The sequence below is a fragment of the Homo sapiens genome, chromosome Y, assembly GCF_000001405.40.
Source record: "Homo sapiens chromosome Y, GRCh38.p14 Primary Assembly".
NCBI classification, from domain to species: domain Eukaryota; kingdom Metazoa; phylum Chordata; class Mammalia; order Primates; family Hominidae; genus Homo; species Homo sapiens.
This window is the reverse complement of record NC_000024.10, coordinates 24,822,126-24,966,304: the sequence shown is the minus strand read 5'-3', so window position 1 is coordinate 24,966,304 and position 144,179 is coordinate 24,822,126. Positions and strand designations below refer to the sequence as shown.

General features: G+C 38.1%; 1 protein-coding gene and 1 long non-coding RNA gene across 5 annotated transcripts; both read right to left on the bottom strand.

The window, feature by feature from the left end:
• Nucleotides 1–36,310: 36,310 nt before the first annotated feature.
• On the bottom strand, nt 36,311–39,648 carry LOC105377242 (uncharacterized). 2 transcript variants are annotated; one of them, XR_938671.3, is made up of 3 exons: nt 39,470–39,648; nt 38,743–38,807; nt 36,311–36,411 (listed from the first exon to the last, which is right to left on the bottom strand). It is a non-coding gene; the product is annotated as an uncharacterized LOC105377242 (long non-coding RNA). The 2 variants fall into 2 exon arrangements; XR_938672.3 differs by having other exon boundaries at nt 38,770–38,807.
• Nucleotides 39,649–59,264: 19,616 nt separating this feature from the next.
• On the bottom strand, nt 59,265–132,485 carry DAZ4 (deleted in azoospermia 4). Of its 3 annotated transcripts, NM_001388484.1 has the most exons (29): nt 132,176–132,386; nt 125,428–125,574; nt 125,062–125,153; nt 124,450–124,501; nt 123,950–124,013; nt 123,721–123,860; nt 114,580–114,726; nt 114,214–114,305; nt 113,602–113,653; nt 113,102–113,165; nt 112,873–113,012; nt 111,401–111,472; nt 108,958–109,029; nt 106,568–106,639; nt 104,172–104,243; nt 101,788–101,859; nt 99,392–99,463; nt 97,015–97,086; nt 94,635–94,706; nt 92,258–92,329; nt 82,470–82,541; nt 80,085–80,156; nt 77,700–77,771; nt 75,316–75,387; nt 72,931–73,002; nt 70,546–70,617; nt 69,766–69,800; nt 65,095–65,193; nt 59,265–61,121 (listed from the first exon to the last, which is right to left on the bottom strand). In NM_001388484.1, exons 1-28 carry the CDS (start codon nt 132,176–132,178, stop codon nt 65,130–65,132), a joined length of 2,172 nt encoding a protein of 723 aa, NP_001375413.1. In that variant the 5' UTR covers nt 132,179–132,386; the 3' UTR covers nt 59,265–61,121; nt 65,095–65,129. The 3 variants fall into 3 exon arrangements, with proteins under 3 accessions (NP_001375413.1, NP_001005375.1, NP_065153.1); NM_001005375.3 differs by lacking the exons at nt 72,931–73,002; nt 75,316–75,387; nt 77,700–77,771; ... (1 more) ...; nt 92,258–92,329; nt 94,635–94,706 and having other exon boundaries at nt 132,176–132,485; NM_020420.4 differs by lacking the exons at nt 72,931–73,002; nt 75,316–75,387; nt 77,700–77,771; ... (7 more) ...; nt 114,214–114,305; nt 114,580–114,726 and having other exon boundaries at nt 132,176–132,485.
• Nucleotides 132,486–144,179: the final 11,694 nt, after the last annotated feature.

Below are 144,179 nucleotides of genomic sequence, written 5' to 3'. Positions count from 1 at the left end.
CTCATTCTTGGCATGTAAACATGCTCCTAATTTTGTATGTGAATTTGATATAACGCCACTTTACTGAATTTCTTTATTAATTCTCAAGATTTTTAGTGTACTATTTAGTTCTGCTATATAAAAAATTGTATGATCTGTGATCAGAGACAATCTGAATTTCTCCTTTTTCATTTGGATGTCTTTTATTTCTTTCTCTTGCAAAATGATCAGGCTGAGAATTCCAGTACTCTGTTGAATGAAAGTGGTAAAAGTAGACATCATTGTCTTGTTCCAGATCTCAAAAGAAAAACTTTCCTATTTTCCTGTTCAGTGTGATATCAGCTAATGAATTTCATATTTTGCCTTAATTGTATTCAGGTAGATACCATCTATACCTAATTTCTTCTGTTGTTTTAATCACAAAGGCATGTTAGATTTTTCCAAATACTTTTTTTGCATCTAGAATAAAAAATAAAGGTGCCTAGCAGTAAAACTAATTAAGAAATAAACACTGTCTACACTGTAAATCATAAAACACTTATAAAGAAAGTAAGACATGAAAAGTTTGAGAGATATTTTTGCTCATTAGTTATAAAACATATTGTTAAAATGGCTTTGCCACTCAAGGGCATCTACAGATTCAATGCAAACTCTATAAAATACCAAATGACATTTTTTTCACAGAAATGGAAAAAACAGGCCAAAAATTCATAGAAAACAAAAGAAAACCTCTCCAAATAGCCAAAGTAATCCTATGAAAAAAGAACAACCTGAAAGCATCAAAGCACCTGACTTTAAAATATCCTACAAAGCTACAACAAGCAAAAGAGCATGACACTGGCATAGAAAACAGACACATAGACCAAAGTATGCAGCGATCCCAATAGTAAATTCAGAAACCTAGGGCCAAGTAATTTTTAAGCTGTTTGGAATATGCACTTAAGAAACGACAATCTTTTCAATGAATGGTGCTAGGAAAATTGATTATTTAAATGAATATAACTAGATGTCAACTGGTTACCTACCATATTAAAACAACTTAATTATATATAATTAGAAGACTTAAAGGTACAACTCAATCTTAAAAACTATTTGAATAAAACATAGGGAAATGATTTACAAAATAGGACAGGAAGAAAATGTAAATAAGAACTCAAAAGCATAGGCAACAAAAGCAAAAGCAGGCAAGTGAATTTAACAGAATCTAAAAAATATCACATAGCAAAAATAAATTAATAGAGTAGAGACAACTTACAGTGTGGGAGGATATATTTGCAAAATATACATACGACAAGGGATAATCACACAAAATATATAACAAACACAAAAGCAAAAATAACCAGAATTTAGTAATACATGAGAGACCTTAAGTGAAATTTCTCCAAGGAAGACATACAAATGGCCAAGTACCTGCAAAGATGGTCAACACTATTAATTATTAGAAAAATGCAAATTAAAGCCACAATAAGATACCAGATTACTCCAGTTCAGATGGATATAATCAGAAATAATACGTTAATACGTTCCTGCCACTTTCAACAGGAGGCATTGTGACATATCTCTGGGCCTATTATTTAGGTGATATGACTCTCCTCTTCTGCCTGGAAACTGCCTACAAGGGCCATTGTGCCACAGAGTTAGGCGTAGCCCCAAAGTTATGTGACATTTCTGCCAGGAACTTGCCTGAAAAGAGAATATTGGAATATTTCTGCCTCGGCATTTAGGTTATATGGCTGTCATGCCTGTTTCATTACCACAGAGTAAATTTTGACATATGCCTTGGCACAGCTCACAGGCATCATAATGACTCTGATATGCGGACCCCAGAAACAGGAGTTAATTTGACTTTTGTAACTTGCTCTAGAAACACGAGTGATGTCTTGGATCTCTTTCTGGTAAAAAGGCCACAGAAGATTATAACAGCCTCAGATATTTTATAAAGCCCATGACTTGTACAGAGAGTGTCTTAACAAAACCCAGAAGGATGAAATTGTAAGTTTCACATGCACACCCACCTTAAAGTAAGGACTGTCAGATCTCACATTGTCACTCATGAAAACAGGACATGTGTGGTATTATAAATCTCATCTCTGGTATGTTCTACCAGTGTGAATGTGATACAAATATTTGCAAGCATCTGTGTGATTTGACCCTCTAGATTGGTTTCAGCCCACATAAGGGATTGTGATCTCTACCTGGGCCAACTTCTAGATGATATGACTCTCCTCCCTTGGATGTCCTCTCAGGATTGTGACATATCACTGGATGTAAAACCCAGGTGATGTTACAGCTTCTAGAGGATGTGACCATCCTGCCTTTGCCATTCTCTAAGGATTGTGAAATATTACCAGATCTAACACCCAGATGATGTTACATTCTTGCCTGCGCCATTTCCGCAGACATCATTGTAACATATCACTGTGTCCACCACTTAGGAAATGTAACTCTCCTCTCTGGAAAGGACCCTGAACACAGCAGGTGGTAGTAACATATTGCTAGGCCCAGGCACACAAGTGACGGTACTCTTTTGCCAGGGCTGTGTTTTAAACAGGGCATTGTGACATATCTTTGGGCATATTACCGAGGTGATGTGACTCAAAGCTTGGGCCTCACCCACGTAAGGCACTGTGACATAAAAGTTGAACCTACACCAAGGTGATGTAACTCTTTCACCTTGATTCTATCCTAAGGGAGCCTTGCAACATATCTCAGGACCCAACACCCGGGTGATGTGGTTCTTCTGCTTGGTTTCTGTCTATGTCTTATACTGTGACGTATACCTAAAGAAGAACCTAGGTGATAAGACTCTCCTTTTCTGCCTGAGTCCTGCCTAATGGGGACACTGGGACATATCTCTGAGGCCATAACCTAACTGACATGACTCTCTTTCCCTGCCTGGGCCTTTCAAATGGTGGAATTGTGACATATTGCTGAGCACAGCATTTAGGTCATGTGACTCTCCTGTTTTTATCTGAACCGTGCCCACAAAGAAAAATTTTGACGATTTGCACACAGAGGATGTTACACTTCTGCTACGACACTGAATAAAGAGGGAATTATTGCATACTGGTGGGCCCAGCAGCCTGATGATGCTACTGTCCTGCCTGTGCCAGAGCCACAGAGGGTATTTTGACATATCTTCGTCCCATTCTGTAGGTGTTTTAGCTCTTATCCCTTGGCTAACTTTTTCTACATGTGGAATTGAGTGATACTGCTGGACGCAGCACCCAGTTAATGGCCATTTGGCCACCTTCAAACCACACTGAGACGGAAGCTCGGCTTTTGTGCAGTCCAGCAGTACAGAGAAACAGCAACCCAAAGTGTTGGGTTGGGGTTGCTTCTTCCCAGAGACCAAAGCATACCACCTCCTCCGCTATCCTAGTGTGGGAAGGAGGGTCAGGATGCACATGCATCAAGCACCCAGTGCCCAGCAATCACTACCACAGGCAGCAGGGAGATGAGGCAGAAAGGGTGAGGAAAGTAGCAGTTGGAATGTGTGTGTGCAGAAAAGCTACTAACCCTCTTATTTCAGCCACAGTTAGCTCACTGCAAGCAACAGAAATCCACTCTGGGAAACCTAAGCCAAAAGGAAGATAAACTGAAGAACCAGAAGACAGAAAGGGAAGAAGGGGGATGGTGGCAGAAGGTACTTTGTGGGAGAGATGGATCTTTCTCAAACCTTTTATCCCTGCCTGTTATTTAATCATGATTGGGTTCTTTGGGAAGAGGGTACGGCTGGCCAGGGGAGAGCAGGATACCGTGAGTGGTAGCTTCCAGGCATCTGTCTACCAACACAGGGGAAGGAAGCACGTCCCTCAAAGAAAGCCAGGATGCTGGCACCAGAAAAAGGGCGAAGGATGCTGAGCATGGGGAGGACAGAGATGTCTCTTCTCTCTTTGGGACTGTATCTTGTCACCTGTAAAATGGGGGAAAACTGTGGCTACATTGTGAAAATTTAATGAGATAAAACAGCACAGTGTGGCTTATGGGAAGTCCCTAATATATAATAATTTTAAATAATTGTAGCTAAATAATTTTAGCTTATCATCTTAATTTTTGATTCAGCTCTCTCTGAATTTTACATCCTAGCACAGATCAATGATCTTGCAACTCCAACCACACCATTTTGCAATTCTGAACCTCTACCTAGAGAAAGCAGTGGATCTTTATACATTCGACACAGCCCTTCCCTCTAGAGTAATAAAAAATAAACCTAGTTTTGCATAAGTCTTTTTCTGTAGGCTGGGTCTCTGGAGTAAGTGAACCCCATGGCCAATCCATCTGAAGTCAAGGTTAATAGGGCCGTGATACTAAAGATGTGGTATTAAAGATCTCCTTCTGGTACCGCATTCTTTATGATGCATGGCCAATTACCCACTAAGGAAGATACTGCAGCCGTAGCAATTTTATCCCAAAAGCATGTCATTTTATTTTTATTCCCACTGACAAGCACATACCTCTTTAAATAAAAAAAAAAAGAAAACGAAAGTGACTATTGCTCAAACTTACATTTTGCCCACACATTTTTCAACTCTTGGGATTGTATATTCCAGTCCGGATATGGGCACTAACCAAGCCTTTCCTGATGGATGGGCTTGGCTGTTTTCTCCATGGTTTCTTGGCTCAAATTTTTGGCAAATTACATGTTTTTGCTTAGTTTTTGGGCAAAACTAGATGTTTCTGTGGCTTTGCAGTTTTTCTCCACCAAAAGCATGAAATTTGACCAATTATTTACTGATAGAGTTATGGAAAGATGAAGCTGTGGCAGATTTCAAGTTTCAAAATCCATCTCTGGTTAATTTGTTTGAAATAATTGACTATAGGATATGGTAGATATCAATTATATGACAAACCTTTTAGGTTTTGTTTAATGTTAAAAATAAAGTGATAATGCTGGCCTTAGCATATTAATTAATGACTTTCGTTTTCATCCTAAGAACAATGGGAGCACATTAATCTTTGGCAGAAGATAAAGTGACCAGATTTGTGTTTTAACAGGTCTCTGTAGCTATTGAAAATGGACTGGAGAAGACGAATTGGAGTGAGAAGAGAGTGACAGAATCAGATAAAAATGTGCCATGTTACTATGAGCAGGAGATGAGGCAGCCTCAACCAATATGGTGCAGAGAGAAGAAAATCACTTGAGAGAATGGATTAAACTGGGTGGTTAGCAAAGAGAACTGAATCGAAAATTATGATAGTAAGCTAAATAATTTTACACACAAAAAGGCAGAGTTGCATTCACAATTAGTCTCTTCAGACTGAATATTACAGCCAAATTATAACAATTGGTGTTGCAATCACTTCCCTTGGGTTTGTATCCAAGGTTAAGAATGTCAGCATCCAGAGGTCCAAATTCTTCTTCTTTTTTTTTTTTTTTTTTTGAGAGGCCCAGAGGCCCAAATTCTTAATGTTTTTAGATGATAAAGTTTATTCAAGGTAGACTGTCTGTGTTGAATAATTTAGCCTCTTACAAATTTCAAGAAAAAATCTATTGTCCCTCTTCTCCACCACAGACACACTTTAATTGAACATTAAGCATATTTATTAAAGAAACATTCTCTTTTGCTTTTTCTCCCAAGAGAGATGGTGTTCTTACTCAGAGTTATAAGTGTCAGAATAAAGAATGCCCATGAGGTTGAATTGTATGATGCTACGGTAAAGTGAAATAAACATTCTCAAAAACATGATTATGACTTACAAACAAACAAACAAAAACCAACAAACAACTTTCTGTCGAGGAATTACGCTTTTGGGACAGAAACTTTCCTTTAAATTTGAACAGCTGCATGCCGACAAAGAATATGAAAAAGGCACAACACACCGATTATGAAAACATGACTACACTTTAAGAGAACACAGAATTTTTCAGATCCATCTTAAATCTCAGGAGTTCTAGACCGAGACAGGAATGAGTGCTCTTGTTGCTAAAATCACTCTGATGTGCTTCTTGTTAAACAATTCACTCAGCAACATTACAGATTAGCACACACACACAAAAATTGTTTGTAGGTGAAAAATTGTTTGGAAAAGGACACCTTATTAGCCATGTTATCTACTTACAAATAAAAGCCGATTTTTGGCTCTCCTGAATGAAAAGAAGGGTAATTGGAGGATATCTGGGGCTTACTAACTTGATTTTAGGCCAGGGGTGTCCCAGAATCAGGGAGCTCCTGAAGAGGGGCCTTGTCATAGGAACTACCTGATCTGAGCTTCTCCTCAGTCCGAGATGTACCAAGGCCACTGCTTGCCCCGTGTTTACAGGATTCAGAGTCTTCAGGGAAAGTTGAGCCCAAGTGGTAGAGTCTTCTTCCCCAGCTGTGTTCTCACCTCCCAAAGCCCCACACAATGGAAAATCCCTCAAGAGGAGGCAGTCACAGAGAGAAGTGGAGGCCAGGTGGCCTCCAAATGATCAATGTCATACAGGGCTCCTGTCTGCTCTACGGCCACCTCTCAAGTTGTTCTTTCCTAGGTTCCTTCTTAAATTTGATAGATTTATCCAAAACAGGTATGAATTCAGATCCTACCAATTTAATATTGCAAGAACTCACCCAGGGGAAGGAATAGAGCTTAACAGTAATGTTGAAAAAGAAAAAGGAAATTTTTAATAAACAAAAGGTATCAATAAAATGGAGGACTCTTTATCTACTTAATTAACTGTTTGGTGACCCTGATGAATTTAATGATACTCAAACCACCTAAGTAAGTGAGCTACTGGGACTGAAATTTTGGCTCTCTCTCTCTCTTTCTTTTTTTTAGAGAGGGTCTTGCTCTGTCATCCAGGCTGGAGTGCAGTGACATGATCAAATCTCACTGCAGCCTCCAAATCTCAGGCTCCAGCAATCCTCTCATCTCAGCCTCTCAGATAGTCAGGACTACAGGTACATGCCACCATATCTGGCAATTTTTTAATTTTTATTTTTTGTAGAGACAGGGGCTCACTGTGTTGCCCTGGCTCAAACTTCTAGCCTCAAGTTATCTTTCCATCACAGTCACCCATAGTACTGGGATTACTGGCACGATCCCCTGTGCCTGGCCTTTCTTTGTTAAAATTCGCCTCTAAGTGGCAGCCCTTGAAATGTATTTCTAAACTGCTGTGAACAATTAAGTTTGATTTTTTTAAAAAAGTAAGAAGAAACCCGATTATTCAGACCTTGCACTAATTCAGGCTTTCCTTCCTACCAACCAGCCCCTTTTAAGATGGTCTCATGAGTTATTAGCATCTTCATCAATGTGTCAACAAGAATGACTACCTACATCTGCACAACAGTTTTCAAGATATTTCCATGGTTATTATTCTCTTATCTGGCCCCACCCACATCCTGCTGATTGGTCCATTTTAGAGAGAGCCGATTGGTCTGTTTTACAGAGCGCTGAATGGTCTGTTTTGACAGGGTGCTGACTGGTGCATTTACAATCCCTGAGCTAGACAAAGAGGTTCTCCACATCCCCACTAGATTAGCTACATAGAGAGTGTCGATTGGTGTATTTACAAATCCTGAGCTAGACACAGAGTGCTGATTGGTGCATTTACAAACCTTGAGCTAGATACAGGGAGCCAACTGGTGCATTCACAATCCCTTAGCTAGACATAAAGATTCCCCAAGTCCCCACCAGATTAGCTAGACACAGAGCTCTGATTGCTACACTTACAAACCTTTAGCTAGACACAGAGTGCTGACTGGTGCATTCACAATCCCTTAGCTTGACATAAAGGTTCTCCAAGTCCCCACTAGATTAGCTAGATACAGAGTGCCAATTGGTGCATCCACTAACCCTGAGCTAGACACAGTGTGCTGATTGGTGTGTTTACAAACCTTGAGCTAGATACAGAGTGCTGATTGGTGTATTCACAATCCCTTAGCTAGACATAAAGATTCTCCAAGTCCCCACCAGATTAGCCAGATACAGAGTGCCGGTTGGTACATCCACAAATCCTGAGCTAGACAGAGGGTGCTGATTGGTGTGTTCACAAACCTTGAGCTAGATACAGAGTGCTGATTGGTGTATTCACAATCCCTTAGCTAGACATAAAGACTCTCCAAGTCCCCACCAGATTAGCTAGATACAGAGTGCCGGTTGGTGCATCCACAAACCCTGAGCTAGACACAGGGCGCTGATTGGTGTGTTCACAAACCTTGAGCTAGACACAGCGTGCTGATTGGTGCACTCACAATCCCTTAGCTAGACACAGAGGTTCTCCAAGTCCCCACTAGACTCAGGAGCCCAGCTGGCCTCACCCAGTGGATCTTATACCAGGGCCACAGGTGGAGCTGCCCGCCAGTCACTCACCGTGCGCCTGCACTCCTCAGCCCTTGGGCGGCCGATGGGACCAGGCACCATGGAGTAGGGGGTGGCGCTCGTCCAGGAGGCTCAGGCCATGCAGGAGCCCATGGCGGTTGGGGGAGACTCAGGCATGGTGGGCTGCAGGTCCCAAGCCCTGCCCCGTGGGGAGGCAGCTAAGGCCGGGTGAGAAATCCAGCACAGCGCTGGTGGGTCAGCACTGCTGGGGGACCCGGCACACCCTCTGCAGCTGCTGGCCTGGGTACTAAGTCCCTCACTGCCTGGGGCTGGCAGGGCTGGCCGGCCACTGCAAGTGCAGGGATCAGCAAGCCCACACCCACCCAGAACTCTAGCTGGCCCACAAGCACTGCACGCAGCCCTGGCTCCCACCCCTGCCTCTCCCTCCACACCTCCCCGCAAGCTGAGGGAGCTGGCTCCGGCCTCGGCCAGCCCACACAAGGGCTCCCATGGTGCAGTGGAAGGCTGAAGGGCTCCTCAAGCATGGCCAGAATGGGCGCTGAGGCTGAGGAGGCACCGAGAGTGAGCCAGGGCTGTCAGCATGCTGTCACCTCTCAATCCCCCCTGGCAGTTTTGGAGAGTCACTGCTGCCAAAGAGTCTATTTGGGATTATAAAGTAAGAACAGATTTCGCTATTTCTTGCAAACTGTCTGAGATATCCTTGGAGAGTGTGTGGTAGTAGGATAATGAAGTAGATAAACCACATATTCTGGTTCCTGTAGCCATAGCCATTCCTAACCCTTTAAGGAGGGGTATTAGTTGTATGGCTCTGCACTGACAGACTTGAGCTTTGAGGGGTACTGATAAGGTCTGATTTCCTGGGGCAATGATAATGTTGGGACTTAGACTAAGGTGCAGGTGCCTGTCAAGTTAGTGGGGAGGCAGATACAGGTCGTTGTTCCACATAAGAAGAATCTGCCTTGTCTGGGTAGACAGAACTTAACCCTGGCTTTTAAAGGAATAGTGTACACTGTTTTTTTTTCTTTACTATTTCTTTCTCTCTCTTTCTCTCTTCAACTCCTTCTTTGTCTCTTCCTCTCTTTTTAACTCTCTCTTTGACTTTCTGTGTCTGTCCCTCTTTCTCTCTGACTCCTTCTCTTTGTCCCTCTGTTCCTTCCTCTCTCTCTCTCTTTCTCTGACTTTCTTTTTCTCTCCTTCTTGCTGGTCTTTCCCTACCTCTGCCAGTCACTCATGCTGCTGTTCTCCCCTCTTCTTCCCATTTTGATGGCTTTGGCAGTGTAAGAGTGCCACCTACTTGTGTTTTTGCATTGCATGCAATAATTCTATAATTTCCTTGTGGCATTTAACAGGGGTTCCCCCAGAGGTTAGGAACTCCCTCTCTTTCCATATTGCAGCATGGGCATGTAGGATTAGATAAGCATATTTGCTATCTGTATACACATTTATTCTTTTTCCCTTTCCCAGTTCTAAGGCTCGGGTAAGTGCCACTAGTGCTGCTAACTGGGCACTGGTCCCTGGGGGAAGAGGCTTACTTTCAAGTATGGATACATCACTAACTATGGCATAACCTGCCCTTCGTATCCCATTCTCCATAAATGAACTTCCGTCGGTATATAGGTTAAGGTCAGGATTAGTTAAAGGGACTTCTAAGAGATCATCTCAGGCGGCAAAAGTCTGGACTATAATTTGTTGGCAGTCATGCTCGATTGGTTCCCCATCCTCTGGGAGAAAAGTGGCAGGGTTGAGGGCCATGCACATGAGTATTTGAAGCGCCAGTCCCTCAAGGAGTAGCACCTGGTATCTAAGTAGGTGGTTGTCTGATAGCCACAAACTTCCTTTGGCACCTAGTATGCCATTTACATCATGAGTAGTCCAGACAGTGAGATCCTTTCCTTGTATTATTTTGATAGCCTCTGACACTAAGACGGCCACTGCTGCAGCTACCCTTAAACAGTGAGGGCAGCCTTTTGCTACTACATCAATTTCCTTACCTAGGTATGCCCCTGGTTGTGGGGTTGTCCCACGAGTCTGAGTAATGACTCCAAGAGCTATCCTAGCTCTCTTTGTGAAGTATAAAGAGAAGTTTTGTCCTGTGGGAAGGCTTAAAGCTGGAGCTTCTACTAGGGCCTGCTTTAAGGTTTTGAAGGCTGTTTCTGCCTCTGGTTCCCATTCTACTAGATGAGTATTTGCCTTCTGGGTTTCCTTGATTAGAGTATAGAGGGGCCTGGCTATCTTGTTGCATCTGGGGATCCACAGTCGGCAAAAGCCAGTAATTCCAAGGAACCCCGCAACTGTTTTAATGTTTTAGGGTGGGGATAAGCCAGTAGAGGCTGTATTCATTCCTTGCTGAGGGCCCTGGTCCCTCTGGCTAAGATTAGGCCTAGATATTTGACCTGCTCTAGGCAAAGCTGGGCCTTCGACCTAGACACCTTGTACCCTTGATTAGCTAGAAAGTTCAAGAGATCTAGAGTAGCCTGCTGGCATGAGGCTTCCAAACTGGTAGCCAAAATAAATCATCCACATACCAAAGGACCAGAGTGCCTGGACTTGAGAAGTGGCCAAGATCTTGGGCCAGTGCCTGATCAAACAGGTGAGGGCTATCCCTAAACCCTTGGGGCAAGACCGTCCATGTTAAGTTGGGACATGTGGTTTGTGGGATCCTCAAAGGCAAAGAGGAACTGGGAGTCAGAGTGCAGGGGAATACAGAAGAAGGCATCCTTGAGGTCCAGAAGCATGAACCATTTTGCTTCCTCTGGTATTTGAGAGCAGGGTATCGGGGTTGGGTACAACTGGATATAGAGGAATTACTGCCTCATTGATGAGTCTAAGATCTTGCACTAGTCTCCACTGACCGTTTGCTTTTCCTACTCCTAGGATTGGGGTGTTGCAGGGATGGCTGCATTTCCTTACTGAGCCTTGAGCTTTCAAATGTTTAACAATATTCTGTAGCCCTTTATTAGCTTCAGGCCTTAAGGGATAGTCTTTGATAAGGAAAAGTGGTGGGATCTTTTAAACTGATTTGGACTGGGTGGGCATTTTTTGCCCTTCCAAATTGTCCTTCCAATGCCCAGACTTCAGGGTTGATTCCCTCCTCAAGTAGGGGACAACAAATGGGTAAGTTCTTCCCCATATTCATGTAGATAATAGCTCCAGCCTTGGCTAATATACCCCTCCCTAATAAGGGTGTGGGACTTTCAGGCATAACAAGAAAGGGATGTGAAAAGACCAAAGTCTCCCAATTACAACTCAGGAGGTGGGAGAAATACCTGGTAACAGGTTGTCCCAGGATTCCTCAGATGGTAACGGACCTTGAGGACAGTCGTCCAGGACCAGAGATTAACACTGAGAATGCCGCACCAGTGTCCAGGATGAAGTCAATTTCCGGGCCCTCAATAGTTAAACATACCCGGGGCTCAGTGTGGGTGATGGCATGAGCTGGTGCTTGCCCGGGGCACCCTCAGTCCTGTTGTTGGATTATCTGGTTGGGGGCTTCTGACCCAGGAAAACTTCATCCTCTGGGGCAGTGCACCTTCCAGTGATTGTCTCAGTGTAGTGGACATGGACGAGGGGGCAGCTTGTTTCTCATTGGACAATCTTTTTTAACGTGTCCTAGTAAGCCACACTGATAACAAGCCCTACCAGGTGATTGGACTGCTCCATTTTCTGTCCTCTCTGAATCACCAAGGTTTGTTTATCTCAGGGCCAGGACTAAGGCTGCAGCCTTTCTCTGACCTCGCTTTTCCTTTTGGGCCTGTTCCTCTTGGTCCCTATTATAGAACGACGAGGTTTGCCAGGTTTAATAATGCCTCTAGATTTTGTTCAGGGCCCAGGGCTTGCTTTTGGAGCTTTCTCCTGATAGCTGTGGCTGATTGGGTAATAAATTTATCTTTTAGAATCAATTGACCCTCGAGGGATTCAGGCGAGAGGGGAGTATATATTCTTAAGACCTCTCGTAGCTGCTCGAGGAAGGCAGAAGGATTTTATTCCTTTCCCTGTGTTATGGTGGACATCACTGAATAATTCATGGGCTTTTTTCTAATCCTCCGTAGTCCCTCTAGAACACAGGTCAACAGATGTTTACAACTCCAGTCCCCATGATCTGAGTCAAGGTCCCAGTGGGGATCCATACTGGGGATGGCTTGCTGACCAGTAGGGAATTTGTGCCTTTCTTCAGCTGTCATTCTATCATTTACTGACTAAGATACCAGGTATCTCCAAACTCTCAGGCTGCAGCTAAAGCCACATTCTTTTCATTAAAGACCAGGGTTTGATCTAAGAGTAGCATGACATCTCTCCAAGCGAGGTCAAAGGTTTGCCCTAGACCCTGTAGGACATCTACGTACCTATCAGGATCATCTGAAAACTTCCCCAGGTCTGCCTTGATCTGCTTTAAATCAGAGAGGGAGAAGGGGACATGCACCTGGGTTGGGCCAAGTTCTCTGCCCCCTACAGCTTGAAGGGGACATAACCGATTGCCTGGGGGGCGGGTTGTGGTCCTCTGGAGATTTCTTTGCTTATTTCCTTCTGGGCAGGGGAGATTAGAGGAGGATTATCATTCATAGGAAGGGGAGCTATAGGGAGGCTAGGATATGGGGGTAAGCTGAGAGGTCCTCCTGTGGGATGTAAATTGTAAGCTTTGCATAGTTGTGTATTCTCCCTCAATGAAAAGAAAGCTTGGACATAAGGTATTTCACTCCATTTGCCTTCCCTCTTACAGAAAAGGTCAGGATGCAGGATAGTATTGTAATTTCTACTTCCCTCACGTGGCCATTTTTCCCCATCAAAGAGGGAATATTGGGACCAAGCCGTAGTGCAGAAAAAAAATGAGCCACCTCTTTTTCAGGGTTTGTGGGTTAAATTGGTCCCAATGGTTTAGCATGCATTTCAAGGGTGAGCCTGTTGATGCCTGAGTGTTTCCCATCTGAAAGACAAAACCGCCTGCGGTTTTGGTTTGTTTTGTTTCTCCCCCTGCCCTAGAACCCGCAACGGTCCCTGGACCCTGCTGATCAGAATAGTTGCACTCACCAACGCATCAGCAGAAACAACCCCTGCCCAGGAACCCACAATGGTCCCTGGACCCTGCTGGTCAGAATAGTTGTGCTCACCGACGCTGCAGCGGAAACACTAGCTTTCCTTCCAGACCACATGGAGGACTGAGGAAGGTCGGTCCTTACCGATGCATTCTCAAAAACCTGCACCCTTGCCTGTCCTCCTAGACCACAAAGAGGACAGACTGAGAAAAATCGGATTTAGTGGCCCTTACCGACACATTCTTAAAAACCTGTTAGAGTCCTAAGCATTCACCTTTTAGTGTTGGGACTTTACCCCTGTCCTATACAGATGTTATGCCCCAAAAATGAAGTGGAGGGCCATACCCTGAGGGAGGGAGGGGATCTCCAGGGTGGAAGAGTGACACATTTTGTCCTCACTTACATGAATAGGAAGGATACAATTTCTGAGGCTCCCCATATCCTAGCTTCAGGAATAGTTTTTGTTAGGCCTATTAGTCGGAGGAGGGATCCTAAAATTCCAGGTAGTCCCCACTACGACAGGGCTTTGGGCAAAAGTTATGTCTTTCTGATTGGTGAGCCCAGGTGCCTGAAGAAAGTAACAGAGTCCTGGACTTTATACTAGAAATCATTCTTATAGGAGAAACTAGAAAAGCACCAGAGACAGGTAACAATTTTTAGAAGGAGGACTAACCTCAGAGAAGAGAGTCAAGAGGAAGTTTGTGTGGCAAGCATTTGGACACAGAGGGCAAGGGTCAGGGATAGATAAGATAGATGGGTGAGTCTCGCTTGGGCGACATGCCTTTGAGAGTTCCACTCATGGCCGTAGGGTCAACCAACGTGTTGTCGGGACCCCGGAGCTGAATGGCTTTCCTCTCTGTTGACCCTCGGCTGAGCCCAGAAGTACAGGAAAAGCAGAAGCTTGTTCTAGGCAAACCAACGCTCCCAACTCCGAAGAGCTGGGGGTTGTTAGAGAGCCCATTTCCAGAAAGCCTGACACCCGTGTCTTTAGTCCGGTGGCCACACTAGTCGCTTTTAGCTGGCCGACAGGTGCCCGATATTTAACCCCCGAATTCTAAGGAAAATAGGATAGAATAGCAAGTGAAAGGGGTCTGATGGTACTCACTGCTTGGTGACAGGCGACAGTCTCACCGCTTGGCGATAGTCCCTTCGTGGTCACCAAAATGTGTCCGGAATTGGTGGGTTCTTGGTCTCACTGACTTCAAGAATGAAGCCGTGGACCCTTGTGGTGAGTGTTACAGTTCTTAAAGGCAGCATGTCCGGAGATTTTCCCTTCTGGTGTGCGGATGTGTTTGGAGTTTCTTCCTTCTGGTGGGTTTGTGGTCTCGCTGGCTGATGAGTGAAGCTGCAGACTTTCGCGGTGAGTGTTACAGCACTTAAGGCAGCACGTCTGGAGTTGTTCGTTCCTCCCAGTGGGTTCATGGTCTCGCTGGCTTCAGGAGTGAAGCTCCAGACCTTTGCAGTGAGTGTCACAGCTCATAAAGGCAGTGTGGACCCAAAGAGTGAGCAGTAGCAAGATTTATTGCAAAGAGCAAAAGAACAAAGCTTCCACAGAGTGGAAGGGGACCCGAGCAGGTTGCCACTGTGGGCTCAGGCAGCCTGCTTTTATTCTGTTATCTGACCCCACCCACATCCTGCTGATTGGTCCATTTTAGAGAGAGCCGATTGGTCTGTTTTACAGAGAGCCAATTGGTCTGTTTTACAGAGAGCTGATTGGTCTGTTTTGACAGGGTGCCGATTGGTGCATTTACAATCCCTGAGCTAGACGCAAATGTTCTCCACCTCCCCACTAGATTAGCTAGATACAGAGTGTCGATTGGTGTATTTACAAACCCTGAGCTAGACACAGAGTGCTGATTGGTGCATTTACAAACCTTGAGCTAGATACAGAGTGCCGACTGGTGCATTCACAATCCCTTAGCTAGACATAAAGATTTTCCAAGTCCCCACCAGATTAGCTAGATACAGAGCTCTGATTTGGTGCATTTACAAACCTTGAGCTAGACACAGAGTGTGGACTGGTGCAGTCACAATCCCTTAGCTGGACATAAAGATGCTCCAAGTCCCCACCAGATTAGCTAGATACAGAGTGTCGGTTGGTGCATCCACAAACCCTGAGCTAGACAAAGGGTGCTGACTGGTGTGTTCACAAACCTTGAGCTAGACACAGAGTGCTCATTGGTGCACTCACAATCCCTTAGCTAGACACAAAGGTTCTCCAAGTCCCCACTAGATTCAGGAGCCCAGCTGGCCTCACCCAGTGGATTTCACACCGGGAGGCAGGTGGAGCTGCCCACCAGTCCCTCACCATGCACCCACACTCCTCAGCCCTTGAGTGGTCAATGGGACCGGGTGCCCTTGAACAGGGGGCGGTGCTCACTGGGGAGGCTCAGGCCAGGCAGGAACCCATGGTGGGGAGGGGGGGTGATGGCGGGGACTGAGGGGGGTGGCAGGAGGGATTGGGTGGGTGGGAGCGGTTGGGGGGGGCGGTTTTGTGAGGACAGCGGCGGAGGGCGGGCGGCGGTACGGGTGTGGAGCCTCAGGCATGGGGGGCTGCACGTCTGGAGCCCTACCGCACGGGGAGGCAGCTAAGGCCCGGCGAGAAATCGAGGGCAGCACCAGTGGGCCAGCCGTGCTGGGGGACCCGGTGCACCCTCACAGCTGCTGGCCTGGGTGCTAAGCACCTCACTGCCTGGGTACAGCAGGGCCGTCTGGCTGGCTGCTCCGAGTGCGGGCCTGCCAAGCCCACACCCACCCGGAACTCAAGCGGGCCCGCAAGCGCCGGGAGCAGCCCCGGATCCCCCCGCCGTGCCTCCCCCTCCATACCTCCCACAAGCGGAGGGAGCCGCCTCCAGCCTCGGCCAGCCCAGAGAAGAGCTCCCATGGTGCAGCGGCAGGCTGAAGGGCTCCTCAAGTGCAGCCAGAATGAGCACTGGGGCCGGGGAGGCACCGCGAGCAAGCGAGGGCTGCCAGCACGCTGTCACCTCTCACTAAGACAGAGATTCTCAAGTTTTTCCAGTTCACAGCTCCCCTAGTATCTCTATAATTTTTTCATGGCACATACAGGTCAAAATAAATACCCCAAAATTTGTTTATGAATTAGTCAGGCCCAAATAATTTACCAATTATTTATGTCCTGAAAACACAGTGGCCACTTCAGGAAAAAATAATACAGACAGACTGAAGTAAAAATACATTTACTTTATTTTCAAATGATCACAATTTTTTTTTTTTTTTTTTTTTTTTTTTGAGACGGAGTCTCACTCTGTTGCCCAGGCCGGAGTGCAGTGGGCCAATCTCGGCTCACTGCAATCTCCGCCTCCCGGGTTCACACCATTGTCCTGCGTCAGCCTCCCGAGTAGCTGGGATCACAGGCGCCGGCCACCATGCCTGGCTGTTTTTTCTTTTTTTTTTGTATTTTTAGTGGAGACGGGGTTTCACCGTGTTAGCCAGGATGGTCTCAATCTCCTGACCTCATGATCCGCCCACCTCGGCCTCCGAAAGCGCTGGGATTACAGGCAGGAGCCACCGTGCCCAGCCACAATTTCTTAATAATGTGAGGTGTGTGCCTGTTGGGCACTGAACAATTACTCAGACCTTGGACTCAGATTGGATACTGCCATTCTCATTTCCTATTTCACGTTGATTTTTTTCACAATGCGTCTTTTTTATCATAGCAACTGTCTGAAACTCAGATACTGTGCAAAACCATCAAAACCAGTGTTTTTGCACAGTATCTGACGGATGTTAATGAGTTTCCTTCAAAAGTCTAAACTACCTTGCAGTGTTCTGATGTGTTCACTGAGGCACCTCAGAGAGCCTCAGCAACAATTTGAGAACCATGGCATACAAGTCACCATGCTATGTCTAGATATGGCTGTGCTGGAGGAGTAATGCCTTCTAACCTGCCTAGCAGTCACTTCCTCTGTCCTTTACAGGCTCCTGTGTCATGCCAGGAGGACAAAGGGCTGATGATTTGACCAGCAGTTTCCTGGCTACCATTCCTCAGCCAGGAGGAACCAAGCTTCCCAACATGAAGCAAAACCAAACCCATTTAAAAAGTAAAGGTGATGATGGTAGGCTCCTGCATGTTTTCTGAAATTACCTATATTCCTCTCATCCTGTGCTCACAGGCATGTGACATAGGTAAGACTGAAAACTGGATTGAATTGTGAGGAAAGAACAAGTTTTCCCCAGCTCCCAAGCACGTCCCATCTGAATACTGGAAACTATGTGTAAATCTTAAACAGCAGGGTGTGGAGGAGAATCCGTTCAAATTAGAGTCGAATGTTATGAAGACATCCCAGGATCCTCCTGGGGAAGGAGATCTGAACCATCAGGCACCTGAAGAACTGCTTGGTGGCGAGGTAGTGTCGAGGCATTTCAGTGTGGTTAGTGCTACACATAGCCTCTATGCAGATGGGTGAGAAGCCTGATTGTCTTTGACTAAGACTGAATTTGGTTCCACTTCAAACTCTTATTCTACTGCATGGTAGAAATGAAATAGCAGGCAGTTCAGGCTTTCCCATGATGTTACACAAAACAATATGAAATTGCTGCTATTTGATCATTTCTAAACTATAAAAATTGCAACTACATATGGCCCAGATGATAATTTGTCTCCATCACTCCCAGGGTTTGTGACAGTCATGATCCCAGGGGCCACCTGGTTTCCATCACCACCCACTCTGTTGTGCCTCCGAGATGTCCTTGCTCTCCTATGCTCTCCATCACTGGTCCACGAAGACCTCATCTGCCTTAGCCCCATCAGCCAGGGCTTTCTGAGGCTGGAGTGAATCATCTCAGCAATTCCCACATCTCCCTTGGGTGCTGCTATGAAAGGTCTGTGACAGGAATGAGGCACAGTCCCTTTTCTCAGTGACATTTACCAACAGCCAAACTCTCGTGGTCCCTAGTCTCTGTTCTCTCCCGCTCTCTGGAGTGAGAAGAACCAGTTCTTCCAACTTTATTTACTCTTCCAAGTCAAATGCTTCTGGCATCAACTTAGTACCTGAACTGTAAGGGTCAGGGTTTTAAGCTCCTGCATCTCAAACCTTTGGTGTGGAAACAGAAAACATGAGTTTCTCTTCATATTCCCCAGCATCCCTCCTTTTAGACAGCAGATACCTCCCAGTGTAGCTCCAATGGGAGAAAGCCCTTGGGGTGAAAATAGTGAGGAAATCAGGACCCGCGCATCACCTTGGTGTGCAGTGGGTGTCTGGCTCCTCTCATGCCTGGGTCTTGTCCAGGTGTGTGGGATGCACCTGACAGGGAAAGTCCTGACCTCTCATTTCCAAGCTGTGTAACCCTGGGCAAGCCACTGACCTCTCTCCAAACATCAGTTTCCTCAGGCCCTCAGAGTTAGAAAACATACTGCCAGCAGGCCCAAGGCTCATCCTGTATGGTCAAATACAGTCAAGCAGAGAGAGAAAAATCTTCTGGATTCAATGCAAATGCAACAACTTCCTGTTGCATTAGGAGTAGCAAGACTGGCTGGCTTTCTAAAAGCTTAGAGATATTATTTTTGAAGCTATCTGTGTATACTTTATTCCCTTTCATACATACCCCTCCTGGCTGACCCAAATGAAAAAAGATACGAAACTCGTTTCTGGCCCGGCTCTTGCCTGCTCAGATGGAATGTGTGGTGATACGCCCATTTTTCCGCTCAGCTGTATTCCTGTTTATTCCTGTGAACACATGGTCTCTGTAATTGGCAATAATTTTTTTCTTTGGGATATTTACCTTCCTTTTGTGGGACAGCCCAGATTCTTGGGTGGATTCGTTTCCCACTCAATTACCAGAAAAGGGCACAATGTGATTGGGAGAACTACGTGGAAGAAAGCTCAGCTCCCAGGCCCTCACACAAGCAACTCTGTGCTCCCATCTATGTCAGAGCCTGGGGACTATGAGGAGATTGCAACGGAACATCCTGTCCCCTCCACCAACATTCTTTCCCCACGAAGCAGTGGCATTTTCTTTTGTGTTCTCACACAATTCAGACTAGGTGGAGTAGCCTGTACGGAATGACTGGAATGACCCTACTGAGCAGAAGTGTTCCCCTTCTCCCTTGCCAAAACTGTGGGCTGAGAGAGAACCCGCCTGATAGCCCCCTGCTTTGGAGGTGTTTCTGCGGTGGTCCTTTTAAAAAGGGTGTATTCGGGGCATGGGTTGAAACACCAAGCAAGTGTAAATCACAGGCTTCACACACTTGCCTTTTGGGAGGCAGGTCAGCTCCAACCTGCAGCAGCTGAGAAAGAATACATAGGGGTCCTTGAGGACAGAGAGCTTTGTTGATGACCAGCCTTAGGGTATAGGAGAAAGAGAAAGGCCGGAGCAGCCACAGCCACTTCTCTGTGCCCAGCAGTGTAGCCACCCGCCTAGCAATGCTCCAGCCATGCAGAATGGGCCTGCCTCCTCTCTGCCTTGTCCTGAGGATGGAGATATCTCTGACCTGGAGGTCCTAGGACCTCACTTCCTAAATGTGTGACCCTAGATAAGTTGCTTAACCTCTACCGGAACCTCAATTTCATCATCTGTAAAACAAGAATAATCAACCCACCTACCTCATAGGGTTGTTTTGATACTTAAATGAGACAAAGCATGTGTCTAAGGGTTTTCTGATTCGTAAAACACCACAGGTGTATAAGGATTGTTTTCCTGACTTATCTTAGGACCTTTTGAAAGAGACCTTCAATAAGAGACCTTCAATAAGTTCTCTAAGTTCAACCTCTACTATGCACAATCCTGAAAGGTCGTCTACCCTCTGCTTGAATCCTTGCTATTATGGGAAACTTACTACCTTTCTTTGAGGAAAAACTCACTACCACAAAGCCCTATGACTTGAGCTTCCTCTGGTTAAATCACAGCCATCTCACATAAGCTCCAGAGTAAATGGGAAGGGAGAACCTGACTCATCCAGCAATAGCAGAAAGATCATCACGTAGATTGTGTTGTTCTGCTATTTACAGATATTTGTGAAAAACCTGAAGTCAGTGTCATTCATCTTCCCTTTTGAAGGTTAAGTGTGTTTGTTTTTGTTTTTGTGACCAGAAATACATTAAAATTGGATTAGGAGCCATGTGCAGAAAAATTCACTGATGCTCAGTGCAGTGTATTCATTGTATAAACATGGAATAAAATGTTTGTCCCAAGATTATTTCACTTTGTCCACTTAGAAAGATTTCCTGTGACTTGCATAAATGTGGAAGAAAGCGTCTTCATTTCTTTTTAGCCAGGATCATTTGATGACATTTTGAAATGTCAGGGAGACTCTTAACTTAAATCTGACCTACAAAGGGCCATTGAGAACAGTGAAGTGTGCCCCCAAAGCCAAAAACTTTGTATAGCTTTAATTTCAGTACAGAGGTAAATCGACTTCTGCTTTTGGATTTAAGATTTGGCAAGCATGTGAAATTAAGTATCACTAAGGGGGACTTTTTACAGAGGGAAGCTAGGAGATTATGAGTGTTAGGGCTTACAGATTTAATCTGCAATTAGCATAAACATGCAAAGGTCACCCTAAAGAGATGCATGCCCCTGTGATCTGTAGGGGTAGCTGTCAGAAGTAGAGAGAAACGGCAAACAGAGTTTTGCAAACAAATGTGTGGTGGGGATTCAGGTTTTCATGTACGTGTTGCATCTGTGGCCTAGAAGATATCAGACACATGGCCTAGGAGAAATCAAGGGTGAGAAGTCACCAGCCCACAGAGAAGATATCACTAACCTTGAGGCTAACAGAAGTAAATGACAGCTTGTGGCAGCAGCTGTTGGTCACCAACTCAACAGTGATTACCTCCTTCTTCTTTGTTAACAGAAAATGATTTCTGTTCAGGAACTGAGCAGCAGATAGTTTTTAGAATCTGGACCCCATTGAAGTTTCAAGGTGTCAACCTTGATTAGTCTGTGTCCAAAATTGTAGTTCTGTGTCCCTTGTTAGTGATTGGTTTACGATGGGGCATGTGCCACAATTCTGATCAATGAGAAGTCTGCTAGAGGTACTTCTAGAAGAGTTTTCCTTACTTTTAAAAAAGAAGAAACCAAAGAGACTTTCTGTTTCTGTCATTTGGATGTTGCTGGGAGATAATGTGATGCTTGGAGCTGTTGCGGCCATTTTGCAACCATGAGGGGAGGACCCTGAGGCAAAGGCAACATGCTTAGGGTAACAGAATAGGAACATTGACAAATCTAGACTCCGTATTAGGTTGATGTGCTAAACCAATCAGTGCCAGTACTGCCTCCCTGTAGACTTATTACCTGGTCACTCACAGATGAGACTATGGAGTCAGACTTCCTAGGTTCAAATTCCAACTTTACCACTTACCAGCTGTGTGACTTTGGACTTCTCTGTGCCTCATATTTCTGATTTGTGTACCTACCCTGTAGTATTCTTGTTAGAATTAAATGAATTAATACGTGGACAGTGCTAGAACCATACCTGATCACTCAAACATTTAACATTCTTTCATCATTTAAGCCATTTTGAGTTGCATCTTCTAGTTGTTGCTTTTGAAAGTATCCTATGTAACACAGCAACTTTCGGTTAATGTTTTCCTGTCAGAAAGTTAGGAAACTAACAACAAAAACACAAACCATCCCTTAAACAGTGGAAAAAGGACTTGAGTGGATATTTCTCCAAAGAAGAGAGGCCATGGCCCACAAACACATGAAAACATTCTCAGCATCATTCATCATTAGGGAAATGCAAATAAAAAGGAGGCACCACTGTACACCCATTAGGATGGTAATGACTTTTTAAAAAGAAAACAGAAAACAGCAAGTATTGGTGAGGATGTGGAGAAACTGGAATTTGTATATTGCTGGTGGGAATGTAATATGGTTCAGCCACTGCAGGAAACAGTTGGTGGTTCCTCAGATGACTCAACACAGAATTATCACAGGACCCTGCAATTCCACTCCCAGGCGTCTGTACCCAAAAGAATTGAAAACAGGGATGCAAGTACATGCATACACATGTTGATAGCAGCACAGCAGCCAAAAGGTGGAAGCAAACCACATGTCCATTGATGGATGAATGGATAAATAAATTGTGATATATACATACAGTCGAATAACATTCAGCCATAATAAATTAGAAAAAATGATGGGAAATGAGAAAAATATCCCATTTACAAAAGCAACCAAAATCACAGAATACTCAGAATCAAACACAGAAGAAATACAAAACGGCCTAAGGACACGGAAGAAGACATGAAATGAAGGGAAACATCACACACGTGAATGAGCAGGCTCAGGCCTGACAAGATATCAATTATTTCCCAGTCACCCTGTGAATTTAATCAATCTTTAATTTTTTAACTTAGCAAACTGATTTTTAAATTCTACTCAAAGAATACATTTGTAAAAGCAACTGAATTAATTTTTTTAAAGGAGCCAGGTGTGGTGGTATGAGCCTGTAGTCCCAGCTACTCTGGAGCCTGAGCTGAGATAGAAAGGTTGCTTGAGCCCAGAAGTTTAAGACCAGCCTGGACAACACAGTGAGACCCCATTTAAAAAATTAAAGGGGATAGCTCTTACTAGATAGTAAGATATATTTTAAAATTACTATAATTTAGGAATTTGATACCAACATAGGAATGAGAAAATTGATTACCGAACCAGAAATCAGAATTTGTCATATACTGATTGGTATTTGCAATCGGTAGGAAAAGGAAAGATTAATTAAATAGTCCGGGAACAACTGCCTTGAAACTAATATACTAAAATAAATTCCACGTGGATTAAACACAAAAATAAAACCGCAATAGAACTCAAAGAAAATATAAGTAAATATTTTCCCATTTATCAGAACCCATCCACATGGTTCAATTCAACTGCAGGGGAGGTTTGAAAACGTGTGTGGTTTTTTGGGAGGCACTCACTGTTATTGTCATAGATACATAACCTATTTCTAGGGATGAGGGAAAGGACAAAACAAAGGATTGAAACTGAAGGGCTTTCTGCCTATCCTCATGTTTATCAAAAAAATTCCAATACCCAAAATACACCATCCCACAATTATAATTGGTTGCATAGGCAAAGCTTCTCTTTCTCGTTTGATGATCCTAGTATATCTCTATAAGGACCACATCTTGGCTGATATTCCAGCTGCACATTGGAATTACATCTGTTCTCATTCTCATATTAATAATGAAGCTTGATTAATAAATTACAAGGGCTAACTCTGGAGCTATTGGTTCAAAATTCCTTGCCAGTGAGGAAAACAAAAGAACAACTGTATTTTAAGAATAGATCCACCATAATAACATGCTGATGGTCAAAACTGATCAGGCAGTCTGGATGAAGCCTCACACCTTCCTACACTTTGCAAAAGAAGTAGCAGGTAAGGAAGGACTAGCCTGAGCTCCTGTTCAGCCCTGGGGAGGGAGCAGGTATGATGGAGCTGGCAATGTGGTCATTCCTGCTGTGCTCAGCCAATTTGCTTGAACTTCAAACAGAAGTGTTAACTTCACGGTGTGCAAGTTCATCCATCCTCTGCTTTTGTCCTCCTTGGAGGCTTTCAGTGGCACATGTTGGGGGAAGAAAAGGCACTTGTTCTCTTCTCAATTGTACAGAGCAGCTGATCAGTGTCTGCACGAATTCCTGAACAAAGAACATATTTCAGACCTTCTTATTGCTTGCTTATTTAATTTAACAGATGTCAGTTGTGACACACACATACGACTTTCTCCCTAGGCAATGGATTATGGCAAATTTCATTTTATGCCTGGCATGAAAGCCATGCAATATTGGGTATTGAAAGGACTTTTTTTTTTTTTTTTTTTTTTTGAGAGACAGAAAGAGGGGAAAACCTGTTGTGCCTTAAAATCCCTAGTAATGCAAGAAAACCAATTTCCACAAAGGCATTGTCCTGGAAAGCTTTGTTGGTTTATGTCGCTACCTAATGGGAATGTGTCAGATTACACAAGGGCTGTTGTGTCAGGTCACACATCCTGTCACAATGAACACACTGGTGGTGTGTGGGTGGGAATGCAATTTATGGGGATGCCTGCGCTGGATGAGATGTTATCTTCACATTCTGTGTCTACTTCTAGTTATTTAACCTTGGCCAAGTCCCTCAACGCCTCTTAACTCAAGGATCCTCACCTAAAGGAGGGTTCTGGATGCCAGCTTTGTGAGATTGTTGACAGAACTAGGAAAAGGTGTACTTAACTGGGCTAGGTGGCTCATGCCTGCAATCCCAATGCTTTAGGAGGCTGAAGCAGGAGGATCACTTGAGGCCAGGAGTTAGAGACCAGCCTGGGCAAGATGGCAAGATCTCATTTCTTCAAAATAGAAATTAAAAAATTAGCTGGGTGTGGTGGTGTTAGCATGTATTATACACCATACCTGGGTAACAGAGAGACTCTTTCACGGAAGAAAAGAAAAAAGAGAAGAGAGAAGGAGGAAGGAAGGAGAGAAAGGAAGGAAAGAAGGAAGGAAGGAAGGAGGGAACAAAGGAAGGAAGGGAGGGATGGAGGGAGGAAGGAAGAGAAGGGAAGAAGGAAGGAAAGAAGGAAGGAAGGAAGGAAGGAAGGAAGGAAGGAAGGAAGGAAGGAAGGAAGGAAGGAAGGCAGGCATGTATTTTAAACTGAGGCATAGCCCAAAGCTCGTAAACTCAGGGTTCTGTCAGTCCATGTAGTAAAATCATGAAGCCCTACATATTTTTTCTTCTTTTGGTATAAGTTTCGGTTTCAGAGGTATGTTTTTTGACACAAGTAAAACTTCCAGCATGGAAATAAACTGCAGTCAATGGCTGCCCTGGAAGTTGGAGAGGTGATAGGAAACTGCATTGAACTGGACTGCATTGAACTGGTTTGAGTGGCTGCATTGAACAGGACAACACTTATCTGGTCTCAGGTGGATGACTGCTGTCAGCCCAGAATGGCCAGGATGTGTGGCAAGATCTTTCTGTTTACCAAAATCAACCAACCACTTGGGATATCCTGCTTGTAAATGCTGGCCCAATTTTTTAAACACTACAGGGGCTAAAGAAATTATCCCTGGGGACCAGGTTCAGCTTGTGGATCTCAGCTGGCGCTCTGCTGCTCATTGCTATAGACTTGCAAGAAGGTGGGTGCTAGGTGTGGAGCCTATGCTATCTGGGGTACTCTATAAGTGGGGAAGGGGGGCTCAATGCTCCATGTCTGTGGGGAGGTTAGTGGGAATCTAGAGACAGAATCAGGATTGGGGACCTGAATTACTATGTTACTGGCCTGACACCAGAGGCTCAGCCTGGTAGAGGCCTACGTAAGGCCTTCCCTGGTCGTCAATCCTCCTTCCTCGCCACCATGTGTTTCTCTCCTCTTCCTTGGGACAGCTCTCCCTGAAGCCTCCAGGCTTCCCTTATGAGATCCCCCCAAGAGCTAAACAGTTCCTGGAGACCACTGAGAAGACTGCCAGACTGAGAGTCAGACTTGTGGATACATACTTACTGTTTGGCCTTGAGCGGGAACCTCCATCCCTCTGAGTCTTTGTTTCCTCATTTGTAAAGTGAGGAGGAAGAGAAAAGCCTTTCCCAGCTTCTCAGGATGGCACCCGGGTACAGATCATAGAGATGATGCATGAGGCATGCTTTGTGAACTTGAAAGTGCTGAGCAGTACTTGGTCATTTTAAAACAATGACATCTTCTTTGAATAATTCTTAAATCCTGGTACAGAATTAAGAAAGGATCATCTATTCAATTAGTCAACTATTTGTTCAAGAAATATGTACTGAGCCTTCCATTATGTGCCAGGTACTTCTAAGCAATAACTAAGACAGACATGGATTGCCTGTCATGAAATGTCAATTCTAGAGTAGGAGGCAGAGAATAGGGAAGAAAGGACGGGAGGAGGGAAGAAAGGAAAGAAGGACGTGAGAAGGAAAGGAAGGGAAGGAGAGAAGGACAGAAGAAATGAGGGAGGGAGGGAGGAAATGAAGGAAAGAGGGGAGAAGAGAAGGAGGGGAGAAGGGGAGGAGGGAGGGACGGAGTGAAGGAAAGAAGCCAGCTTAAAATTGGCCATGATGAGTATTTATACTACTAACATTGGAAAACTCAGTAAATCAGGGTTCTTCCTGCAGGCTGACTTTTAAATATTTGCCGTAACTACTGAAGCCAGAGGTTACAGTGAGGAGCCAGAGGAGGATTCTGAGTGCAGGAGAAACACAATTTGCTACTCATTTTATCCATTTTTCAAAGGATCCTCTTCACCATGTACAGAATAGACTGGAGCCAGGCACAGTAGCAGCGGGAGTTACCAGCCTAGAAGGCTGTGAAATAACCCAGGCATGAGATGCAAGGGGCTTCGGTTGGACTAGCAATGGAGTAGCCAGACATGGATGGTTGGGATATGATGGGGGGCAAGGCTGACAGCGTTCATTTGTGGATTGGCTGTGAGGTAAAGATAGAGACAGCTAGTGAATTGTACAGAAACACTCTGTTCATGAGGAGCTTACAGTTTAGTGGCAGAAACAAAGCAGGCAGTCAGCTAGGACTTTCACAGATATTTATTTATACTGGCTTTCAACGACATATAACACAGGGAAACCTAGCCACATTTGGAAATGAAATGTCATTTGAGCTTTGTTATGGTGAGGTATGATACAATCACACACCCATGGAGGTATTTACATATAATTTCCTCCACACCTGATTTGGTTCTGCAAACACCCCAGGCCCTATACATGTCATTCGCTAGTAATGTGCTGCGTCAAGGAGGCGTCAGAACCGTGTGAGCTTTCACACATTATCTACCCACCCAACTTCTGGGTTTTGCCTATTCTGTCAGGGTCCTCTGTGAGCTGCTGGGGTAATGGGCAAAGGGTGGAGATGCAAATGAAAATAGAAATGCTGAGTGAACAGGTTATCTAGTGGAAAGAGGGTGCCAAAGGAAGCAGGGTAGCTAGTGTGAGTGGACTGTTTGATACAGAGTGTGGGAAAGAGTAAGATCTGGAGATGCCCGGATGAGGGGAGTCTTGAGGAAGGAAATGAATGATGAGTTTCTTCAGGGCTGATGATAGGTTATGTCATTCAACCCATTCTGCAATGACCACCATGTGACTTTGCTCCTAATAAATAAGCAAATTATATTTCCCCACCCCTTGATATGGGGTTTGGCCATATCACTTGCTTTGGCTGAAAGACTGAGATGAATGGGAGTGACAGGGAACTCCTTATGAGATTTCTTCTTTAAAGGCTTTCCACATTTGCCATTGTCATCTGCCATTGTTTGCCACAGGAGGAGAATGAGAGACACACGCTGCAGAGCCAGCCTAGCTAAGCCCTGCCTCGGTCAGCCAAAAAGCAGCTGACCTGCAGACATGTGAGCAATTATAAATGGTCATTGCTTTATCCTGCCGAGTCTTGAGGAGGTGTTTGCACAGCAACAGCTGACTGATGCAGGGACTTACAGTGTGTCCCACAGTGTAGTTTGGCTTTTCCTCATTTGGTGTAAGTAGGGACTTCAGTTACTTCTAAATGCTTTCCAAGTGGTTGATTACTATTTATTTTGGTAGTATTGAAAGTGTCTTTGCAAAAATTCTATCAGTGAGAAAAATTATAACAGTAAGCTGAGCTAACTAGTTACACGTAGTTAGACAGGCATGACTGGGGCAAGAGAGAGATCTTTCCTCTCCTACCAGGAATGTTAGGTGATAGTTTGAGAACTATCACACTGTCTCTGAAAAAAAGATAATTTGGGGGTCTAGGCACAGTGGTTCACACCTATAATCCCAACACTTTGGGAGGCAGAGACCAACAGATAGCTTGACCCCAGGAATTCAAGACCAGCCTAAGCAACAAGGCAAATCCTGTCTCTACAAAAAATACAGAAATTAGCCAGGTGTGGTGGCACACACCCGTAGTCCTGGCTACTCAGGAGGCTAAGGTGGGAGGATCAATTGAGCCCTGGAGGTTGAGGTTGCAGTGAACCATGATTGCCCCACTGCACGACACCTGGGGTGACAGAGCAAGACCTTGCCTCAAAAAAAAAAAAAAAAAAAAAGCTTTTGTTACCATAGGTAGTTAGGCAGACATGAGCAGGGAAGGAGAGGGCCCTCTTCACCAGGAATGTCAGGCGACCATAAGGTGATAGTGAGGTGGTTGTTAAACTGTCTCTAAAATAATAATTGGTTGCAGCCAGCGCCAGGGAAACGCAGTCTCCCAATAGATAGAAAACACCTGAAACTGATGATCAGCAGCTTCCTGATTAGATGGCAGGAGTTGGGTGAGTGAACTCAAGCATGCACACTAAGAGGCAAAATGGTGGAATTAACTGGTACCTCACCTTCCTTAGGGAATACTCAACCGGTAAGGGAAAAATGTTTCAAGGCGGCCTGAATACAACTTTAGTAAACACACTGCACACGTGGCCCCTCCTAAGTGCTGGCAGGCCACCCCAAGGGAAGGATCAGGGGAGAAGGGCACAATCACCCCAGAAGCATAAAAACCCAAGTCAACGGTCAAACCTTGCACTTGATCTCTCAAGTCACCCGCTTGCCCCTCTTCCAAGCGTACTTCACTTCCTTTCATTCTTGCTCTAAAACTTCTTAATAAACTTTCACTCCTTCCCTTAAGCTTGCCTCAGTTTCTCCCTCTGCCTTATTCCCTTTGGTTGAATTCTTTCTTCTGAAGGAGGTAAGAATTGAGGTTGCTGCAGTCTTGTGTGGATTCACCACTGATAACAGTTAAAATGGTAAATTTTATGTTATGTATATTTTATCACAATAAAAATTACCAAATAAGAGATAATTGGCTATTTAAACATAAATAATAACCATGTATTATAGGGGTTATGACTTATATAAATTGGAAGACAAAAACAATAACATAAAGGCTGGTGGGGGGAGAAATAGAAGTATACCCATTTGAGGATATCATACCACATATGAAGAGGTATAGTATCCCTCAAAATATATCGTGATAAGAAAAGATGTATGCTACCACTAAAATAATAAAACAAAGAGTTAAAGCTAATAAGTCTATAAAGGAGATAAAAATAGATCATAAAAATACTCAACTAATTCAAATCAATCCAGTTAATCTAAATTAATCCAATTAATCTAAAATAAGACAGAGAGGGAGGAAAAAAGGAACAAAGAACAGGTGGAACAAATAAGAAACAAATGCCAATGTGATAGAGTGAAAGTTAGCCATTACAGATAAAAAGTTTAAATAAAAATAGTCCAATTAGCCCCATTAAAAGGCAGACTGTCAGATTGGATAAAAATGCAAGACAACTTTGTGCTGCCTGCAAGAGATGCACTTTAAAATATAAAGACACAAATGGGTTAAAAGTGAAAAAAAATTTTTTTTTCTTGAGGCCAGGCTGTTCTCAAACTCCTGCGCTCAGGATCCACCTGCCCCAGCCTCCCAAAGTACCGGCATTACAGGCATGAGCCACGGGGCCTGGCCAAATAGTCTAAGTTTTGACAAGGGTATGCCATTGCTGACACTGGCCAAGAGGAAGCTGGAGTGGCTGAGCAGTTTTCTGAGAGCCAAAACCCAACTCTGTGTGTGAGTTTTCAGCCACTACAAAGGCCTTACCACAAGTTTGTTCCATGGGTCCTCCCCACCGGCCTCGGTGCACAACCAGAACCAGAGCACACAGTCCCCTAGGGGAGTTGTATCAAAGACTCACGTCCCCCCGCACTTATGTTCTTACACATACCTGCATTCCCAGCCCAGATACGTCCATGCAGAGGTCCCCGGATCAGGAGGGTCCTGGCAGAGGTCTTTCTTGGCTGCCTCTACTAGACACCAACTTCTTGAGAGTAACCTGAAAAACATGCTTTTCTCTCTTCTTCTTCTTCTTCCTCCTCTTCTTCTTCTTCTGCTTCTTCTTCTTCTTCCTCTTCTCCTTCTTCTTCTTCCTCTTCCGCTTCCTTCTCTTCTTCTTCCCCTTCTTCCTCTTCTTCTTCTTCTTTTTTCTTTTCTTCTCATTCTCCTCCTCCTCCTCCTCCCCCTCCCTCCTCCTCCTCCTCTTCTTCTTCTTTTTTTTTTTTTTTTTTTTTTTTTGAGACTGAGTCTCATGCTGTCGCTTAGGATGGAGTGCAGTGGCGCGATCTCGGCTCACTGCAACAACCTCCGCCTCCGCGGTCCTCAGTATTAAGTATCTTCCACTCCTAGCCTTCCCCAAACTCCCACCCTTCACCACAGGGTCCATAAATTCCCAGCAACAGCGAAATAGCAGGAGGCTCATGTTCGGCAGTCCGTCTCGCTAAGCAGGGAGATGATCATCCCCATACCCCAAACTCCCCTCCTCTGAGCTGCTCCATGGGGGAAAACATGGAACATTCTGGGAGCTGGCACTTCTTCCTTTTTTGCTTCTTGCTTATACTGTTGCATAAGTGAATAAAGTCTTGATGGTTTCTTTTTTTTTTTTCTTTTTAAGTTTGGCCGTTTTCTTAACTGACCACGTTAAAACCTGGCAGCTCAGCTCTCTCTCCAGCTGAGCCCTCGACAGAGGCTATATTAATATACTAAAAGAAGTAAATCTTAGAGTGAAAAATGTTACCGTAGGCAGAGAGTCATTTCAGCATGACAAATTGGTCAGTTAATGAAAATGTGACAATCCTAAGGGTTTAGGTACTTCATAACAGTGCTTCAAATACATGAGGCAAAAACTAATAGATTGTAAGGAGAAATAAACACATCCATAATTGTAGCTGGGAATTTCAATAATCCTTTCTCGATAATTAATAGAACAAGTGGACAGAAAATCAGCAAGGATATAACAGATTTGAACAATACTATCAAACAACTCCTAATTGACATTTTTACAACACTCCATCCAATGGCAGCAGAATATATATTATTTTCAAGTACACATGGGCCATTTACAAAGACCAACTACATTCTGAGCCATAAAACCATTCTCAATATACGTAAAAAGATTCAAGTCATACAAATATGTTCTTTGACCACAGTGAAATTAAATTAGAAATCAATAGAAGAGGGATAACTGAAAAATACCCAAATATCTAGAAACTAAATAACATGCTTCTAAATAACTCACAGTTCAAAGAAGAAATCAAAAGGGAAATTACAAAATATTCTGAGGTGAGTGAAAATGAAAATACAGTATATAAGAATTTGTAGGATGCCACTAATGTTTGGCATCTAATACTAATACTAATGGAACTGTATAACACCAAATACCTATTTTACAAAAAAAAAAAAAAATGATTCAAGGCAATGACCTCAGGATCCATCACAAGAAATAAATAATAAAAACAAGAGTGCACATTAAACTCAAAGGAAGCAGACAGTAGGAAATAATAAAGATCAAAAGAGAAATCAATAAAATAGAAGACAAAAATAGAGAAAATCAACAAAAACAAAGTTGGTTTCTTGACAAGAAAAATAAAATGGAGTTGGGCACACTGGCTCATGCCTGAAATCCCAACACTTTGGAAGGCCAGGGCAGGTGGATCACCTGAGGTCAGGAGTTCTAAATGAGCCTGACCAATATGGTGAGACACCATCTCTACTGAAAAATGCAAAAATTAGCTGGGCTTGGTGGTGCACACCTGTAATCCCAACTACTCAGGATGTTGACGCAGGAGAATTGCCTGAACCCAGGAGGCGGAGGTTGCCCCATTGAGCCGAGATCAACCCATTGCACTGCAGCCTGGGCAACAAGACTGAATCTCCATCTCAGAGAGGAAAAAAAAAAAAAAAACAAAGCAAAAGAAAATGGATAAATCTCAAGATAGATTGATTAGGAAAAAGGAGAGATCAAAATTTTTCACATTAGGAATGAGAGAATGGGTATCAGTGGTTTCTAAGATATTAAAAAGTATAAAAAGGGAATATCACTTGTAAAATTTTATGCCCATAAATTTTACAATGGAAATGAAATTAACAAATGTCCTAAAACATATAAAATATCAAAGCTCAGTCACAAAGAAACAGATAATAGCCTTATATTTAAAAAAAAAAATCAATATAGGGTGTGCACGGTGGCTCACGCCTGTAATCCCAACACACTGGGAGGCTGAGACAGGTGGATCATCTGAAGTCAGAAGTTCAAGACCAGCCTGACTAACATGGCAAAACCCTGTCTCTATTAAAAATTCAAACAAATTAGCTGGGCATGGTGGCACACACCTGTAATCCCAGCTGCAAGGGAGACTGGGGCAGAAGAATTGCTTGAACCCAGGAGACAGAGGTTGCAGTGAGCTGAGATCGCACCACTGGGCTCCAGCCTAGGTGACAGAGAGACACTCCATCTCAGAAAATAAATAAATGTACAAATAAAAATAAATGTAAAAATTTTCAATTTGTAGTTAGAAATCTTCCCACAAAGGAGATTTGAGACCCAGATAGCTTTGCCAGTGAATTCTGCCAAACATTTAATGAAGAAATAATACCAATTCTATACAAACTATCCCAGAGAACTTATGAGGCAGGGAATATTTGTAAGAGACCAGAATTACCATGGCACAAAAACCTTACTAAGATGTTAACAAAAAAGCAAACTATAGGCCAAGATTCTTCATGAATATAGAAGAAAAAAATTAAAATTTTAGCAAGCTGAATTCAAAATCTATAAAAAGAATACAATATCATGATAAATTGGGATTTTACTTCCTAGGAATTCAGGATGATTTTACACTGAAAATAAATCAGTACAATTCTCCATGTTAGCAAAGAGATAAATCACATGATCATCTCAAAAGACACAGAAAAAGCAGGTAACAAAAATCTAACATGTATTATTAAATAAAAACTTTCAGCAAACTAAGCATAGAAAAGCATTTCCTCAAACTGATAAAGGGCATCTGTGATGGTTAATACTGAGTATTAACTTGACTAGCTTGAAGGATGCGAAGTAGTGTTCCTGGGTGTGTCTGTGAGGGTGTTGCCAAAGGAGATTAACATTTGAGTCAGTAGACTGGGAGAGGCAGACCCACCCTCATTCTGGGTGGCCACAATCTAATCAGCTGCCAGCACAGCTAGAATAAAGCAGGCAGAAGAACATGGAAGAACTAGACTTGCTGAGCCTTCCGGCTTTCATCTTTCTCCTGTGCTGGATGCTTCCTGCCCTCAAACATCGGAGTGCATGTTTTTCAGCTTTTGGAGTCTCAGGCTTGATGCCAGTGGTTTGCTAAGGGCTCTCAGGCCTTCGGCCACAGACTGAAGGCGGCACTGTTGGCTTCCCTATTTTTGAGGTTTTGGGGCTTGGACTGGGCTTTCTTGCTCGTCAGCTTGTAGACGGCCTATCATGGGATTTCACCTTGTGATCATGTGAGTCAATACTCCTTAATAAATTCCCTTTCATATACACATCTCTCCTATTAGTTCTGTTCCTCTGGAGACTCCTGAATAATACAGCATCTATGAAAAATCTATAGCTAAAAACTTACTTCATGATAAAAGACTGAATGCATTTCCTCTGTGATCAGGACTAAGACAAGGATGTCTGCTCTCACCACTTGTATTCAACCTTGTGCTGGAGATACTGGAACATATAATCAGACATGAAAAAAATGCATCCAGAATGGAAGAAATAAAACTGTCTTTATATATAGCCAACATGACTATCTATCTAGAAAATCTAATAGAAACACAAAAAAGTTAGAAGTAATAATTGATTTTAGCTAAGGTTTTAGGATAAAATATCAATAAAAAATCAACTGTATTTCTACAGACTAGCAAAGAACAATCACAAGTTGAAATTTTAAAAATACTTTGAATAACATAAAAATATGAAATACATAGGGATAAATCTGACATAAAATGTGAAAGATGTGTACACTATAAACTATAATACATTGCCAAAAGAAATTAAGGACCTATATAAATGGAGAGATAGACCATGTTTATGGATTAAAAGACTCATTATTATTAATATGCCAATTATCTCCAAATTATGGATTCAATGGAATCACAATCAAAACCCTAGCAGACATTTTATAGAAATTGACAAGCTGACTCTAAGATTAATGTGGAAATGAAAAGGAACCATACTAGACAAAACAATTTGGGAAAAGAAGAACTAGGCGGATTAACACTGTCTCACGTCAAGACTTATTACTAAGCTACAGTAACCAAAATAGTGGGTATTGACATCACAATAGACAAGGGATATCATTAAAAAATATAGAGAGCCCAGAAAGAGACCTAAATATATATGGGGTGTGTGTGTGTGTGTGTGTGTGTGTGTGTGTGTGTGTGTGTGTGTGTCTGTCTGTCTGTCTGTGTGTTTGTGTTTACAAATGTGCAAATGTAATTAAGTGGAGAAAGGACAGTCTTTTCAACAAATGGTGCTAGAATAATTGGTTACCATATGCAAAATCCATACTTCACACTATACCTAGAAATGAACTGAAAAATGGGTCACAGGCCTAAGTTAGAAACCAAAAACGATAACATTTCTAAAAGAAAATCTTTGTGACTTTGCACTGGGCAAAGATTTCTTAGCTGTAACACCAAAAGCATGATCCATAAAAGAACAAACTGATAAACTGGATTTCATCAAAATTCAAAACTTCTGTTCTTCAGATGATGCTACTAAGAGAATGAGAAAACAAGCCAGACTGGGAGAAAATATTTGCACAGAATATGTCTGATAACAACCTTCATCCAGAATGTATAAAGTACTCTCAAAATCGAGTTAGAAAAACAATAAAACAATGGGCAAAATACTTGAACAGATACTTCCACAAAGAAGATACAGGGATGGGAAATAAGCATATGAAAAGATGTTCAAAATCATTAGTAGTTAGGAAAATACAAGTTAAAAGCATTATATGCCTACCACAATAGCTAAATTTAAAAAGATTGACAATACCAAATGTTGTCAAGGAGGTGGAGGAATTAGAACTGATATACTGTTGGAAACGAAAAATGGAAAACCTGCAGTTTCTTAAAAAGTCAGACGTATTCCTGCTATGTGATCCAGCACTTGTATATCCAAGAGAACTAAAAGCGTATCATAAAGTGACTCATATATAAATGTTTATAGCAGCTTTATTTGTAAAAGTCTCACACTGAAAACAACCCAAATGTCCATAACAGGTAACTAGATAAAGAAATGTTGGTGTATTCATACAATGAAATACTATTCAGCAAAAAAAAAAAAAAAAAAAAAAAAAGGTCTATGGATACATACAACAATATGAATGAATGTTAAAGTAATTATGCTGAATAAAAGAAGCCACACCAAAATAAACTACTTATTGTATTATTACATTGGTATATGCCTCTAGACAATTAAAACCAATCTGTATGACAGAAAGGAGATCAGTGGTTGCCTGAGAAGAGGGTACATGGAGAGAGACAGGAAGGAGAGATTACAAAGGAGCACAAGGATACCTTTTGGGATGATGTTTATGTTCACTATATTGATCGGCTTCATGGGTATATACGTATGTCAAAACTTATCAAATTGTACACTAGATACATATGCTGTTTATTTTATGTCACTTATACTTCAAAATGCTGTTAAAACTCTCACCAAATTAGGTATGCAAGGAATGTTCCTCAACAGAATAAATGCCATATTGGACAAGCCCACAGCCAACATCATACCCAATGGTAAAAAGCAGAAAGCTTTTCTTCTATGATCAGGAACAAGGGTGCCCACACTCACCACTTCTATTGTGCATAGTACCACAAGTGCTACCTAGAGCAGTTAGGCAAGAAAAAGAAATAAAAAATATCCAAATCAGAAAGGAAGAAGCAAAATTGTCTCCGTAGATGACATGACCTTGTATACAGAAACTCCACCAAAAAACTGTTAGACCTAAAAAGAGAATTCAGTAAAGTTCCAGAATACCAAAATCAACATTAAAATTGAATTGCAATTCTTTCATTATTATTATTATTATTATTATTATTATACTTTAAGTTTTAGGGTACATGTGCACAACGTGCAGGTTTGTTACATATGTATACATGTGCCATGTTGGTGTGCTGCACCCATTAACTCCAACAATGATAGACTGGATTAAGAAAATGTGGCACATATACACCATGGAATACTATGCTGCCATAAAAAATGATGAGTTCATGTCCTTTGTAGAGACATGGATGAAGCTGGAAACCATCATTCTCAGCAAACTATCGCAAGGACAAAAAACCAAACACCGCACGTTCTCAATCACTGGTGGGAATTGAACAATGAATTGCACTTCTATACAGCACCAACAAATTATCTGAAAAAGAAAGAAAGAAAACAATCCTACTTACAATAGCAACAAGCACAATAAAATTACTTAGGAATACATTTAACCAAGAAGTTTAAATATCAGCATATAAAACACTGAGAAAATAAATTGAAGATGACACAAATAAAAAGAAAGACATCACATGTTCATGTATCAGAATTAATATTATTAAAATATCCATACTACCCAAGGTGATCTATAGGTTCATTGCAAACTCTATCAAAATTCCAATGGCAGCATTCTTCACAGATAGAGAAAAAATAATTCTAAGATTCATATGGAACCACAAAAAAACCTGACCAAAGCAATCTTGAGAAAGAAGAGCGAAGCTGGAGGCATCACATTTCCTGATTTCAAACTATGTTACAAAGCTATGTTAATCTAAAGAGTATGGTACTGGCATAAAAACAAACACATAGACTAATAGAACATCATGAGTTTGAATGGTACAGGTCCACTTATATGTGAATTTTCTTCTGTTTCTGTCACATCTGAGACAGCAAGACCAATCCTCCTCTTCCTTCTCTTCCTCAGTCTACCCAATAGGAACACAAGGAGTATGAAGACCTCTCCGCTTTGACTTAAGGAATAGTAAATATATTTTCTTTTCCTTATGATTTTCTTAATAACACCATCTTTTCTATAGTTTACTTTAGCGTACAAATACAGTATATAATACATATACAAAATACATGTTAATCAAGTGTTTACGTTATTGGTAAGGCTATTGGTCAATAGTAGGCTATTAGTAGTTAAGCTTTTGGAGAATCAAGTTTTAAGGCCAAGGTAATTCAAGGCCCAGTCTGGGAAACATAGTGAGACCCCATGCCTTAAGAAAAAGTTATATGCTGATTTGCGACTATGCAGGGGTCAGTGCTCAAACTCCACGCTGTTCAAGGGTCAACAGTGTATTATATGCAGAATATAAGAGAGTTGAACTCATCAAAACATAGAGTACCATGGCAGTTGCCAGGGAATGGCGGTGGGGGAAATGGGTAGATTTTGACCAAAGGGGACAAACTTTCAGTTATAAGATGAGCAATTTCTGAGAATCTAATGTATAGCATGGGTGATAATGTATGTATTAATTAATTTGATTGTAGTAATTATACAATGTATTAGGTTGGTGCAAACTAATTGCACCAACCTAATTTAGGCATATCAAATAATTGCATTGTACACCTTGAGTATATACGCTCTTTGTCAATTAAATAAATAAAAATAAAAATGGTCAGATGAGTTTAATAATTAAGAATCTGAAAGAGGGAAAAGTCAGTTAGAATTTTGCTTGTAGTTACAGAATAGAGCCAAATATGTAAAATTTCCCTGTTCAATTAAAAATCACTAAAAAACTAACACTAATATGAATGTATGCTAATTCTGCAATGGTTTTGTACAGTGTGGTCATCTACAAGTTCAAATGCTACACAAGTATTCAAAAAATCATTGGGAAAGTGTTTCTAGTCTAATGCTAAGTGAGTAAAGGAGACTGAAAAATTGTGCCTAAACCTATGGGTGACAACTTTCCTTCTCACTATTAAAACTTGTTTCGAGCAATACTTTGTAATAAAATAGGAATGGAAACATTTTAAGGCTATTAACTTTTAATCAATGACTTAAAGACAGTCACTTATTTTTTTTTCTAAACTATTCAAAACCTAAACAGGTGGTATGGAGGAAAGACCTGCACTTTTTGAGGAGTTTGAATAATCAGGCAATTGACCACATCAAACAAATTAATCTCTAGGGAGAGGCTGAAAATCCCTTCTCCAAAATGCTTGAAACCAGAAGTGTTTCGGATTTGGCGGTTTTTTTGTTTGTTTGTTTTTGATTTTGATTTTGGAATATTTGCATATATATAATGAGATATCTGGGAGTGAGACCCAAATCTAAACATGGAATTCATTTATGTTTCATATATACCTTAGGCACATAGTCTGAAAGTAATTTTATACAACACCTTAAATAATTTTGTCTATGAAACAATGTTTTTGTACACTGAACCATCTGAAAGCAAAGGTTTCACTATCTCATATTAGCACTGAAAAACTTTCAGATTCAGGGGCATTTCTGGATTTGGGATTTTTGTATTAGGATGCACACATCCTGTACTGATTTTAAAAGAAGGCTTTCCTGGGAATGATGCAGCCCAATAGAAATGGCAACTACCATTAAAAGCAAAAAGCTAGATTGAAATATTATCAGAATAAGTTGCCACATCACTCATTATTCACTAAAACACTTCTATTCAAAAGGCCCAATTTTTGTAGATTCCTGAAGTAGGACTTGACACCAGGTATCACAAATTTACAAACTTACCACTTCAGCGTTTTAAAACTTTCTTACCAGGATCCCTGGTCTTCTGGGTGCCATGGAAACTCCAACTAGAAAAGAAAATGAAATTCCCTTCGGCTGGAAACTGTTCGTGTCATTCCTGAGCCCCCCTAGGTGTCTGTTGTAGATTATATAAGCTGCAGTTCGCAAATGCACTTTGCATTTGTTCCACAAACCCTGTTGAATGCTTGTTTTGTAGGAGGTTCCACATGCTGGGCAAAGAAGAATGAATAAAACACAGTCTCTGCCCTGGAAGAATTTACAAAGAAATAGTGGTACTACAGGTGCTGTGGAACAGCACAGAGTGTGTAAATGTTAGCTTAATGGTATCTTTCTAACATCAAACTTTTTTATTTCTTCTGTTTTCACACTCTCATTGCAAAAAACTCAAACAATTCAGAAAAGAATAAAGAAGAAAATTTAAAACTCTTTGAAATCCTACCATCAAGTAATAAGCATTGCTAACATTTGATGAACATCTTTCTTAAGCATTCATGTACTAAAAAAATGAGAATTACACCCTAAACGCTATTTTTATAAACTCAGTGCTATTTTTCAACATTCCTTTTCCTAATCAGGAGCATGTAGTAGATCTCATGAGATGCTGCATCTTTTTCTTAATGTGATGTCAGCTATTATCATTTATATGCATTGGCCTGTCATAAAAGTCTGCAGAATCTAACTAAAGCCACCTAGGTTCATTCACCTCTACCTTATCTTGCAGGTGCTGCCTCTTGTCCCAGTGTGGAAGGAACCCTGACCTTGCAATTGAAAGGCCTTGCTTCTGGTGCTGACCACGTTCTGACCCTCAGCCATCCCTTAAACCTCCCTAAGTTCCAATGTTCTCTTCTGTAAAACGAGGGTTGTAAATATTTGCCCTGCCTGCCTTCTTCCCACTGGCTATTCCCTCTGCCAAAAACTGGGCTACTTGACCTCCAGGAAGCTTGCATATGTGTCACTCTTTATTCTCCTTATCATCTTTCTCCTTCACTAGAACATAAAGCACTACAAGGGCAAACATTTTTGTATGCTTTGTTTCCCGATATTTCTGTCTAGAACAATGTCTAGTGTAGTAGATGACAAACAAATGCTTGCTGAATTAATTGGACAGAGCTGAACAGAGAATGGGAGGTGGGAAGACTGCCTCGCCACACAACTCTGGGGGAATCCTTCACATTGTAGTCCATGTGATGGCATCTCCTGGAAGTGTGCAACTGCACAGGCTTCACAGCTGTGCGGCAACCCCAACAACAACCGTGGAAGTACTCTGTCAAAGAGTATGAATTATTAAATAAAAATATTTTTTCTAGTAATGAAAAAATGTGAAAACAAATAAAGGAAAAAAATCATCTCAAATTCTTCAACCTAGTGATAATATCTTCGTTAGTATTTGCTGAACATCCTTCTAGACACTTCTCTACTGATATATATATATATATATATATATATATATATATATATATATCAATCTTCATTTTGCATAAGTGACATCATACCATAAATGCTATACTAGTATCTGCTTTTGTTTTTGCCCAATAGTATATTATAATCAGCTCTCTTTGTCAGTAAATACAAATCCATATCATCTCTGTAAACCAGGGGTCTGCAAATTAAGGCTCATAAGCCAATTCCACCTGGGTTTTGTGTTTTTTTTTTTTTTGGTAAATTAACAAAGTTTTATTGGAACATGAATGTGCTGATTCCTTTATGTACTATCTATGCCCATTGCTGTGCTACAATAGCAGAATCGATTATTTCTGACAGACACCATATGGCCCACAAATCTACAATACTTACTATCTATTCTTTTCCAGAAAAGTTTACCAGCCCTGCTTCGTAGCTGAGTATTAAATGGTATGAAAATACTCTATTTGAATTATTCCTCTATCAGAACATATTTACCTTGTTCCAATTTTTGTTGATAAATACGTCGTATACACATCTTTCAACTCATATCCAGTACATCACCTTGAGATAACTTCCTAGAAGTGGATTGGCTGGGCCAGACATGAACTCTATAAAGGTTCTTGATACACATGATTAAAATGCCCATGGCATGGAACCCTCATCTATTTCTGTGCTTTTGTATTTTCTGTGTGTATTTCAGTTTTGTTTAGTTGGCTCAAGTAAAATTAGTTCCTTTTGAAAACGTTCAGCTTGTATGAACTCAACTAAGGGTACCAGGAATTTCCATCCGCAACCCAGCCAGGAGTTTGCCAGAGGCCAGGAGAGCTCCTGTCCAGGCAGCTCCAAAGAGGCCAGGGGTCTGGTGAGGAATGGAGAAGAGCACGACTGAAAACTTAGAAGAGAGCAGCCAGGGACTGATGCCAGATCCGTTGACCCTGTCAAAAGATCTGAACTCTGCCCCACATTTGTCCTTTTGACCCCATCGAGTTAACCAGGAGTTTAGCCATCCATGCTCCACACAACTGTAGCTTTTCTTCTTCTTCTGTGCACCTATAACTCTGTCTCATTAGATTGCTCTGAAGTTTGTTATTGATTATCTAGGAAATAAATACAACCAACTTTTTGCCTATTTCCCAATTGTTACGGCTGGTAGAAATAATCAGCATAAAATAAAACTGACAACAGATGATACCACACATGGCAACAATGCTATTGGTTAAAAATGGAAAGAAGGCTCGCATCCTTTTGATAAAATGCATTCAAATTTTATTTTTTGTTTTTGTTTTTATTTTTTATTTCGATAGCTTTAGGGGTGCACGTGGTTTTTTGTTACATGGATGAATTGTATAGTGGTGAAGTCTGAAATTTTAGTGCACCCATCACCTGAGTAGTGTATATCGTACCCAATATGCAGCTTTTAGCCCTCATGCCTCACCCACCTTCTCCCCCTTTTGATTCTCTGATGTCCATTGTATAACTCTGAATGTCTTTGTGTCCTTATAGCTTAGCTCTCACTTATAACTGAGAACACATGGTTTCTGCATCTCCATTCTTAAGTTACTTCATTTGGAATAATGGCCTCCAGTTACACCCAAGTTGCTGCAAAAGACATTTTCTTTACATTTAGACTTGCAAAATTTGATGTCAGAGAGATTTGGATTTGGAAAACAAAAGCAAAAATTGCAGTGGTTGAAACTAAATAAGGAAAAATTAATGTGATACAAAAAAACTGATCAATGAATCTAATTTGTGTAAAAACAATGAAAATAAGGAAAGAATTGCAGTGAAAAGAAAGTTCAGTGAAATAAAATTAAACACAGCAAACATGGAAACTGGCTTTGCTGCATGGTACAGAATACAATCAAGGGATTAAATTGGCTTGAGATTGTGCTGGAAAATATTTTCTTGATGGAAAGCCACCTATGTTGGGGATGAAATTTCTTTAAACCGACAGCTAGACAAATAACTTTCTACTCATTATTGGACTTCTATAGTCAATTTTTCACAAGAATGTTGGAGTCTCTGAAATCACTAAAGCCCCAGTAAAAAGGAAAATGGAATCTCCTATCAGTTGCTGTATGTAGAACCTCTTTTGTAAGCAAGTGGCAGCCAATGTTAACACTTCTCACACTGACCTTAACAATTCTTAGAATATTAAAAAAATTCTGCACAGAAATTAAGTATTATGTACTTATTTCTAACAATTCCAAGGAGGTAAACATTATTGTACAATTTCAAAGTCTTTTTTATAGTGTACATTTAATAGCAAATAAGAGAATATTTTACAATTTGATTACATAATTTTACTTGTGAGTTTTGTAGGGTTTATGGGCCATATTATTTTTTACCCATCTACTATACTTATTTAATAGGCTTCTGGAGAGGATTTTATAATGTTACACTAGTTAGTCTTATTTTTATTAGAATATGCTTTTTACTGAAGATTTCCTATATCAAAGAAACAAAGGAGAAAAATAAAATACAAAAATTAGAAATCAGCCATAGCCTCTATGGAGTGCAGTCACCAAAGTGCCAATTCCAGAGGCAAAGTATTTTTGTTTTATTTATATTGTTATGGCTCATGTGGTGACTTCATTTAAAGACACTGTTCCCAAAGCTGAATTATGTATGAAAGCAAATACGGGAGACAGGAAGCAGGGAAGGAAAAGAGTAAAATCAAGAAAGCAACATCTCAAATACCATGAATGATCCCGTTACTTTTTCCCCCTCATCAAGATCGACTCAAGGCCTGGGCTGCACAATACTGAGAAAGACCAATTAAAAACTAAATTGTCTGAAATGACTGTGGTCACACAGGTGAAATTTTGTTTTCTTAAGAGAAAAAAGAAATTTGTCAGCTTCTTGAGGGCAGAAAAATATTGTTGTAGATCTCTATGTTGCCAACACTTAGTATAGAGCTAGTATAGTTATTTTTGAATAAATGAATGGGTAAGAAAAAAATAACGCACAAATGAAAATATGTCATTATTTAAATACTTGGGACTTGTCGGTCTAGTCTTGCTCAGTGGTTCTCAGTGGTTCTCAATATTGACTGCACATTACAATCATTTCGAGAGTTATTTTTTCTTCACTTTTTACTATGTATTATATACAGAGAAGTACACATTTCTAGGGGAGCTTTTAGAAACTGCTAATGACCCCTATAATGGTTTAAATTTAAGATACTGACAATATTGGTGGTGTGGCAAAAATGTAGGACAACTGAACACTCACACATCACTGGTGGATGTGTGAAATAGTACAACTACTTTGAAAAATGGTTTGGAGGTTAGGCACAGTGGCTCATGGCTGTAATCCCAGCACTTTGGTAGGCCGAGGAGGGTAGATCACGAGGTTAGGAGTTGGAGACCAGCCTGGCCAACATGGTGAAAACAACGCCTCTACTAAAAACACAAAAATTACCCGGGCATGGTGGCACGTGCCTGTAATCCCAGCTATTCAGAAGACTGAGGCAGGAGAATTGCTTGAACCTGGGAGGCCGAGGTTGCAGTGAGTCGAGATCGCGCCATTGCACTCAAGTCTGGGAGGCAGAACAAGATTCTGTCTTGGAAAAAAAAGAAAAAAAGAAAAATGATTTGTAAATTTCTTATAAAGTTAAACAGACACTTACCATAAGACCCAGCAATTCTACTCCTACACATTTACCCAAGAGAAATGAAAACATATCTCCACACAAAGACTTATAAGAACGCACATAGAAGCTCTATTCCTAACAGTCAATACGTGCAAACAGCCCAGATGTCCATCAAGAGGTGAATGGATAAACAAAATGTGGTACCTCCATACAATGAAATACTAATCAGTAGTGAAAAAGAATAAACTATGGATATATGTAACAATATGATGACTCTGATAAACATGCTGAGTGAAAGAAGCCAGACTGTTAGGTTCTGTTTATATGAAATTCTTGAATAATCACCATTAATCTATAGTAACAAGCCAGATCAGGGGTTGCCTGGGATGAAATGTGGGGTATTTGAAGATGATGGAAATATTGTATACTTGATTAGAGCAGTGTTTATAGGGAGGATACATACTTGTCAAAACTCATTGAACTGTACACTTAAAATAAATGCATTTTGTTGTATGTAAATCACTACCTTTGAAAGATTGATTAAAAAAAAAAAAACTATTGACACCCAGACTCCACCTCAGACCAATTAAAATTAGAATCTCTAATGGAATCCAGACATTGGACCTATTTAAAAGAGCTTCCTGAGTAGTCTGATGTGTAGGAAGAGTTGAGAACTAGTGGCCTTAACTTTAAGAGAATATTGGGGAGAAAATAAAACAACAAAATAATTTTTTAAAGAGTGACTATGAAGGATCATGGATGATTTTTATTTTCTTCTTTAAGCTACTCTTTATTTTTGGATCTTTTTCCATCATGAATTATGTGCATAATTTTAAAAGACAGTGTTATTTTATTTATTTACCTATTCTACTCCTCTCATCCTCTCCAATTTTGCCCTCTCATTCATTTTGGTTCAGATAAGCCATTATCTGACATTCGTTCATCCAAAGCTGATTAACCATCCTTTTATGCAAAGGACTGTCTTAGGAATTGAAGGTGCAAAAAAGAACAAACAAATCTGCTCCAGGCAATCAAAGGCATAGGAGACAAAGATGTACACATTTATTTTTAAAAGAACCTCCAAATATTATAGTAGCACAAAGATGACAAGAGATAAGAATATGTTAATTTATTCTTGTGTGTTTCCAGAAAATGCGTGGAAATTTCTTTAAAAACTTAAAATGCACCTAACATAGGACCTTGCTGTTCAATTCCTGGGTCTTTGCCCAAAAGAAATAAAAGCATACATCTACACAAAGACTTACACACTAATGTTAGTAGCACCTTTGTTTGCAATAGCCCCAAACGTGAAATAGCCCAAATGACCATCAGTATAAGAACGGATACACAAATTGTGTAAAATCTTTATTATGAAATACTACTCAGCAATAAAAAGGAAGAAACTATTGATACATGCAACAACACAGACGAATCTAAAAATCATTATGAGAAATGAGAGAATTCACAGACTAAAGGGTATATACTGTATGATTCCATTTATATAAACTTCTAGAAAGCTTGAAGTAATTCATAGTGACAGAAAACAGATTATTAGTTGAGGGTGGGTTGGGGAATGAATTACAATGAGATGATGGGAATGTTTCTTATCTTCACTGTTGTGATGGTTTCACAGTTGTATACATATGTCAAAACTCAGCAAGGTGTACAATTTTAATATGTGCAGTTTATGTACAGTAATTATATTGCAATGAACCTGTTAAAATTAAAAGGAGGAAGGAAAAAATAGTGAAACCAACAAGGCTGTGAATGGGCCTGAATGAGACCCATGGCATCCAGTTGGTATCCTTGCTAACAACAAGGAACCATCTTGTGGGTCTGGACTAGGGAGAAGAATCTGGTGACTTCCTCAACTTTAGAGTCTGTTACTAATAGGAGAAGCAGCCAGTGGAGAGGAGGACACTTGGGATGGGGCTTTGAACCTTGGGTTCAAAGAAGAACTTGGGTTCTTCTTTGAACCTTGAGAAGAACCTGCATGGATGACAGACATATCAAGAAAACATGGGGCAGAGTCCCAGCACTTCCTTGTCTCACTGATTGTTTGGATTAAGCTAAAGTGATTTCAATCACTATTCAACAAACAAAAAGGTACCAAGACCTTTCAGTGGGGGAAAGAATTGTCTTTAATGATGCTGGGACAACTGAATATCCAAATGCAAAAGAAGAAAGTCGAGACCCTACTTCATACTATATAAAATGTTAACTCAAGATGAATCAATAACCTAAATATAAAAGCTAAAACTGTACCCCTTCGAAGAAAACACAGGTGTAAATCTTCTTCAAAGTGGATTCAGCAATAGATTATTACATATGACACCAAAAGCATGAAAAACAAAAATAGATAAATTATATTTTGTCAAAATTTTAAAATTTTATGCATCAAAGGAAGGACATTACCAAGAAAGTAAAAATCCAGCCTACAAAATGGGTGAAAATAATTGTGAATCATATTTTAATAAAGATCTAGTATTGAGAACATACATATAAACAACTTTTAACAACTCAACTACAAAAAACCTAACAATCCAATTTAAAAAGGAGCAAAGGACTGAATAGATATTTCTATAAAGAATATATACAAATGGCAAACAAACATGTTTTACAAATGTTCAATACCATTAGTCAGTAGGGAAATGCAAATAAAGGCCACAATAAAGTATCACTTCACAGCCTCTAGGATAGCTATACTTTTTTTAAATGGAAAATTAACAAGTGCTGGTGAGAAATCAGAACTTGTACATTGCTGGTTATAACGTAATATGGTTCAGCTGCTGTGGAAAACAGTTTGGCAATCTCTCAAATGATTAAACACACAATTACCATACGACCCTTAAGTTCATTGCTGTGTATACACCCCAGAGAATTAAAAATCGGAACTCAACAAAAAATAACAGATGCTAGTGAGGTTGCAGAGAAAAGGGAACCCTTATACACCATTGGTGGAGTGTAAATTCATTCAACCCTTATGAAAAGCGGTACGGCAATCCCTCAAACAGCTAAAAGCAGAACTGCCATTCGACCCAACAATCCAATTACTGGGAATATACCCAGAGGAATATAAATCATTCTGCCTTAAAGACAAATGCACACAAATGTTCATTGCAGCACTATTCACAATAGCAAAAACAAGGAATCAACCTAAATGCCCATCAATGACAAATTGGATAAAGCAAATGTGGTACGTATACACTATCAAATACTACGTAGCCATACAGAAAGAACAAGATCATGTCTTTTGCAGGAAGTGGATGGAGCTGGAGGCCATTATCCTCAGCAAACTAGTGCAGGAACAGAAAACCAAATACTGCATGTTCTCACTTATAAGTGGGAGCTAAATGATGAGAACTTGTGAATACAAAGAAGGAAACAACAGGCACTGAGGCGCACTTCAGGCAGGAGGGTGGGAGGAGAGAGAGGAGCAGAAAAGGTAACTGTTGGGTACTGGGTTTAATTCCTGGGTGATGAAATAATCTGTACAACAAACACTCCCATGACATGAGTTTATCTGTGTAACACGCCTTCACATGTACCCCCAAACCTAAAATAAAAGTATTAAAAAAGAAGAAAATAGGGACTCATAAATAAGTACATGTGCACACATGTTCATAGCAGCACTATTTACAATAATCAAAAGGTAGAAACAGCCCAAAAGTCCAGCAGGGGGAATGGATAAACATAATGTGGTATATTCACGGAACGGAATATTATTCAACCATGAAAAGGAATGAAGTATTGGATACCTGCTGCAATGTATGCTAAGTGAAGAAAACATGCTAAGTGAAAGCAGATAAAACATCACATACTGCATGATTCAATTTATACGAAATATCCAGAAAAGGTAAGAGTGCACCTAGGTGGTTTCCAGCGATTGCAGTTGCAGAGGGATGGGGGAAAACGGCTTAAAGGTATTTTTACTTCGGCATGATGAAAACATTTTAGAACTAAGATAGAGGTGCTGTTTGTAAGACATTATGAATCTACTTAGTGCTACTTTAAAATGGTTAATTTCATTATTTTAATTTCACCTCAACAAATTATTTTTTTAAAAGATTCTCCATATTCTAAACAAATCAGATCTGTTCTGTGTAAACCACTGCCTTCTAAGAAAAGGGCATGGAGTGAGATGGGATTGAAGTTTAAGTGACAGAGGAATTTAGGGTGGTAAACTGGGGGGCTCTGCAGTCAGACCCCTGACTCTGTAGCTAACTAGCTCTGTGACATTAGGTAAGATATTTTATAGTGTAAGTATTTGTGTTCCCATATATAAAAAATAAGAACAATATATAACTTCACTAGGGTGTTGTAAGGATTAAATGAGGGGAGTTACTTAATGCAATTTTGTACAGAGCCTGCTGACACATGGTAAATTTTAGCTCAACCTATTCTAACTGAATTTTTTTCTCCCTCCAATTTTAAGTTGTCCATTTCGCATTATAGTCCTAGTTATAGCTTTCATAAAGCCCAGTCAAAAATATTTCTGTCTCTTGGATTAATTAAGAGCAAGGCTGACTAGAAGCCCCTAGAGCTTGTCTCCATCACAGATGCCAGAAAGACTAAAAAAACACTACGTTTTAATGAGAGTAACTGAAGGAGAGTTCCAGAGAAACTCAGAGGAATAGCAGGAACCCTGATGAGCACAGAAACAGAACAGCCACAAAGAGAATGGAAGGAAATGCCAGGCCTTCACCACTCCATCCCCAAATTGAGATAAGCTAGGAACAAAGAGGAACTTCTTCATACAGTGAGGAGGTAAGCAAGAGAACACCAGCAACCCCGATCAACACCTTGGACATCCACAGACCTCACCATGGCAGAGGTGCCCTACGGTCCTCACAGGCACTACCTAAGCCCACCTGAAGGAGCTGTCTAGAGTTCACAAAGCTGTGCTCCCTTCAGAGAAGTAGCTAACACTATGTTCTCCTCTGTGGCCCACATGTCTACTGTGCTATACCATCTTGCAGCTAGACCTACGGCTGGAGTGTGTCGTGCTCAGGGTTCAAGTAGGCACAGGTCCCCTTCATCCCTGAGGCTAAACTGCCACCAAAACACCCCCAGCCTAGTGACTGAACATCCCCAAGGTGAGCTATAAGCATCTCTTACACACTTCTCCTGGGGCCAAGTGGAGGTGGAGCTGATCCACCTACTCTTCCCCTAACTCCTCAGGCCAGATCTGAAACAGTACCCTGCCTCCAAGAAAACAATACCTTAGTCACTTTGAGCAGTCATGCCTCCCTGTGCCTAAGTTTTAGCAGTGCCCTGTATCCCAGAAAATGGTCTCTGGGCCACCTGGGGAATCAGTGCCCTGGCCAAGCTGAGCTAAACTGCTGTAGTACCTTGCATCACAGAGAGGCAAAACCGTGGCTGAACTGAGACAGTCTGCCCTACAGGCCAAACAACTCTAGTATCCTAATTCCCTGGAGAGCTGGACTAGCCACCAAGAGCGGGAGCTGCTGAGACACCCCTCTCCCTGGAAAGTAAAATCATCACAGTGCTGTTTCCTGCCTAACAGGGCCCAAAGGACAGCTGTGCTCCACTATTCAGGGTACTTGCTACTGCTACACCTGGCCTCACAGAATCTGGAATACTGCTGACTCCACCATCACAAGGTCTAGAGTCACTACTACTGCCACTACAACAACTATTACTACTACAACTACAACAACTACAACAACTACTACTACTACTACAGCTACAACTACTACTACTACTACTACTACTACTACTACTACCACTACTACTACTACAATGGGACCCACATTGCCACTGATACCTATTGGCTTGGGTTCCTGAATTGCAGCACTACCCTGCTCCCTAGGCCCAAACATCCAGAGCACCCCTTCTTCTCCAGAGTTGGTCCAGTGCTGCTCCCTGGCCACTAGGGATAGAATCACAGCTACAACCCAAATCCCTGTAACCAAGCTGCTAGGGGGTACCTCAGAGTCACAGATCCTGGCTCTTTGGGCAACCTGCATTCAACCTCACCACAGAGAATAAACAGGCACCCCAAGACCCAAGTGCCACACATAGTTCATGAAACCTTGAGCCTAGGACCCTAGCACCATAGCCATTTGGAGCACCTAAACCTGGAACCCAGCACTGCTATAGCTACTTATAGGCCATGTCAGACCTGAATCCAGAAAGGATACTCTTGTCTAAATCTCCCCAGTGTGTGGAAAATGAGAATGAAGAAAACCCCCAAAGCCTTTGATATGGAGGTTATTAACAACTTATGCCATCATCACTACCACAAACTTGTATGGCCTAGGCAACTGAGGTACTCACAGCTACTGCTGATATTGAATGCAGCCAAAGAAGCTGAATGAGGCCATACCACTTCAACTATCTTGAAAAAGAGTCACTGCACCCTTCTCAACTGGCACACTAAAACTCAGATGCACGTGAAAGTCTTTCTCTACAAAAGCAAGAGAAAAGCATCAAGTCACATATAAGGGCATCTCCATTAGACTAGTAGTGGATTTCTCTGCAGAAGTCTTACAGGCCAGGAGAAAATGAGATGATATAATTCAACGTGCTAAAAAAAAAAAAAAAAAAAAAAGAAAGTTCAGTCAAGAATGCTATTCCCAGCAAAGCAATCCTTCATAAATGAGGGAGAAATAAAGTCTGCCTAAAGCAAGCAAAAACTGAGGGAGTCCATCAGTGCTAGACTGGCCTTACAAGAAATGGTTAAGGAAGTCCTACATCTGGAAGTAAAAAGATGATGATCACTATTACAGAGACATATACAAGTATAAAGATCACTGGTAGAGCAGATATACAACAAAAGGAATAATAATCAAATCGTATCACTATAGAAATGACCAAACTGCAACGATAAACAATAAGGCAGAAATAAATGAACAAAGGATATACAAAACAACAAGAAAATAATTAACAAAATGACAGGAGTAAGTCCTCACCTATCAGTAATACCTTGAATGTAAACAGATTAAATTCCTCACATAAAAGACTTAGGCTAGCAGAATGGATTGAAAAAAAAAAAAAAAAATTACCCAACTGGATGCTGCCTACAAGTAACTGACTTCACCTGTAAAGACACTTGTGTGATTACATAGACTGAAAGTGAAGGAACAGAAAAAGATATTCCATGTGAACCAAAACCAAAAGTGAATTAGAGTAGCTATACATATCAAATGAAACAGACTTCAAGTCAAAAACTGTAAAAAGAGACCAAAAAGGTCATTATGTAATGATAAAGGGTCCAATTGAGCCAGAGGATATAACAATTGTGAATATATATTCACCCAACATCAGAGCACCCAGATATATAAAAACCAAATATTATTAAATCTAAAGGGTGAGATAGACTTCAATATAGTAATAGTTGGGGACTTCCAACACTCACTCTCTGCATTAGACAGATATCTATATATATACATATATATATATATATATATATACAGAAACCAACAAAGAAACATTTAACAGGAAATGAATCTGAGACCAGACAGACCTAACAGACATTTCTAGAACATTTCATCCAATAGCTGCAGAATACACATGCTTTTCATCAGTAAATTCTGCACATGGACTGTTCTTGGGGACAGACCACATGTTCATCCACACAATTAAGTTTCAACAAATTTAAATGAACTGAAATCATGGTAAGTATCTTCTCTTAATCACAATGGAATAAAACTAGAAATCGATAACAAGAGTAACTTTTGAAATTACACAAATACATGGAAATTAAACAACATGCTCCTGAATGAGAAGTCAAATGAAAAAATTAAAACGATAATTTAAAAATTTCTGGAAACAAATGAAAACAGCAACATTTGAAAACCTATGCGATACAACAAAGCCATTTTAAGAGGAAAACTTACAGCAATAAATACCTGTATCCGAAAAGTGGAAATAAAATTAAAAACCTAACGATGCATATCAAGGAACTAGAAAAGTAAGAGCAAACCATGACCAAAATTAGTAGAAGAAAAACATAATGAAGATCAGAGCAGAAATAAAATGGGGACTATAAAAATACAGAAGATCAACAAAAGAAAAAGTTGGTTTTGTGAAAAGGTAAACAAAATTTGCAAACGGTTAGCTACACAAACCAAGAATAAAAGAGAAAAAGACTCAAATAAATAAAATCAGAAATGAAATAGGAGACTACCAGAGAAATATAAAGGATCATTACAGACTATTCTGAACAACTATACACCAAAAAATCAGAGAACCTAGCAGAAAGAAATAGACAAATTCCTGGACACATAAAACCTACCAAGATTGAACCAGTAAGAAATAGAAAACACGGGCCGGGCACGGTGGCTCACAGCTGTAATCCCAGCACTTTGAGAGGCAGAGGCGGGCGGATAATGAGGTCAGGAGATGGAGACCATCCTGGCTAACACGGTGAAACCCCATCTCTACTAAAAATACAAAAAAGTTAGCTGGGCATCATGACAGGTGCCCGTAGTCCCAGCTACTCAGGAGTCTGAGGCAGGAGACTGGCATGAACCCGGAAGGAGGAGTTTGCAGTGAGCCGAGATTGCACCACTGCACTCCAGCCTGGGTGACAGAGAGAGACTCCCTCTCAAAAAAAAAAAAAAAAAAAAAAAAAAAAAAAAAGAAATAGAAAACCTGAACAGACCAATTATGAGTAAGAAGATTGAATCTGTAATAAACAGCCTCCCATCAAATAACTGAGGAACTGAGGGCTTCAATGCTGAATTACACCACAAATTTAAATAAATAATAGCAATTCTTCTCAAACCCTTCCAGAAAGTTGAAGAGAATTCTTCAAAGTTCATTATTTGAGGTCAGCATTACTCTGATACCAAATCCAGACAAGGACACAACAAAAAAAGAAAACTATAGACCAGTATCTCTGATTAACAGAAACGCAAAAAACCTCAACCAAATACTAAGAAACTGAAACCAACAGCACATTAAAAAGATCATTCCCCATGACCAAGTGGGATTTATCCCAGGGATGCAAGGGATTCATCCCAGTAGAGCAGATATACAAGGGAGAAAGGAAAAACAATCAAACTTTATCACTACAGGAAAATACTAAACTGCAATGATAAACAATAAGAAAGAAATCAACAAAGGTTATACAAACCAACCAGAAAATAATTAACAAAATGACAGGATGTTTCCACATATGCAAACCAACTTAAATATGATACATCGCATTGACAGAGTGAAGAACAAAAACCATGTGATCATCTCAATAGATGCAGAAAAAACATTTGATAAAATTCAACAGGGCTTCATGATAAAAACTCTCCACAAGTCAGACGTAAAAGGAATATATCTGAACACAATAAAGGCCATATATAATAAACCCACAACCAACATCATACTGAACAGGGAAAAATTCAAAGGATTTCCTCTAACATACGGAAGAGACAAAAATATCCACTTCACAACTTTTATTCAGCATAGTACCAGAAGTTCTAGCCACAGCAATTAGGCAAGGGAAAAAAAAGAGCATCCAGATTGGAAAGGAAGAAGTCAAATTGTCCCTGTTTGCAGATATAAAACCTTTAAAACTCCACCAAAAAACTTTCAGTAGTCATAAATGAATTCAGTAAATTTGTTTGCAGACACAAAACCCTTAAAACTCCACCAAAAAAACTTTCAGAAGTGATAAGTGAATTCAGTAAATTTGCAGTACACAAAATTAATATACAAAAACCACTAGACTTTCTGTGTACCAACAAGCAGCCAGCAGGAAAAAATAATCAAGAAAGCAATCCCGTTTATAATAGGTATAAAAAATAAAATAAAGTATCTAGGAATAAATTTAACCAATGAGATAAAAACCTCTACAAGGAAAACTATTAAAAAACTTACAAAATAAATTAAAGATTACACAAAAAAGTAGAAAGACACCCCAACCCCATGTTCACAGGTTGGAAGAATTAATATTGTTAAAATAACCAATTCTGCCAAAAGTGATCTACAGATTTCATGCAATCCCCGTGAAAATGCCAAATACTTCTTCATAGAAATTAGAAAAAAAAATCATAAAATTCTATGGAACCACAAAAGACTCCAAGTAGCGAAAGCAATACTGAGTCAAAAGAATAAAGCTGAAGGCATCACGCTAGCGAATTTCAAAATGTACTGCAAAACTGTAGGAGTAACAAAAACAGCATGGCATGTTGAAGAGATCTCTGCACTCTCACGTTTATTGCAGTACTGTTCACAATATCCAAGATTTGGAACCAGCCTAAGTATCCGTCAACAGATGAATGCATAAAGAAAATGTGGTACATCTACACAATGGAGTACTATTGAGCCGTTAAAAAGGATGAGGTCCGGTCATTTGCAGCAACACGGATGGAACCAAGGACATTATTTTAAGTGAAATAAACCAGGCACAGAAAGACAAATGTCTTTATTCTCACTCATATGTGGGAGCCAAAATAATTGATCTCATGGAGGTAAAGTGTAGAACAGTAGTTAACAGAGGCTATAGAGAGTGAGTGTTGGGGTTGGGGGACGGGAATTAAGGGAGGTTGTTTACTGGATACAAAAATACAGTTAGAAGGAATAAGTTCTAGTGTTTGACAGCACAGGAGGGTGACTATAGTTAACAATAATTTATTGTGTAGTTCCAAATAGGTAGAAAATGCTCCCCACACAAAGAAATGATAAATGTTTGAGGTGATGGATATCCCAGTTACCCTGTTTTGATCACCACACATTGCATGGAAGCATGAAATTGTCACAGATATCCCATAAATGTGTATAATTATTATGTATTAGTAAAAATATTTCTGTATTTTGATTTGGAGAGTCTGCTATCTATGAGATAGTATAAAAAGCAATGGCCCAGATGTCAAGTCTCAGTTTCTTATTTATCTGAATCCCAGGGTGTGTAAATTTAAGAAAATCACACCTAAAACCTAGACATGTCTAGCACTTCAAAGGAGTTGACGAAGACCAAACGAAATCATATATACGAAGTAGCTCTGAAAACCCTAAAATCCTATACAAATTTCAGGGAGTATGCATGTGATGAGAAGAATGGGATATGAAATCCTGCCTGCCACCTCCAGCATTTCATGAAGGAAAAACAGAAATTGTGCTTAGGGAATGCTGGCCTATGTACCATTATTTCACTCATTTGTTAGTGTTCTACTCATTCAAGGCCCTCTCAGAAAAAAGGGAACTATTCTAGAAAATATCCTGAAGAGCCTAGCATAATGAGCTGTTTCCTACTACCAAAGAAGATACGCAAAAGACTACATTTCAGGACACAGTCATTCACCAAACCATGGCTGCTCTATACACAGACCACGTGGGAAGTTCTAGTTACTGAAATGTAAAGGCTGCAGAAAACTTAGGTGGGTTTGAGTGGGATGCAGGTGGGTAGATCTGTGGATGGGAAGCTAACCACATTGATGTGTTGCCCCAAATAATCTCATAGTAACACTATAAAGTAGATACTAGTATTGTTGTTTTACAGAGGAGGAAACCAAGACTCAGTGAGAAGCTCGTCCAAGCTTACTCAGGAAGTATTTGGGGCTGGGATTTAAAGTTCACTCTTTTTTATGACATTCTAGTACCTAAGTGATCAGAGGCATTTAACAATGTTCGTAGGAGCATAGTTTGTAACAGCAATCAACGAATCAACACAATTTACATTTAAAATTTTAAAACAAAAAATAAAAGTCAATTGTCCCCCAGCAAGGGAAATAACAAACCGTAAAATATTCAACTGATACAACTAAAAAGCAGTGAAAATAAATAGAATCTCCCAGTCAACACGGATGAGTCTAACAATGTGCCAAAAAAAAAAAAAAAAAAATAGTTTCAGTATATGTTCTCTTAAAGTTCAAAATATTGTGAAAAGAAACATTTTATTCAGCAGATGATTAAACCAAAATTCAATTTAGGTGGTTTCTTCTTCTTGGGGAGGAAGAGGGTGTGATCAGGGAGGGCATATTTTTTAATTAATGAAATGTTCTATTTCTCAAGCCAACTTGGGTATTTATTATTCTTTAAATAAATATTTTTATACTTTTGAGTGAACTAAATGTGAAATTTTAAAACACAGACATATACAAAAAGAATATGGATATCAAATGCCTAAGGCTGTCTCTGGAACTTGATCTCAACATATTTTTTTGATATTGATCTGTTATTATCATTCTTGCTTAAAGGTGTTAAGAGGTATTAGTTAATTCCACAGCAGGAAAAGGAGCAATGACAGGCCATACTTTTCTAAAAACCATGGGTAATACTATTTGTAAAGTGTGTCAAGTGAGTCAAAGGCATAGTTCTTCACTCCAGGAGGCAAACACAGTGTCTCTGTCCCCAGGATATCCACTCTGCCCTTTCCCACTCGAGCCTAGTCCCTCACCCTTGGCTTGCCTGCTCTTGGCCTTGGAATCCAGCTTTGCCTCTGTAGTCACTCCCTCCTGTCACTGATTTCTGGCCACAAGTCTTGGTTTTCAAACTTTCTATTCAATCTATTTCAGCCCATTCATGAGTCACTCTTGCCTGTGGACAGCTGGCATTCCCAGGCACGGGCTTGGCAGGGAAAGATGAATTCGGTGAATTAAGCCAACGGAATCCTTTATGAAAGTCATAGTTGACCTGACAGGGCTGTTTCTATCCTAAATCCAGGGGTAGCTTGAGATGATCTAATGAGAGCTCCCCAACTGAGGCCATATTTCTCAAAGTATGTTACAGTGGTCAGAATCACCTGGGGCACATGTTAAAAATGCAGATTACTGGGCCCATCCAGAGCATTAGAATAAGAGCATCTGAGAATGGGGCCCAGGATTTGGCTTCTGAAAAACACCCCTTATGATAGCTCTGATGCTCTTTGACTTCCCTGTAAAATTGGTATCTTGAGGAAACGTGCCCTATCGAATACTGCGCTGATCTAAACATGGACACAACTTTGGATGGTGAGCATATCGGTTTGTCAAAGACCCATCACCAACCAAAATGATGAGCAACAACCAAGTCATGTTCAGGAAAAAAAAAAAAAAAAAAGTGCAGGTCACGCTTTCCTCAATATAGTGGGTTTACTGCTTAAACACTGTTCAGATTTTACTCACAGTGAAGCTGCTCCAACACCAGGTAGGGGATCAGCATAGGTAAAAACAAGGAGAAAAATGTCCTCTGCCTTTTAAATTACCTCTCTCCATTCTTATGGGCCTAGTCAGATTTATGGAGGGTGTGAAGGAGGCGGGAAGAGTCCTATCAAAATTTTTAAACAAATGTACAAGGGCAGAGGGGACACGTCCACTTAAACAGCTGGCCTGGCTGTATCATTATCAACTGCCTTTCTTCTGGAGTTTCATCTAAGATTGAGCCAGAATGGAGTGTGTCTCTATCCATGTTATTTTGGGCAAAGACAATAGATGTGATTAGAACCTTAGTGTATTTTTGTTATTCTATAAAAAGATCTGATTGAGGGTTATGAAACCTCCAATTTTCCAAAGTGCTTAAAATGTTACTATTGCTTCAAATTTATAAGGAGTGTTCATGACCTGAATATCCCAGTCATGCAAGTATTTGTTCTATTGTTAAAGACCTAGTGAACCGGTATCTTGAAGTTTCATGTGGAAAAGACCTAGTGAACCGGCATCTTGAAGTTTCATGTGGAATTCCTGGCATGCAGCATTAATGAAGGTGCACGTAAGATACAAAGCCTTGTCTTGGGAAAACGAACTACAGACTTAACTAGAGAACTGTTTCAGACCAGTTAAAAACGTAAAATACAGCGACCATAGAGTTTAATTGTACAGTGGTAGAGTGGTAGTTTCAACTTCTGTACCAAGAGACAATTTTTTTTTTTTTTTTTTTTTTGCGTTTACTTAGGATTGGCCCACAGCTACATCCATACTGGACAGATGTTTTTAACTCTAAATGCAATGTTGAATTGTCTATTATTTCTTTGCTATGCAGATTATCTTGCATGAGCATTCAAAAACATGTTTATAGTTTGAACTTCTTATGTCTATTGTTTTCTACTACAAAATGTACTGTCTACAGATGGAAAGTTCTGTCTTTGGTGAGTGGCAAGGAATTGCTCACAACAATCAGTTACATACAGAGACATACTACACATGTTGGGAAGGGATAGATTACACTTATCAAAATATGTACAGGAGCAATCCTTATCTAGGGATTCCAAATGATCATACTCAATAGCTGGCCCATTCACAAGACTTGGTCAATGTAAAATACTGCTACTTTTTTCTCCCTTATGTTTCCCCACTTTCTCTATTGGCATCTTTGTGAAAGCAAGGTGGCACGCTGCCTTATCGTTGCTGCTCCTCATTACCCTCAACTGACAGCAAGGAAAGCAGGCAAGGCGATTAAGCAATGTGGCAGCCCATTTTTATCAGTTTACCTTTAAAAAAAAGCCAAGAAAAATTTAGTGAAGAGGGGGCTAGAGGTGCTTTATAACGAGAGGGAAATGCTGTGGAGTATTTATTTTTAAGAGTCAATGACTTCCTTGCCAGACAGGTACTACCAATTCTGAAGTTATTTTGAATTAAAGGTAATCTGATTTTAGAAAAAGAAAAAAACCAACATGCAGAATACACTTAAGGAAGTGACCAACCTTTTTAGAGCTGCTTGATTTCACCATAACTTGAACTTTTTACAAAAAAGTGCTTAACTGTTATTTTTCAATTCCAAAGATTTTTGTGGTAATAATTTAATAGGAAACTAGAAACAAGCTGGTGTAAAGCAACTATCTTAAACCATATGTAGTCTAGTTTTGGGGTCTGAAAATACTGAAAACCTACTAGCTTGATCAGCTAGAACCAAATATTCTGGATAATCGTTAGTATGTACATAACCATAAATATATGCATATATAGACACATATGTACACATATATACACATAGGCACATAAAAGAATTACTAATTTTTTGCCTATTATTGGACACTAAACATCACAATTTAATCTTTGGTGATGCAGAAAGCACTGTTTGCTATCCTGCGTATCCTTGGAGTCAACTTTCTGGTTATGAATCAGCAAGCTTACTAACTAATGAAATACGTGTCTGAGGAGTTTCCTCTCCACTGGACTCAGCTTATAGAACTGAGTACTAACACTAAAGCTAGAAGAAGCGGTACTGATTTTTTTTTTTATGGTATCCACAGGAAGTACCTGCAATATAAAAAAATTAAGCTCCCTTAGGCAACTGCAATACCCCGAAATAAATGATCTAGAGACTAGGCCCAAAGTGTACAGTAGACAAAATGCTTCATAGGGTCCAAAATGTGAGGGACCTTAGCCGTGAGATAGCAGAGTCGGATGTGTTCATCAGCATTCCTAGTCTGCACTGCTGTTGATGCACCTCTTAAACTTATCTTTGTACCTACATTTGCTTTTATGGGCTAACTCAGACAGATTAGTATACTGAACTTTATACTTCTGCATTTTAAGAATCTAAAGCTTGTTATACGAATTTAAACCTTGTTACACAGTTCCCACGCAACTCCCCACCATTTTACATTATTACATCGGAAAGCCAAAAACACATTTGAAGAAAAAAAGTTTATTTTTATTCATTTATGCAAAGACAGTATCAGCAATAGGTAGTAGGAACATTTTTCTCAGTTTAGAATTAATTTTCCATTTTGAAAGGGACTTAATATCTTCTTTACCTTACTCTATTAAATACTTCAACAAAGACAAAAATTTATTCCTTTACTTTTCCTTAAGGTCATATCGGAATAATTAGAATTAACTCTTTAGAATGTAGGTATCATTTACAGAAATCTGGAGATTTAATCACAGAATGATGTATGTCGGAATGTTAAAAGCACTAAAAAAACTATGGATAATTTTTTAATGGACAAAGTCATGGTGCTTTCAATTTCTGAGGTGTAATAAAGCCTTCTTGGGAATTCTAAAGTTTAAAGACTGTATCCTTCGGATTCCGAATGAAAATTTTGAGAAATCATAGACCCCAGTGGGCATTAGTAATATGGCCCATAGTAACGACATTAACTTAGAGTCTCCACGTTTTAGGGAAGAAGCCATTGAAAGAAGGGCCAGAAAGCCACTTTAAACACATGTCCATGGCAGATCAAATGATACTGATACAAATGTTTCCCTTAGAAAGGTATTATATCCCATTGCTACCATTCCACGGCTTGGCCTTTGAACTGCTCATACAGCTACTTCCATTCTTTACATCACCAGTTCTAAGAGCAAACCTCCTGAAAGACTAGTAAAAGAGGCTGGGAAAACAAGACTGTGAGTATAGCAAAAGGGCTCTGGTGCTCTAGCTGTGTGGTCACAATATAAAATGAGGACACTACCTAATCTAGAAACAACATGCCTCTTCTGGACATATTTTATTTTACAGAAGGAAATATAACAGGCTAAAAAACAAAAATAAAAATCTATTTATAGCAAGTAACTAATACTTCAATGTTTTTATAAAAACAATTCCTTTCAGATACTCCGATTAACCTTTGAGTGACATAAAAAAGCTGCAGCGTTCTTTAATACCAGTATTTTGCAAATTTCACATACAGCCATTAAGTTTAGCATTTCAAGGAACAATTTTTTTTATAAAAAAGAATGGTAACTCATTGAGAAGGTTATATACCCAGTAAAGTTTAGTTTGTCTTGGATTCTTTAAAAAATTAGGCCCAGAATTTTAGTTATCCTAACTACTATCCCAATCAAATTGGACATACATATGTGGATTCTAGATAAAAGATAAAATACTTTGAATAAACATTATGACTCACTGATTGGACTGTTTGCTTAGAATCTGTTTTACTGGGTTTGGATAAGACTTCAATAAAGCTAACTATACATTGAGTTCCACTGATTAAAAATGCAGTTTTAAAAATTCTGCTTTTGAGGTAAATTTCTAGATAAATCATAAATGCAAAGCTCAATACTGAAATATTGTACTGTTCACAGGTACTTCTTGGAGAAGTGAAATGCTTGTGTTCAGACTATCAAAATTGTTAGCTTTCAAATCAGGTTTTAAAAACTTTTTTGAAAGTCAGTATTTGCTTTTAAACACTTAAAATGCAAGTTTCAATTTTTTAAAAATCCTTGCAGATAAATCTTAACATTCTTTCAGTCTCGATTATTTGTTACTTTAAACTATATATTAAACACAGAACCAGGTTCTAAATAAACATCTAATGAAGAACAGTTTCAGTGTTAAGATAAAACTAGAGAGTCTAATAATACAAGTTATACAGAAAGTTTCAGTGTGATTTACCAAAATTCAGAATTTCTGTAATAGTGGAAAACTTTTAGCTTAATATTCAAAACCAGCAACTTCCCATGAAACTAGATAGCTGAGAGGATCCAACAGATTTAAATACTGCCAAACTTCTTCTAAAGCGATGCACTCTTTTACCCTGGAAAAGACAGAAATAGTCCTTTTATTTTACTGAAAATTTCTGATGACTACTATGGATCTGAAAGTTGTCAAAACTTAAACCATTTGTTTTGGGTTTAAACATTATAAATAATGAGAAAAAAAGATGATTCTTTTCAGGAAGCATATTTGAACACTGGGATAACAAATGTACCAAGATGGCTAGTTTTATTAAACAGTTAAAAAAAGAAATCAATAATTAAATAAAACAAATTCCAGTAAACTGAGAAATAAAAGGACTTAAACTCAGTATCATTTTATGTACTTCTTAGTTAATAATTTTGCAGTAATGTCCCAAAGACAGCTGGTAGAAAATGTAATTGTAAAGAATACTTTTTTCACTAATTGAACTGCATTTAATACCAACTACAGCTTGCGAACTGCTCTCCAATCTGAAATTTCGTGTTTTTAGATTAAAATATGTAAGTTTTGGCATTTGAAGAACATATCATTAACCTGTGAAGACATATCATTCTTTAGAAAGGAAGATAAAACTTTAAAATACATGCAAAACTTTCTTTTCACTCTATGTTGCCTGCAGACGTGCAGAGAGAAGTGAGAGGTCTTACAAGGAGGAATGGGAATGAGTGAACGAGTAATAACATTTCCTTTTCTACAAAGCTGTGCCCTTTTTTTAAGACTTCAGTTTCATTTTCATATAAATAAAAGTGGCTTCTGGAAGTTACCTCATCTGTCAAAAGAGTGATAATCAATTTAGGTTAAAATCTAGAAAACTGGTCACCAACATGTATATTCAGAGGTCATGTAGGAAACAAGATTGTGAAAGGGCTAGATAACTAAGACAATGAAGAGAAATCGGCTATGGAAATTGTAAATACATTCAAAAATATCTCAGGCATTCTAATTCAATATAACAACGTGCAGTCAATTAAAATAGGTCTAAATGTCAGACAACTGCAGGATGCCAACTTCTGATTCCTCTCCCAAATAAGCAGAAAACTCTGGAAGTTTCAAAGCGAGTCTTTTGTCTACCACCAGGTGAGAACTCAAGTTTAAAAAAATATTTTCTGGGCTGGACATGGTGGCATACGCCTGTAATCCCAGCACTTTGGGAGGCTGAGGCAGGAGGATCACTTGAGCCCAGGAGTTCAAGACGAGCCAGGGCAATATAGTAAGATTCTCTCTTAAAAAAAAATCTTTTGGCTGGGCACGGTGGCTCACACCTGTAATCCCAGCAATTTGGGAGGCCGAGGCGGGCAGATCACAAGGTCAGGAGATCGAGACCATCCTGGCTAACACGATGAAACCCCATCTCTACTAAAAACACAAAAAATTAGCTGGGCGTGGTGGCAGGCACCTGTAGTCCCAGCCACTCGGGAGGCTGAGGCAGGAGAATGGCATGAACCTGGGAGGCAGAACTTGCAGTGAGCCAAGATCGCACCACTGCACTCCAACCTGGGTGACACAGTGGGACTCTGTCTCAAAAAAAAAAAAAAAAATTTCTTTTTAACTAGCTAAGTGTGGTGGTGCACGTCTGTCGTCCTATTTGGGACGCTGAGGCAGAAGGATCCCTTGAGTGCAGGAGTTTGAGGTTGTAGTAAGCTGTGATTGCGACACTGCACTCCAGCCTGGATGACCAAATGAGGTCACCTCAAAAAAAAAAAAAAGAAAGAAAGAAAGAAACACAAAAAACTATCTTCTGCTTTGAAAATCACTTAAGTACTACTGTAGACACCAATGTAATCAGAATTTTCGGCAAGATAAGCTGATGTACAATTCCAGTTCTTTCTTTTCTAAATTGTACTATCTATATAGAACGAAGCAACAAGAGAACAAATGTCAAATTTAAATATATTTACTCCATGTTGCAAAGATGTTAAGAACTTAATTCTGCTATCTGGCTCTACTCTTCTACATTATACAGAAGATTCATAATATAACCCTTTAAAAAGGCTTAGGCTTCATCCCATATCCATTCACAGACAAAAATAAGCTAGTTCTGTTGTAAGACACAAAGTGATGGTTAAACATTTTCTTTTGAATGTAAAGTGTGTAGCCAGTTTTGACAAATCTGGCAGTTCCACTAAAGGTTAAATATGACTTAGCAATTCCATTCCCAAGTATATACGCAAGAGAGGTAAGCACGTATGTCCCCACAGTAACTTGTACATGAATGTTCACAGCATTAGTTATAACAGCTAAAAAGTGGAAATAATCCAAATGTCTTTAACAGATGAATGCATAAACAGAATAAGGTAATATCTACAAATAAAAAGAAATGATTAAGTTCTGATACGTGCTAGAATATTGATGAACCTTACAAACATTATGCTGAGTGAAAAAATCCAGTCACAAAATGCCACATCATTATGTATGATTCCATATACAAGAAATCTCCAGGACAGGAAAATCCTTAGAGGAAAAAAGTAAATTAGTGTTTGCCTAGGGATACACACAAGTTCCAGGAAAATAGCAGGTGACTGCTAAGGTACGGGGGTGATTTTTGAGGTGATTTAAGTATTCTAAAATTGATTGTGGACATGGTTGCACAACTTTGAATATATGAAAAAACAGTGAAGTGCACATTTTAAATACATAAATTGTATTACTGGTATTATTTTAATAAAATTGTTATTTAAAAAACACCTTCCCTTTATTAACCATAATATTTTTCTCCCACCGGACTGACCAAGTTAGTTCTTTTTCGTATTTATAGACTTAGAACCACAGGGACCCAGAAACCTTTAGTCCTGTACCTTCTCATTTTAGACTTGTAAGAATTAGAGCCTTAATAAAAGATTTATCTATCCAACATGGATAGAAAGTGGGATCAGAAGTCAGATCTTTCTGGAATTCAACTAGCCACATTCTCTTCCGCTTCACCAACTCTGAATCAACCTCTCTTTCTACTCAACTTTTTACTGCTTCATTTTACCCCTTTTCTCCCTTCACACTGTTCAGGTGTATCATCTGAGTAAATCATTTCTTTTCTTCTCTTTAGTCCAATATGCATGTATTAAGTTCTACTTTTTTTTTTTTTTTTTTTTTTTTTTTTTTTTTTTTTGAGACAAGGTCTCTCACTCTGTTGCCCAGGCTGGACTACAACGGCACAATCATGGCTCAGTGCAGCCTCAACTTCCCAGGCTCAAGCGATCCTCCTGCCTCAGACTCCTCTGGAGTAGTTGGCACTACAGGCATGTACCATCACAACTGGCTGATTTTTGTATTTTTTTGTAGAGATGGTGTTTTGCCTTGTTACCCAGGGTGGCCTCGAACTCCTGAGCTCAAGCAATCCACCCACCTCAGCCCCCCAAAGTGTTGGGATTACAGGCGTGAGCCTCTGCACCCAGCCAAGATCTCCTTTCTGTATCTAAAATTTTATTTTACTATTTGGTCAAGGTAGTCAACTAACTCTCTTCTCTAGTAAACCCTTTCAATTACAAATTTCTGCTGCAGGATTCTTCCCTAAATTTGACTACATTATATCAAGGCTCGGCAGCAGAAAATATACTGCCAGGTAAAACCCACACTGGTTTACTGGGTTACAGTCAAATGCCAACAGTTCAATTAAATGTTCTAGGCCGGGCACGGTGGCTCATGCCTGTAATCCCAGCACTTTGGGAGGCTGAGGCAGGTGGATCACGAGGTCAGGAGATCGAGACCATCCTGGCTAACACGGTGAAACCCCGTCTCTACTAAAAATACAAAAAATTAGCTGGGCGTGGTGGTGGGCGCCTGTAGTCCCAGCTACTCGGAAGGCTGAGGCAGGAGAATGGCGTTAAGTAAACCTGGGAGGTGGAGCTTGCAGTGAGCCTAGATGGGGCCACTCACTGCACTCCAGCCTGGGCGACAGAGGAGACTCCGTCTCAAAACAAAAAAAAAAGAAAAAAAATTCCTCTAAGAAAGCCCAAAATACATGTGCCACAAGGAAAACAGCTAACTTGAGAGGGAACAAGTGTGCTTTTTAATTATGCATGCCATTCCTTTCATACCTTGAAGCAGTCATCTTGAGTAACAACGGAATTTATCAGTCTCTTCTCTGGATTAAACAGACAAGATACCACCATTTGTATGCTTCGGTCCACAGATTTCTGAAACACAGAAGTTTTCAGTAATGTAAAGACAACTCTTTCTTTCACTCACTCTTAATAAGGGTGTGTTTTGGTTTTTCTTTTGATGGTTTAATGAACATATCAGTTTATTTCCAAAGAAATGCAAAAATGCTAAAAGAGGCTGGGAGCAGTGGCTCACACCTCTAATCCCAGCACTTTGGGAGGCCGAGGAGGACGCATCACCTGATATCAGGAGTTCAAGACTATCCTGGCCAACATGGCGAAACCCCTTCTCCACTAAAAAATACAAAAATTAGCTGGGTGACGGGTGCCTGTAATTCCACCTATTGGGGAGGCTGAGGCAGGGAGAATTACTGGAACCTAGGAGACAGAAGTTGCAGTGAGCCGAGATCACACCACTGCACTTCCAGCCTGGGCGACACCGCAAGACCCTGTCTCAAAAAAAAAAGAAATTCATAAAAATGTGATTCATAATTCCTGCCACATATCCTCAGTATGTACGTTTTCTGACAAATCGAAGAATTATTTTAGAACCTTAGCGATAGAATACTGGTTTAAAAAGCTGAATTTGTTAAATCCCTAAGTGAATTCCAATGTTTCAAGAAAACATACTCAGAACAAAACCAGACAATTATACTGTAAGAGTTATGTTTTCATATTTATTCACATTTTAAAATCCAATATCAAATCAAGGAATTTACACTGCAATGGGACTTCTTGGGTATTATACATATTACCAGCACATCAACTACTTCCACACGCCCACCTATCTAACAGAACATATGTGACGCCAGGAGTGACAGTACTGTTATTACAGAAATTTGCACTAATGATAAAAAAAAGAAACAACCCTGTCTATTTCAGTGTTTGAATAATTACTACTGACTTCACCACTGTTGGAAACTTCTGCCACATATAATGTTATGGAGAGAATGCTTATTTAAATGGTATTTTTCACTGCTTAAGATCAAAACTGTTGTAAAAGAAAAGGGACATACAATTCGTACTAATTCTTCTTTTGAGTAGAATTCTAGAGGAAACCCTCCCATAGCATTCTGCCAAATCATATTAATACAGTATTTATTAAAGAATGGCTTTTTAAAATTAGTGAAACTGAAATACAGGAAAGGACTTGCTGAATCAGAAACTTTAGGTATATACTGAAAATTTGGGGTATCTGAAATTTCAACAACCTTTACATTAACTGCTGACTATCAGTCCATTATTTAAGCTCCATGATTTATGGCTAACATTTTTAAATTTGGGCAAAAATGTTTGCTTCTCAAAAAAAGTCATTCAAATTAGAAAAAAATATGAAATATATATTGTAAAAAAAATTCAAAATTAGATGTTTGCCTTTTGTGGGCCATTTCCAGAGGGTGGGGTAGCTTCATGAATTGAGCATTCATTTAGCACAACATCACCTCCTGTATCAACTTCACTACAGTGACAGTTAAGAGCTGAATAAGCCTATATTTAAAATAATGAAAGTGTAATTAAACAGATAATACAGATACGTTTAAAAGCTACTTATTTATTCCTCAAAAAGGTGAGCTGGTATCAAAAGTTTCAATGTAGGTTGTGTTGAAATTCAATTGTGTTACTTCAGAAACCTTGTTTTAAACGAAAAGTTGAAATGCATTAAGGCAGCCTTTTGTTTTAAAACGTCTTCCAGGTATCAACATAATCAGAGGTAGAAGGATTCTAAGAAACAAATGTAGTTAAGGGAGTGTTTGAGAATTTTAACACTTACTATATCCTTCAAATATCCAATCGTGATGTAAGACAGCAGCTCTGTTGTATTAGAGGTAATACTCTTGTTTTATTCCTATTCCTCTTTAAGAGTAATTAATAGCAAAACATTTCGGTTTCTCCTCAACAAATGTTTTATGGCTAGTAAAGCCAGAGGCATATTCTAGGCAGATACATGCTAATTCTAAAGCCAGTTAATACCGCCATTCCTGGATTATATAATCTATCAACAAGTAACTGAACACTTATCATTATGTGGACCAGCCACTGTTTCAGCACACAAAAATGTGAGAGACAAAAAGGCACTGTTGCTCCCATGGGAGTTTATAATTGGGTTAAAAATAAAGTAACAAAACATAAAACATTAATATAAAGAACCATTTAAAAATATCTACAGGCATATATGGCATAGAAAAAAGTCAAGAAAGATGAGGAAGTATACGTTTCACTAATTCACTTTACTCCATAACCCCTTTTGCTCCCCAACAGGCCACTGCGGTAGCACCTTAAAAAAATAAAAAGAAGGAAACCAAAACTATTAAAATATTCCTACACATTTTCAAAAACTCATGAGATACACAATATTGAAGCACTTATCATGCTGGCTCATTTGTTATTAAAGTGAAAGAAACAGAGTAAAAAAAAAAAAAGAAGTACTTTATGTTTCTAATCCCTGATGTTCTTGTTACTTTTATACATAAAACCTCGCCATTTTCCCAATTTTCTGGAGTTGGCATTGTGGAAATCTCAAGGATACTAGTTTTTTCAATTTATTACTTATCACCATAGATATGATTATGGGTCACAGATGTAGTCATATCTATGAAAAGAGGCCCAGAGAACTACTATCATGAAGCAGCAAGCTTAAAATAAAAATATAATTGGAATTCTGTGCTCTAAGAATGGGATGATAAAAAGATGAAAAAGATGAAAAAATACACGCTGAAATATAGAAGGGGACAACGAATCTCAGAAAACTGTTTTACAGAAAAGTTATTGCTAAGTATATCCCTGTCAAAATGTTAATTCATTACTTCTAAATAATACAGAGGGCTTCATTCTAGACCATTGCAAGTGTTTTCCTAAATTTTAGGTACATTTCACTAGTTTAAAATGACACACTATTTGGGAAATTCATATAAACAAGTTAAAGGCTTCAATAATATCTGAAAACAAATCATTTTACTCCCTCTTCAATTACCTGATAATTACATACAGGCAACTGACACCCAGTGGTGACCTGACCTGGTGAATTTGGATAAGTAGGATATGTCTGAAAGTAAGTTTACAGAAAGAATGAATATGGTAAAACATCTTTTTAAATTAGAAAAAAATATTATTCCCAAAATAAAAAAAATGAAAAACTTTAAAATATTTATTAATTTTCTATATAAAACAATGCAGAATTCTAAATGAATGAATGACTTCAGGAAGAAATAAATATTCTCTGTCAAGTGCTAAGCCCCTTTGGGTGGGGCGGGGGAACACACAAATGACAAAGTAGTGACTATTTCACCAGGCAAAGTTCACCTTACTGACACTGTGTACTTATGCCCACCCAGAAGTTGTTTCTTACACTGCTGGTAAGGCTCCATTAAGACAGATCTCAATGTAAGTTAAGTTAATACATTTGCTATTTCTTTGTCAATATACTTCCAGATAGTTTTGTGTTTGACAATATTACAGGGTAATATGTAGTTCTCCTACAGATGTTATGTTTTTTTTCTGTACTTCATTTCGAAAAACTAAGGGCAGTGTACAATCCAAAACTGGAGAAGGACAGTACGATGTCTTATATGTTTCGATAAATACTTATTGTTTGAAAACATATAGGAAGCAGCATACATGAATACACCCAAATTCAGTAATGGCTCACCGTAAATGTTAGAAACAAGTAGGGCTTTGTCTCTAGCCATTGTTCAGAGAAGAAAAAAGAAGAAGAGGTATATCCTACACATTTCAAGTACACAGAAAATGTCAATAAATGAGAGACACTGAAGAACTATTTCACTACTATTTTGTTACTTTATTTTCCATCAAAGAAAATGTCTTTTAAACTAACACATAAATAAAATGGACTAAGAAGAAAACAGACGTTATTTATCACCAATAAGTGATAGAGTATGTCAAATCCTACTTTAAATATCAAAGTAATCAGGATCAGAGAAATTACATGCCAGAAATTCACAGGATTTATAGGTACAGTAAAATAGGTCAGAAATCTATACATTCCAGACCGAGAATATATCCCGAAGTCAGCAGTTTATATGAGGAGTCAACTGGAAATCATTGCAAGTAAAGAAGAGCTAGATTAATCGCTATCCTTAAAGAATAAACTAGGCAGAAACATTAGAACAGCTGCTTTCAAATGTTTTCAGAACTAGGTATAATGGGGGAAAGAAGTTCAGGTATTTTAGAGGTAATACTCTTTTTTTATTCCTATTCTTATTTAAGAGTAATTAACAGCAAAACATTTCTGTTTCTCTTCAACAAATTTTTTGTGGCTGGTAAAACCAGAGGCAGACCCTACGCAGATACATGCTAATTCTAAAGTGACATTAATACTATCTTTCTTAGATTACACAGTCTATCAACAAGTAACTGAACACTTATTATGTGGACCAGCCACTCCTTAAGCACACAAAAACCTGAGAGAGAAAAAGGCACTGTTGCACCCATGGGAGATTGTAACTGGGTTAAAAAGAAAGTAACAAAATGTAACACATTAATATAAAGAATCATTTAAAATATTTATAAGGCATAAATGATATGGAAAATAATCCAGAAAGAACAGAAGTACATGGTAGGCTAATTCACTTTACCAGAGGTACAACCTACCTCCTTTGCTCCCCAACAGGGCACTGCGGTGGCATCTTAAAAAAAAAATAGGAAAACAAAATTATTCAAATATTCATAAACATTTTCAAAAACAAATGATATATAAAATATTGAAGTACCTATGCTGGCTCCTTTGTTATTATAATAAAAGAAAGACAATGGAAAAAAAGAAGTACTTTATGGTTCTAATTCCTGACATTCTTGTTGTTACTTCCACATACAAATACGAAACCACACCTTTTCCCCAATTTTTGGATTTGGCATTGTGGAAATCTCAAAGATGTTACTACTTTGAACTTATTATGCTACATATGATTATTGGTCATAGATAGAGTCCTCTCTACTATGAAAAGAGAACCAGACAACAATTGTCGGGAAACAGCCTACTAAATGAAACTATAATTTGAATTATGTGCTCTAAGAATTGGGTAATAATTTTATTTACTCTATATCCCTAAAAAATTCATGAAAGTCATTCTGGAGGTTTCATTCAGCTATTTGACAGCAAAGATGAAAACTATATCCTGAAATATAGAAGGGTCAAATCTCAGAAAACTGTTCTACAGAAAAGTTATTGCCAAGTACATTCCTGTCAAAATATTACTTCATTACTTCTAAATCAGACAGAGGTCTTCATTCTACACTAATTCTAAGTGTTTCCTTAAATATTAGGTACACTTCACTAGTTTAAAATGACCAACTATTCAGGAAATTTGTATAAACAAGTTAAAGGCCTCAATAATACCTGAAAGCAAATCATTTCATTCCTTCTTACATTACCTGGTAATTGTATACATGGAACTGATATCCAGTGGTGACCTGAACTGCTGAATTTGGATAAGCAGGAAATGCCTGAAAAGAAAGGTGGCAGAAAAAAAAGAATATGGTAAACCATTTTTTAAAATTAGAAAGAAATATCATTCCCAATGTAACAAAAATATTAAAAACGTTAAAATATCATTTTTCTACATACAACAATGCAGAATTCTAAATGAATGACTGACTTTATGAAGAAAGAAATAGTCTATGTCATGTGCCACACTTTGGGTGTGAAGGGGGAACAAATGACAAAAGAATTGACTATTTCACCAAAGTTTACCTTATACTGTGTACTTATTCACACCCAGAAATTCTTTCTTACACCGGTGATAAGGCTCCATTAAGACAGATTGCAATGTAAGTTAAATTTATACATTTGCTATTTCAATGTCAGAATATTTCTAGACTGTTTTGTATCAGACAATATTAAAGGGTAATATGTAGTTCTATAGATATTAGTGCTATGTTTGTACTTCATTCCAAAAAACTAAGTGCAGTCTATAATCCAATACTGGAGAAGAGAAAGTATAATGTCTTATATGTTTCAATGAATTCTTATTGTTTGAAAACATACAGGTAGCAGCATACATGAATATGCCCTGATTCAGTAATGCCGCACAGTAAATGACAGAAACAAGTAGGGCTTTTTTTCCAGCCATTGTTCAGAGAAGGAAAAAGAAGAGGTATACCACACATGTTTCAAGTACATGGAAAACATCAACAAATTAGAGACACTGCAGAACTATTGGACTATTATTTTGTTACTTCATTTTCCGTCAAAGAAAATGTCTTTAAAGCTAACACATAAATAAAACGAACTAAGAAGAATATAAACGTCCTTTATCAACATTAAGTGATGGAGTATGTCAAAACCTACTTTAAATATCAGTGTAAGCAGGATCAGAGAAATTAGATGCAAGAAGCTCACGGGATTTATATACCTACTAAACCACATCAGAAATCTACCCATTCCCGAACCAGAATATATCCAGAAGTCAGCAATTTATATGAGGAGGCATCTGGAAATCATTTCAAATAAAGGGTAGCTAGATGAACTGTTAAACTTACCGAAGAATGAAGTAGGCAGACACATAAGGAGAGCTGCTTTCATTCACTTTAGGAACTGGTTATAAGGAGGAAAGCAGCTCTGGTGCTTTGGAGGTAATACTCTCGTTTACTCCTATTCTTATTTAAGCGCAATTAACAGCAAAGCATTTCTGTCTCTGTTCTACAAATTTTCTGTTGCTGGTAAAGCCAGAGGCAGAATCTACGCAGATGCATGCTAATTCAAAAGCCACATGAATACTACCTTTCTTTGATGATATGGTCTATCATTAAGTGGACCTGCCATTGCTTAAGCAAATAAAAACCTCAGGGCAAAAAAGGCACTGTTGCTCCCATGGGAGTTTATAATCGGGTTAACAAGAAAGTAAAAAAATAAACTAAAACATTGATATAAAAATCACTTAAAAATAGTAATAGGCATATACGACGTGGAAAAAAACCAAGAATGAACAGGAAGTCTATGTTTGGCTAATTCACTTAACATCAAGGAAAACATAATCCCTTTGCTCCCCAACAGGCCCCTATGGTGGCATCTTAAAAAAAAAAAAAAAAAGGAAACCAAAACTATTAAAATATTCCTACACATTTTCAAAAACACATGAGAAACACAATATTGAAGCACTTATCCTGCTGTCTCCTTTTTTATTATAATACAAGTAACAGAAAGGAAAACTTGAGTACTTTATGTTTCTACTCCATGACATTCTTCTTACTTTTATATTAGAAACTTCACCCTTCTCCACATTTTCGGGAGTTGGCAATGTGGAAACCTCAAAGATACTAGCTCTTTCAGTTTATTACCATAGATATAATTATTGGGCATAGATGTACTTGTATCTGTGAAAAGAGACCCAGAGAATTGCTATCGTGAAACAGCCAGCTAAAATGAAAATATAGTTGGAATTCTGTGCTCTGAAAAGTGGGTCATAATTTTATTTCACTCTATCTCCCTAAGAAAATTCATGAAAGTCAGTTTGGATGTTTCATTCAGTTATTTGACAGTAAAGATGAAAACTACATCCAGAAATGAAGAATGGGACACCAAATCTCAGAAATCTGTTCTACAGGAAAGTTATTCCCAAGTATATTCCTGTCAAAATTCGACTTCATTACTTCTCAATAAGACAGAGGTCTTCATTCTACACTAATTCTAAGTGTTTCCTTAAATTTTAGGTACACTTCACTAGTTTAAAATGACCAACTATTCCGGAAATTTGTATAAACAAGTTAAAGGCCTCAATAATACCTGAAAGCAAATAATTTTACTCCTTCTTACATTACCTGATAATTATATACAGGCAACTGATATCCAGTGGTGACCTGAAATGGTGAACTTGGATAAGCAGGAAATGCCTGAAAAGAAAGGTTGGCAGAAAAAAATGAATATGGTAAACCACTTTTTAAAATTACAAAGAAATATAATTCCCAATATAACAACAATATTACAGAAGGGAAAATATCGTTTTTCTACATACAACAATGCAGAATTCCAAATGAATGACTGATTTATGAAGAAAGAAAGATTCCATGTCAAGTGCTACACTTTGGGTGTGAAGGGGGAAGAAATGACAAAAGAATTGACGACTTCACCAAAGTTTACCTTATACTGTGTACGTATTCACACCCAGACGTTCTTTCTTACACTGGTGATAAGGCTCCATTAAGAGAGATTGCAAGGTAAGTTAAATTAATACATTTGCTATTTCCCTGTCAGAATATTTCTACACTGTTTTTTATCAGACAATATTATAGGACAATGTGTAGTTGTACACGCGTTATGGCTTTGTCTGTACTTCATTCCAGAAAACTAAGTGCAGTCTATAATCCAATACTGGAGAAGAGAAAGTATAATGTCTTATAAGTTTCAATAAATTCTTATTGTTTGAAAACATACAGGTAGCAGCATACATGAATACACCCAGATTCAGTAATGCCTCACAGTAAATGACAGAAAGAAGTAGGGTTTTTTTTCTAGCCATTGTTCAGAGAAGGAAAAAGAAGAGGTGTACCATACATGTTTCAAGTACATGGAAAATATCAACAAATTAGAGACACGGCAGAACTATTCGACTATTATTTTGTTACTTCACTTTCCGTCAAAGAAAATGTCTTTAAAGCTAACACATAAATAAAACGAACTAAGAAGAATATAAACGTCCTTTATCAACATTAAGTGATGGAGTATGTCAAAACCTACTTTAAATATCAGTGTAAGCAGGATCAGAGAAATTAGATGCAAGAAGCTCACGGGATTTATATACCTACTAAACCACATCAGAAATCTACCCATTCCCGAACCAGAATATATCCAGAAGTCAGCAATTTATATGAGGAGGCATCTGGAAATCATTTCAAATAAAGGGTAGCTAGATGAACTGTTAAACTTACCGAAGAATGAAGTAGGCAGACACATAAGGAGAGCTGCTTTCATTCACTTTAGGAACTGGTTATAAGGAGGAAAGCAGCTCTGGTGCTTTGGAGGTAATACTCTCGTTTACTCCTATTCTTATTTAAGCGCAATTAACAGCAAAGCATTTCTGTCTCTGTTCTACAAATTTTCTGTTGCTGGTAAAGCCAGAGGCAGAATCTACGCAGATGCATGCTAATTCAAAAGCCACATGAATACTACCTTTCTTTGATGATATGGTCTATCATTAAGTGGACCTGCCATGGCTTAAGCAAATAAAAACCTCAGGGCAAAAAAGGCACTGTTGCTCCCATGGGAGTTTATAATCGGGTTAACAAGAAAGTAAAAAAATAAACTAAAACATTGATATAAAAATCACTTAAAAATAGTAATAGGCATATACGACGTGGAAAAAAACCAAGAATGAACAGGAAGTCTATGTTTGGCTAATTCACTTAACATCAAGGAAAACATAATCCCTTTGCTCCCCAACAGGCCCCTATGGTGGCATCTTAAAAAAAAAAAAAGAAAGGAAACCAAAACTATTAAAATATTCCTACACATTTTCAAAAACACATGAGAAACACAATATTGAAGCACTTATCCTGCTGTCTCCTTTTTTATTATAATACAAGTAACAGAAAGGAAAACTTGAGTACTTTATGTTTCTACTCCATGACATTCTTCTTACTTTTATATTAGAAACTTCACCCTTCTCCACATTTTCGGGAGTTGGCAATGTGGAAACCTCAAAGATACTAGCTCTTTCAGTTTATTACCATAGATATAATTATTGGGCATAGATGTACTTGTATCTGTGAAAAGAGACCCAGAGAATTGCTATCGTGAAACAGCCAGCTAAAATGAAAATATAGTTGGAATTCTGTGCTCTGAAAAGTGGGTCATAATTTTATTTCACTCTATCTCCCTAAGAAAATTCATGAAAGTCAGTTTGGATGTTTCATTCAGTTATTTGACAGTAAAGATGAAAACTACATCCAGAAATGAAGAATGGGACACCAAATCTCAGAAATCTGTTCTACAGGAAAGTTATTCCCAAGTATATTCCTGTCAAAATTCGACTTCATTACTTCTCAATAAGACAGAGGTCTTCATTCTACACTAATTCTAAGTGTTTCCTTAAATTTTAGGTACACTTCACTAGTTTAAAATGACCAACTATTCCGGAAATTTGTATAAACAAGTTAAAGGCCTCAATAATACCTGAAAGCAAATAATTTTACTCCTTCTTACATTACCTGATAATTATATACAGGCAACTGATATCCAGTGGTGACCTGAAATGGTGAACTTGGATAAGCAGGAAATGCCTGAAAAGAAAGGTTGGCAGAAAAAAATGAATATGGTAAACCACTTTTTAAAATTACAAAGAAATATAATTCCCAATATAACAACAATATTACAGAAGGGAAAATATCGTTTTTCTACATACAACAATGCAGAATTCCAAATGAATGACTGATTTATGAAGAAAGAAAGATTCCATGTCAAGTGCTACACTTTGGGTGTGAAGGGGGAAGCAATGACAAAAGAATTGACGACTTCACCAAAGTTTACCTTATACTGTGTACGTATTCACACCCAGACGTTATTTCTTACACTGGTGATAAGGCTCCATTAAGAGAGATTGCAAGGTAAGTTAAATTAATACATTTGCTATTTCCCTGTCAGAATATTTCTACACTGTTTTTTATCAGACAATATTATAGGACAATGTGTAGTTGTACACGCGTTATGGCTTTGTCTGTACTTCATTCCGGAAAACTAAGTGCAGTCTATAATCCAATACTGGAGAAGAGAAAGTATAATGTCTTATATGTTTCAATGAATTCTTATTGTTTGAAAACATACAGGTAGCAGCATACATGAATACACCCAGATTCAGTAATGCCTCACAGTAAATGACAGAAAGAAGTAGGGTTTTTTTTCTAGCCATTGTTCAGAGAAGGAAAAAGAAGAGGTGTACCATACATGTTTCAAGTACATGGAAAATATCAACAAATTAGAGACACGGCAGAACTATTCGACTATTATTTTGTTACTTCACTTTCCGTCAAAGAAAATGTCTTTAAAGCTAACACATAAATAAAACGAACTAAGAAGAATATAAACGTCCTTTATCAACATTAAGTGATGGAGTATGTCAAAACCTACTTTAAATATCAGTGTAAGCAGGATCAGAGAAATTAGATGCAAGAAGCTCACGGGATTTATATACCTACTAAACCACATCAGAAATCTACCCATTCCCGAACCAGAATATATCCAGAAGTCAGCAATTTATATGAGGAGGCATCTGGAAATCATTTCAAATAAAGGGTAGCTAGATGAACTGTTAAACTTACCGAAGAATGAAGTAGGCAGACACATAAGGAGAGCTGCTTTCATTCACTTTAGGAACTGGTTATAAGGAGGAAAGCAGCTCTGGTGCTTTGGAGGTAATACTCTCGTTTACTCCTATTCTTATTTAAGCGCAATTAACAGCAAAGCATTTCTGTCTCTGTTCTACAAATTTTCTGTTGCTGGTAAAGCCAGAGGCAGAATCTACGCAGATGCATGCTAATTCAAAAGCCACATGAATACTACCTTTCTTTGATGATATGGTCTATCATTAAGTGGACCTGCCATTGCTTAAGCAAATAAAAACCTCAGGGCAAAAAAGGCACTGTTGCTCCCATGGGAGTTTATAATCGGGTTAACAAGAAAGTAAAAAAATAAACTAAAACATTGATATAAAAATCACTTAAAAATAGTAATAGGCATATACGACGTGGAAAAAAACCAAGAATGAACAGGAAGTCTATGTTTGGCTAATTCACTTAACATCAAGGAAAACATAATCCCTTTGCTCCCCAACAGGCCCCTATGGTGGCATCTTAAAAAAAAAAAAAAAAGGAAACCAAAACTATTAAAATATTCCTACACATTTTCAAAAACACATGAGAAACACAATATTGAAGCACTTATCCTGCTGTCTCCTTTTTTATTATAATACAAGTAACAGAAAGGAAAACTTGAGTACTTTATGTTTCTACTCCATGACATTCTTCTTACTTTTATATTAGAAACTTCACCCTTCTCCACATTTTCGGGAGTTGGCAATGTGGAAACCTCAAAGATACTAGCTCTTTCAGTTTATTACCATAGATATAATTATTGGGCATAGATATACTTGTATCTGTGAAAAGAGACCCAGAGAATTGCTATCGTGAAACAGCCAGCTAAAATGAAAATATAGTTGGAATTCTGTGCTCTGAAAAGTGGGTCATAATTTTATTTCACTCTATCTCCCTAAGAAAATTCATGAAAGTCAGTTTGGATGTTTCATTCAGTTATTTGACAGTAAAGATGAAAACTACATCCAGAAATGAAGAATGGGACACCAAATCTCAGAAATCTGTTCTACAGGAAAGTTATTCCCAAGTATATTCCTGTCAAAATTCGACTTCATTACTTCTCAATAAGACAGAGGTCTTCATTCTACACTAATTCTAAGTGTTTCCTTAAATTTTAGGTACACTTCACTAGTTTAAAATGACCAACTATTCCGGAAATTTGTATAAACAAGTTAAAGGCCTCAATAATACCTGAAAGCAAATAATTTTACTCCTTCTTACATTACCTGATAATTATATACAGGCAACTGATATCCAGTGGTGACCTGAAATGGTGAACTTGGATAAGCAGGAAATGCCTGAAAAGAAAGGTTGGCAGAAAAAAATGAATATGGTAAACCACTTTTTAAAATTACAAAGAAATATAATTCCCAATATAACAACAATATTACAGAAGGGAAAATATCGTTTTTCTACATACAACAATGCAGAATTCCAAATGAATGACTGATTTATGAAGAAAGAAAGATTCCATGTCAAGTGCTACACTTTGGGTGTGAAGGGGGAAGCAATGACAAAAGAATTGACGACTTCACCAAAGTTTACCTTATACTGTGTACGTATTCACACCCAGACGTTATTTCTTACACTGGTGATAAGGCTCCATTAAGAGAGATTGCAAGGTAAGTTAAATTAATACATTTGCTATTTCCCTGTCAGAATATTTCTACACTGTTTTTTATCAGACAATATTATAGGACAATGTGTAGTTGTACACGCGTTATGGCTTTGTCTGTACTTCATTCCGGAAAACTAAGTGCAGTCTATAATCCAATACTGGAGAAGAGAAAGTATAATGTCTTATATGTTTCAATGAATTCTTATTGTTTGAAAACATACAGGTAGCAGCATACATGAATACACCCAGATTCAGTAATGCCTCACAGTAAATGACAGAAAGAAGTAGGGTTTTTTTTCTAGCCATTGTTCAGAGAAGGAAAAAGAAGAGGTGTACCATACATGTTTCAAGTACATGGAAAATATCAACAAATTAGAGACACGGCAGAACTATTCGACTATTATTTTGTTACTTCACTTTCCGTCAAAGAAAATGTCTTTAAAGCTAACACATAAATAAAACGAACTAAGAAGAATATAAACATCCTTTATCAACATTAAGTGATGGAGTATGTCAAAACCTACTTTAAATATCAGTGTAAGCAGGATCAGAGAAATTAGATGCAAGAAGCTCACGGGATTTATATACCTACTAAACCACATCAGAAATCTACCCATTCCCGAACCAGAATATATCCAGAAGTCAGCAATTTATATGAGGAGGCATCTGGAAATCATTTCAAATAAAGGGTAGCTAGATGAACTGTTAAACTTACCGAAGAATGAAGTAGGCAGACACATAAGGAGAGCTGCTTTCATTCACTTTAGGAACTGGTTATAAGGAGGAAAGCAGCTCTGGTGCTTTGGAGGTAATACTCTCGTTTACTCCTATTCTTATTTAAGCGCAATTAACAGCAAAGCATTTCTGTCTCTGTTCTACAAATTTTCTGTTGCTGGTAAAGCCAGAGGCAGAATCTACGCAGATGCATGCTAATTCAAAAGCCACATGAATACTACCTTTCTTTGATGATATGGTCTATCATTAAGTGGACCTGCCATTGCTTAAGCAAATAAAAACCTCAGGGCAAAAAAGGCACTGTTGCTCCCATGGGAGTTTATAATCGGGTTAACAAGAAAGTAAAAAAATAAACTAAAACATTGATATAAAAATCACTTAAAAATAGTAATAGGCATATACGACGTGGAAAAAAACCAAGAATGAACAGGAAGTCTATGTTTGGCTAATTCACTTAACATCAAGGAAAACATAATCCCTTTGCTCCCCAACAGGCCCCTATGGTGGCATCTTAAAAAAAAAAAAAAAAAGGAAACCAAAACTATTAAAATATTCCTACACATTTTCAAAAACACATGAGAAACACAATATTGAAGCACTTATCCTGCTGTCTCCTTTTTTATTATAATACAAGTAACAGAAAGGAAAACTTGAGTACTTTATGTTTCTACTCCATGACATTCTTCTTACTTTTATATTAGAAACTTCACCCTTCTCCACATTTTCGGGAGTTGGCAATGTGGAAACCTCAAAGATACTAGCTCTTTCAGTTTATTACCATAGATATAATTATTGGGCATAGATGTACTTGTATCTGTGAAAAGAGACCCAGAGAATTGCTATCGTGAAACAGCCAGCTAAAATGAAAATATAGTTGGAATTCTGTGCTCTGAAAAGTGGGTCATAATTTTATTTCACTCTATCTCCCTAAGAAAATTCATGAAAGTCAGTTTGGATGTTTCATTCAGTTATTTGACAGTAAAGATGAAAACTACATCCAGAAATGAAGAATGGGACACCAAATCTCAGAAATCTGTTCTACAGGAAAGTTATTCCCAAGTATATTCCTGTCAAAATTCGACTTCATTACTTCTCAATAAGACAGAGGTCTTCATTCTACACTAATTCTAAGTGTTTCCTTAAATTTTAGGTACACTTCACTAGTTTAAAATGACCAACTATTCCGGAAATTTGTATAAACAAGTTAAAGGCCTCAATAATACCTGAAAGCAAATAATTTTACTCCTTCTTACATTACCTGATAATTATATACAGGCAACTGATATCCAGTGGTGACCTGAAATGGTGAACTTGGATAAGCAGGAAATGCCTGAAAAGAAAGGTTGGCAGAAAAAAATGAATATGGTAAACCACTTTTTAAAATTACAAAGAAATATAATTCCCAATATAACAACAATATTACAGAAGGGAAAATATCGTTTTTCTACATACAACAATGCAGAATTCCAAATGAATGACTGATTTATGAAGAAAGAAAGATTCCATGTCAAGTGCTACACTTTGGCTGTGAAGGGGGAAGAAATGACAAAAGAATTGACGACTTCACCAAAGTTTACCTTATACTGTGTACGTATTCACACCCAGACGTTATTTCTTACACTGGTGATAAGGCTCCATTAACAGAGATTGCAAGGTAAGTTAAATTAATACATTTGCTATTTCCCTGTCAGAATATTTCTACACTGTTTTTTATCAGACAATATTATAGGACAATGTGTAGTTGTACACGCGTTATGGCTTTGTCTGTACTTCATTCCGGAAAACTAAGTGCAGTCTATAATCCAATACTGGAGAAGAGAAAGTATAATGTCTTATATGTTTCAATGAATTCTTATTGTTTGAAAACATACAGGTAGCAGCATACATGAATACACCCAGATTCAGTAATGCCTCACAGTAAATGACAGAAAGAAGTAGGGTTTTTTTTCTAGCCATTGTTCAGAGAAGGAAAAAGAAGAGGTGTACCATACATGTTTCAAGTACATGGAAAATATCAACAAATTAGAGACACGGCAGAACTATTCGACTATTATTTTGTTACTTCACTTTCCGTCAAAGAAAATGTCTTTAAAGCTAACACATAAATAAAACGAACTAAGAAGAATATAAACGTCCTTTATCAACATTAAGTGATGGAGTATGTCAAAACCTACTTTAAATATCAGTGTAAGCAGGATCAGAGAAATTAGATGCAAGAAGCTCACGGGATTTATATACCTACTAAACCACATCAGAAATCTACCCATTCCCGAACCAGAATATATCCAGAAGTCAGCAATTTATATGAGGAGGCATCTGGAAATCATTTCAAATAAAGGGTAGCTAGATGAACTGTTAAACTTACCGAAGAATGAAGTAGGCAGACACATAAGGAGAGCTGCTTTCATTCACTTTAGGAACTGGTTATAAGGAGGAAAGCAGCTCTGGTGCTTTGGAGGTAATACTCTCGTTTACTCCTATTCTTATTTAAGCGCAATTAACAGCAAAGCATTTCTGTCTCTGTTCTACAAATTTTCTGTTGCTGGTAAAGCCAGAGGCAGAATCTACGCAGATGCATGCTAATTCAAAAGCCACATGAATACTACCTTTCTTTGATGATATGGTCTATCATTAAGTGGACCTGCCATTGCTTAAGCAAATAAAAACCTCAGGGCAAAAAAGGCACTGTTGCTCCCATGGGAGTTTATAATCGGGTTAACAAGAAAGTAAAAAAATAAACTAAAACATTGATATAAAAATCACTTAAAAATAGTAATAGGCATATACGACGTGGAAAAAAACCAAGAATGAACAGGAAGTCTATGTTTGGCTAATTCACTTAACATCAAGGAAAACATAATCCCTTTGCTCCCCAACAGGCCCCTATGGTGGCATCTTAAAAAAAAAAAAAGAAAGGAAACCAAAACTATTAAAATATTCCTACACATTTTCAAAAACACATGAGAAACACAATATTGAAGCACTTATCCTGCTGTCTCCTTTTTTATTATAATACAAGTAACAGAAAGGAAAACTTGAGTACTTTATGTTTCTACTCCATGACATTCTTCTTACTTTTATATTAGAAACTTCACCCTTCTCCACATTTTCGGGAGTTGGCAATGTGGAAACCTCAAAGATACTAGCTCTTTCAGTTTATTACCATAGATATAATTATTGGGCATAGTTATACTTGTATCTGTGAAAAGAGACCCAGAGAATTGCTATCGTGAAACAGCCAGCTAAAATGAAAATATAGTTGGAATTCTGTGCTCTGCAAAGTGGGTCATAATTTTATTTCACTCTATCTCCCTAAGAAAATTCATGAAAGTCAGTTTGGATGTTTCATTCAGTTATTTGACAGTAAAGATGAAAACTACATCCAGAAATGAAGAATGGGACACCAAATCTCAGAAATCTGTTCTACAGGAAAGTTATTCCCAAGTATATTCCTGTCAAAATTCGACTTCATTACTTCTCAATAAGACAGAGGTCTTCATTCTACACTAATTCTAAGTGTTTCCTTAAATTTTAGGTACACTTCACTAGTTTAAAATGACCAACTATTCCGGAAATTTGTATAAACAAGTTAAAGGCCTCAATAATACCTGAAAGCAAATAATTTTACTCCTTCTTACATTACCTGATAATTATATACAGGCAACTGATATCCAGTGGTGACCTGAAATGGTGAACTTGGATAAGCAGGAAATGCCTGAAAAGAAAGGTTGGCAGAAAAAAATGAATATGGTAAACCACTTTTTAAAATTACAAAGAAATATAATTCCCAATATAACAACAATATTACAGAAGGGAAAATATCGTTTTTCTACATACAACAATGCAGAATTCCAAATGAATGACTGATTTATGAAGAAAGAAAGATTCCATGTCAAGTGCTACACTTTGGCTGTGAAGGGGGAAGAAATGACAAAAGAATTGACGACTTCACCAAAGTTTACCTTATACTGTGTACGTATTCACACCCAGACGTTATTTCTTACACTGGTGATAAGGCTCCATTAACAGAGATTGCAAGGTAAGTTAAATTAATACATTTGCTATTTCCCTGTCAGAATATTTCTACACTGTTTTTTATCAGACAATATTATAGGACAATGTGTAGTTGTACATGCGTTATGGCTTTGTCTGTACTTCATTCCGGAAAACTAAGTGCAGTCTATAATCCAATACTGGAGAAGAGAAAGTATAATGTCTTATATGTTTCAATAAATTCTTATTGTTTGAAAACATACAGGTAGCAGCATACATGAATACACCCAGATTCAGTAATGCCTCACAGTAAATGACAGAAAGAAGTAGGGTTTTTTTTCTAGCCATTGTTCAGAGAAGGAAAAAGAAGAGGTGTACCATACATGTTTCAAGTACATGGAAAATATCAACAAATTAGAGACACGGCAGAACTATTCGACTATTATTTTGTTACTTCACTTTCCGTCAAAGAAAATGTCTTTAAAGCTAACACATAAATAAAACGAACTAAGAAGAATATAAACATCCTTTATCAACATTAAGTGATGGAGTATGTCAAAACCTACTTTAAATATCAGTGTAAGCAGGATCAGAGAAATTAGATGCAAGAAGCTCACGGGATTTATATACCTACTAAACCACATCAGAAATCTACCCATTCCCGAACCAGAATATATCCAGAAGTCAGCAATTTATATGAGGAGGCATCTGGAAATCATTTCAAATAAAGGGTAGCTAGATGAACTGTTAAACTTACCGAAGAATGAAGTAGGCAGACACATAAGGAGAGCTGCTTTCATTCACTTTAGGAACTGGTTATAAGGAGGAAAGCAGCTCTGGTGCTTTGGAGGTAATACTCTCGTTTACTCCTATTCTTATTTAAGCGCAATTAACAGCAAAGCATTTCTGTCTCTGTTCTACAAATTTTCTGTTGCTGGTAAAGCCAGAGGCAGAATCTACGCAGATGCATGCTAATTCAAAAGCCACATGAATACTACCTTTCTTTGATGATATGGTCTATCATTAAGTGGACCTGCCATTGCTTAAGCAAATAAAAACCTCAGGGCAAAAAAGGCACTGTTGCTCCCATGGGAGTTTATAATCGGGTTAACAAGAAAGTAAAAAAGTAAACTAAAACATTGATATAAAAATCACTTAAAAATAGTAATAGGCATATACGACGTGGAAAAAAACCAAGAATGAACAGGAAGTCTATGTTTGGCTAATTCACTTAACATCAAGGAAAACATAATCCCTTTGCTCCCCAACAGGCCCCTATGGTGGCATCTTGAAAAAAAAAGGGGGGTGGGGGAGGAGCCAAGATGGCCGAATAGGAACAGCTCCAGTCTACAGCTCCCAGCGTGAGCGACGCCGAAGACGGGTGATTTCTGCATTTCCATCTGAGGTACCGGGTTCATCTCACTAGGGAGTGCCAGACAGTGGGCGCAGGTCAGTGGGTGGGCTCACCGCGTGCGAGCGGAAGCAGGGCGAGGCATTGCCTCACTTGGGACGCGCAAGCGGTCAGGGAGTTCCCTTCTGAGTCAAAGAAAGGGGTGACGGATGCCACCTGGAGAATCGGGTCACTCCCACCCGAATACTGCGCTTTTCCGACGGGCTTAAAAAACGGCACACCACTAGATTATATCCCGCACCTGGCTCGGAGGGTCCTACGCCCACGCAGTCTCACTGATTGCTAGCACAGCAGTCTGAGATCAAACTGCAAGGCGGCAACGAGGCTGGGGGAGGGGCGCCCGCCATTGCCCAGGCTTGATTAGGTAAACAAAGCCGCAGGGAAGCTCCAACTGGGTGGAGCCCACCACAGCTCAAGGAGGCCTGCCTGCCTCTGTAGGCTCCACCTCTAGGGGCAGGGCACAGACAAACAAAAAGACAGCAGTAACCTCTGCAGACTTAAATGACCCTGTCTGACAGCTTTGAAGAGAGCAGTGGTTCTCCCAGCACGCAGCTGGAGATCTGAGAACGGGCAGACTGCCTCGTCAAGTGGGTCCCTGACCCCTGACCCCCCGAGCAGCCTAACTGGGAGGCACCCCCCAGCAGGGGCACACTGACACCTCACACGGCAGGGTATTCCAACAGACCTGCAGCTGAGGGTCCTCTCAGTTAGAAGGAAAACTAACAAACAGAAAGGACATCCACACCAAAAACCCATCTGTACATCACCATCATCAAAGACCAAAAGTAGATAAAACCACAAAGAGGGGGAAAAAACAGAACAGAAAAACTGGAAACTCTAAAAAGCAGAGCACCTCTCCTCCTCCAAAGGAACGCAGTTCCTCACCAGCAACGGAACAAAGCTGGATGGAGAATGACTTTGACGAGCTGAGAGAAGAAGGCTTCAGACGATCAAATTACTCTGAGCTACGGGAGGACATTCAAACCAAAGGCAAAGAAGTTGAAAACTTTGGGAAAAAAAAATGTAGAAGAATGTATAACTAGAATAACCAATACAGAGAAGTGCTTAAAGGAGCTGATGGAGCTGAAAACCAAGGCTCAAGAACTACGTGAAGAATGCAGAAGCCTCAGGAGCTGATGCGATCAACTGGAAGAAAGGGTATCAGCAATGGAAGATGAAATGAATGAAATGAAGTGAGAAGGGAAGTTTGGAGAAAAAAGAATAAAACGAAATGAGCAAAGCCTCCAAGAAATATGGGACTATGTGAAAAGACCAAATCTACGTCTGCTTGGTGTACCTGAAAGTGATCGGGAGAATGGAACCAAGCTGGAAAACACTCTGCAGGATATTATCCAGGAGAACTTCCCCAATCTAGCAAGGCAGGCCAACGTTCAGATTCAGGAAATACAGAGAACGCCACAAAGATACTCCTCGAGAAGAGCAACTCCAAGACACATAATTGTCAGATTCACCAAAGTTGAAATGAAGGAAAAAATGTTAAGGGCAGCCAGAGAGAAAGGTCGGGTTACCCTCAAAGGGAAGCCCATCAGACTAACAGTGGATCTCTCGGCAGAAACCCTACAAGCCAGAAGAGAGTGGGGGCCAATATTCAACATTCTTAAAGAAAATAATTTTCAACCCAGAATTTCATATCCAGCCAAACTAAGCTTCATAAGCGAAGGAGAAATAAAATACTTTACAGACAAGCAAATGCTGAGAGATTTTGTCACCACCAAGCCTGCCTTATAAGAGCTCCTGAAGGAAGCACTAAACATGGAAAGGAACAACCGGTACCAGCCGCTGCAAAATCATGCCAAAATGTAAAGACCATCGAGACTAGGAAGAAACTGCATCAACTAACAAGCAAAATAACCAGCTAACATCATAATGACAGGATCAAATTCATACATAACAATATTAACTTTAAATGTCAATGGACTAAATGCTCCAATTAAAAGACACAGACTGGCAAACTGGATAAAGAGTCAAGACCCATCAGTGTGCTGTATTCAGGAAACCCATCTCACGTGCAGAGACACACATAGGCTCAAAATAAAAGGATGCAGGAAGATCTACCAAGCAAATGGAAAACAAAAAAAGGCAGGGGTTGCAATCCTAGTCTCTGATAAAACAGACTTTAAACCAACAAAGATCAAAAGAGACAAAGAAGGCCATTACATAATGGTAAAGGGATCAATTCAACAAGAAGAGCTAACTATCCTAAATATATATGCACCCAATACAGGAGCACCAAGATTCATAAAGCAAGTCCTGAGTGACCTACAAAGAGACTTAGACTCCCACACATTAATAATGGGAGACTTTAACACCCCACTGTCAACATTAGACAGATCAACGAGACAGAAAGTCAACAAGGATACCCAGGAATTGAACTCAGCTCTGCACCAAGTGGACCTAATAGACATCTACAGAACTCTCCACCCCAAATCAACAGAATATACATTTTTTTTCAGCACCACACCACACCTATTCCAAAACTGACCACATACTGGGAAGTAAAGCTCTCCTCAGCAGATGTAAAAGAACAGAAATTATAACAAACTATCTCTCAGACCACAGTGCAATCAAACTAGAACTCAGGATTAAGAATCTCACTCAAAACCACTCAACTACATGGAAACTGAACAACCTGCTCCTGAATGACTACTGGGTACATAACAAAATGAAGGCAGAAATAAAGATGTTCTTTGAAACCAACGAGAACAAAGACACAACATACCGGAATCTCTGGGATGCATTCAAAGCAGTGTGTAGAGGGAAATTTATAGCACTAAATGCCCACAAGAGAAAGCAGGAAAGATCCAAAATTGACACCGTAACATCACAATTAAAAGAACTAGAAAAGCAAGAGCAAACACAGTCAAAAGCTAGCAGAAGGCAAGAAATAACTAAGATCAGAGCAGAACTGAAGGAAATAGAGACACAAAAAACCCTTCAAAAAATTAATGAATCCAGGAGCTGGTTTTTTGAAAGGATCAACAAAAGTGACAGACCGCTAGCAAGACTAATAAAGAAAAAAAGAGAGAAGAATCCAATAGACGCAATAAAAAATGATAAAGGGGATATCGCCACTGATCACACAGAAATACAAACTACCATCAGAGAATACTACAAACACCTCTACGCAAATAAACTAGAAAATCTAGAAGAAATGGATAAACTCCTCGACACATACACTCTCCCAAGACTAAACCAGGAAGAAGTTGAATCTCTGAATAGACCAATAACAGGAGCTGAAATTGTGGCAATAATCAATAGCTCACCAACCAAAAAGAGTCCAGGACCAGATGGATTCACAGCCGAATTCTACCAGAGGTACAAGGAGGAACTGGTACCATTCCTTCTGAAACTATTCCAATCAACAGAAAAAGACAGAATCCTCCCTAACTCATTTTATGAGGCCAGCATCATTCTGATACCAAAGCCAGGCAGAGACACAACCAAAAAAGAGAATTTTAGACCAATATCCTTGATGAACATTGATGCAAAAATCCTCAATAAAATACTGGCAAAACGAATCCAGCGGCACATCAAAAAGCTTATCCACCATGATCAAGTGGGCTTCATCGCTGGGATGCAAGGCTGGTTCAATATACGCAAATCAATAAATGTAATCCAGCATATAAACAGAACCAAAGACAAAAAACACATGATTATCTCAATAGATGCAGAAAAAGCCCTTGACAAAATTCAACAACCCTTCATGCTAAAAACTCTCAATAAATTAGGTATTGATGGGACGTATTTCAAAATAGTAAGAGCTATCTATGACAAACCCACAGCCAATATCATACTGAATGGGCAAAAACTGGAAGCATTCCCTTTGAAAACTGGCACAAGAGAGGGATGCCCTCTCTCACCACTCCTATTCAACATAGTGTTGGAAGTTCTGGCCAGGGCAATTAGGCAGGAGAAGGAAATAAAGGGTATTCAATTAGGAAAGGAGGAAGTCAAATTGTCCCTGTTTGCAGACAACATGATTATATATCTAGAAAACCCCATTGTCTCAGCCCAAAATCTCCTTAAGCTGATAAGCAACTTCAGCAAAGTCTCAGGATACAAAATCAATGTACAAAAATCACAAGCTTTCTTATACACCAACAACAGACAAACAGAGAGCCCAATCATGAGTGAACTCCCATTCACAATTGCTTCAAAGGGAATAAAATGCCTAGGAAATCAACTTACAAGGGATGTGAAGGACCTCTTCAAGGAGAACTACAAACCACTGCTCAAGGAAATAAAAGAGGATACAAACAAATGGAAGAACATTCCATGCTCATGAGTAGGAAGAATCAATATCGTGAAAATGGCCATACTGCCCAAGGTAATTTACAGATTCAATGCCATCCCCATCAAGCTACCAATGCCTTTCTTCACAGAATTGGAAAAAACTACTTTAAAGTTCACATGGAACCAAAAAAGAGCCCGCATTGCCAAGTCAATCCTAAGCCAAAAGAACAAAGCTGGAGGCATCACACTACCTGACTTCAAACTATACTACAAGGCTACAGTAACCAAAACAGCATGGTACTGGTACCAAAACAGAGATATAGATCAATGGAACAGAACAGAGCCCTCAGAAATAACGCCGCATATCTACAACTATCTGATCTTTGACAAACCTGAGAAAAACAAGCAATGGGGAAAGGATTCCCTATTTAATAAATGGTGCTGGGAAAACTGGCTAGCCATATGTAGAAAGCTGAAACTGGATCCCTTCCTTACACCTTATACAAAAATCAATTCAAGATGGATTAAAGACTTAAACGTTAGACGTAAAACCATAAAAACCCTAGAAGAAAACCTAGGCATTACCATTCAGGACATAGGCATAGGCGAGGACTTCACGTCTAAAACACCAAAAGCAATGGCAATAAAAGACAAAATTGACAAATGGGATCTAATTAAACTAAAGAGCTTCTGCACAGAAAAAGAAACTACCATCAGAGTGAACAGGCAACCTACAAAATGGGAGAAAATTTTCACAACCTACTCATCTGACAAAGGGCTAATATCCAGAATCTACAATGAGCTAAAACAAATTTACAAGAAAAAACAAACAACCTCATCAAAAAGTGGGTGAAGGACATGAACAGACACTTCTCAAAAGAAGACATTTATGCAGCCAAAAAACACATGAAAAAATGCTCATCATCACTGGCCATCAGAGAAATGCAAATCAAAACCACAGTGAGATACCATCTCACACCAGTTAGAATGGCAATCATTTAAAAGTCAGGAGACAACAGGTGCTGGAGAAGATGTGGAGAAACAGGAACACTTTTACACTGTTGGCGGGACTGTAAACTAGTTCAACCATTGTGGAAGTCAGTGTGGCGATTCCTCAGGGATCTAGAACTGGAAATAGCATTTGACCCAGCCATCCCATTACTGGGTGTATACACAAAGGACTATAAATCATGCTGCTATAAAGACACATGCACACGTATGTTTATTGCGGCATTATTCACAATAGCAAAGACTTGGAACCAACCCAAATGTCCAACAATGATAGACTGGATTAAGAAAATGTGGCACATATACACCATGGAATACTATGCCGCCATAAAAAATGATGACTTCATGTCCTTTGTAGGGACATGGATGAAATTGGAAATCATCATTCTCAGTAAACTATCGCAAGAACAAAAAACCAAACACCGCATATTCTCACTCATAGGTGGGAATTGAACAATGAGATCACATGGACACAGGAAGGGATATATCACACTCTGGGGACTGTTGTGGGGTGGGGGGAGGGGGGAGGGATAGCACTGGGAGATATACCTAATGCTAGATGAGGAGTTAGAGGGTGCAGAGCACCAGCATGGCACATGTATACATATGGAACTAACCTGCACAATGTGCACATGGACCCTAAAACTTAAAGCATAATTTTTTAAAAAAAAAGAATTGACTACTTCACCAAAGTTTACCTTATACTGTGTACTTATTCACACCCAGAAATTATGTCTTACACTGGTGATAAGGTTCCACTAAGACAGATTGCAATGTAAGGTAAATCAATACATTTGCAATTTCGCTGTAAGAATATTTCCAGACTGTTTTGTATCAGACAATATTGTAGGGTAATATGTAGTTCTATAGATGTTATGGCTTTGTCTGTATTTCATTCCAAAAAACTAATTGCAGTCTATATTCCAATACTGGAGAATAAAAAGTATAATGTCTGACATGTTTCAACAAATTCTTATTGTTTGAAAACATACAGGTAGCAGCATACATGAATACACCCAGAATCACTAATGCCTCACAGTAAACGAGAGAAACAAGTAGGGCTTTTTTTCTAGCCATGGTTCAGAGAAGGAAAAAGAAGAGGTATACCATACATGTTTCAAGTACATGGAAAATATCAACAAATTAGAAACACTGCAGAACTATTTCACTATTATTTTGTTACTACATTTTCCATCAAAGAAAATGTCTTTTAAGCTAACACATCAATGAAATGAACTAAGAAGAATATAAACGTTATTTATCAACAGTAAGTGATAGAGTATGTCAAACCCTACTTTAAATATCAATGTCACCAGGATCAGAGAAATTAGATGCCAGAAACTCAAGCGGTTTATATATATATACTAAATCACATCAGAAATCTACCCATTCCAGAACCAGAATATATCCAGAAGTCAGCAATTTATATGAGGAGGCATCTGGAAATCATTTCAAATAAAGGATAGCTAGATGAATTGCTAAACTTACGGAAGAATAAAGTAGGCAGACACATAAGGAGAGCTGCTTTCATTCACTTTAGGAACTGCTTATACGGGGGAAAGCTGCTCTGGTGATTTGCAGGTAATACTCTCCTTTACTTCTATTCTTATTTAAGCATAATTAACAGCAAAGCATTTCTGTTTCTCTTCTATAAATTTACTACTGCTGGTAAAGCCAGAGGCAGATTCTATGCAGCTACATGCTAATTCTAAAGTCACGTGAATATTACCTTTCTTTGATTATATAGTCTATCATTATGTGGAGCTGCCATTGCTTAAGCACATAAAACCCTGAGGGCAAAAAAGGCACTGTTGCTGCCATGGGAGTTTATACTCGGGTTAACAAGAAAGTAACAACAACAACAACAAACATTAATATAGAGAGTCACTTAAAAATATTTATAGGCATATATGACATGGAAAAAAAATCAAGAATGAACAGGAAGTCTATGTTTGGCTAATTCCCTTAACGTCAAGGACAACATAATCCCTTTGCTCCCCAACAGGCCCCTAAGGTGGCATCTTTAAAAAAAAAAAAAAAAAAAGGAAACCAAAACTATTAAACTATTCCTACATATTTTCAAACACACATGAGAAACACAGTATTGAAGTACTTATTCCGCTGTCTCCTTTTTTATTATAATAAAAGTAACAGAAAGGAAAACTTAAGTACTTTATGTTTCTTGTCCATGACATTCTTGTTACTTTAAATTTGAATCTTCACCTTTCTCCAAATTTTTGGGAGTTGGCAATGTGGAAACCTCAAAAATACTAGCTCTTTCAGTTTATTACCATAGATATAGTTATGGGTCATAGATATACTTGTATCTATGAGAAGAGATCCTGAGAATGACTACCGTCAAACAGCCAGCTAAAATGAAAATATAATTGGAATTCTGTGCTCTGAAAAGTGGATCATAATTTTATTTCACTCTATCTCCCTAAAAAAATTCATGAAAGTCAGTTTGGATGTTTCATTCAGCTATTTGACAGCAAAGATGAAAACTATATCCACAAATGAAGAAGGGGACACCAAATCTCAGAAATCTCTTCTACACAAATGTTATTGCCAAGGATATTCCTGTAAAAATATTACTTCATTACTTCTAAATAAGACAGAGGTCTTCATTCTACACTAAGTCTTTCCTTAAATTTTAGGGACACTTCACTAGTTAAAAATGACCAACTATTCAGGAAATTTCTATAAACAAGTTAAAGGCCTCAATAATACCTGAAAGCAAACCATTTTACTACCTCTTACATTACCTGATAATTGTATACAGGCAACTGATATCCAGTGGTGACCTGAACTGGTGAATTTGGATAAGCAGGAAATGCCTGAAAAGGTTGCAGAAAAAATGAATATGGTAAACCACATTTTAAAATTAGAAAGAAATATAATTCCCAATATAAGAAAAATATTACAAAACGGAAAATATCCTTTTTCTACATACAACAATGCAGAATTCCAAATGAATGACTTTATGAGGAAAGAAAGATTCTATGTCAAGTGCTACACTTTGGGTGTGAAGGGGGAACAAATGACAAAGAACTGACTACTTCACCAAAATTTACCTTATACTGTGTACTTATTCACACCCAGAAATTATGTCTTACACTGGTGATAAGGTTCCACTAAGACAGATTGCAATGTAAGGTAAATCAATACATTTGCAATTTCGCTGTAAGAATATTTCCAGACTGTTTTGTATCAGACAATATTGTAGGGTAATATGTAGTTCTATAGATGTTATGGCTTTGTCTGTATTTCATTCCAAAAAACTAATTGCAGTCTATATTCCAATACTGGAGAATAAAAAGTATAATGTCTGACATGTTTCAACAAATTCTTATTGTTTGAAAACATACAGGTAGCAGCATACATGAATACACCCAGAATCACTAATGCCTCACAGTAAACGAGAGAAACAAGTAGGGCTTTTTTTCTAGCCATGGTTCAGAGAAGGAAAAAGAAGAGGTATACCATACATGTTTCAAGTACATGGAAAATATCAACAAATTAGAGACACAGCAGAACGATTTCACTATTATTTCATTACTTCATTTTCTGTCAAAGAAAATGTCTTTTAAGCTAACACATCAATGAAATGAACTAAGAAGAAAATAAACGATATTTATCAACAGTAAGTGACACACTATGTCAAACCCTACTTTAAATATCAATGTAACCACGATCAGAGAAATTACATGCCAGAAACTCACCGGGTTTATATATATATACTAAACCACGTCAGAAATCTGCCCATTCCAGAACCAGAATATATCCAGAAGTCAGCCATTTATATGAGGAGGCATGTGGCAATCATTTCAAATAAAGGATAGCTAGATAAACTGCTAAACTTACCGAAGAATAAAGTAGGCAGACACATAAGGAGAGCTGCTTTCATTCACTTTAGGAACTGCTTATAAGGGGGAAAGCAGCTCCGGTGAGTTGGAGGTAATACTCTCCTTTACTCCTATTCTTATTTAGGCGTCATTAACAGCAAAGCATTTCTGTTTCTCTTCTATAAATTTTCTACTGCTGGTAAAGCCAGAGGCATATTCTGTGCAGACACATGCTAATTCTAAAGTCACGTGAATACTCCCTTTCTTTGATTATATAGTCTATCATTATGTAGACCTGCCATTGCTTAAGCACATAAAAACCTGAGGACAAAAAAGGCACTGTTGCTGCCATGGGAGTTTATAATCGGGTTAACAAGAAGGAAACAACAACAAAAAAAACATTAACATAAAAAGTCACTTAAAAATATTTGTAGGCATATATGACATGGAAAAAAATCAAGAATGAACAGGAAGTCTATGTTTGGCTAATTCCCTTAACGTCAAGGACAACATAATCCCTTTGCTACCCAACAGGCCCCTAAGGTGGAATCTTAAAAAATCAATCAATAAATAAAAGGAAACCAAAACTATTGAAGTATTACTACACATTTTCAAAAACACATGAGAAACACAATATTAAAGTACTTATCCTGCTGTCTCCTTTTTTATTGTAATAAAAGTAACAGAAAGGAAAACTCAAATACTTTATGTTTCTAGTCCATGACATTCTTGTTACTTTTACATTGGAAACTTCAGCTTTCTCCACATTTTCGGGATTTCGCAATGTGGAAACCTCAAAGATACTAGCTCTTTCAGTTTATTACCGTAGATATAATTATGGGTCACAGATACACTTGTATCTATGAAAAGAGATCCAGAGCATTACTATCGTCAAACAGCCAGCTAAAATGAAAATGTAATTGGGATTCTGTGCTCTGAAAAGTGCAGCATAATTTTATTTCAGTCTATCTCCCTAAGAAAATTCATGAAAGACACTTTGGACGTTTCATTTAGCTATTTGACAGTAAAGATGAAAACTACATCCAGAAATGAAGAAGAGAACACCAAATCTCAGAAATCTGTTCTACAGAAAAGTTATTGCCAAGTATATTCCTGTCAAAATACTACCTCATTATTCTAAATAACACAGAGGTCTTCATTCTACACTAAGTGTTTCCTTAAATTTTAGGTACAATTCACTAGTTTAAAATGAGCAACTATTCAGGAAATTTGTATGAACAAGTTAAAGGCCTCAATAATACCTAAAAGCAAATCATTTTACTCCCTCTGACATTACCTGATAATTGTATACAGGGAACTGATATCCAGTGGCGACTTGAAATGGTGAATTTGGATAAGCAGGAAATGCCTGAAAAGAAAGGTTCCAGAAAAAAATGAATACGGTAAACCATTTTTTTAAAATTAGAAAGAAATATAATTCTGAATATAACAAAAATAGGTAAAATATTGTTTTTCTACATACAATAATGCAGAATTCTAAATGAATGACTGACTTTATGAAGAAAGAAAGATTCTATGACAAGTGCTACACTTTGGGAGTGAAGGGGGAACTAATGACAAAAGAATTGACTATTTCACCAAAGTTTACCTTATACTGTGTACTTATTCACACCCAGAAGTTATTTCTTACACTGGTGGTAAGGCTCCATTAAGAGAGATTGCAAGGTAAGTTAAATTAATACATTTGCTATTTCCCTGTCAGAATATTTCTAGACTGTTTTGTATCAGACAATATTATAGGACAATATATAGTTTGACAGATGTTATGGCTTTGTCTGTACTTCATTACGAAAAACTAAGTGCAGTCTATAATCCAATACTGGACAAGAGAAAGTATAATGTCTTATATGTTTCAAAAAATTTTTATTATCTGAAAACATACAGGTAGCAGCATACATGAATACACCCAGATTCAGTAATCGCTCACAGTAAATGACAGAAACAAGTAAGGCTTTTTTTCTAGCCATTGTTCAGAGAAGGAAAAAGAAGAGGTATACCATACATGTTTCAAGTACATGGAAAATATCACGAAATTAGAGACAACCGCAGAACTATTTCACTATTATTTTGTTACTACATTTTCCATCAAAGAAAATGTCTTTTAAGCTAACACATCAATGAAATGAACTAAGAAGAATATAAACGTTATTTATCAACAGTAAGTGATAGAGTATGTCAAACCCTACTTTAAATATCAATGTCACCAGGATCAGAGAAATTAGATGCCAGAAACTCAAGCGGTTTATATATATATACTAAATCACATCAGAAATCTACCCATTCCAGAACCAGAATATATCCAGAAGTCAGCAATTTATATGAGGAGGCATCTGGAAATCATTTCAAATAAAGGATAGCTAGATGAATTGCTAAACTTACGGAAGAATAAAGTAGGCAGACACATAAGGAGAGCTGCTTTCATTCACTTTAGGAACTGCTTATACGGGGGAAAGCTGCTCTGGTGATTTGCAGGTAATACTCTCCTTTACTTCTATTCTTATTTAAGCATAATTAACAGCAAAGCATTTCTGTTTCTCTTCTATAAATTTACTACTGCTGGTAAAGCCAGAGGCAGATTCTATGCAGCTACATGCTAATTCTAAAGTCACGTGAATATTACCTTTCTTTGATTATATAGTCTATCATTATGTGGAGCTGCCATTGCTTAAGCACATAAAACCCTGAGGGCAAAAAAGGCACTGTTGCTGCCATGGGAGTTTATACTCGGGTTAACAAGAAAGTAACAACAACAACAACAAACATTAATATAGAGAGTCACTTAAAAATATTTATAGGCATATATGACATGGAAAAAAAATCAAGAATGAACAGGAAGTCTATGTTTGGCTAATTCCCTTAACGTCAAGGACAACATAATCCCTTTGCTCCCCAACAGGCCCCTAAGGTGGCATCTTTAAAAAAAAAAAAAAAAAAAGGAAACCAAAACTATTAAACTATTCCTACATATTTTCAAACACACATGAGAAACACAGTATTGAAGTACTTATTCCGCTGTCTCCTTTTTTATTATAATAAAAGTAACAGAAAGGAAAACTTAAGTACTTTATGTTTCTTGTCCATGACATTCTTGTTACTTTAAATTTGAATCTTCACCTTTCTCCAAATTTTTGGGAGTTGGCAATGTGGAAACCTCAAAAATACTAGCTCTTTCAGTTTATTACCATAGATATAGTTATGGGTCATAGATATACTTGTATCTATGAGAAGAGATCCTGAGAATGACTACCGTCAAACAGCCAGCTAAAATGAAAATATAATTGGAATTCTGTGCTCTGAAAAGTGGATCATAATTTTATTTCACTCTATCTCCCTAAAAAAATTCATGAAAGTCAGTTTGGATGTTTCATTCAGCTATTTGACAGCAAAGATGAAAACTATATCCACAAATGAAGAAGGGGACACCAAATCTCAGAAATCTCTTCTACACAAATGTTATTGCCAAGGATATTCCTGTAAAAATATTACTTCATTACTTCTAAATAAGACAGAGGTCTTCATTCTACACTAAGTCTTTCCTTAAATTTTAGGGACACTTCACTAGTTAAAAATGACCAACTATTCAGGAAATTTCTATAAACAAGTTAAAGGCCTCAATAATACCTGAAAGCAAACCATTTTACTACCTCTTACATTACCTGATAATTGTATACAGGCAACTGATATCCAGTGGTGACCTGAACTGGTGAATTTGGATAAGCAGGAAATGCCTGAAAAGGTTGCAGAAAAAATGAATATGGTAAACCACATTTTAAAATTAGAAAGAAATATAATTCCCAATATAAGAAAAATATTACAAAACGGAAAATATCCTTTTTCTACATACAACAATGCAGAATTCCAAATGAATGACTTTATGAGGAAAGAAAGATTCTATGTCAAGTGCTACACTTTGGGTGTGAAGGGGGAACAAATGACAAAGAACTGACTACTTCACCAAAATTTACCTTATACTGTGTACTTATTCACACCCAGAAATTATGTCTTACACTGGTGATAAGGTTCCACTAAGACAGATTGCAATGTAAGGTAAATCAATACATTTGCAATTTCGCTGTAAGAATATTTCCAGACTGTTTTGTATCAGACAATATTGTAGGGTAATATGTAGTTCTATAGATGTTATGGCTTTGTCTGTATTTCATTCCAAAAAACTAATTGCAGTCTATATTCCAATACTGGAGAATAAAAAGTATAATGTCTGACATGTTTCAACAAATTCTTATTGTTTGAAAACATACAGGTAGCAGCATACATGAATACACCCAGAATCACTAATGCCTCACAGTAAACGAGAGAAACAAGTAGGGCTTTTTTTCTAGCCATGGTTCAGAGAAGGAAAAAGAAGAGGTATACCATACATGTTTCAAGTACATGGAAAATATCAACAAATTAGAGACACAGCAGAACGATTTCACTATTATTTCATTACTTCATTTTCTGTCAAAGAAAATGTCTTTTAAGCTAACACATCAATGAAATGAACTAAGAAGAAAATAAACGATATTTATCAACAGTAAGTGACACACTATGTCAAACCCTACTTTAAATATCAATGTAACCACGATCAGAGAAATTACATGCCAGAAACTCACCGGGTTTATATATATATACTAAACCACGTCAGAAATCTGCCCATTCCAGAACCAGAATATATCCAGAAGTCAGCCATTTATATGAGGAGGCATGTGGCAATCATTTCAAATAAAGGATAGCTAGATAAACTGCTAAACTTACCGAAGAATAAAGTAGGCAGACACATAAGGAGAGCTGCTTTCATTCACTTTAGGAACTGCTTATAAGGGGGAAAGCAGCTCCGGTGAGTTGGAGGTAATACTCTCCTTTACTCCTATTCTTATTTAGGCGTCATTAACAGCAAAGCATTTCTGTTTCTCTTCTATAAATTTTCTACTGCTGGTAAAGCCAGAGGCATATTCTGTGCAGACACATGCTAATTCTAAAGTCACGTGAATACTCCCTTTCTTTGATTATATAGTCTATCATTATGTAGACCTGCCATTGCTTAAGCACATAAAAACCTGAGGACAAAAAAGGCACTGTTGCTGCCATGGGAGTTTATAATCGGGTTAACAAGAAGGAAACAACAACAAAAAAAACATTAACATAAAAAGTCACTTAAAAATATTTGTAGGCATATATGACATGGAAAAAAATCAAGAATGAACAGGAAGTCTATGTTTGGCTAATTCCCTTAACGTCAAGGACAACATAATCCCTTTGCTACCCAACAGGCCCCTAAGGTGGAATCTTAAAAAATCAATCAATAAATAAAAGGAAACCAAAACTATTGAAGTATTACTACACATTTTCAAAAACACATGAGAAACACAATATTAAAGTACTTATCCTGCTGTCTCCTTTTTTATTGTAATAAAAGTAACAGAAAGGAAAACTCAAATACTTTATGTTTCTAGTCCATGACATTCTTGTTACTTTTACATTGGAAACTTCAGCTTTCTCCACATTTTCGGGATTTCGCAATGTGGAAACCTCAAAGATACTAGCTCTTTCAGTTTATTACCGTAGATATAATTATGGGTCACAGATACACTTGTATCTATGAAAAGAGATCCAGAGCATTACTATCGTCAAACAGCCAGCTAAAATGAAAATGTAATTGGGATTCTGTGCTCTGAAAAGTGCAGCATAATTTTATTTCAGTCTATCTCCCTAAGAAAATTCATGAAAGACACTTTGGACGTTTCATTTAGCTATTTGACAGTAAAGATGAAAACTACATCCAGAAATGAAGAAGAGAACACCAAATCTCAGAAATCTGTTCTACAGAAAAGTTATTGCCAAGTATATTCCTGTCAAAATACTACCTCATTATTCTAAATAACACAGAGGTCTTCATTCTACACTAAGTGTTTCCTTAAATTTTAGGTACAATTCACTAGTTTAAAATGAGCAACTATTCAGGAAATTTGTATGAACAAGTTAAAGGCCTCAATAATACCTAAAAGCAAATCATTTTACTCCCTCTGACATTACCTGATAATTGTATACAGGGAACTGATATCCAGTGGCGACTTGAAATGGTGAATTTGGATAAGCAGGAAATGCCTGAAAAGAAAGGTTCCAGAAAAAAATGAATACGGTAAACCATTTTTTTAAAATTAGAAAGAAATATAATTCTGAATATAACAAAAATAGGTAAAATATTGTTTTTCTACATACAATAATGCAGAATTCTAAATGAATGACTGACTTTATGAAGAAAGAAAGATTCTATGACAAGTGCTACACTTTGGGAGTGAAGGGGGAACTAATGACAAAAGAATTGACTATTTCACCAAAGTTTACCTTATACTGTGTACTTATTCACACCCAGAAGTTATTTCTTACACTGGTGGTAAGGCTCCATTAAGAGAGATTGCAAGGTAAGTTAAATTAATACATTTGCTATTTCCCTGTCAGAATATTTCTAGACTGTTTTGTATCAGACAATATTATAGGACAATATATAGTTTGACAGATGTTATGGCTTTGTCTGTACTTCATTACGAAAAACTAAGTGCAGTCTATAATCCAATACTGGACAAGAGAAAGTATAATGTCTTATATGTTTCAAAAAATTTTTATTATCTGAAAACATACAGGTAGCAGCATACATGAATACACCCAGATTCAGTAATCGCTCACAGTAAATGACAGAAACAAGTAAGGCTTTTTTTCTAGCCATTGTTCAGAGAAGGAAAAAGAAGAGGTATACCATACATGTTTCAAGTACATGGAAAATATCACGAAATTAGAGACAACCGCAGAACTATTTCACTATTATTTTGTTACTTCATTTTCCATCAAAGAAAATGTCTTTTAAGCTAACACATAAATAAAACGAACTAAGAAGAATATAAAGGTTAGTTATCAACATTAAGTGATGGAGTATGTCAAACCCTACTTTAAATATCAGTGTAACCAGAATCAGAGAAATTAGACGCCAGAAGCTCACGGGGTTTATATATATACTAAACCACATCAGAAATCTACCCATTCCAGAAGAAGAATATTTCCAGAAGTCAGCAATTTATATGAGGAGGCATCCGGAAATCATTTCAAATAAAGAATAGCTAGATGAACTGCTAAACTTACCAAAGAATAAAGTAGGCAGACACATAAGGGGAGCTGCTTTCATTCACTTTAGGAACTGGTTATAAGGGGGAAAGCAGCTCCGGTGATTTGGCGGTAATACTCTCGTTTACTCCTATTCTCATTTAAGCGTCATTAACAGCAAAGCATTTCTGTTTCTCTTCTATAAATATTCTATTGCTGGTAAAGCCAGAGGCAGATTCTATGCAGATACATGCTAATTGTAAAGTCACATGAACACTACCTTTCTTTGATTATATAGTCTGTCATTATATGGACCTGCCATTGCTTAACCACATAAAAACCTGAGGGCAAAAAAGGCACTCTTGCTCCCATGGGAGTTTATAATCGGGTTAACAAGAAAGTAACAACAACAAAAAAATTAATATAAAGAATCACTTAAAAATATTTATAGGCATATATGACATGGAAAAAAATCAAGAATGAACAGGAAATCTATGTTTGGCTAATTCACTTAACGTCAAGGACAACATAATCCTTTGCTCCCCAACAGGACCTTATGGTGGCATCTTAAAAAAAAAAAAGAAAGAAAAAGAAAGAAAAAAAAAGGACACCGAAACTATTATATGTATTCCTACACATTTTCAAAAACACATGAGAAATACAACATTGAAGTACTTATCCGGCTGTCTCCTTTTTCATTATAATAAAAGTAACAGAAAGGAAAACTTAAGTACTTTATGTTTCTAGTCCATGACATTCTTGTTACTTTTATATTGGAAACTTCACCTTTCTCCAAATTTTCGGGAGTTGGCAACGTGGAAACCTCAAAGATACTACCTCTTTCAGTTTCTTACCATAGATGTAATTATGGGTCATAGATATACTTGTATCTATGAAAAGAGATCCAGAGCATTACTATCTTCAAACAGCCAGCTAAAATGAAAATGTAATTGGGATTCTGTGCTCTGAAAAGTGCAGCATAAATTTATTTCACTCTATCTCCCTAAGAAAATTCATGAAAGTCAGTTTGGATGTTTCATTCAGCTATTTCACAGTAAAGATGAAAACTGCATCCAGAAATAAAGAAGAGAACACCACATCTCAGAAATCTCTTCTACAGAAAAGTTATTGCCAAGTATATTCCTCTCAAAATACTACTTCATTACTTCTAAATAAGACAGAGGTCTTCATTCTACACTACTTCTACGTGTTTCCTTAAATTTTAGGTACACTTCACTAATTTAAAATGACCAGCTATTCAGGAAATTTGTATAAACAAGTTGAATGCCTCAATAATACCTGAAAGTAAATCATTTTACTCCTTCTTACATTACCTGATAATTATATACAGGCAACTGATATCCAGCAGTGACCTGAAATGGTGAACTTGGATAAGCAGGAAATGGCTGAAAAGAAAGGTTGCAGAAAAAAATGAATATGGTAAACCACTTTTTAAAATTACAAAGAAACATAATTCCCAATATAACAAAAATATTACAAAAGGTAAAATATCCTTTTTCTACGTACAACAATGCAGAATTCCAAATGAATGACTGACTTTATGAAGAAAGAAAGATTCTAGGTCAAGTGCTACACTATGGGTGTGAAGGGGGAACAAATGACAAAATTGACTACTTCACCAAAGTTTACCTTATACTGTGTACTTATTCACACCCAGACGTTATTTCTTACACTGGTGGTAAGGCTCCATTAAGAGAGATTGCAAGGTAAGTTAAATTAATACATTTGCAATTTCTCTGTAAGAATATTTCTAGACTGTTTTGTATCAGACAATATTATAGGGTAATATGTAGTTCGACAGATGTTATGGCTTTGTCTGTACTTCATTACGAAAAACTAAGTGCAGTCTATGATCCAATACTGGAGAAGAGAAAGTATAATGTCTTACATGTTTCAATAAATTCTTATTGTTTGAAAACATACAGGTAGCAGCATACATGAATACACCCAGAATCAGTGATGCCTCACAGTAAATGACAGAAAAAAGTAGGACTTTTTTTCTAGCCATTGTTCAGAGAAGGAAAAAGAAGAGGTATACCATACAAGTTTCAAGTACATGGAAAATATCAACAAATTAGAGACACTGCAGAACTATTTCACTATTATTTTGTTACTTCATTTTCCGTCAAAGAAAATGTCTTTAAAGCTAACACGTCAATAAAATGAACTAAGAAGAATATAAACGTTATTTATCAACAGTAGGTGACAGAGTATGTCAAACCCTACTTTAAATATCAATGTAACCAGGATCAGAGAAATTAGATGCCAGAAGCTCACGGGGTTTACATATATATACTAAACCACATCAGAAATCTACCCATTCCAGAACCAGGAAATATCCAGAAGTCAGCAATTTATATGAGGAGGCATCTGGAAATCATTTCAAATAAAGGATAGCTAGATGAACTGCTAAACTTACCGAAGAATAAAGTAGGCAGACACATAAGGAGAGCTGCTTTCATTCACTTTAGGAACTGCTTATAAGGGGGAAAGCAGCTCCGGTGATTTGGAGGTAATACTCTCCTTTACTCCTATTCTTATTTAGGCGTCATTAACAGCAAAGCATTTCTGTTTCTCTTCTATAAATTTTCTACTGCTGGTAAAGCCAGAGGCATATTCTGTGCAGACACATGCTAATTCTAAAGTCACGTGAATACTCCCTTTCTTTGATTATATAGTCTATCATTATGTAGACCTGCCATTGCTTAAGCACATAAAAACCTGAGGACAAAAAAGGCACTGTTGCTGCCATGGGAGTTTATAATCGGGTTAACAAGAAGGAAACAACAACAAAAAAAACATTAACATAAAAAGTCACTTAAAAATATTTGTAGGCATATATGACATGGAAAAAAATCAAGAATGAACAGGAAGTCTATGTTTGGCTAATTCCCTTAACGTCAAGGACAACATAATCCCTTTGCTACCCAACAGGCCCCTAAGGTGGAATCTTAAAAAATCAATCAATAAATAAAAGGAAACCAAAACTATTGAAGTATTACTACACATTTTCAAAAACACATGAGAAACACAATATTAAAGTACTTATCCTGCTGTCTCCTTTTTTATTGTAATAAAAGTAACAGAAAGGAAAACTCAAATACTTTATGTTTCTAGTCCATGACATTCTTGTTACTTTTACATTGGAAACTTCAGCTCTCTCCACATTTTCGGGATTTCGCAATGTGGAAACCTCAAAGATACTAGCTCTTTCAGTTTATTACCGTAGATATAATTATGGGTCACAGATACACTTGTATCTATGAAAAGAGATCCAGAGCATTACTATCGTCAAACAGCCAGCTAAAATGAAAATGTAATTGGGATTCTGTGCTCTGAAAAGTGCAGCATAATTTTATTTCAGTCTATCTCCCTAAGAAAATTCATGAAAGACACTTTGGACGTTTCATTTAGCTATTTGACAGTAAAGATGAAAACTACATCCAGAAATGAAGAAGAGAACACCAAATCTCAGAAATCTGTTCTACAGAAAAGTTATTGCCAAGTATATTCCTGTCAAAATACTACCTCATTATTCTAAATAACACAGAGGTCTTCATTCTACACTAAGTGTTTCCTTAAATTTTAGGTACAATTCACTAGTTTAAAATGAGCAACTATTCAGGAAATTTGTATGAACAAGTTAAAGGCCTCAATAATACCTAAAAGCAAATCATTTTACTCCCTCTGACATTACCTGATAATTGTATACAGGGAACTGATATCCAGTGGCGACTTGAAATGGTGAATTTGGATAAGCAGGAAATGCCTGAAAAGAAAGGTTCCAGAAAAAAATGAATACGGTAAACCATTTTTTTAAAATTAGAAAGAAATATAATTCTGAATATAACAAAAATAGGTAAAATATTGTTTTTCTACATACAATAATGCAGAATTCTAAATGAATGACTGACTTTATGAAGAAAGAAAGATTCTATGACAAGTGCTACACTTTGGGAGTGAAGGGGGAACTAATGACAAAAGAATTGACTATTTCACCAAAGTTTACCTTATACTGTGTACTTATTCACACCCAGAAGTTATTTCTTACACTGGTGGTAAGGCTCCATTAAGAGAGATTGCAAGGTAAGTTAAATTAATACATTTGCTATTTCCCTGTCAGAATATTTCTAGACTGTTTTGTATCAGACAATATTATAGGACAATATATAGTCTGACAGATGTTATGGCTTTGTCTGTACTTCACTACGAAAAACTAAGTGCAGTCTATAATCCAATACTGGACAAGAGAAAGTATAATGTCTTATATGTTTCAAAAAATTTTTATTATCTGAAAACATACAGGTAGCAGCATACATGAATACACCCAGATTCAGTAATCGCTCACAGTAAATGACAGAAACAAGTAAGGCTTTTTTTCTAGCCATTGTTCAGAGAAGGAAAAAGAAGAGGTATACCATACATGTTTCAAGTACATGGAAAATATCACGAAATTAGAGACAACCGCAGAACTATTTCACTATTATTTTGTTACTTCATTTTCCATCAAAGAAAATGTCTTTTAAGCTAACACATAAATAAAACGAACTAAGAAGAATATAAAGGTTAGTTATCAACATTAAGTGATGGAGTATGTCAAACCCTACTTTAAATATCAGTGTAACCAGAATCAGAGAAATTAGACGCCAGAAGCTCACGGGGTTTATATATATACTAAACCACATCAGAAATCTACCCATTCCAGAAGAAGAATATTTCCAGAAGTCAGCAATTTATATGAGGAGGCATCCGGAAATCATTTCAAATAAAGAATAGCTAGATGAACTGCTAAACTTACCAAAGAATAAAGTAGGCAGACACATAAGGGGAGCTGCTTTCATTCACTTTAGGAACTGGTTATAAGGGGGAAAGCAGCTCCGGTGATTTGGCGGTAATACTCTCGTTTACTCCTATTCTCATTTAAGCGTCATTAACAGCAAAGCATTTCTGTTTCTCTTCTATAAATATTCTATTGCTGGTAAAGCCAGAGGCAGATTCTATGCAGATACATGCTAATTGTAAAGTCACATGAACACTACCTTTCTTTGATTATATAGTCTGTCATTATATGGACCTGCCATTGCTTAACCACATAAAAACCTGAGGGCAAAAAAGGCACTCTTGCTCCCATGGGAGTTTATAATCGGGTTAACAAGAAAGTAACAACAACAAAAAAATTAATATAAAGAATCACTTAAAAATATTTATAGGCATATATGACATGGAAAAAAATCAAGAATGAACAGGAAATCTATGTTTGGCTAATTCACTTAACGTCAAGGACAACATAATCCTTTGCTCCCCAACAGGACCTTATGGTGGCATCTTAAAAAAAAAAAAGAAAGAAAAAGAAAGAAAAAAAAAGGACACCGAAACTATTATATGTATTCCTACACATTTTCAAAAACACATGAGAAATACAACATTGAAGTACTTATCCGGCTGTCTCCTTTTTCATTATAATAAAAGTAACAGAAAGGAAAACTTAAGTACTTTATGTTTCTAGTCCATGACATTCTTGTTACTTTTATATTGGAAACTTCACCTTTCTCCAAATTTTCGGGAGTTGGCAAGGTGGAAACCTCAAAGATACTACCTCTTTCAGTTTCTTACCATAGATGTAATTATGGGTCATAGATATACTTGTATCTATGAAAAGAGATCCAGAGCATTACTATCTTCAAACAGCCAGCTAAAATGAAAATGTAATTGGGATTCTGTGCTCTGAAAAGTGCAGCATAAATTTATTTCACTCTATCTCCCTAAGAAAATTCATGAAAGTCAGTTTGGATGTTTCATTCAGCTATTTCACAGTAAAGATGAAAACTGCATCCAGAAATAAAGAAGAGAACACCACATCTCAGAAATCTCTTCTACAGAAAAGTTATTGCCAAGTATATTCCTCTCAAAATACTACTTCATTACTTCTAAATAAGACAGAGGTCTTCATTCTACACTACTTCTACGTGTTTCCTTAAATTTTAGGTACACTTCACTAATTTAAAATGACCAACTATTCAGGAAATTTGTATAAACAAGTTGAATGCCTCAGTAATACCTGAAAGTAAATCATTTTACTCCTTCTTACATTACCTGATAATTATATACAGGCAACTGATATCCAGCAGTGACCTGAAATGGTGATCTTGGATAAGCAGGAAATGGCTGAAAAGAAAGGTTGCAGAAAAAAATGAATATGGTAAACCACTTTTTAAAATTACAAAGAAATATAATTCCCAATATAACAAAAATATTACAAAAGGTAAAATATCCTTTTTCTACGTACAACAATGCAGAATTCCAAATGAATGACTGACTTTATGAAGAAAGAAAGATTCTAGGTCAAGTGCTACACTATGGGTGTGAAGGGGGAACAAATGACAAAAGAATTGACTACTTCACCAAAGTTTACCTTATACTGTGTACTTATTCACACCCAGACGTTATTTCTTACACTGGTGGTAAGGCTCCATTAAGAGAGATTGCAAGGTAAGTTAAATTAATACATTTGCAATTTCTCTGTAAGAATATTTCCAGACTGTTTTGTATCAGACAATATTATAGGGTAATATGTAGTTCGACAGATGTTATGGCTTTGTCTGTACTTCATTACAAAAAACTAAGTGCAGTCTATGATCCAATACTGGAGAAGAGAAAGTATAATGTCTTACATGTTTCAATAAATTCTTATTGTTTGAAAACATACAGGTAGCAGCATACATGAATACACCCAGAATCAGTGATGCCTCACAGTAAATGACAGAAAAAAGTAGGACTTTTTTTCTAGCCATTGTTCAGAGAAGGAAAAAGAAGAGGTATACCATACAAGTTTCAAGTACATGCAAAATATCAACAAATTAGAGACACTGCATAACTATTTCACTATTATTTTGTTACTTCATTTTCCGTCAAAGAAAATGTCTTTAAAGCTAACACGTCAATAAAATGAACTAAGAAGAATATAAACGTTATTTATCAACAGTAGGTGACAGAGTATGTCAAACCCTACTTTAAATATCAATGTAACCAGGATCAGAGAAATTAGATGCCAGAAGCTCACGGGGTTTACATATATATACTAAACCACATCAGAAATCTACCCATTCCAGAACCAGGAAATATCCAGAAGTCAGCAATTTATATGAGGAGGCATCTGGAAATCATTTCAAATAAAGGATAGCTAGATGAACTGCTAAACTTACCGAAGAATAAAGTAGGCAGACACATAAGGAGAGCTGCTTTCATTCACTTTAGGAACTGCTTATAAGGGGGAAAGCAGCTCCGGTGATTTGGAGGTAATACTCTCGTTCACTCCTGTTCTTATTTAAGCGTCATTAACAGCAAAGCAATTCTGTTTCTCTTCTATAAATTTTCTATTGCTGGTAAAGCCAGAGGCTGATTATTGGCAGATACGTGATAATTCTAAAGTCAAGTGAATACTACTTTTCTGTGATTATATAGTCTATCATTATGTGGACCTGCCATTGCTTAGGCACATAAAAACCTGAGGGCAAAAAAGGCACTCTTGCTCCCATGGGAGTTCATAATCGGGTTAACAAGAAAGTAACAACGACAAAAAAATTAATATAAAGAATCACTTAAAAATATTTATAGGCATATAGGACATGGAAAAAAATCAAGAATGAACAGGAAGTCTATGTTTGGCTAATTCACTTAACGTCAAGAACGGAATCCCTTTGCTCCCCAACAGGCCCCTATGGTGGCATCTTAAAAAAAAAAAAAAAAAAAAAAAAAGGACACCAAAACTATTAAAGTATTCCTACACATTTTCAAAAACTCATGAGAAACACAATATTGAAGTCCTTATCCTGCTGTCTCCTTTTTTATTATAATAAAAGTAACAGAAAGGAAAACTTAAGTACATCATGTTTCTAGTCCATGACATTCTTCTTACTTTTATATTTGAAACTTCATCTTTCTCCAAATTTTCAGGAGTTGGCAATGTGGAAACCTCCAAGATACTACCTCTTTCAGTTTATTACCATAGATATAATTATGGGTCATAGATATACTTGTATCTATGAAAAGAGATCCAGAGAATTACTATCTTCAAACAGCCAGCTAAAATGAAAATGTAATTGGGATTCTGTGCTCTGAAAAGTGCAGCAGAAATTTATTTCACTCTATCTCCCTAAGAAAATTCATGAAAGTCAGTTTGGATGTTTCATTCAGCTATTTCACAGTAAAGATGAAAACTACATCCAGAAGTAAAGGAGAGAACACCACATCTCAGAAATCTCTTCTACAGAAATGTTATTGCCAGGTATATTCCTCTCAAAATACTACTTCATTACTTCTAAATAAGACAGATGTCTTCATTCTACACTAATTCTAAGTGTTTCCTTAAATTTTAGGTACACTTCACTAGTTTAAAATGACCAACTGTTCAGGAAATTTGTCTAAAAAAGTTAAAGGCCCCAATAATACCTGAAAGCAAATCATTTTACTCCCTCTTACATTACCTGATAATTATATACAGGCAACTGATATCCAGTGGTGACCTGAAATGCTGAATCGGGATAAGTAGGATATTCCTGAAAATAAATTATACAGAAAGAATGAATTAATACGTTAAAACATTATTTTTAATTAGGAAGAATTAGTCCCAATATAACAAAACTATGAAAAATTTCGAAATACTAATTATTTTTCTATCTGCAACAATGTAGAATTGTAAGTGACTGACTGATTTATGAAGAACGTATTATTCTCGGTCAAGTGCTATGGTTGGGCGTGGAGGGGGAACAGACAAATGTCAAAAGAACTGGCTATGACACCAGGCAAAGTTAACCTTACTTATATTGTGTACTTATGCCCACCCAGAAGTTATTTCTTGCACTGGTGATAAGGCTGCATTAAGACAGAGTTCAATGTAAGTTAAATTAATACATTTGCTATTTCCCTGTAAAAATGCTTCCAGACTGATGTGTATTTGACAATATTATAAGGTAATACGTAGTTCTGCAGAATTTACGGCGTTTTCTGTACTTCATGTTGAAAAACTAAGTGCAGTATAGAATCCAATACTGGAAAAGAGACAGTATAATGTCTCATATGTTTCAATAAATACTTATTGTTTCAACACATATAGGTAAGCAGCATGCATCAATACACCCAGATTCAGTAATGGCTCACAGTAAATGATAGAAGTAGGGCTTTTATTCCAGCCATTGTTCACAGAAGGAAAAAGAAGATGAGGTATACCGTACATGTTTCAAGTACAGGGAAAATGTCAACAAATGAGAAACACTGAATATAACTACTTCACTACTATTCTGTTACTTTATTTTCCATCAAAGAAAATGTCTTTTAAACTAAGATATAAATAAAATGAACTAAGAAGAAAATAAACGTTATTTACCACCAGTAAGTGACAGAATATGTCAAATCTACTTTAAATAGCAAACTAACAAGGATCAGAGACACTACATGCCAGAAACTTGCGGGATTTACAGATACCTAAAACATATCAGAAATCTACCCATTCCAGAACCAGAATATATCTGGAAGTCAGCAATTTAATATGCAGAGGCATCTGGAAATCATTTCAAATAAAGAATACCTGGATTAACTGCTAAACTTAGAGAAGAATAAAGCAGGCAGACACATGAGAAGAACTGCTTTTAAATATTTTAGTTATATGGGGGAAAGCAGCTCAGGTGTTATAGAGGTAATACTCTTTTTAATCCTATTCTTATTTAAGAGTAATTAACAGCAAAACATTTCTGTTTCTTTTATGAAATTTTTTATGGTTGGTACATCCAGATGCAGATTCTCATCAGATACATGCTATTCTAAAGCCAAATTAATACTACCTTTCTTAGATAAAGCCACATTAGGACTACCTTTCTTAGATTAAATAATCTATCGACAAGTAACTGAACACTTGTCATAATTTGGAGAAGCCATTGCTTAAGCATACAAAAACCTGAGAGAGAAAAAGGCACTGTTTCTCCCATGGGAGATTATAATTGGGTTAAAAAGAAAGTAACAAAACGTTAACACATCAATATAAAGAATCATTAAAAATATTTATAGGCATATGTGCCACACAAAAAATCAAGAAAGAAGAGCAGGTATATGTTTCACTCATTCGCTTTACCGGAGGAACAACATAACTCCTTTGCGCCCCAACAGGCCAGTGCAGTGGAATCTTAAATTAAAAAAAAAAAAAAAAAAAAAAAAGTAACCAAAATTATTTAAATACTCCTACACGTTTTCAAAAACACATGAGTTACATAATATTGGAGTATTTATCATGATGGCTCCTTTGTTATAATAAAAGAAACAGAATAGAAAAAAGAAGTACTTTAGGTTTCTAATCCCCAAAGTTCTTGTTGTTACTTCTACACAGAAAACCTCACCTTTTTCCCAATTTTATGGAAACAGAATTGTGGAACCCTCAAAGATATTAATTCTTTGAATTTGTTACCACAGATACAATTATGGGTCACAGATAATAGTTGTACCATTGAAAAGAGACCCAGAGAACTGCTATCATGAAGCAGCAAGCTAAAATAAAAATACAACTGAAATTCTGTGCTCTAAGAATTCGGTAAAGCTTTTATTTCACTCTGTATCTCTACAAGATTCAGGAAAGTCAGTCTGGATGTTTCAGCTCTTTGACAGCAAAGATAACAAAATACATGCTGAAACAAAGAAGGGAACACCAAATCTCAGAAATTGTTCTACGGAAAAGTTATTGCTAAGTACCCTCCTGTCAAAATCTTATTTCATCACTTCTAAATAAAACAGAGGTCCTCATTACACTAATTCTAAGTGATTTCTTAAATTTTAGGTACAGTTCACTAGTTTAAAAGGACAACCTATTCAAGCAATTTGTATAAGCAAGTGGAGGCCTCAATAGTAGCTGAAAGTAAATCATCTTACTCCCTCTTCAATTACCTGATAATTATATACAAGCAACTGACATCCAGTGATGACCTGACCTGGTGAATGTGGATAAGCAGAGTAAGCCTGAAAATAAAGTTTACAGAAAGAATGGATTAATACGGTAAAACATTTTCTTTAACTAGAAAGAAATATCATTCCCAAAATAACAAAAATACGAAAAACCTTGAAATGGTAATTATTTTTCTACATACAGAAATACAGATTTCTAAATGAATGACTGACATGAAGAAACAAATATTCTCTGTCAAGTGCTACCCTTTGGGCGGGGAGGGGGAAGAGACAAATGACAAAACAAGTGACTGTTGCACCGGCCAAAGTCTACCATATTTATACTGTGTACTTATGCCCACCCAGAAGTTATTTCTTACGCTGCTGATAAGGCTCTATTAAGATAGATTTCAACGTAAGTTAAAATAATACATTTGCTCTTTCTTTGGCAAAATACTTCTAGACTGTTTGCTATCTGATGATATTATAGGGTAATACTGTAGTTCTTCGGCAGATGTTACGGCTTTCTCTGTACTTCTTTTCCACAAATTAAGGGCAGTAAGTAAGCCACAGCTGGAAAAGAGACAGTATAATGTCTTCTACTTTTCAATAAATACTTACTGATTAAAAACATACAGGTAGCATCATTCATCAATACACCCACATTCAGTAATGGCTCACAGTAAATGCTACAAACAAGTAGGGCTTTTCTTCTAGCCATTGCTCAGAGAAGGAAAAAGAAGAAGAGGTGTACCCCACACGTTTCAAGTACATGGAAAATGTCAACAAATGAGAGACACTGAAGAACTAATTCACTACTATTTGGTTACTTTATTTTCCATCGAAGAAAACCTCTTTTTAAAAACTAACACATAAATAAAATGAACGAAGAACAAACTAAACGTTATTTATCACCAGTAAGTGACAAGAGTATGTCAAATCCTACTTTAAATATCAAAGCAACCAGCATCAGAGAAATTACGTGCCAGAAACTCACGGGATTTCTAGATAGAGCAAAAGAGATCAGAAATCTACCCATCCCAGAACCAGAATATACCCAGAAGTCAAGCAATTTATATGAGGAGGCATCTGGAAATCACTGCAAGTAAAGAATAGCTAGGTTAACTGCTAACCTTAGAGAACAATAAACTAGGCAGACACATAAGGAGGGCTGCTTCCAAATACTTTAGGAACTAGTTATATGAGGTGAAAGAGGCAGAGATAGGAAGAGATTTGTTCATGTGTCTACAGAGGTCATTTCTAAGAGAAAGCTTCGCCAAGTATACAGAAGATTCTTAGCTCAAATGACGAACACGAAGAATAAGAAATTTCTAACAAAAGTAACAGATTTCCCGTTACTCACACTGTTCAAACAGGGATTCTATTGCCACTTACTATGGAAAGTGTAGATACAATTCCACAGAGGGAAGGATGACTAGAATAAACAAGAGAACAGGAACATAAGCAGTTCTTACCTGAACGTGCTGAGTTACAGGATTCGGCGTGATTTGGGGCTGCAGGTAGGTTTCAGTGTTTGGATTCCGCCAGACGTTCTGAAACTGTGGTGGAGGAGGAGGATTAACTACCAAAGGACGTGGCTGCACATGACGAGCACCTTTTTAAAAAGCAAGAAGAAAAAAGCCTATTTTTAGTTATTTGAAAAGCTACACGGGTCAGAAAAGAACCATTTCTTTTCCTACTCACATAACTTTTGTTTCCTGATTGCAGGGCCCAGCTTCAGCTTTTTACCATGGAAATGTATCTGTGACTGAAAATAGAACCGTTAACAAAACTAGAATCAATTTTCAAGTGTTAGCTTCCAAGACTTGGGTAAACACCTGAAGTCTTCTAAAGTACCTATCATCATAGAAGATCGGGGACAACTACGCACCAAATTAAAATTTGTCATCACGAAGCTACCTTACTTACCCTTACTACTCTAATCAGTGTCAAGAGGCATCAAGTGAAAGTTGATCAAAAACTTTCCATCACCCTGTCTCCAACCCTTCCTGTCTGTAGTTCATGAAACTAGGTGTCCAGTCAAAAATAAACAGGATCAAACAAGCTACGTGAGGTTACTCTGAGTTTGGATTTTGAACAGGAAGTGTGTCTTTCCCCAAATTTTACACAAGTCCGAGTGTATCACTGACACTAAACGTTGTAGCAATAAGATAAATAAGAGATTTTTCTATTAGATTACTTACTCCTACTATCTTCTGGACATCCACGTCATTAACAAACGAAACAAATCCATAGCTATAAAGGCAGACAAATGAAGCATAAAATCACCATCATACAGTACGTGGTTCAGAAGGTCTACTATTCTATATACAGAAGTGATCATGACAAAAGACGAATAATATACCATGATAAGTATTTGCTAAGATGTACATGACAGATCCTCTACAAATACCACTTTTTCTTAAGCAGAACTATGTCAAAATGTGCTAGGATTAGGGCAGTGTGACAACTTTATTGATTAGCAAAGAATTCATATCTGTGAACCTGAGTTTAACTTACTGTCTAAGACAAGGTGGTTAAAATTTAAGATGCTCTGCAGTGTATGAAGAAAACAATTATTTGAGAAAACTGATTAACTCATCTGTATGAAATAGAAACTGGAGACATTTAAATACAAACATTAGAAAAATGGTCAAATAGAAGAACTGGTAATAGCCTTTTATCCCCTACGTGAAAGAAATTAACACTGCAGAATATTGCATTTATACAAGGGTCAGAATATCAGTTTTGAAGTCTTGTCTGATACTTATAGAATAGGTGACTGGAGTTCACATATTTTTGATAAAATTACTCACCCTTTGGACACACCAGTTCGATTCGTGATTATCTTCACTTCTTTCACTGAACCGTATCTACCAAAGCAGCTTCCAATCTCAGTTTCATCCATCTATGGAAAAGAACTGAACGTCAGAGTAAAAATTCAGCATTCAAAAATTTCAACTTTACTACAATTTTACTACCATGAGGTGGAAATTTCTCCCCCATTTATCCCCGAATGACCAGCAGCCCTTTGTCAAAGATATTTTTAGTACCTATGGGTCAAACCTAAAAGCAATTCTAAACCTCCAGGAAGTACAAAAAAAAATTTAAGTTTGTAACAGGGCCCACATCCCATTGTTCATGATGTATGTTAAGGTAAAAATGAGGTACAAATACAATACCCTAGCATCAATTCCACCAACAAAAACAGTGTTTGGCACGATTTTGCCTTCTGGTAACACCCAGCCTTGGCTAGCTGCAGCTGATGAAGACTGGGTGCTGGCCTCTCTGGAGATGGTTGAGTTTGGAGTCTCAGGATTTGCAGCAGACTGTAATTTGGAAAGTAGACATCATAATTACGTATGCAGGCAAAACCCATACATAATGTGAAATACCATTTTTGTATTTTAAGTATATTTTACATAAATTACTTTCATTGTAATTCAGTCACCAGTGCAGCTCAGTTCAGGCTCAGGATTTAAACTTATCAGAGTACATCAGCATGGAATTTTAACCGAAGGATACAGTACTTTCTTAAACCTAGTGCCGCTCATCACCGAGTCTTGTATAATGCTGTGGAAGAATACCCATTTAGTATTTGTGAAAGTACTACGTGAAGTAGTTAAAAAAGACACCCAAAACTAGAGAGTTTAGATTTGTAAAAATTAAAGTTATTAAAATCATCCTGTTCTATATTCATAAACAACTTTTCACTTTACTGAGTAGACTAAAGATAAATCTTAAAAAAAAAAAAAAAAAAAAAAAGCCCCACCAAAAAGAAAATAAGCCTCAACGTTTTAAACCAATTTGTTACAATCCTCTTCCCTAACGCTAGGGTGTTCAAAGCATCTTTTGAAATAACATTTTTCTTCCTGAGTAACACGGAATCAGTCTGACTGATAATTCTGATTTTCACAGTGGGCTGATAGATATAAATGATACCATCTTTATTTTCAGATAAAAAAACACATACATATAACTCACTAATTTTCTAGATTCTGATCAGAACTGTCTTTATTCTTTCCACAGCAGACTCTAAGGTTAATGTAAAATTTTCTGAAGTAGTATTCATAAGTAATATATACGTTGGAGAAACAATATAGCATAGTGAAACAAAAATTAATTCAGTCAGGAGATCTAGGTTTATGTCCCTTACAGGTAAGTGGTTATAAGCCACCTACTTGCCAGCTATGTATCTGTGGGCAAAGTGCTTTGAGAATGACATGAGATCACATCTGTGAATTCATTTTGTACGTATAAAGTGGTACAAGTGGTGTGCCAATGTAAGTTAGTGTCCTGTTATTTGAATTTATTTTCAGCCGATTTGTTTTCAAGTTTCTTTTTTGGCTTCACTATTTAGCTGACTTATTTTGAAAAAATTTTAATTAAGAACTAATTGACACATCAGGAAACTATGACACATCATTAATTTAAAAATCATTGGTGAAGTGCTGTTGACTTCACAAATGTCAGTACAAAATGCTGCAAAAGAGAAAGCTATTACACATATACCTGTCTGAAAGAAAACAAAAGACAAAAGAAACTGCGTTATCTTTTTGAACACAGTAATGTTATAGAAGTTAATAAGAAAGGAGGGTTCCTGCTTTGTTAATTAGAGCCTAGAAGTTACTGATTCTACACAGCTTTACTAGAGATCAAATCTAAATTGTCAAATCAACTAAAGCCGAGGTTACTGCATTTCTCTATTCTTTCGTGCTTGTACTTGCTATTTTGGGTCTGTAACTAATTCCTAATTCTTTCCTTTAACAGCGTTATTTCATGACAATGATGTGAAAGAAAAATTTAAAACACTATTTTTAAAGTTCTTCCTTTCAAAAATGTCTCACATTATTGCTTTTTCCAAATGACATTAAGCTGCACTACCTTGAACTACTGGGAACCTGATTAGATATCCCTTCCCTATAGACAATTTACCAATTCCTTCTCAGTTCATTCAGAAATCCCAAACAGAATAAAACAAAACAAAACAAATTCTGAAATTCTTGTAGTTTCTTTTTCTCCTTTCCAATTCCTCCTTGATTTGTGGATGAACTTTGGGTATGTGTTTCCTTGATAAACAAGCTATATTACAGTATCGTCTCTGCACCATAGTGTTTGGATGTATTTTAATTTAGAAATGTAACATCTGGCAGAAAACTGTGTCAGACTACGAGAGGTTACGGAAATGCACTGATTCTCAACTGGGCAAGATTTTTGAGCCCCAGGGGCATTTAGCGACGTTTAGAGATTGGCTGTCACAACTGAGATGTATTCCTGGAATCTGATGGGCCGAAGGCCAGGCACACTACTGCGCATCCTACAGTGTAAAGACAGCCTCCTACCATAAGGAAGTATTTGGTGCACAATTTGAAAAGGGTCTGGTTAAGAAACCTTGTCACCGTGCCACAAGAATTGAAGAGGAAAATTCTTCTTTGGGAAGAACCTGATTTCCATCGCTCACTAAAGTGAATCTTTTCATGACCTCGGTTTCAGTTTCCTTGCTTGAAAACGAATGGCCGGAAAAGACCTCGGGTGTCTCTTCTGATTCTCATACTCATTTGGATACTCGAAATAACCGTAGTTTGGTAAAGAAGAAAAAAGGCATTTGATATTATTAAGAAGTTTGACTTTAGCTTGGATCTTACAAACCGGCTGCCTGCTTAACTGGAATCGTACATATAAAATTCACTGAATCTCTCTAACAGCGTCAGAATACTTTAAATGAAGGAAGTAATGATCATGTCCTAGTCCTCAGCCAGCAGGTGGCGCTCAAAGCTAACAAGGTAAGCAATGTACCTCGTTTTCTGCAACGTACTTCACTTTTACCATGGCTCGAGTAGCAGGGATTGTTCAATTCCGACTGTGTACTTATACATAATTATATAATGTATATATAAAAATCCACAATCAACAGACAATCTTTGGTTAGTTTTAAACTACGGCCAAAAATATAAATGAATGCTTCGGATAAGCAAAAGTTTAGTTTGAAAGAAAGTACCATCGTAACCGTCAATGGCATCCTGAAAACAAACTGCATTAAAGAAGTAATTTTCTTAACCGTATCTTCAAGTGAGTTGTTGAATTTTCAAATGAGAAATGTTGCAATAGTAAACAGGGGTGAGCTTCAACACCATCATACACGCAACTCTCACTGCTACATAGGGCAAATACATTCCTTGTTACATGTGGACAACCAAGTGACAACGACAGCTAAAAGCTGCAAAAAAATTATCGTTATTTAAACTCCTGGCATGTCAGCTCCTTTGCCAGTATTATCTAATTCAATTACTATGTCAACCTGTAAGCAAACTGATACTTATATAAACTGACCAGGAAAAAGCCTATCATTTGTAGTCAGCAAAGTTACATTCACAGCAATAGAAGAGGAGCAAATAAAGAGAGTGATAAAATTAAGAAAATATGACAGGAAAATCAGAATCAAAACCTTAAGCAAATCAAAGAGCAGATTCTCGGGGAGTGGTGCGTGGGGAGGATGAAATTCAAGCAATAAACAATCCTGGCAAAACAAAGCAAGAAAACACAAGAAAGCAAAAGTATACATGAGACCTGAAAAATGGGTTGCGGCCACAGATAATAGAAGAATGCTAAGCAGAAACTCTATTTTCAATGAGGAAGAAAGTATTTCTCAACGCGTTTTACAAAGCTAAAAGCATATAGGTAACAAAGCCTCATCCAGATGATCCATCCCTGCCCTCAACACAAATGCAAAATTCCAGCAGTATATAAAGAGTCTAAGTTTACATTGGGAATGCAAGAATACTCCATTCGCAGGATACATTACTTTAGTTCATCACTGAAAATCATTTGATAAAATACAGCACTCATAATTTAAATTTTTTAAAAACCCAAGTAAAATAGAGGTAGAGGAATCTTATTTTCTATCAATCTCATTCTACCCTATCATCAAGCTTACAAGTGAAATAGTTGAGTCAACTCAATTGAAAGTAGGAATGAGGTAAGGGCACCAGGGCACCTCCTTATTACTCCTGCATATGTTTTCCACTGTGTATGACAAAAGTGAATACTAATACAAAGTATTCTTATGAATCAGTAAGAAAAATAAAATTAAAAAGGTAATTTTAAAAGCTAAAGATCAATGATCAACTTCAATGATGATTTTTAAAAGTGCACATCAACATAATGTAATATTTTCCAGCTATTACGCTGACAATTTAAAAAATACTAATAACTTTCACTGGAATGGGTGTGGAAAAGACAGCACTCTACACACCATCAGTGAGAAAATACTAATACGTGATTTACCAAGAGTACTTTGGAAAAGCTGTATCATAATTTGATAAGCGGGGATACTCACCACTATACTAAAAAGGAGAATTCATTATAAAATTGTTATACAAGGGGCAAAGTGCTTTCACCTAGCAATTCCACTTATAGCAATTCATCTCAAGAAATTAATAGTACAAGCGTGCCAAGATATTTACACAAAGATATTCACAGCATTGTTCTTTTTGAGACTGAGTCTCTCTTTGCCGCCTAGGCTGGAGTGCAGTGGCACAATCTCAGCTCACAGCAATCTGCGCCCCAGGATCACGTGATGCTGCTGCCTCAGCCTCCCGAGTAGCTGGGATTACAAGTGTGCGCCACCACGCCTGGCTAAATTTTTTGTATTTTTAGTAGAGACAGGAAACAAAAATCATTCAAATATTCCTTCACATTTTCAAAAACACATGAGATAACACAACATTGAAGTACATACGCTGGTTCCTTTAATTTGTTATTACAATAAAAGAAACAGAATGGAAAAAAGAATTACTTCAAGTTTCTAATCCCTGACGTTCTTGTTGTTACTTTTATATGTAAAACCTCAACTTTTTCCCAATTTTCTGGGGTTGGTATTGTGGAAATCTCAAGGATATTAGTTCTTTGAATGTATTACCATAGATATGATCATGGGTCATATATACAGTCATATCTATGAAAAGAGACACAGAGGACTACTATTGTGAAGCAGCCAGCTAAAATAAAAATATAATTCAAATTCTGTGCTCTAAAAAGTGGGTAATAATTTTATTTCACTCTGTCTCTCTAAAAAACTGATAAAAGTCAGTCTGGATGTTTCGGCTATTTGACGGCAAAGATTTAAAAAAAAAAAAAAAAAAAAAAAACATGCTACAATATAGAAGGGGACACCAAATCTCAAAAACCTATTCTACAGTAAAGTTTTTGCTAAGTACATTCCTGTCAAAATATTACTCAATTACTTCTAAATAATACAGAGGCCTTCATTCTAGACTAATTTGAAGTGTTGTCTTAAATTTTAGGTACATTTCACTTCTTTAAAATGGCAAACTATTCAAGCAATTTGTATAAACAAAGGGCTCAATAATATCTGAAAGTAAATCATTTTACTCCCTCTTAAATTACCTGATAATTATATACAGGCAAATGATATCTAGTGATGCCGTGAACTGCTGAATTTGGGTGAGTAGTGTGTGCCTATAAATAAAGTTTACAGTAAGAATGAATGAATACGGTAAAACATTTTGTTAATTAGAAATATTATTCCCAATATAAAAAACTATGAAAAAGTTTTAAAACATTACTTTTCTATATACAGCACTGCAGAATTCTAAATGAGTGACTGATTTTATGAAGAAGAAATATTCTGTCAAGTGAGGCCCTTTGGCTGGGGAAGGGGAACAGACAAATGACAAAAGAAGGGACTATTTCACCAGACAAGTTTACCTTATTTATACTGTGTACTTACGCCCGCCCAGAAGTTATTTCTTACGCTGGTGATAAGGCTCTATTAAGACAGACTTCAATTGTAAGTTAAATTAATCCATTTGCTATTTCTTTGTTAAAATACTTCTAAAGGGTTTTCTATTTGACAATATTATAGGGTAATACGACGTTCTCCTACAAATGTTACGGCTTTTTCTGTACTTCATTTCAAAAAACTAAGGGCAGTATATGATCCACAGCTGGAAAAGAGACAGTATGGTGTCTTCTACGTTTCAATAAATACTTACTGATTGAAAACTATACGTAGCATCACACATGAATACACCCAGATTACGTAATGGCTCACCGTAAATGTGAGAAACAGGGCTTTTTTGCTAGCCATCGTTCAGAGGACAAAAAAGAAGCAGAGGTATACCCTACCTGTTTCAAGCACATGGAAAACGTCAACAAACGAGAGACACTGAAGAACTATTTCACCACTATTTTGTTACTTTATTTTCCATCAAAGAAAATGTCTTTTAAACTAAGACATCAATAAAACAAACTAAAAAGAAAATAAACATTACTTATCCCCAGTAAGTGACAGAGTATGTCAAATCCTACTTTAAATATCAAGGTAACCAGCATCAGAGAAATCACATGCCCGAAACTCACGGGATTTATAAATATAGGAAAACACATCAGAAATCTACCCATTCCAGAACCAGAATATATCCAGAAGTCAGCAATCTATATGAGGAGACATCTGGAAATCATTGCAAGTAAAGAACAGCTGGATGAATTGCTAACCTTCGGGAAGAATAAACTAGGCAGACACACGAAGACAGCTGCTTTCAAATATTTTCGGAACTAGTTATGTGGGGGGAAAGCAGTTCGGGTGTTTTAGAGGTAATACTCTTTTTTCTTCCTACTCTTATTTAAGAGTAATTAATAGCAAAACATTTCTGTTTCTCTTGAACACTTTTTTTTTTTTTTTTTTTTTTTTTTTTTTTTTACGGAGGGTAAAGCCAGAGGCAGATTCCAGGCAGATACATGCTCATTCTAAAGCCACTATTAATACTACCTTTCATGGAGTGTATAGTCTATCAAAAAGTTACTGAATTCTTTCTTATCATCATGTGTACGAGCCATTCCTTAAGCACGCAAAAACCTGACAGAGAAAAAGGCACTGTTGCTCCCATAGGAGTTTAAAATTGGGTTAAAAAGAAAGTAACAAAATGTGCCACATTAATACAAAGAACGATTTAAAAAATTTATAGGCATATATGACACAGAAAAAAAAGAAAGAACAGGGAGTATAGGTTCGGCGCATTCACTTTATCTGAAGTACAGCATAACTCCTTTGCTCCCCAACAGGCCACTGCGGTGGCAACTTGAAAAAAAAAAAAAAAAAGGAAACCAATATTATTCAAATATTCCTGTACTTTTTCAAAAACACATGAGATACACAATACTGAAGTACTTCTCATGCTGGCTCCTTGGTTAATATAACGAAAGAAACAGAATAGAAAAAAAGAAGTACTTTAGGTTTCTAATCCCTGAAGTTCTTGTTGCTCCTTCTACATAGAAAACCTCACCTTTTTCCCAATTTTCTGCAAATGGCATTGTGGAACTCTCAAAGATACTAATTCTTTGAATTTGTTACCACAGATACGATTATCGGTCATAGATATACTCGTATCGTTGAAAAGAGACCCAGAGAAGTCTTTATCATGAAGCAGCAAGCTAAAATAAAAACACAATTGGAATTCTGCGCTCTAAGAATTGGGTAAAGCTTTTATTTCACTCTGTATCTCTACAAAATTCACGAAAGACAGTCTGCCATGTTTCAGCTCTTTGACAGCAAAGATAACAAAATTCATGCTGAAACCAAGACAGGAACACCAAATCTCAGAAACTGTTCTGCAGAAAAGTTACTGCTAAGTACCCTCCTGTCAAAATATTATTTCATCACTTCTACATACTACAGAGGTCTTCATTACACTAATTCTAAGTGTTTTCTTAAATTTTAGGTACAGTTCACTAGTTTAAAAGGACAAACTATTCAGGCAATTTGTATAAACAAGTTGAAGGCCTCAGTAGTAGCTGAAAGTAAATCATTTTACTCCCTCTTCAATCACCTGATAATTATACACAGGCAACTGATACCCAGTGATGACCTGACCTGGTGAGTTTGGATAAGGAGAATAAGCCGAGAATAAAGTTTACAGAAGGAATGGATTAATACGGTAAAATGTGTTTTTTTTTTTAACTAGAAAGAAATACCATTCCCAAAATAACAAAAATACGAAAAACCTTGAAATGGTAATTATTTTTCTACATACAGAAATACAGATTTCTAAATGAATGACTGACATGAAGAAACAAATATTCTCTGTCAAGTGCTACCCTTTGGGCGGGGAGGGGGAAGAGACAAATGACAAAACAAGTGACTGTTGCACCGGCCAAAGTCTACCATATTTATACTGTGTACTTATGCCCACCCAGAAGTTATTTCTTACGCTGCTGATAAGGCTCTATTAAGATAGATTTCAACGTAAGTTAAAATAATACATTTGCTCTTTCTTTGGCAAAATACTTCTAGACTGTTTGCTATCTGATGATATTATAGGGTAATACTGTAGTTCTTCGGCAGATGTTACGGCTTTCTCTGTACTTCTTTTCCACAAATTAAGGGCAGTAAATAAGCCACAGCTGGAAAAGAGACAGTATAATGTCTTCTACTTTTCAATAAATACTTACTGATTAAAAACATACAGGTAGCATCATTCATCAATACACCCACATTCAGTAATGGCTCACAGTAAATGCTACAAACAAGTAGGGCTTTTCTTCTAGCCATTGCTCAGAGAAGGAAAAAGAAGAAGAGGTGTACCCCACACGTTTCAAGTACATGGAAAATGTCAACAAATGAGAGACACTGAAGAACTAATTCACTACTATTTGGTTACTTTATTTTCCATCGAAGAAAACCTCTTTTTAAAAACTAACACATAAATAAAATGAACGAAGAACAAACTAAACGTTATTTATCACCAGTAAGTGACAAGAGTATGTCAAATCCTACTTTAAATATCAAAGCAACCAGCATCAGAGAAATTACGTGCCAGAAACTCACGGGATTTCTAGATAGAGCAAAAGAGATCAGAAATCTACCCATCCCAGAACCAGAATATACCCAGAAGTCAAGCAATTTATATGAGGAGGCATCTGGAAATCACTGCAAGTAAAGAATAGCTAGGTTAACTGCTAACCTTAGAGAACAATAAACTAGGCAGACACATAAGGAGGGCTGCTTCCAAATACTTTAGGAACTAGTTATATGAGGTGAAAGAGGCAGAGATAGGAAGAGATTTGTTCATGTGTCTACAGAGGTCATTTCTAAGAGAAAGCTTCGCCAAGTATACAGAAGATTCTTAGCTCAAATGACGAACACGAAGAATAAGAAATTTCTAACAAAAGTAACAGATTTCCCGTTACTCACACTGTTCAAACAGGGATTCTATTGCCACTTACTATGGAAAGTGTAGATACAATTCCACAGAGGGAAGGATGACTAGAATAAACAAGAGAACAGGAACATAAGCAGTTCTTACCTGAACGTGCTGAGTTACAGGATTCGGCGTGATTTGGGGCTGCAGGTAGGTTTCAGTGTTTGGATTCCGCCAGACGTTCTGAAACTGTGGTGGAGGAGGAGGATTAACTACCAAAGGACGTGGCTGCACATGACGAGCACCTTTTTAAAAAGCAAGAAGAAAAAAGCCTATTTTTAGTTATTTGAAAAGCTACACGGGTCAGAAAAGAACCATTTCTTTTCCTACTCACATAACTTTTGTTTCCTGATTGCAGGGCCCAGCTTCAGCTTTTTACCATGGAAATGTATCTGTGACTGAAAATAGAACCGTTAACAAAACTAGAATCAATTTTCAAGTGTTAGCTTCCAAGACTTGGGTAAACACCTGAAGTCTTCTAAAGTACCTATCATCATAGAAGATCGGGGACAACTACGCACCAAATTAAAATTTGTCATCACGAAGCTACCTTACTTACCCTTACTACTCTAATCAGTGTCAAGAGGCATCAAGTGAAAGTTGATCAAAAACTTTCCATCACCCTGTCTCCAACCCTTCCTGTCTGTAGTTCATGAAACTAGGTGTCCAGTCAAAAATAAACAGGATCAAACAAGCTACGTGAGGTTACTCTGAGTTTGGATTTTGAACAGGAAGTGTGTCTTTCCCCAAATTTTACACAAGTCCGAGTGTATCACTGACACTAAACGTTGTAGCAATAAGATAAATAAGAGATTTTTCTATTAGATTACTTACTCCTACTATCTTCTGGACATCCACGTCATTAACAAACGAAACAAATCCATAGCTATAAAGGCAGACAAATGAAGCATAAAATCACCATCATACAGTACGTGGTTCAGAAGGTCTACTATTCTATATACAGAAGTGATCATGACAAAAGACGAATAATATACCATGATAAGTATTTGCTAAGATGTACATGACAGATCCTCTACAAATACCACTTTTTCTTAAGCAGAACTATGTCAAAATGTGCTAGGATTAGGGCAGTGTGACAACTTTATTGATTAGCAAAGAATTCATATCTGTGAACCTGAGTTTAACTTACTGTCTAAGACAAGGTGGTTAAAATTTAAGATGCTCTGCAGTGTATGAAGAAAACAATTATTTGAGAAAACTGATTAACTCATCTGTATGAAATAGAAACTGGAGACATTTAAATACAAACATTAGAAAAATGGTCAAATAGAAGAACTGGTAATAGCCTTTTATCCCCTACGTGAAAGAAATTAACACTGCAGAATATTGCATTTATACAAGGGTCAGAATATCAGTTTTGAAGTCTTGTCTGATACTTATAGAATAGGTGACTGGAGTTCACATATTTTTGATAAAATTACTCACCCTTTGGACACACCAGTTCGATTCGTGATTATCTTCACTTCTTTCACTGAACCGTATCTACCAAAGCAGCTTCCAATCTCAGTTTCATCCATCTATGGAAAAGAACTGAACGTCAGAGTAAAAATTCAGCATTCAAAAATTTCAACTTTACTACAATTTTACTACCATGAGGTGGAAATTTCTCCCCCATTTATCCCCGAATGACCAGCAGCCCTTTGTCAAAGATATTTTTAGTACCTATGGGTCAAACCTAAAAGCAATTCTAAACCTCCAGGAAGTACAAAAAAAAATTTAAGTTTGTAACAGGGCCCACATCCCATTGTTCATGATGTATGTTAAGGTAAAAATGAGGTACAAATACAATACCCTAGCATCAATTCCACCAACAAAAACAGTGTTTGGCACGATTTTGCCTTCTGGTAACACCCAGCCTTGGCTAGCTGCAGCTGATGAAGACTGGGTGCTGGCCTCTCTGGAGATGGTTGAGTTTGGAGTCTCAGGATTTGCAGCAGACTGTAATTTGGAAAGTAGACATCATAATTACGTATGCAGGCAAAACCCATACATAATGTGAAATACCATTTTTGTATTTTAAGTATATTTTACATAAATTACTTTCATTGTAATTCAGTCACCAGTGCAGCTCAGTTCAGGCTCAGGATTTAAACTTATCAGAGTACATCAGCATGGAATTTTAACCGAAGGATACAGTACTTTCTTAAACCTAGTGCCGCTCATCACCGAGTCTTGTATAATGCTGTGGAAGAATACCCATTTAGTATTTGTGAAAGTACTACGTGAAGTAGTTAAAAAAGACACCCAAAACTAGAGAGTTTAGATTTGTAAAAATTAAAGTTATTAAAATCATCCTGTTCTATATTCATAAACAACTTTTCACTTTACTGAGTAGACTAAAGATAAATCTTAAAAAAAAAAAAAAAAAAAAAAAAGCCCCACCAAAAAGAAAATAAGCCTCAACGTTTTAAACCAATTTGTTACAATCCTCTTCCCTAACGCTAGGGTGTTCAAAGCATCTTTTGAAATAACATTTTTCTTCCTGAGTAACACGGAATCAGTCTGACTGATAATTCTGATTTTCACAGTGGGCTGATAGATATAAATGATACCATCTTTATTTTCAGATAAAAAAACACATACATATAACTCACTAATTTTCTAGATTCTGATCAGAACTGTCTTTATTCTTTCCACAGCAGACTCTAAGGTTAATGTAAAATTTTCTGAAGTAGTATTCATAAGTAATATATACGTTGGAGAAACAATATAGCATAGTGAAACAAAAATTAATTCAGTCAGGAGATCTAGGTTTATGTCCCTTACAGGTAAGTGGTTATAAGCCACCTACTTGCCAGCTATGTATCTGTGGGCAAAGTGCTTTGAGAATGACATGAGATCACATCTGTGAATTCATTTTGTACGTATAAAGTGGTACAAGTGGTGTGCCAATGTAAGTTAGTGTCCTGTTATTTGAATTTATTTTCAGCCGATTTGTTTTCAAGTTTCTTTTTTGGCTTCACTATTTAGCTGACTTATTTTGAAAAAAATTTTAATTAAGAACTAATTGACACATCAGGAAACTATGACACATCATTAATTTAAAAATCATTGGTGAAGTGCTGTTGACTTCACAAATATCAGTACAAAATGCTGCAAAAGAGAAAGCTATTACACATATACCTGTCTGAAAGAAAACAAAAGACAAAAGAAACTGCGTTATCTTTTAGAACACAGTAATGTTACAGAAGTTAATAAGAAAGGAGGGTTCCTGCTTTGTTAATTAGAGCCTAGAAGTTACTGATTCTACACAGCTTTACTAGAGATCAAATCTAAATTGTCAAATCAACTAAAGCCGAGGTTACTGCATTTCTCTATTCTTTCGTGCTTGTACTTGCTATTTTGGGTTTGTAACTAATTCCTAATTCTTTCCTTTAACAGCGTTATTTCATGACAATGATGTGAAAGAAAAATTTAAAACACTGTTTTTAAAGTTCTTCCTTTCAAAAATGTCTCACATTATTGTTTTTTCCAAATGACATTAAGCTGCACTACCTTGAACTACTGGGAACCTGATTAGATCTCCCTTCCCTATAGACAATTTACCAATTCCTTCTCAGTTCATTCAGAAATCCCAAACAGAATAAAACAAAACAAAACAAATTCTGAAATTCTTGTAGTTTCTTTTTCTCCTTTCCAATTCCTCCTTGATTTGTGGATGAACTTTGGGTACGTGTTTCCTTGATAAACAAGCTATATTACAGTATCGTCTCTGCACCATAGTGTTTGGATGTATTTTAATTTAGAAATGTAACATCTGGCAGAAAACTGTGTCAGACTACGAGAGGTTATGGAAATGCACTGATTCTCAACTGGGCAAGATTTTTGAGCCCCAGGGGCATTTAGCGACGTTTAGAGATTGGCTGTCACAACTGAGATGTATTCCTGGAATCTGATGGGCCGAAGGCCAGGCACACTACTGCGCATCCTACAGTGTAAAGACAGCCTCCTACCATAAGGAAGTATTTGGTGCACAATTTGAAAAGGGTCTGGTTAAGAAACCTTGTCACCGTGCCACAAGAATTGAAGAGGAAAATTCTTCTTTGGGAAGAACCTGATTTCCATCGCTCACTAAAGTGAATCTTTTCATGACCTCGGTTTCAGTTTCCTTGCTTGAAAACGAATGGCCGGAAAAGACCTCGGGTGTCTCTTCTGATTCTCATACTCATTTGGATACTCGAAATAACCGTAGTTTGGTAAAGAAGAAAAAAGGCATTTGATATTATTAAGAAGTTTGACTTTAGCTTGGATCTTACAAACCGGCTGCCTGCTTAACTGGAATCGTACATATAAAATTCACTGAATCTCTCTAATAGCGTCATAATACTTTAAATGAAGGAAGTAATGATCATGTCCTAGTCCTCAGCCAGCAGGTGGCGCTCAAAGCTAACAAGGTAAGCAATGTACCTCGTTTTCTGCAACGTACTTCACTTTTACCATGGCTCGAGTAGCAGGGATTGTTCAATTCCGACTGTGTACTTATACATAATTATATAATGTATATATAAAAATCCACAATCAACAGACAAACTTTGGTTAGTTTTAAACTACGGCCAAAAATATAAATGAATGCTTCGGATAAGCAAAAGTTTAGTTTGAAAGAAAGTACCATCGTAACCGTCAATGGCATCCTGAAAACAAACTGCATTAAAGAAGTAATTTTCTTGGCCGGGCGCGGTGGCTCACGCCTGTAATCCCAGCACTTTGGGAGGCCGAGGCGGGTGGATCATGAGGTCAGGAGATCGAGACCATCCTGGCTAACAAGGTGAAACCCCGTCTCTACTAAAAATACAAAAAATTAGCCGGGCGCGGTGGCGGGCGCCTGTAGTCCCAGCTACTCGGGAGGCTGAGGCAGGAGAATGGCGTGAACCCGGGAAGCGGAGCTTGCAGTGAGCCGAGATTGCGCCACTGCAGTCCGCAGTCCGGCCTGGGCGACAGAGCGAGACTCCGTCTCAAAAAAATAAAATAAAATAAAACAAACAAACAAACAAAAAAACACAAAACACAAGAAGTAATTTTCTTAACCGTATCTTCAAGTGAGTTGTTGAATTTTCAAATGAGAAATGTTGCAATAGTAAACAGGGGTGAGCTTCAAGACCGTCATAATCACAACTCTCATTGCTATTTCTAGCAAACATATTCCTTGTTATATGCGGACAATCAAGTGACAAAGACAGCTAAAAGCTGGAAAAAATTATCATTAAACTCCTGCCATGTCAGCTCCTCTGCCAGTATTATCTAATGCAATTACTATGTGAACATGTAAGCAAATTGTTATTTACATAAACTGGCCAGGAAAAAGCCTATCATTTGTAGTCATCAAAGTTACATTCACAGCAATAGGAAGAGGAGCAAATAAAGAGAATGCTAAAATTAAGAAAATATGACGTGAAAATCAGAAGTTAATCCAAGAACAGAGTCCCGGGGAGTGGTGGGTGGCAAGGATGAAATTCAAGCAATACACAATCCTTGCAAAACTAAGCAAGAAAAAGCAAAAATATATGAGACCTGAAAAATGGGTTGTGGCCCGTGGTTATAAAAGAATGTTATGCTCAAACTCTATAGGAATAAATTTTGAAATCAACGACATGGTCAACTTGTACAGAAATTTTAATTCTTCCCAAACAATCTTGAAAAAGAACACCCAATGGTATTTGGCTTAGTTTCCCTGGGAGTTTTTTCAACTTGTAAAGAAACATGTAACTTGGGTGTATGTGGTGTGTCACAGAGAGGTGCACACAGACGCCAGAAACCTGAAGTAAAGATAGAAGAAGAGATTAAGAAATGTAAACTCTTTTCTTCAATTTTCAAAGAGGAAAAAAGTACTTCTCAATGCATTTTACAAAGGTTAACAACACATAAGCAACAAAGCCTCATCAAGATGGTCCAACCCTCTCCTCAACACAAATGCAAAATTCCAGTAGGAAAGAATATAGTTTATATTGGCAATGCAAGAATACTGCATTCGCAGGATACGTTACTTTAATTCATCATTGAAAAAGTATTTAATAAAATACAGCATTCATTTTTAAATTTTTTAAAAACCTAAGTAAAATAGAAATAGAGGATTCTTGCTTTCTATCAATCTAATTCTACCCTATCATGAAGCTTACAGTGAAATACTAGAGCCATCTCCACTGAAAATAGGAATAAGGTAAGGGCACCATGGCACCTCATCATTACTACTATATATATTTTCCCACTATGTATGACAAATGCGAATATTAATACAGGGTTTTTATGAGTCAGTAAGAAAAATAAAATTAAAAAAGGAAATTTAAAAAGCTAATGATCAATGCTCAACTTCACTGATGATTCAAAAAAGTGCACATCAACATAGTGTAACATTATCCAGCTATTAGGCTGACGATGTACAAAATCCTAATACCGTTCATTAGAAAGGGTGTGCAACAGAGATCACTCTACACACCATCAGTGGGAAAATACTGATACATGCTTTACCAAGAGCACCTTGGAAAAGGTGTATCATAATTTGACAGGGGGATACTCACCACTATACTAATGAGGAGCATAATTTAAAATTGTTATGAAAGGGCAAAAGCACTTCCACCCAGCAATGCCACTTACAGCAATTAATCTCAAGGAATTAATAATTAAGTACAAGTGTGCCAAGATATTTACACAAGGACATTCATGGCATTTTTTAAATTTTGTTTTGAGACTGAGTCTCCCTTTGTTGCCTAGGCTGGACTGCAGTGGCACCATCTCAGCTCACTGCAACCTGCTTCCCAGGTTCAAATGATTCTCCTGCCTCAGCCTCCCGAGTAGCTGGGATTACAAGTGCACGCCACCACGCCTGGCTAATTTTTCGTATTTTTAGTAGAGATGGGGTTTCACTATGTTAATCGGGCTGCTCTCGAAATCCTGACCTCAAGTGATCCGCCCGCCTCAGTCTCCCAAAGTGTTGGGATTACAGGCGTGAGCCACCGCGCCCAGCCCATGATAGTTTTAATACTGAAAAAGTATTCATCATAAGGGAATTCAGTAAAACAACAGTACAATTTTTAACATGATATACTGAAAATTAAAGTTATCTTCAGAATAATACCCACATTAATTGAAAGCTGCCAGTTGTAAAATAGTATTAAGCAGCACTATGTAACTTTTGTAAAAGCTGGCCTATCTATATGCAATTGCAATACATGCATAAAAATAAGTTGGAAAGGCATTCATGTATCAAAACTTAACTGTGGTTTTATGTGTTGGTATTAACATGGACTGCTATTTTCTTAGTGTGATTGTTTTCAAATGAGTAAATATACTACACTACTTTTATAATCAGGAAAAAAACCTAATGAAACGATAAGCATTTCTTCCCTCTACCTCTAAAAATGAAAAGTATTATTGTAAATAATTATAACTTATAACTCAAGGTGATTTTTTCATTAGCATGGGTAACATGTTGCACACTTATTACACATTATAGTTGCTTATGTATTTTTAATGTTTATACATGGTAATATAAACCGTGTATAAAACTCCTCCTTTTATTTCCAAAAACGAAAAGACAAAATTATCAATGCAGATACGCACACAGCATGTAACACGCGTGTTTGTGACTCAGTGTTTGGTCAGCGTATTCAGAGCCACATCTGTGATGGCGCTCAATGAACGCTGGGCATTTACCAAACTCACAGAAATGCACACCCAACATTATCTACCAATTGGACATTTAGTCAAAGTTTCCTGGTTTATCTACGGGGGAAAGATTGTGCCTGGAGTTTAAAAATTCTAAAATTCTCAATGGTAACTGCCGAAGCCAACCTCTTGCCACAAAGATGGCGTCGAGTGAGCTTTTGTGCCTGTCGCCGCCGCAGTAGGGAGCCGCCATCAGCCAGCCGCCATCAGCCAAGCCCCCAGCAGCTGCTAGCCGCGAAAGGATCAGAGGCACTTCCCACCCAGCCCCCTCAGCTAGTGGGCCGCGCCTTCAGGCCGCCCCACCCGCCACACTCAGGCCCCCACAAACCCCACCAACCCACCCCACCCAGTAGTACAAGGACCAGGAGGGAACCACTTCCTGAAGAAGTTCCGGCCCTCCCAATCCAAGGAGGCAAGTCTCTCAGCAGGCCCGCCGCCATCTTGCGGAGCCACCAGGAGAGCGTCAGAAGTGAAGTTGGCGGGGTGGGGGCGCGTGGGAGTGGGGGAAGGGGGAAAGGGCGCCTAGGAGTGGGGGTGGGGACGCGTGGGGGTGGGGAACCCGCACCCCAAACCGCTGCCAGGAGAGAACCCGGGGCAGGAAATGGGTTCCGCAAGGAGGCCGTGGCCCTTGTAAGTGAACTGTGAGGCAGGGCGTCCTGGGGACCCACGCCATGCTTGCTGTCCCGCCACTTCTGTGCCTGCCTCTCTGTATAGGCCGCGCTGCTGCCAGGCCGCCTCACCCCACCCTGCGGGCCACGGCTCCTAATGCATTCAGCGGGGTGGCCCCGAAACAGGAAAACCGAGGATAAGGCGGAGCCTGGTTTCACCCACCGGTGAAGACCCCACAGGCCTTGCCCCTCAGGTCTTTCCTTCAACTCACCATGGTGGTGGCAGGCAGCAGCTCCCGACAGGCTCAAGGAGGAACAGAGGCAGTGTTTCACCCACCACTTCTGGGTCTGCTGGTGAAGTCCGCTGGAACACGCTGTGGGGCTTCGAGTGGTCAAAGGAGCCAAAGGCTAAGGTGTAAGGAAAACCAAGGGCGGGCGAACCCTCGGAGGTAGAACCGCCAGGCTGAGGAGCGCAGGCCGACTGAGGCATGGACTGCGGGGCTCTGGGAGGTGGCTCCTGTGCCGGGTATCGGGGCGCGTGGTATCGGCCTGAGCCAATGGGTGGCAGCACACCCGCCCCCTGGAGGGTGGAGGCCTGCGGGGGATGACGGCCGTCCCCCACGCTGTGGGTGCGCAGAGTACGCAGGGTATGCCGTGCGTGTGTGCTGGCCAGTGCCTGGGTTCCAGGCAGGCACCGCCTCCAAAACACCCTTGAAATAAGTATGCATACTGAAATATATGGTATAGTTTTAAAAAATGATAATGTGTCTGGGCTGTAGTTTCAAAATGGCTTCCGGAATGCACAGGTTTAGCACAATCACTGTTAGCGTCACACCCACCCCAAAATCTTTTAAAGTACCTGCAGAAATAAATAGTAGCAAGTCTGTGGAAAACGGAGGGAGACATCAACAGGCCAGAAACTTGGACTCCTTTCTGTCAAGTTTGAGATATAAGGGGTTGGATGGGAGGGAACGCCAGTTTTGACATTCAGGATGTTCCTTCTTTCAAGAGATAGTTACTGAGTGCCTGTGATTACCAGGTACTGCAGATGCAGGAGTGAACAGAATAAAATAATATCTCTTTGCTCAGGGATTTTACATTTTAATGGAAGACTTCACCTTCTAGGACTTACAGAAAGACGCTAGGCCTGCCTAGAGACTTACAGAACATTCTCAAGATCAGAGCAAGGGCCTAGAGCGGGAGCAAGCTGTGGGGCAGGTGGTGGAGCCAATCACATAACTTTGGGGACCACTCCAGCACCTGGTTATGCACACAGGGCTACGTGGCTATGACCTTTATCCTCAAACTTCACTTCTGTACTGACGGAAAGAATTAAAATGTGACTTTTTGAACTGGCAAAATGCTGGACTGCTATAACGTGAGACGTGTCTCACTACTGACATCTAGTAATGCGGGATAAAAAAAAATAACGTTTTGTTTCCAATAGGCAGATAAGCCCATAAAAAAAGAAGGGAAATTCCAAGAACCAAAAATCAACTGAAAACCAGAGCAATGAATTGTTCAAATGATTGTTCTCCTGCCCTGGATATGGGGGCTGGGTTGTAGGGCAGCCAGTCATACTCGTTTGCCCAGGACTTACTGGTTTTAGCACTGAGAAATTCCTGCATCCCTAAGGAAACCAGAAGGATTGGTCCTCCTAGGTGTGGGCAAAATGTTACTCTCTCTAACTTGAGGTCTGGATGTTTAGGGGCAGGAGGTAAGGGCTCAAGGTGGGAGCTGGAACTGAGTACTCTGCAAAAAGCCATTGTCCCTAAAATCCTTAGGAAAAGGATGGAGTGGGGAAAATATAAATCACCCATGAACGAGCAGATGAGGAAGCTTGCCCCATCTCTGGATGAAGAAAATACGTATTTAACTCTCATTATATTTTAAAACCCTAGACCTGCATTTCATCAAAGTTTGGGGTTTAAATCTGTGACATATTATTGGAATCTGCAAGCCAAGAAATGGGTCCTCCTACACCATCACCCTCTCTCCTGCCTAAAGAGATCCTAGACATGGGGCATCTAGAATGCCTGGCAGAAGCAAACATAAAGCCGACTTGGATGAATCCTTCTACAACCTAGGCTGAAAGAAAATGATCCTTTAAGGACACGCTCACAGTAAAAATTTATACAACACTACTTATCTTGAATAAGAATGGCATACAAACAAGAAAGTTAAAACTTACAGAAGAAGCTTCTCAGTAGCAATAGAAACTAGAAGATAACAGTAATATGCTCACGTGTGTATGTGTTTTGTTTTGTGTTTTTTCTTTTTGTCACGTTATTTTTTTCCTCAACTTATTTGGAGTAATGCAGTCTATATTTTTAAGTGACTGTTTTACTATTTGAAAATGTAAACTTAAAATATAAAGCTAATACATAGCTTTACTCTCCTCTTGAATAATACAAAGGCCTTTAGGATGTTTTAGCTTTGGACACCCTCCCCTCTCTCAGTTTATATGTTATTCACTATTTTAGCTCTATCCTGGTTTCACCATATAAATTAGACATCGTTTTTTTAGACCCATCCACATATGTAGTAACATTTTGCTTACCATTTCTTTGCATATCTCAGATCTGCCTTCTGAATCATTTTCCTTACGCCTGTAGCAAATTCTTTATAATTTCCTTGTGTGACAGTGTGATGTGGTAAACTCTTGGGTTTTTTTCTACCTAAAATATTTTGATTTTTCCCTGTTGTTTCATAATTATACTGAATATATAATTCTAGGTTTAAAAGTATTTTCCCTCTCAGAATATTGAGCATATTACTCTGTTATCTTCTAGTTTCTATTGCAACTGAGAAATCTGCTGTCAGTCTTTTTGCTGTGTAAGATCAGTTTTTCTTTGGTGTTCTGAACTTTCACAATGATGTAAGTAGGTGTGGAGTTTTTAAAAATTTTGCCTGCTTAGGAGTTTTAACACTTTCTGGATTTGTGTATTAGTTCTTAACAGTTCTGAACAGTTTCACCCATTTTCTTGTTAAAGGTTAGCTGGTCAAGGGATCAAACATTATTTGTATTTTATATTTCATAAGTGATTCTTAGAATTTTCTTTAGATCATGAATTTTTTAAAGGCTGGTGCTGTTTTCTTGAAATCTTATGAAATCTCTTAAAAAATTTTTAGGATCAAAACTGATTGTATCCATTTCAATGTGTTAAGTAAGATTAGTGGCATAATTCGTATCAGCTCAGAAATAGATCTCTATATTTCTTCCTATATGCTGGGGGAGAAGAAAAAATGCTGGTGTCTTTGAACACCTCTGCCAGTTCTTCTGTGCTCCTAAAGCCTACGGCTTTGGAAAGAAGGCTACGTTTGTATAGGCACACTTGAATTTCAATCACTTGCAAATCATTTTCAAGATTTTTGTTTTATCTGCCCTGAGCGTCTATTATTATTTACCTGTTTTTAAAATTAACTTATTGTCCTAAACAATAACATTTGCAAGATCAGATGTACTGTTTTAGCTACATTTTAAACGGTGACATTAAAATAAATACAGAAAGATTCAAATTTAAAACACTGTTTGTTTATGCGTCACTTCATACCACATTCTGCCAGGTCAACAGGTAACATGGTTTTGGGAAACACTGGACTAGCAGAACTCCATAGAGCTTTAGATATGCAAAGTTAGGCCCAAGGGACTAAAGAGTAGAGTTTCAAATTGTTCTGCCTAATAAATGAGAATAATCAAATTACAAGGGGAGAAACCAAGCAAGGGGTTGGGGGGAGAAGTGGAAGTCCTGGAAGCTGGAGAAAAGAAGTAACCTTGCAGGTTGGCTTATTTGCTCACACCTGTAATTCTCACACTTTGGGAGGCTGAGCCCGATGGATCGCCCAAGTTCAGGTGTTTGAGACCAGTCTGGGGAACATGGGAAAACCCTGTCTCTACCAAAAATACCAAAAATTAGCTGGGTGTGGCAGTGTGCAGCTGTGGTCCCTGCTCCTCAGGAGGCTGAGGTGGGAGGATCATTTGAGTCTGGGAGGTGGCGGTTGCAGTGAGCCAAGATTGCCCCCACTGCATTCCAGCCTGGGTGACACAGTGAGACTCCTTCTCAGAAAAATGAAATTAACCTTGCAAAGAGACAAGAAGTTGGAGCCTGCAGTGAAAGATGTCTGAGTATATTAGAAACTTTTTTTTATATATGTTTTAAATAATTTATATTTTTTAAATATAATTTTAAAAATTATATTTATTGTTTAAATAAATTTAACTATTTTTTAAACAAATTTAAAAAATTTGTATGTCCGTGCCTCACCCCAAACCAACTAAATCAGCTGAGGGCAGGGCTCAGAAGTCAATATTTTTTTTAAGGAAATGTTTGTCTTGTTACTCCAATATGGGGCCAAATTTGAAAATTGGTGCTATTGGTGCTATGGAGGCTTGCTACTCAGTGTATGTAATCCTCAGATCAGCAACTTCACATCACGCGGGTGCTGTAAAATCTCAGGTCCCATGCCAAACCTACTGAATCAGAGTCTGCATTTTAACAAGATCTCCAAATGGCTCATGTGCACACTGACTGACGGTCAAGAAACATTGCCATCGAGAGCGCTTGTCATAAACAAGTTGCACCCCCCCTGGATCTGAGAATGCTTCACCTTATAAATAAATAGTCTACTTTCTCAGCCTTTCTTGCAGCTACATCTTGGGCAGGTAACCTACACAACAGCAGTGAGATGCACCCATCCCAAATTTTGAAGAGGGGACTGCTGATGCTGTAAAGAAGGGACTGCAGAGAATTCTTTCTGGAGAAGAGTATCAACAGCAGCAGCGGCAGCCATGGTATCGGTTAGAGCTGCGGTGGCCACTACTGTCAGTTGTGCAAGCCACGATGTAACTCAGTGCCCAGTGGTGACAGCTGAGGTTTCTTCACTGGACAAGTTCTGCGGCACGGTTTTGTGTGTCATTCCTGGAGACAACCTGGCTCTTTGGTTCATTTTGAGATTCTGTGGGCTAGTTATCCAATAAATTTTAATAAGTTGTTCTCCTGTTTAAACCAGCCAAAACTTCTGTGACTATTGCTTGCAACGAAGCATCTTGACTACATTAGGTGATGAGTGAGGTTAGCCAGACTGCTTTTAAAAAGAAGGTTAACAGCTAAAAGATTTATGACTCTTTACTGTGATTATGTAGCATACTGTCCTGCTATAGTGTCCAACCTTTACCAAGCTTCCAGTACACACACAAATGCCTTATGTCAGCGGTATTTTGTGAGGAGTGTCAAGGACACTGTCCGTTGCAACATGGGTCAGGGACAGCATGCTGATCCACAGCAAGATGATATGTAGATGAAATAATTCAGTAGGAACAGTAGCTTACAGCCAAAAGTGACCTGGAAAAGCAAAAATCATGAGCTCAGTATGCCCAGCAAGATAGAAAGAAATATGTGCTATTCCCATTGCATGTTAGCAGATGTTTAAACCAATTCCATTTAAATCTCAGGGTATGGTGCCTCATCTTCTGTTGGACCTGTATTCGTGTGGTCCAGCATAGCAACACACATCTCGTGTACACTTGTGCATACTTACAGATATGTCTATCAACTGAGCAACATTGGCTTAAGCCCTGCCTGTTCACCTTTAATCCTACTACCTGCAATAATAGTTTATTCAGTCAAAACTTAAATCTCCTAAGCAGATTGTCTGAATTTTGGGATTGGTCTGAAGCAAACGTGCATAATCTTCATGATGGCCTCTTGATTCTAAATATTAAATATTTAACTGAAAAATTATCAGTTTGTTAAAAGTAATAATATTGACACAAGGCACTGATACTGATACGGTGCATACTATGTACCAGGCATTATTGTAATCATTTTACTTCTAGTTCATCTAATCCTCATAACAATACTAGGTGCTATTATTATCTCAATTTTATGGAGAAGGAAGTAGAGGTACACAGAGGTTGGATAACTTGCCTGAGATCATAGTTGGTAGGCATCAGAGCTGTGATTTAAACCCAGTCAGACTTTAACATCTGAGTTCTCAACCAGTATGCTATATTAGCAAACTACATGGAGGAAGAAAGGGGTAATATAGTGGGACAAATTTATGTATTAAATGTCTTGTTCCCATGAGAGTAGCTAAACAAAGAAGCAAAACCACAAATCTAAGCCCTAAACAACACTATGGTCTGAATGTTTGCCCCCACTCAACCTCTCACCTGTACATATGTTGAAACTCTAGTCCCTGGGGTGATGGTATCAGGAAGCGGAGCCTTTGGGAGATGAATTAGGTCCTAAGGGCAGAGCGTTCGTGAATGAATGATGGTATTAGGAAGTGGAGCCTTTGGGAGACGAATTATGTCATGAGGCCAGAGCTTTGGTGAATGGGATTGATGCCCTTGTAAAAGAGGACTCGGGGAGCTTAGTTACTCCTCCTACCATGTAAGAATACAGCAAGAAGTTGGCAGTCTGCACCCCAGAAAAGTGTCCTCACCAGAACCTCACCGTGCTGACACCCTGGTCTTGGACTTGCCAGTCTCCAAAACTGTGAGATACAAATTTCTGTTGTTTATAAGCCATCCAGGTTCAGGTATTGTTATTATAAGAGCCTGAACAGATTAAGAAAGGTAGTACTGGGAGAGGGGTGCTGCTATAATAAATGCCTAAAACTATGGAATCAGTTTTGTAAATGGGTAATGGGTAGAGGCTGGAAGAGTTTTGACATGTATCCTAGAAAAATCCTACACTGCTGTGAACAGACCAGGCCATAAAGGGTGATTCTGATGAGGGTTCAGAAGGAGAAAAGGAGAGCTGTAGAGAAAACTTGACTCTTCTTAGAGAGTACCTAAGTAGTTGTGAAGAGACTTAGTAGAAATATAGACAGTAAAGACCATTCTGACGTGAGGAACATGTTATTGGAGACTAGAGGAAAGACAATCCTTGTTACAAAGTAGCAACAAACTTGGATAAATCATGTTCATGTACTATTGTTTTGTGGAGTATTGCTTTTACTATAGCAGCCTGAACAGATAATACTTCTATCTACACTAATGAATTGCTCCAAAACAATTGGCCCTTGAGGAGCCTATCTGCTTAACAAAAGTAAAATTTCCACATTTCCTTCTGAATTTTGCCTGTTAACAAATCTTTCAGTACTTTTTTCAAATGTTGGAATCAATCTCATCTCTACACCACTGACTGCCTACTCACACACATACTTCTCCCAGTTGCTTTGAAACTGCTTTTTCTGCATCAGGAGGCATCACTACTGAGCAAACTCTTGCAAATCACAAGTTGAACACTTGTGGAGAAAGCAGAGAGAAAAAGCTGGTATAACTCACTCTTCTTCCTTTCCTCATCCCTAATCATGCTAACCTTCATTTCCTTAGTTTTATTCTTTCTACATTCATTTTTTGTTTCTTATCCATTTTTGACAATACGAGTAATAGATAATATGTGCCCCTTTCTTTAAAATACTAAAAACATTCAGGTAGGCTTAAGTTACCTTTTGACCACCAGCTCTACATCCCAGATCCATTCCCAGAGATGGGTAGTTTGGTGTAAATCCTTTCAGATGTTTTTCTAGATGTTTCCTTTTATACACTTATAGGGAACATTTGATATTTGAACTTACAGAACATATTTACTAACATAAAATATGTGGCATTTTTATTATACTTGTAATAGAGAAATTATATTCATATAATAAGTACTATGTATATGTATACATATTGTAGAAAATGTATGCTTACACTATATATTTATACTTAGAGGGTATATAGAGGGAATATATATTATTTGGGGTATATGTTCTTGAACAAAAATGCTATTAAAATGTATGTAACTTGATTTTTTTCCTCCAAGAACATGACTCAGAAATACCTACATTAACAGGTAGATTTTTTTTCTTTTTTAGAAATGAGGTCTTGCTGTATTGCCCAGGCTGGCCTGGAACTCCTGGGTTCAAGTGATCCTCCCACCTCAGCCTATGAGTAGCTGGGACTATGGGGGTACACCATCACACCCAGTTACTCAGAAATTTCTAATGTCAGCACATATATATATACTTAATTCCTTTTAACTTTGGCATAATTTTACATAATATGGATATGCCACCATTATTAGCCATTCCCTGGTCAATGGACATTTAGGTCACTTGTGCTTTGTCGTAGTTATTAATAATATACAATGAACCTCTCTCATTGGAGCCAAATGAGTATTTATTTTTTCTGGGGGTGAACGCCAAGAGATATATCTGTCGGGTCATGGATATGCACATTTCAAATTTTAATAGATATCAGAAAATTGCCCTTTGAAGTGTTGTGCCAGTATGTACCAATTTACACTCCACCATTTGTGAGTTAGAGTCTTCATTTGTCTATTCACTTTCCAATATTGATATCACTGCTCTTTAATTTGCCAACCTGATGGTCAAGAAGTGGCATCTCATTTTCATTTTACTTTGGTTTTCCCTGATTGCTCATGGAGTTAAACTTTTTTCTACTGTTTGTTGACTGTTTGGATTCCTCATTGCTGAGAGACCTGTTCATAGCCTCCGGTCATTTTTCATTTGAGTTGCTTGTCTTTATCATATTGTTTTGTGGTAATCTGGCTTCTTTCATTTTTTTGTTTGTTTGTTTGTTTGTTGTTTTGTTTTCTTTTGTTTTCAGGCAGAGTCTGGCTCTGTTGCCCAGACTGGTGTGCAGTGGCGCGATCTTGGCTCACTGCAACCTCTGCCTCCCAGGTTAAACTGATTCTCCTGCCTCAGCGTCCAGTGTAGCTGGGACTACAGGCACACACCACCACGCCTGGCTAATTTTTGTAGTTTTAGTACAGATGAGGCTTCACCATATTGGTCAGGCTGGTCTCGAACTCCTGACCTCAGGTGATCCACCCACCTCAGCCTCCCAAAGTGCTGGGATTACCGGCATGAGCCACCACACCCAGCCAGCTTCCTTCTTTATCTTCCTCCTCAGTCCCTCAGGCAAAGGTGCAGCGGTATTGGTGCCTCTTTGAAGTTCCACTTCAGTGTGATGAACTACAGTTACATTTATTTTCAAGAATTTCTTTTCCTAAACTGGAGAAATTTAAGCCATGAATCAGAGAGAAAGGGAAATCTCTGGTGTAAACATTAACCACTGAAACTTTCAATGTCTTTGAACCCGTCAACTCTGCTGGACCTCTTTCTAAAAAACAGATGAGAGTTGTTACTCAAGTCAGTTAGCCCTTTAGTACTTTCAAACATTTTTTTTTTAGGAGCTCAAGGAATTGCCAGAGAGAAGGAGAACTGTTAGCTCTGATTTCTAAAGAGCTTTCCTAAATATTGATTGCATTTTTTAGGCAATGCGACAATCTCAAAGCACTTTGCTAAGGGCGACATTGTGTTGAGGTCTAACTGTTAAATTTCTCATCTTGCCCCGATTCCCTTAATTTACAATGAGAATATCTGTAGAGAAATGAGGTGAGACATCAGGTGAGTAAATACACATTAACAGGGGCAGCATTTACAGATTAGCAGGGAAGGTTCTGATGACAACTTGATTAATGCAAAACTAAATTAATCAATCTCTGATCACCACAAAAAGGAGCGGGTGAAATGTTTCTTTTTTCCTCATGAAGGATTTTTTTTTTTCTGTGACTTACGTGGCATTGACTGAAAAAAAAAAAAGTCCACAATTTCAAAACCCTTTTGGCAAAAACTTTATGTACCTCTAGCTAGCATTGGGTCCAGGTTCCAACATTTCACCCAAAAGTCCAAGTTCAAAGTCTCACCTGAGACAAGGCAAGTCTCACGTATGAGCCTGTAAAATCAAAAGTAAGTTAGTAACTTCCTAGATACAATGAGGGTACAGGCATTGAGTAAATACACCCATTCCAAATGGGTGAAATTGGCTAAAATGAAGGTGCAGCAGACCCCATGCAAAGTCTGAAATCTTCAGGGCAGCCAAATCTTAAGCTCTGCAGTGATCTCCTTTGACTTCATGTCTCATATCTAGATCATGCTGATACAAGAGATGGGTTCCCATGGCCTTAGGCGCTCCACCCCTGTGGTTTGCAGAGTACAACCCCCTTCCTGGCTGCTTTCACAGGCTGGCATTGAATGTATTTTGTATTTTCCAGGAGCACAGTGCCATTCTGGGGCAGATCCCTAGACATGCAGGCATTGTCATGCATCCTCTGAAATCTAGGCAGAGGTTCCTAAACCTAACTTCTTGGCTTCTGTGCACCCACAGGCTCAACAGCACATGGGAGATGCCAAGGCTTGGGGCTTGCAGCCTCTGAAGCAATAGCCTGAGCTCTGTGTTATCCCCTTTTACCCATGGCTGGGATGCATGGCACCAAGTCCCAAGACTGCACAAAGCAGCAAGGCCCTGTGCCCAGCCCATGAAACCATTTTTTCCCCCTAGGCCTCCAGGTCTGTAATAAGAGGGGCTGCTATGAAGTTCTCTGGCATGCCCTGGAGACATCTTCCCCACTGTCTTGGTGACTATCATTTGGTTCCTTGTTACTTATGCAAATTTCTGAAGCCAGCTCAAATTTCTCAACAGAAAATGGGTTTTTCTTTCTTTTCTGTCACATCATGAGGTTACAAATTTTCAAAACTTTTACACTCCATTTCACTTTTAAACATAAGTTCCAATTCCAAACCATCTCTTTATGAGTGCATAAAACTGAGTGATTTTAGGAGCATCCAAGTCAATTCTTGAACACATTGCTGCTGAGAAATTTCTTCCACCAGATACCCTAAATCTTCTCCTTCAAGCTCAAAGTTCCACAGATCTCTAGGGTAGGTGCAAAATGCTCCCAGTCTCTTTGCTAAATTATAGCAATAGTCACCTTTATTCTGCTTCCCAACAAGTTCCTCATCTCCATCTGAGACCACATCAGCCTGGACTTCATTGTCTATATCATTATCAGCATTTTGGTGAAAGACATTCAACAAGTCTCTAGGAAGTTCCAAATTTTCCCTCATTTTCTTGTCTTCTTCTGAGCCCTCCAAACTGTTCCAACCTCCGCCTGTTACCCCGTTCCAAAGATGCTTCCACATTCTTGGATATCTTTATAGCAGCACCCCACTCTCAGTCATACCAACTTACTGTATTAGGCCATTTTCATACTGCTATAAATAACTGCCCAAGACTGAGTAATTTACAAAGGAAAAATGGTCTAATTGACTCACAGTTCAGCATGCCTGGAGAGGCCTCAGGAAACTTACAATCATGGTGGAAGGTGAAGGGGAGGCAAGGCACCTTATTCACAAGGTAGCAGGAAAAACTGCCAAGGGAAGGGGGAAGACACCCTCATAAAACCATCAGATCTCATGAGAACTCATTATCATTAGAACGGTATGGGGGAAGCTGTCCCTACGATTCAATTACCGCCACCTGGTGTCTCCCTTGACATTTCGGGATTATGGGGATTACAATTCATGATGAGATTTGGGTGAGGACACAAAGCCTAACCATATCAGACCCCATCTCTACAAAAAATACAAAAATGAAAACAAAATTAACTGGACATGGTGGCATGAACCCATAGTATTAGCTTCTTGGGAGGCTGAGGTGGGAGGATCCCTTGAGCCCAGGAATTTGAGACTGCAGTGAGCTATGACAACACCACCGTACTCCAGCCTAGCTGACAGAACGAGACCTGTCTCTTAAAAACGGAACAAAACAAAATAAAACTTGTTGACTGACTAGGTATTGGAAATAACAAAAAAGGTTTCCCTCCACTTCCTTCCTTTTTTTAAAAATTATGTATATTATCTCTGTGCCTGGTTTTTCTTTATTCCATGATTTTCCTTTGACTGTATTCTCTTCTTTAGTCCTTTCAGTTCCTTGTACTTGCTAATGCAGGCTGAAATGCTAGCTAGAGGTACATAAAGTTTTTGCCAAAAGGGTTTTGAAATTGTGGACTTTTTTTTTTTTCAGTCAATGCCACGTAAGTCACAGAAAAAAAAAAAATCCTTCATGAGGAAAAAAGAAACATTTCACCCGCTCCTTTTTGTGGTGATCAGAGATTGATTAATTTAGTTTTGCATTAATCAAGTTGTCATCAGAACCTTCCCTGCTAATCTGTAAATGCTGCCCCTGTTAATGTGTATTTACTCACCTGATGTCTCACCTCATTTCTCTACAGATATTCTCATTGTAAATTAAGGGAATCGGGGCAAGATGAGAAATTTAACAGTTAGACCTCAACACAATGTCGCCCTTAGCAAAGTGCTTTGAGATTGTCGCATTGCCTAAAAAATGCAATCAATATTTAGGAAAGCTCTTTAGAAATCAGAGCTAACAGTTCTCCTTCTCTCTGGCAATTCCTT

What these genes read in the sequence shown, in the direction of transcription:
- DAZ4 (NM_001388484.1), bottom strand. An exon ending in TGCCTGTATACAATTATCAG is followed by an intron (nt 82,542 to 92,257) that starts GTAATGTAAGAG and finishes CTTTCTTTTCAG; the next exon opens with GCATTTCCTGCTTATCCAAG. An exon ending in TGCCTGTATATAATTATCAG is followed by an intron (nt 77,772 to 80,084) that starts GTAATGTAAGAA and finishes CTTTCTTTTCAG; the next exon opens with GCATTTCCTGCTTATCCAAG.